The following is a 108,469-nucleotide window of genomic DNA, read 5'->3' as shown; positions in this document are numbered from 1 at the left end:
CTTGATGTCCAAGTGGAGATCAGTTACAAGTGATGTTCATCAGGGGTCAGTATTGGGACCAGCACTGTTTAACATCTTTGTTGGTGACATGGACAGAGGGATCGAGTGCACCCTCAGCAAGCTTGCCAATGACACCAAGATATATGGTGCAATTGACGTGCTGGAGGGAAGGGATGCCATCCAGAGGGACCTTGACAGGCTTGAGACGTGAGCCTGTGTGAACCGCATGAAGTTCAACAAGGCCAAGTGCAAGGTCCTGCACATGGGTTGGCACAATCCCAAGCACAACTACAGGCTGTGTGGAGCATGGATTGGGAGCAGGCCTGAGGAGAAAGACTTGGGGTGTTGGGGGACAAGAAGCTCAATGTGAGCTGGCAATGAGCACTCGCAGCCCAGAAAGCCAACCATATCCTGGGCTGCATCACAAGAAGCATGACCAGCAGGTTGAGGGAGGTGATTCTGCCCCTCTATTCCACTCCTGTGAGACCCCACCTGGAGTACTGCGTCCAGCTCTGGGGTCCTCAATACAAGAAAGACACGGACCTGTTGGACCAAGTCTAGAGGAGGGCCACAAAGATGATCAGAGGGCTGGTGCACCTCTCCTATGAAGACAGGCTGGGACAGTTGGCGTTGTTCAGCCTGGAGAAGAGAAGGCTCTGGGGAGACCTAATTGCAGCCTTCCAGTACCTAAAGGGGCCTAGAGGAAAGCTGGAGAAGGACTATTTACAAAGGCATGTAGTGATAGGACAAGGGATAATGGCCTTAAGCTGAAGGAGAGTAGATTTAGATTAGATGTTAGGAAGGAATACTTCTCTGTGAGGGTGGTGAGGCACTAGAACAGGTTGTCCAGAGAAGCTGTGGATGCTCCCTGGAAGTGTTCAAGGCCAGGCTGGATGGGGCTTTGGGCAACCTGGTCTAGTGGAGGGTGTCCCTGCCCATGGCAGGGGGGTTGGAACTAGATGATCTTTAAGGTTCCTTCCAACCCAAACCATTCTATGATTCTATGATCCTATGCTTTAGAATTTGTGGGACACTTGTCCCTGGTGGCAATCATCTCAAACTTTTGAAGACTGTTTATGTTTGCTCTTTGGGCATGCAAATGCAAGCATCCTTTCATTTTGTCTCGAACTATTTTCTTACACCCCCATATATATCATGTATTTTTGGCATAGTTCGACATATTTAATAGGTTGATGCTCTGGCCCGAATTTGCATTATGTGCAACTGTTTTAATGCACATTTAAACATAGGTGCAGGTAACAGGAAAGCTCTAGAGTATGGCAGGGAAGAACATTTGAATGTGTTACTGCCTCTGCATGCCAGTCTGCAGCCTGGTTGGCCTTTAGATGGAATGTGTTCTATCACATATCCCATAGTGTCTTGCAGCAAGATTCTGTGGGCAAAATAATTAAATCAGGCTCCTTCCTATGGGTGGGGGGAAAGGCAATGCCATATGTGACAAGGCAGTAGAAAATCTGTAGGTTGCTATAGGCCAGGAAGACAGGTATAAAAAAATAGGTGAGAAAGCAATGCTGTCTTTGATGGACAGAGTTTTCACAGAAAACAAAACAACAGATCTAATCTACAACCTGCTATGCTGAATATCTGGTCTACACTGCAAATTGACAGTACCTAATTAATTACATTTCTGGGATAATGCAAATTTCCATAGTGTATTTACAAAGTTCAGAAAGCAATACTTACAGGAAGCTTGTATTCTTGATACCTATTGATCAAGTCTTGAATGAAAGGATGCTTCAAAAGGAGTGTGATTGGAATGGGTGTCAGATCTTCATTGCCTAATTCTTTGTATATTTTGATGAAATGCTTTAAGAAAAAAATAATATGTGATCAATTTATAAAGTGTTTAAAAAAATTTGGGGAAAAGCAAAGATTGCAGCAGGTATTTATTTAACATATAATACAAGGTACAAAACCTTCTTTGAGTCAACCAGCCTACCTTCTCATAGCTGCCTTCCTTCTCCAGATTACTAAATCTATGATTATCTTCATCCTTACTTCCTCCAGTATGAAACACTTTGAATAGAGTTGCCACCGAAATTATTCCTTTACCCGTGTAATTCAAGAATTCTTCTTCATTTTCTGTTAAAGTTTTCTCACTTGGCACTATGTTGGTACAAGGAAAAGCCTAAGAAAATAAAGCATCAGTAAAATACTTGGCGATAAATACTCTGTCAGTAGGTCATTTGTTTCATTTAGACATTCATTAAGGACCAGTGGATTATACTTCCAAACTTCAGTTCTTACAAAACAAAAATCATCTACTCACACAAAATTATCTACTGGTCTATAGGACGAAGGAATAGATCCTGAGAGTCCTGAAAAATCCATAATATTGCCCTTAGTAGAAATTTAATAAACAGGTTTTTCTAGGAACATGGCCAACATTCCACTGAGAAATTAATATTGTTCAGAGCAACAAAACATAAAAATACTTAATAGTTATAAATTACAATACTCTACCAATGACTTTTTGTTTGTATAAGGAGTAAACTTGGTAATTCTGGATGTTCACATGAAAAAAGCACCATGAATTTTCTAGTCCAAATCAAGGACTCAGTGCAAAAAATTCATTTTGGCTAACAATTAACATAGGCTTGCCAGCTATCCACAGAAAAATATGAGAAAAGCTTTATGCAGAAAAATTAGTTTACTATAAACAAGCAATGAGGTATCTTTGTGGTGATATTAGAGATGACCAAAGATAAAAACCAAAAACAAACCACTGTAGAGATTTGTGAACACAAAGATGAGAAAGGACCTCAGCTAGGTGAACAAAGCTTTGAATAGATTAGGTCACTGCGTAGACTAACCACTAAGAACAACAGGAACTTGCATTTAATTGATTAGGCCACTGTGTAGGCTAACCATTAACAACAACAGGAAATTGCATTTCATTGATTAGGCCACTATGTAGACTGACCATTAACAACAACAGGAAATTGCATTTAATTGAATATACCATTTCTCTCCTCATTAGGCGGCACAGACTGCTGAAATTCAGTCATACTTTTGCTACATGTCTTAGACCTTAATACACGTCTTTTTCAACACAGGAGGACCAGAGTCATTGATACAGTCTTTTTAACACTCAACAGTGGAGATTACACAAATATCAGCACTTAGGTTTTCCTATCTCCCACTGTACCATTTACATTTAGCTATAAGATCTACACAACCAAGAGCAAAATTATTGAGACTTAAAAGCCAAGCATTTTAAGTGAAAGGGTCTTTGCTATGAAGTTCTTAAAAGTAATAAAAGTCTCTGGAATATGTCTGATCTTCTGGTATTAATATCATTAAAGTTTCAGATGTATTTCTTTAGGCAGCTACCAATAAGAAGTCATACAATTATCAGCACAGAACAAGAAAAAGAGATGAGACAACTTAAATTAAGTGCTGCTGTGTACATGCCTACTTATAAGCTGGCTATCTAAGGTGTACTACAAAACTCCTTTGAGATGAGATGGATAGCTCTTTATATTCCACTGGTGAATACTGAAATGATAATTACTAGATTTTCAGTACCTGTAGTGAGAACTGGGATATTTAGATCAGATGTAAACAGCCACAGGTAGACACAGGTTTAGGTTCTTAATTTGGTGCAGAAATGTCTTTGAATGCCTTCAGTGATCTATGTCTTTCTGTTTGATGGAGCTTGACTCAAACATGACACGACACTAACTCATAATTTACTTTTTGCCCCCTTGTGGTTGTTGAATATCCTGCATGAAATGCTGGCTCTACTGAAGCCAATGGTGAAAACTCTCATTCACTTCAGCAGAACAGGATTTTACTTGCCCTCTTTTTTCTGTATTCAGCATTATTGTTAAAGTGTACATATATGGACCACAAGGCATAAGAAGAAAGAAAAGATTAAAATCATGTTCTATTGGCCTGCAATTCTGAGCACCAGCCTATAAAATATGACTATAAAGTCAAAGAGAATCCATACACGCAAGATGTTCATTTGGCATCTAACTCTTAAGATATTTCCAGGTTTCTAAGGGACTCCCCAAGATGAATTAGACACACAAACTGTCTATGTAACACATTGTGACACATACATCAGACATAGCACAGATTCACAGAGCCAATGAGTGGGAAAGTAAGCATGAGGAAATTCTTGGGCTGAATGGGGTATAACACTTGCTCCTCAGAAATGTGTTGTTAATTGTAAATTAAAGGGAAATGTTTCCCTTCACCTGTGACTCAGCCTTAAGAAGTCATTGACACAAAGGTGATAATGCCAGTGCAGTTACTTACAATCTTACAAAACTTCCAACCAACCAGATCAAACCAAGCAGAAAACAGTAGGGAGGAGAACAGGTTGTGTTGCTTTATATCCAATGATGTGAGAGAACTTTCCACTGAAATATTGGGAACTAAGTTCAGATCTAATTGGGACTGTTCTGTGCTCTCCTTTCTATGAAGTGTGAAAAAGAAATTGTCTTATTTGGTCTTTCTCCTGGACAAAAAAAAAAAAAAATGTTGTGCCAAATAAAAGCAGACACAGGGGAGTACAATAATATAGTGTCATGTGAAGTGATAAAATGTAATTATGAATATGTATAGGATTACAATGTGTGGTCAAATAATGCTCTTTCTATACTGTTTCTGGACAGCACAACTGTATTCTAAATATTAGGCAAATGTTAGAGTCACTGTGGTTGTGACAGCAAAGTGAAACATTTTATTATCTAGAACAGTGAGCTCTTTCCAAGGTGTGTACAGATACATATTTTATGTCTCAAAAAATGACTTATACTTCAATAATAAGTAACTGATGCATGCAATGCATTAATGGCAGTTTTGAGACTTTAAAAATAACATCATACTCCAGAAATACTAAATGTTCAAAAGCCCAGCTTCATTTGATCTGGCAGTATGTTCACAATAGCTCTAAAAATTATTTGAAAAAATATTTCATATGAAACTAATTACTAGTTATTAATCCTTCTGATTTACAGATAAACCGAAACACTTGAAAATAACAACAAAAGTGTATATACTTCTAAATACTCTGAAGAAACCTGGTGGAAAAGAAAGTAAGATCAGCAATATCAGGTTTTATATCTTTAGATAACAATACCATTAGTCACACCACACTCTAATTCCTGGGGATTGACAGCTGGACTTAATTGTCTAAGATTAGGTCAAAGAATGTCCTCCATTCATGTGTACAAGGAGTAGTTACCCATAAATATCTTAAACTTTCATTATTATTTGGCAAGCAGATTTTCAGATTTTTGGAAGAATACTTCCAAGTATTATTACCAAAGTCAGTGGAACTATTTCCAGAGTTCCCATGAAGTCAGTGGACTACTTGTAAGGACTGGAGCTACCCAGGATAAGAAAATATACAGAAATCTAGCTAATTTATAATTCGCAAGCATCTCTATTATTCTTTAATATTTTACTGTAATATTTTACCACACATGGAAGAGAAGCTTCTTTTTTTCTATGAATATATTTTCCAGTAGCAACGCTAAGTGCTCTGTAAACACCTTCAACTGGATCAGCGTGGGAAGCAAAATAAAGTAGCATCTCAGTATAGTTAAGCAGAGCAGGATCTTTTCTGGTATCAGCAAATAAACTGAAGAAAAACTATAAAAGGACAAAAATATGTACATTAATTTCTACAAGTGGAATTTAATCAAATACAAATCAAAGACTGTAGAGAAAAGGATGAAATAAAGTAATGACTGCTATAAGTGATATTATCTTTAAAAATATGTTAAGGCTGTGTAAATCAAGATAAATCAGAAGTGTGTCTGAGTCATTCAAGGAAACAGAAATTGTAGTATTTTCTTTTCACAGAACAAGGAGAAAATCATAAAATCTTGTATCATGAAAAATAGGTCCAAATCATTTTCTTGTATTCAAATCACAACATTACCTCCCTCTTCCACGGAGAGTTTCATGAGTTTAGATGCAGGGATTATTTGCCTCCCATTCTTTACAAAGCTTGTTACTGTGTAGCAAAATTAATGTGATTCAAAGGAGAACAGCAATAATTAAGTCTTTCTGGGTAGACTATGATTTAGAATACTCTCCTGGTTTCAGCTGAGAGGGTTAAGCTGGGGTAAAACCACGACAAATACTGAAGGACGATTCCTAGATTACTTTCTACAATATTTCTAACATTGAGGGTTTTATACATAGACATCCTATTCTGAAGCACCACCTGATCTCAGAAACCACTGAAACATTGTATTGTTACAGAAATAGAGAGACCCAAGAAACTTTTGAATGAGACCTCTCAGATTAGAATAGTGAGTGGTCTCTTCAAAATACCTGTTTTCAAAGTTACCTTTATGAGATGTCTTAGCCTATCTAAAGGCAAAGGTTCTGTGCAACTTCTTGTTATGCTTAGATCTTCATTGCCATTAAACCATAAGCCAACCTGATTAAAATAAAATAAACAAACAAACCAATGTAATTTCACACATTAAAATAAAGTGGTCTTTATGCTCCATAACTCCTCAACAGACAGACTACTAAGAGCTTAATTTCTGAATTTAATCCAGCTGACTTTGCTATTAATAGAGAATGACCGAATAAATAAGCAGCTATTTGTACTTTGTAACAGATACTTTGGGAATTACTGGAAATGCAGTAGGATAGAAGTGACACTATGCTCTTGAAAAAAGTGAAAATGAACTAGGTATTTGTAAACATTTTGGTGGACAAAAATTTTAGTAGACATCGTGGTGTTGGGTTGATGGTTGGACTTGATGGTCCAGCTTAGAGGTCTTAAAGACTTAGAGGTCTTTTCCAACCTTAAGATTCTATGATTCTATGATTCTAAACCTGCACTGCACAAGAAGCAGAATATGATGCAGAGTTTCTATGTGTGTTCTGGTTTCTTCCTTTTAGGGTATCCTGTTATACTCCATAGCTTTTGCCCTAACTGCACTTTTGGAAGAAACTGTCCACATGCTTCAGTATAATGATTGACAGAGACATGGCTCTTCCTGTGCTTGCCTGTACCCAAGACAAGACTCAGTGTCCTATAACGCCTACAGAGCTATACCTACAACTGTAAATTAAAAGTGCCCAGAACCAATTCTCTGCTACTAGACTCAAAAGACAGAAAATATCAGCTAGATCTTACCTTCTAAAACAGGATGACTGCATACAGAAAAACTCACTCGCTTGGAAGTGGCCCATGTTAAACTATGCCAGGTTGTGCAAATAATGTCACAGTATAGGCAATTGAGTACCATTACCTGGGGATGTTCCCTAGCACAGTGTAGTTTACTAGAACAGCTGCAGATAGAGGGGCCACCTGGGGCACCTCAAATTTCCAGTGGAAGATTCTTCCTGTTATTCTTAATGAATATTGCTTGTCACTGTTTCTTGTTAAGACAGTAAAATAAAATAAAGTTTCATGACATTTTGAATGCATGTAAGTCTCAATATTAAACAGAGAATGAAGTTTGTTTCCATTTTTATTGAAAGATTTTAATATTTGAGAAAATCTCAGCATATACTCTGTTAGATTAATAGACCAATATGGAAGATTTCAAATAGTTGGAAATGTTCATGAATCAGAGATGTTAGTGAGAGATGCAATAGTCTTTAAGTATAGGCCTTAAGTTAAAATATTGTAAAAAAGTTATAAATTTCCTTAGCAACATCCTTTTCCATATTTCAGGTGACCTACTACATTCTTGATTATATAAAGCACTGCATTATTATTATTTGTTTTCTTTACAAAGCAAGACAATGAAATAGGACAAAACAGGAAGCTTCGAGAGATTTTCAGAAAGGAAAATAAATTAGTAATGTTAGTTTTCTGCTTTTTTTTCCCCATGTGAGTTCACTGGGAAAACTGAGCAAATTAATAACAAGAAAATAACAACTTCATGTTGCCTTTGAGAACTTTACCAGAAATATATCAGATGGTTTGCTGTAGATGATACAATTATAATATCAATGATAACAAATGAACAATTCTTTTACTAACTCTCTGCTATTGTTCTTTCCTTAATTTTATGGACTGCACTGACTCATTCATTCTCTAGTGCACCATGTTCCCAGAACACAAATCATTACTTTTTCAAGGAAAAAAAAATGAATAAGAAAGAAATGAAACAAGTATTGACCCCATAAAATTTGCCATAAATTGCTGCAAACTGATACAAGGAACACTGGAATAAAAAAAAAAATCAGATGTTCCTCATCAATCAATTTGAAATTAGAGGACCAAATTTTGCTGAAGTCTGAAAAATTCTGTTCCTATTCTTCTCATAACTGTATATGCAAAAATTCCAAACCACTGTACTGTCAGTAACAGGAACTGTAGGACCTCATATATAGTATATATACAGGGTTTTAATGAGTTTTTTAAGTGAAGAAAGTTTTGCTCATATTTTCCAACATGAAATAGGGATGACAGACATTACAACTTTTATTTCCAACATGAATTGGTTGCAGAGCACAATCTTCAGAGCAATGCAGACTGTTGAACTGAGTTGCTTTGGATAGTCTCTGGAGGTTCCCATAACGTTCTCTGGAGCACCTAAGTTATGTGCCTACCTGTATAGCTCTCTTCTGAAAAAGGAGCTTCAGCTGTGGAGTTACCCATGTGTTTATGAACTTTTTAGTCCTTTTTAGTCTTTAAGCAACTGTATGAGACTGTAGGTTCAGAGTCATCACCCTCATGGAAGTTTGGAAGAACTAACAGGGGGGTTCTATAAACAAATGAGTATACACCATTGCATATTTACTATCATTAACTGAATGTGAACCAATTCCAATCCTGAAGTGGGTAAATGAATTGCACAGTTAATAATATATTTGAACTAGGGTCCTGTTTAAAATGTACATTCACAGTCTGCATGTCTGCAACTGCTAGCTTTTTTACCCCCATATATTCAAGGTCTGAAAGAAAATCTTCATTTGCAAAAATTCCTTATTGGAAAAATTCTAGAAATATTTATTAAAGTAGAGCTGGTGAGCCCAAGCTAAAATACTTATTTCCATTTGGAGCAAAATTTTTTGTCTTATAGTGTCAAACAAACTAATAGCAGTCAAAGTGCTCAGAATCTTCACTTGAAATTAATTTATGGGGAAAGTAGAAAACAGATGTAAAAAGTAAGCTTAATTAGCCTAATTTGTGGAACTATAGATAAAATAGATATTAGGCCTTCAATTTCCTGAAGATAATTTTCCCTAGAAAACACCTTCAAAACCCAAAACATTTAAAATTCAGACTGAATTTCTGAATGTAAAACCCAACAATACATAATTCAATTCTTTGAGTTTAACAAACAAATATTATTCAAAAGATAAAAGACTTATAACCTGCATATAGTATTCCTCTGTAACAAAGCCTGATCCAGCTACATCAACACGCTTGAAGCTATGTAGTGTTTCAAGAAGTTGTGTCACAGACGGCACTGGCCAAGGCTGTGCTGCTGCTAGCAAGAATCTGCGCCAGTCAGTAATTTCCGAGTTCACTGTGAATGCAGATGCCAGATTTTGTAACTATAAAAACAAAATAATAAATATTGTCAAATATGTGTGCATAAACATACACTTTCTATATACTATGTATCCTTAGATCTTTTTCCTGGTTAGGATGGACAAGGTTCTGCAGTGAGGTTTCAAAGATGTATAAAGGACATGTATCACTAAATAAAACAGGCAACGGACCACAGTCTGTCATCAAGGCCAATTGGCATTGCAGTTGATATCTCTCTAAATAAATACTTCGACTCCCTAAACAGGGGTCTGCCTCTAAACTACCTGTGAGGTAATGGCCCTTAGTACATGCTAGCCCCTGAACCATGCTCTATCTGACAGGGCGCTAAGAATTAAACTGACAATTTAGCAGCACGAGTACAAAATCTAACAAATGCTTGGGCCTGTGCCTTGACCCTATTTTGCTTGCTCTTACAGGTGTCCACCACATGGCTTTTCTCTGCTCCAGCATTATTTTCAGTTAGACAAAAGTAGTAGTATAAAAGCTGCTTTGCATCTTGCTGCACATGTCTTTTTACCACTGAAGATGTTGTATGTGGATAGCAGAGCAGGGTAGAGAACACAAATAGGAGAGTACATGTAAAATCTCCTGACACAGCATTGCAAAGGCTGTATCTGATAGAGGGAACAAAATTGGCACAGTTCATTTCTGCACTACTGGTGTGGTGAGACGCTACTCTGTACTTCTACACTATCTTCTGCCCCACACCCAGGTTTTCTTGTCAAGGCAAGTGTGGGTTTGCTCCAGATTGGAGTTTGAGAAGGAAGCAGTGTGTTTACAGGAGTAAAGGCCTGGGGCAACACAGAGTAAGACCATTTGGTAATCTTGTAGATGACATCTGCCCTAACATTGGCAGGTACAGTACCACTTATTACAATTTGAAAACTTATTTGAAATTCTCTTAAGTCACACAATGATGGAATGGTAAATTCAGTTCAGAATAGCTTGTGCAGAATAAAGATATACCTTAGCTTATGCTTCCTGCGTTTTCTTTTGTATGTAAGGTGTTGTTTCCACTATAAATTTAAAAGTCTCATTTTAAAACCATGCTTTTAAGGAAAGGAAATTCTGTTATTAAAATAAAAATAGTACTTATAAGCACTAAAAGTTCTCAAACAATAAAGAACATGGGATACATGCACATGTGGTCTGTTAATAACGTTTGACTCATAGTTTTCCCCATATAATTAATCTCCTGTGCTCAGATTAGATTTTTATAGATGGATGCTGATAGCTGTGCCTAGTTTTCACTAAACTCACTGGAAATCCATCAGTCAGAAACTTTAAAATCATTTACTAATGTATTTACCTGTGTGAAGAATATTTGAATAAAGCTGTTGCCCTCATGTAGAATCCAATTAAAATCTTAATGTGAATCATGGCTTACTGTCAGAAATACTTATAGAAATATACTAAAACAACTAAACCTTTTCATCTCATAGGCTTACCAGCAACATCTGAAAGTAAAATTAATCAGAGAATTCAGTGATGAAGATTTGGAAAGACTAAATTATTATTTTTCATGTTCTTAAATCTGAAAATCTTGGATAAATAAGTTTAAGGTCATACAGCTCCAGATTTTATTCTCCTGTTTTGGAATGAAGAACATAAACAGTCTTATTTTTAACTTCTGGGAAAGAATTTTCAACAGTGTCTAAGGAACTGATATAATTTGAAAATTGTAAATATACTGCTGACAAAAGCATTTTACTCTGGCACAGTGGCTTCCAGAATCTAAAACAGAAGAGTTTGAAGGAAAAACTGATAATGCCTTATAACAGTTATACTCTTGACTTTATCATAGTAAGGACACTGCTACATCTTCTACAGTAACCAATACTTCAGTTGAAATGAAAATAGGGGTTAACTTACATCTGGAAGCGTTAAGTTCATCCAGGCATCAGGAAGGCTATTTGTTCCAAGATTCAAATTAATCAAGTCAATAAAAATGTCAATTAATACTTTCTTATGTATAAAACCTAATAAAAGAAAGTTAATATAAATAAAAAATATATTTACCATTTTAAATAGACTTCTTTTGTTAAAGGAAATCTATCTTTTTATTTTAATGGCCATATGGGAAAATTATTTATTTTGCTATTGTGCAGTATTGATAGTGGTAATATCTTTCAAGCCAAACATAAAATTTTCCCATTTAAAACAAGTCATGTGTGGGCTGCCTAATAGCAAAATGTCAATTATTCCAATAGACTGCAATTTTTTTGGTACTTGTCCTGATCTGCATTGTGTTCACTAACCCATCTTCACACAGTCTACACTGACAGCTAATAAGCAGTCCACAAATACCAATCACACACATATTCTGTGTATTAAACACCTACCAACCTTTTCTTTCACTGTGCTCTATTTTAATCAATCATAAATCCCTACTCTTCAAAGAAAGCATGTGCTAGAGAGTAGGATGGAAAACACAGACCATTGTCTGTTAAACTTTGAAACAAAATTGAATTACTTAAAAAACTTCTGAGAATTAGCTTGTGGGAATTATAAATAGCTCCGTCAATTTTATTTTAAAGAAATCATAAGATAAATAAGTGCAATGAAACCTATTTGAGTTTTGTTTTGTTTTTTAAATAGGCATGGATTTGCTTATAAGCAAATAGAAACTTCAAAGTTCATGCACAGTATTAAAACACAAAATTATGTATACCAAAATTTCACAGACAGATATGAGTCTTTTCTTTCAGAAATGGACTTTGCTGGCTCAGTGAGGATTCACTATGACACCTCTGAAGTAATGACAAAAAACGTAAAATTATGTAAATTTTGAGAGACAAAGCTGATTTGGTCAGGTTATGATCCATTCCATACCATCAAAACAGTAAGTTTTCAGGTTACCTTTAAAAAGCAAACATAATCAATGAAACACTGGAAGGACTTAATTTTTTTCCTGTTTACAGCCAAACTTCTTGTCCCTTTGAAAAAGCACGGCTGATTTTCTTTTTATGAAGAAAGAATTAAGTGGTAGGAATATTAAGAATGCGTTTGAATATTAATTTCATAATGTCAGTATTCAAAACCAAGTTGCCAATTTGAATTAATAGTCTACAATCTCCGTAGACCTGTTTGTCCCCAATCAGAAAAACCAGGAGTGATGTCCTTAACATGTCTTATTACAGCAGAGAAATCCTATACATATGTAAGCTTGGAGAGAAGAGGAAAAAAATAGATTTGGGAAGCTTAAAGTGTATTGGGACAAGAAGAAGGAAGGGAGAAACTCCTGGGCTTTCAGCTCTATGTCCTACCATAAATTTCAGCATGAGAGCAAAAGCTGGGAAAAAAATACTGACAGACTGAAAACAGTGCCCCAATGTCAATCTCTGGAAGGTTTTTGGGTTATCTACTTTGAGAAAGAACATTTTTTAAAACATGTGAGTTAGGCTGTTTACTGAAGCACCTTGATTTGCTGATTTAATAGTTTTAAGGTAACCAGAAACTTGTATTTTGCGGAGGACTTCAAGCCACAAGAATCAGATGATTTCCATACGGCACAATAAAGCCTACATCACAGAAGTATCACGGGAGACTTCACAGAAGATTCAATAAAGCAGGTAACTTTTTAGTGATTCATGGGGAGAATAGGCTATGGTCCACTAAGGAGCCAGTGAAAACTTTGTATTAAAATAACAGGAAAAATGTTTACATCTTATTTGCAATCTCAAATTGTCTAGTGCTTTACCATGAAAAGCCCAGCTCTCATAATTTTTATTTCATATTTTACTAAACATTTCCCTTTCCACATCTGATCCCTAGTACTCTGGCAATCTAACTTCTTTCTCTCCCATTATCTTACGGTTTAAACTCTTCAATTCCTACTATGATTTCCCTATATGACAATAAAAAATGCTGTTGTTTTATTTCCTATGAGTTTCTGGCTTCCTAAAATGAACTTGAATTTTGTTTTTCTGTACAAAATTCTAAAAGGATACTGATATCCTCATGTCACTTTTTGGTGAGACTACAGGACTTCAGAAACATACTTAAAAAGTATTAGAGGGGCAAGGAAATTAAAGAACTTGAATCAAGAGAAAATGTCTGAAATGGGATTAAAGGATAGGAATCTAAAACATTAATCACAATTTATAGGACTTTGTTTGGATTGTAGAATGTGCTAGAATATAGTTTTCAGGTAAATTTTACATTAGGTGATGTAAGTAAACGTGAATTATTGTGAGATATTTAAGCACTGTCAGGTGATCTGCAGAGTCTACCCATTTTTCCTCCTCTGGTAAATGTGAAGAAACAACACATTTGGTCGGGTTATGATCCATTCCTCTTTCATTCAAACCTAAGCTACTTGCTATGTATTAATTATAGAATTGGTGATGTGCTGTAAGGTAATTTATTTTACTTCACTACCTCCTCCTGAAACATGTGATGTGGGACAATTCCAAAGTGTCTTCAAAAAGTTATAAAAGTTCAAAAACTTCAAATAGAGTGTGAGCTAATTCTGCCTCATGACATACCTAGGAGAAATGAGGAAGTCTCAGAGAAAGAGGGGGAATCCCTCAGAAGCGTATAAAAAAATCAAATAATTTTCCTCAATGTAGTTTTAGATATTTTGTCTAGATTTAATATGTTTGGGTTTATATTATAGAGCATGGAAGTGTTTTTGAATATCTGATTATATTACAAGACAAAAGGTGATTCACCAGTTTAATTCAGGGGCTGCTAATGCTTTATAATCATGCCGAGACGCTATGTGTGGGCAGCTCTACAGATGGTGCTGAGAAAAGAATACTGGTGTCTGCAAATGGTAAAAGGAAATAACGTGCTCTGGGAAATAATGGGAAAACAATTCCCAGAATCAACTTTGTCCACCTAACAAGACTGGTTTCAAAACAAGTATGCTCTTTACAAAGTCTTTTTGTTAAGTCCAAAAAAAAAAAAAAATCCCACAAAAACCCAACCCAAGCCCAACAGGTTTTTATTGAATGATGTAGGAGAGTGAATACAAAATGAGCTTATTAAATGTGTAGAAACACTTTTAATTAGAAGGGGTAGCAGCATTTTGGAAAAAGAATCCTACTCTAATCTGATGCGCTATTTAGACCTAGAAGTAGTATGAATATATATGCAAGACACACAAAAAAAGACACTATATATATGTGTGTGTGTGTTTATAATGTATCTTCTGCAATTATTAGAGATGTTTTATATTGAAAGAAGCAATCTTAATTTAGAAAAGGGTTGATGTGAAGGTGAATGACCTCACATTAATTTCTCCCAAATTATTTCTCGTTAATCTTCATCACTGTTGGAAGAACTAAGAAGGGTCATTAATGATTTTACATTAGCTATCTTTTGATATAAATAATTGCTTTTTCCTTGATGGTAGAACTATATTTAGTTGGCATGATTTAAATTGATTGGCAATTATCAAGTAGAATGCTGCACTTAGAACACATAGAGTTATGAAATTACGCAATCAGGTTTCTCATTCTCATTCTCAGCTCCTAGATTAAAAATCAAGATACAGCATTCTTACTGCAACTCTCACAAACTTTTTTACAGGGAAAAAATGTGGTTCAAGCTGTGAAGTATATTAGTCATGTCCTGGCTGTAAGAGCATTTGCTATGGGAAGACCAATTTGTGCAATTAACAATCAGCAATGGAAAATGGATGTGTTCTGCCTCTCTAGGAAAGTCTTCTGAAGGACAAGTCGGACAAAAATCTGTGAAAGGTCATGTTAAACTTTATCCACAAGACAATAAAAAGTAGCAATGCATACAGATATGGAGAGAAGGTATGATCCAAAGTTCATAGGCTACAGAGGTCAAGCAATCATTTGACAGAAATAATGCACAGATTTTCTACACATTTATCAAAGGAAAATCAGGGGGTTTGGAATCACTGAAGCTTCTTGAACCATTAAAGACTGATAGTAAGATGACAGTTAACTCCAGTGGTTATAATTTATTATGACTCAGCTAAATGCAATAAACAATCAGATAGAAGTTATGAGTCATCCCTTTGTCCACATGTCACCAAGGTAACAATGTACTCCATTATTTTTGTTCATTGTCTTCAGATTTATAGAAGTCAGGTATAGAAGGGCAAATGTAAACACCTACTGGAGATTCAGTGGTGAACATAAAGAAAAGATATATTTTAACATTATAATACATTATGAAAAAAAAATGTAATTTTTACACTCATTAACCCAGCAAGGTATTCTGTAGAAGTGTCCTTGTACATTACAAGAAGACTGTGAAATAAAAACTAACAATTTTCATCTAGTCACTTCCAGAGAGACTCTCCAAATCAAACTCAGAGGAGTAATCTGGTCTTTCTTTTGTCATCACATCACCTCCCTGTAGTCTTCTATTTCTCTGCCAAGTAACATTCCACAAATGAATAGCTTTCTGGGGGTCAAATTTCTTGATATCTGGAGAGTTCATCTGAATTATCATAAGATCCGTCACACTTTCAGACCTTAGTTTAGAGTGCAAATGCATCATGGTGAATTTCATTTGACTGAAGCCTCGCTCTGTTTCAGCTGAGCTTGCTGGCAGAGTTAGGATCAAATCTACCAATGTCAGGATGTTGGGATACTTCTTTGAATAATCTGAGTTCACTAAATCCCATGTCAAGGTCTGGATGTTCTGAAATCTAAAAAGCATGGTAAGAAGTATAATTATAACTATCACTAAATGTATTTCCATAATCCTTTGGAGTAAATCAATAAAGAGACAGAAATGCAGTTTTCTTATTACCTGTTGTACAGCTCTAATTTCAGCATGCTCCATTCAGTTTCTACTTCACCTATTTTCACACTAGCAGCTTCTAGTATGACTTCATAATGTCTAGTCAAGACAGACACTTCCTTTTCACCAAATTCTATAACAGAGGCAAAATAAAATTATTATTATGCTTTTAAAGAATTTAGAAGGTGCACTTCAAATAGCCAATATCACAGTTCTATACCTTGTTTCATTTTGTCAGGCCATAGCTTAAAACTTGCTATAGTAGTGGCTCTCAAAACGTCTTGACTTGCATCACAAAAACAATCACGTAGCCTTTTCATCAAATTACTCAGTACTTTGGTTCGTACTGCTGAAATATTTCCATTTCCAACCAGCTGGTAACCATGAAAGTGCTGAATGGACTCCATCAGCCGCTCCTTTGGACCAGCTCTGAAAGATACAGAATACAAAACAATATATAATACTCTTTTATTATATTCTAAGAGATCATGGTTCAGTTGTTAGAAATGCCAGACCTTGTTTGATACATGTGGAGTGTTTCCAGTGTTGACTGCACAGTTGCAAATATGTCTGCAATGGAGGAGGTGTAATCCAGAGTAACACGGGACAGAATGTTGAGGACATTGATGACATCCAACAAGAAGTGAGAAAACTTGACTATCTCCATTCTCAGAAGGAGGTGTAAAAGGGCTTTGACTTTCTGCTGGTTTGAGGCTCTTGAATCTGTTTCAATCTGGAAATCAATATAGGAAAAAAAAAGTGTCAGGTATGTGGACCAAATTAGCCATAGCAATTTTTTCTGAAGTTACATCCAAATTTTAAATCATTTACCTTACTCAGATGTAGAACAATTGCAGGATAACCTTTAAGAAGAATTTGTAGAGCTGTTTGTAGACGAGGAAGCCACTGGGAGCCTCCAATGCGAGAAGGAATAGCTGGGCGTAACTTAATGGCTTCATATGTGGCTTTGAGATTATTCTTATTTAGAGGTGAATTATGATAAAAGTAATACATATTTCTCAAGATATTCCTTAAGATGCTGTATAGCTGAATATTTTTTATCGCTCCTTTGTAAGCCAGCTTTAAGTGGTGAGCAAAACAATGCACAGACTGTACACAAGGCTGAATTTCTCTCAGAAGTTTAGCTACCCCACTGTTTTCTCCTACCATGACATCTGTCCCATCACTTCCAAATCCAACCAATTTTCTTGACCAGTCTTGGCTTGCCAGACTGAGTTGAAGATTTTTTTGTAATGTTTCCTCAATAGCACTTTTTATAGTTGAAGCATCAGTTTTGTGAACAGGTTGAACCCCAACAATCTGGCAATGGACTTTTCCTTTATTTGCAAAACGTACATAGACAACTGCAGCTGCTTTGAGTATACTGTCTGTGACTCTACCACTAATAACAGAAAAGAATTTACTTTTCTCTAGTTTCTCTTTCAAAGATCTTCTTTCTACTTCAGCAATAAAATGTATAAACATTCTTGCTGACTTGTCATTTCTAAATACAGAACCAATATCTACTCCTTTCATATCATCTAGTTTGCACATCCAATCAAGGTCCGTAAAGGGACGACCAGATTTAGCAATAGCATGGCATGTTCTAAAAATATTTTCTACTCTACCTAATGTTATGGAATTCATGCTCTTCAACATCTGCTCAGCAGAAGCTGTATCTGGTGAAGCAGTACTGGCAGCTTCCATGCAGGTAGCCCAGGCATGAGCTTCACTACTCTGGTGTGTATTTATAAACTCAAGTTTGAAGTCATCAGTGCCAGAACAAAAATTATGAATGTTTTCCCCTAAATCCACATTATGCTTACGACATGATGCACAAAACATTATTCCCCTTTCATCATCATATTTTAACCAGGAGTATTTAGTTAGCCATATTTTTGGAAACTGTCGATTCCTCTTTGTTCTCTGATGTTCCAAATCTTTCTTCTCTTTCCCTCTGTCACCAACTTCTCTCTTGCTAGAAGAATTACTCTTGCTTTTAAATTGCTTCAGTGCTCTTATGGCTATAATTTAAAAAGAAAAAACTGAATATAAAATAGTTTTTATTTAATAAATTAGCAAATGTATCCTTTCTTTTTCAGTTCAAGTTTATTTTGTAATTTGGGACTAGACTGTGACTTGAGATAAGCAGCCATAAAAGAGAACAAAGAAAACTGAGATCTACTCTTAAACCACTTGGACGCTACGCAGGACCCTTTTAAAAAATGGTCAGTTTTGACTCCAATTTCCTTTTGACTACCAGAAGTTTGTCAGAATATGCAAGTAGAAAACTTCAGCAGCATCAATTACCTTTTTTGAAACAGAGAAAAACAGAGTTAGGGAGTGGAATTCAGAATGGTCTTTCAGGCAAAATGTTTCCAGAAGATACTATTGAAGCCATAAATCTATTACAATGCCCATTACACCTGACACTAATAGAAAAGTTAACTTGGAGTCCGTAAATTCATAATCAAATGCCTGTCATAGAATGCATAAGATGTTCTACGGTATATGCAGTTGACCTGATCTTCTTAAAATACATTTATCTGAAGAATGATTTTACTACTGATTTGAGAAAGAAGAACTGCATAAGCTTCACATTTTGCTTTCAAAATTGAAGTGTTCTTAAAGCATTGAGATTATTCTCAATATTATTTTCCCGAATTTTTCTCAAGATGGTCATTCTTATACTTTGTAGGAACAAATTCCATAAGCTGACATTTTTAAAAATTCTATCTTTAGAGCTCATAAATCTCCTACTTTTAGCAAGTAATTTAATTAATTCTTTTAGTACACCTTTGCCATAAGGTCATGCCTTGAAAAGAAAGTAGTTAAATAATGAAGACAAATTCCATGCAGAACTGAGACAATAAAGCTAGAAATCTATTCATTGGGAAATAGCAGAAGTAAAGCACTGAGGAAATGGAACAATCTGGGTCCCCACCCTCCTTATTGTGATGTGCGCGTCAACAGGGAAAATTAATAATTGTGTTAAGGTAATCATACAGAAATGCCATTTCTGGTGCTTTAAAAGGTCTTAAGAAAAGGAGTCTTTGTACCCCACACTTTTCTATTTTACAAGAAGGGGCAAATTTTCATATGTGCATTATACAATTTTTGAGAACTGTTTGTTCCCATTGTCATAGAAATGACAGTTTTTCTGCTGTGTTCTATTCTGAGCATCCTGACAGGCCATAATACTAACAAATGTTAGGAACATGCAAATAAAAAACTTTCCCATTATAAGTGATTCTTTAAAAGAACTTTAAATCTGAGGTAGCAGCTGTGATCCACATGGACAGCAAAAACAACTAGACCACAGAAGCTTTTTCTGACATGTGCCCAAGAATAGTTGTAACACCTCTATAGTGCCTACTGCTTCTTGAGGTATATGGGCACCTGTAGAAATTTGCTGTTGATTAGAAAAATGGGGATCAGAGTAGATTCTGTGAGCCACTATCAGGGATAAGATTCCCTTTAAGATGGACCTTCAATGTTACCAACACTTTTCAAGTTTTGAATTTTTTTATTTCAAAACATAAATATTTAAACTCTTAGAAAAATATTTCAGGGACACCATATGTTTATAAGTGATTAGTTGTAGGTGTCTTTAGAAAGACAGAATATCCTACAGACTGTAAGAACAATAAATATGTAGCTAAGAGGCATAAATCATCAGATCAGCTCTATAATCCATTATACTCACTACAGATCCTCCTTCTGGTATATCCTTACCATGCTTACCTATGGAAATGAAGGCAATGCAATTGTGTTGCCTATATATCTCTGCATTAATTTGTTTGTTTGCCAGTTCTCCCTCACTGATAATTTTATAATGGCCAGTTTGAACCAAATTTGTCAGAAGAGTTATGAAGGTCCTATAAATTTCTTTAAGATTGGTTCCGACATACAGGAGGGAGATCCTCATAACATTCCTACTGAGGTAAAAGCAGGGAGATGATCAGCTTTTATCCACTCTGCAGCCAAGAGGTGTAAGTCAACCTAAACTCAGTTCCAGACCACACGCAGCATCCAGTGCATCCTGGCCATAGCTGTGCAAGCAAAACACATAGGTAAAATGGCATGAAAGAAGATAGCAGTTTTTTGTTTGTTTGTTTTTTAAATGAGACTAACAGACATGGAAAGGAACAGGAGCTGGACTAGTTGGAGGAAGCTGGGAACTTGGGAAAAGGTGGGATTTGTTGCAGTGGTACTACAGAAAGAACACAGGATACAAAAGGAAGCCAGCCTGTATTACTCATGAAACAACCTCTTTTTCACATAAAAGTTTGACACCAATGAAATAAAAAGGAAAACTAATATAGAAAAAGCCACACAAGGTAGAATTGGTTTTCACTGACGTCTTTTTAAAAGTGAGTATCTTTCACTGATAGACAAGGTGACACTGACAAACATTTATATATGTTTCAGCAAGCAGTGCAGAAACATAACAAATGCAAAAAAATAGTTAGTGAAGAAATTAAGATTATAACCACATGTAAAACTGAAAAGAGAAAAATAAACATTCAAAAAAGAACATTAAGAATGACAGCAGCATATGTGTACACTAGATATGTACCCTGTGAACCAGGACTGTGACATTTTAAAGGGACAAAAGAAAGAAAGAGCAATCACCATGCCTCAGTTATAAGGCACAGATATGAAAAAGAGACTCTTTTTAATGATCCACCAGTCAGCACTGAGGAACTATAGTAAAGATTCAGATTATAAATGTATACAGGTAACAAGAGATTGTAAAACTGTACTACAGATGAGAATTATGTTAACATTAATTTTTCATCAAATTTTACAAAAAACATTTAAACAAATTCCTATTCCCCTCCATTTTAACTGAGAAAAATATTTCCATAGTGATTTCTGACTACAAGGTTCAACGATGATCAATGCAAGTTACACACCACAGTCTGCAGCAATACCATAAGAGATGAATGAGTGAAATAAACCCTGAGGCTGAATTATATTAATCTAATTTTAGTAGTCTAAAAGCTTCTAAAAGATACTTCTGTCCTTTGATGAAAAAAAGAGGAGTCTCAAAAATATGATTCAGTTCCTCCAAAATATTGAGATACTCACCACCCTCTGTAGGTGATTTTCACTGTAAATATTTACTTAATTTATTCACTAATTATTACTGATTCTGCTATGTTATATGTCCAATCCTCACTAATTAGCAAGAACTGGGATTTTAAATTAGGAATCACAGAGAGTAAGGTACGCGTGTTGAAGCACAGAAGCAACGAGGGGAAAGGAAAGTTCCTCTGTCATGCTGCTTGAAATCTTAATACTTGGAGAGAGATATATATTTTCAAATGCACAGAAACATATACAAACATATTAAATATGTTTCATAAAAGTAATTGGCTACATGGATTTTTAAATACCATAGGCAAACAGTTACAGATTTCTGAAATTAAATAAGATACATGATTTATAAGAGACATAACAGGGCATGTAAGTGAAACTAAGTCAGTAAAATTATCAAATTTTCCATTATCTGTAGGGAGAGATGTTGTATCTATTTTGGATCTCTGATTAAGGGCTTCATATCCCAAAAGCTTAGGCATTTTCTATCTATATCATTTTCTAGTAAAAGATACTTCCTCTGTCTACAAACCTAACCTTTCTTATTTTCAAGTTTTGTAAAAAGCACATTGAAGAGAAATACAGTCTTAGAAAAGATAAGTTACAGATGAGAAACGTATTTCTGTGCTCACATATAGACTTCACTATTCACATCAAAGTCAGATCATGAGGATTACTACTGTAAGCTCTTTAATTGTTTCTACAAAAGTGCTTGGAAAGACAAAGCTTAACCTATAGACATTATTCAGGGTCAAAATGTAATTCTATTACACTCAACAAAATATTCTAATAAAAAGGTAAAATTTCAGCTGAACTAGATGCACACTTTAATATGCCTAGCTGATCCAAATCCCAAGACAGTAAAACTCAATTGACAAGTCTACAATTTGAAAAGAAATAGCAATACTATTTGCTCCTAGGCTGTCCTCTATGTTTTACTGGTTCACCTCTTAGCAGACTATTGTATAGTCTATACATATGCATTTTAAGCATTTTTTGGATACTGGATATAGAAGTTTTTTAAACCTGACAGGTGTTTATTTCTGATAATATTCAGTTCTATAATTCAAACTGGAATGGTTCATGAGCATCATGACTGTGAAAAAATAAATAAAATTTAAAATTCCCTTGTATAATCCAGTCATAAGATGGAGAACAAAAGTCTGGGATATCTATTTTGACCTGTTTGGTAATGCAAAACATCAAAATTGCATTCTCTGAAGCACCTTTAGAAGAAAATTGAGATATTCCAGACATGTGCTAATTGAATTGACAATAGATGTGGTCATAGGAAGAATATAGTGCTAAAGGGAATCAAAGAGGATGAGATCTAATAGATGGTTAGTTTAATTTTGTTGATAAGAACAGAACACATCCAAAGCGACTGTAGAAGAGAAAAGAAGTGTTAGTAGCTCCATTTAAGACCTTGCACAGTTCTTCCTATAAAAAAGCAGCACGTTCGTGAGGCAATATATTAAAGCACTGTTAACAAATTGATCAAAGGAGTTAATGAAATTAACAGATACTGCAGAGCCACCTTGAGTTTGGGCAATGTCACTCGGAATAATAAAAGAATAATAATTTCAGTATTTTGTTATCAAATGAAAGACTGTGTCAGTAGGTAGGAAGGTCCCACATAGGCTGTATTTTTTGTCCAGCGGTGCTTAGAATGGTGAGTAATGTGCTTCCATGGAGAACCAAGCGTGCAGAACAGAACAAAGTTGTCTGTGATGAATCAGCAGTTCTTTAATACTTTAAATTCCTAGGAAACACAAAACTGTTTACAATTTTTATAAGATTTCTTTTGTAAACAGCAAACAATTTTAAAGTACATTGGCACTCCCACTTTTTACTTTCATTTTGGCAATGTATTAAACATCTCTTGAAAAGACATCCTTTTGTCATTTACCAAATATCCTGTGAGAAAACTGTTTACAGGTTTATTTCTTCCAACATAATATTTTCTCCTATGTTACTCTTTGTTTTGCTTGGATTTCTAGGTAAAATTCTTCTTCATGTAATTTCTATAATACTATAGAAAATAAGCCTAATATTTCATTTTCAGAACAACTTTAGAAATTTTGCTATTTAAATAGTACAGAAGATTGGTAGATTTATTCTATTTAGACTTGCTCTATAGTCTATGCCTTGTGTGCTCGTTTGTCTGGATTTCCATTATGAATGCTCAGAGGACTGCTCAGGTGAGTAACAATTAGAAGACTAAGATGTTTGGCAGCAAATCTAGATCTGTTTAGAGGTTCTTCAAGACACAGATTAGTTTTTGTTACTTTTTTTCTCCTTTACAGCTGCTGTCCAAGTTTCACTGCTGGTGTGCTGGGTGCTTTAGTGTTTTTCCATCTTTTGTTCAGTAAGAGACTAACTGCTAAGGAGGCATGTGTTTTCTGTGGAGCATTCTGTTGAACAAGGGGAGACAGAAGGATGTGAAAAATTTTCCTGATGTTTTATGGGAGGAAAGATTTAACTTTTCCTGTGAAGTTTCTATAATGAAGGGGAGTGGTAGCCTTAGGAAATCGGGGATGTGATTTATATGGCCTTAAAGTGTGTAAGAGAATGGGAGGAAGTATTTTAAAGATGACCTGCATAGTTTGTACTTCCCATCCTAATACAGCAATGCAAAAAGGTAAATATCGTGACTTCATAGCCACCAGACAGAAGAATGCTGTTGTATGTTCTCTGGGACAATGGTAAGGAATTACTCTTTAAAATCAGGTCCCCGAGAACACGCAACAGCATTCTTCTACTGTCTCGTGGCTATTAAGTCAAGATATTTACTTTTTGGATCGCTGTGCAAGTCATCTTGTGGACCATTTTAGTGGATATAATATTATCGAAAGGAAAATATTGTAGAAAGATAAAGATTTCATTTGTCTTAATTATTACAAATGTACAAGGAAAATAGTTTTTCTGTCTTATGTCAAAAATATTAGAGTTTGTATTAGACAAAATTTTTGTGTTTCAAATATCTTAATGAATAAATTATTTAAAACCAAAAGAAGGCCTTTTAAATGGAATGACCAGTAAAACTGGTATCTGTGTTTCACCTCTATGGCATTATCAAATGGTTATAAACGTACAGATTTTTAGTTTCACATGGCACTATATATGCAATTCTATCTGCTAAATTAATCTCTATAGAAGAGTTGAGAATGCTTAACATATACACACACACACACAGTCCTACACTATAGATAATATACATCTCTCTAAAGGAAAACTGTAAGTATCTTTCTGCCTAAAATGGGTTCATGCTCAAAAGGTAATTGGAATTTCTCCATAAATATACATGAAAAGCATTTCTGAATAAGGAATTAAATTCAACTTCATTGTGCCTTTGTGGCCTTATAATATTGGAAGAGTTGGATCCAAAATTGTAAGTACATGTTCATGTTTACACATTGTATTTCACGATCTTAGTGGTAATCATACTAAAATTCTAATATGGAACACTGGCAGTAATGAAACCCTCTGCAAATATGTGTTTACTTTCCATCTCAGTTTAAAACTGCCTTACCTAAATTATTTTGTAACATTTATACAGCAATAGAAAGTTTTGCAAGAAAATCTTTTCAAGCATCCTAAGCCTAATGTTCCCATAATTAGAGGGTAGGCACACAACAAATGCAAGTACAAAGGAAAAAAATATGTATCTATGTTAACATTTGCAAATCACCCAAAACATCTGCCACACATTGACTTGAAGAATATAATGGTTAATAGTTATAATAGACCCTAAATAATACTTTCATGAAAATACTGATTTCTTTTGAAATGTTTTTTTAAAAGTAATATATCTTCAGTGTTCATTGAGCTATGAATTCATAAACGACTTGCACCTTTAAGCAAAGTAAGCATGACATATACTACCCTTAAAAACACATTACAGAGACACCTGTTAGAGCAATATTAAGTATGTGGTCTTGAGGAGCCCATAGCAAAGACATTTAAAGCTTTCAAGTGGTCTGGTATTTCACATTTTCAATTTTCTGCACTGTGACTTCACTTTTATATGTAGCAGGATCTTTAATTGTAGTATGATCTTTAACAATATAGGTAACTAATGTTTAGTAGCTCCCAGCAGTTACTTTAATTTTTAAGTAGGTAACTAAAAGTCCTTCAGGAGTGAAAAAGAAAAAAAAATCTTACCTTTAGGTGCCACCTGTAGAAACTGCTTATGAAGCGTAGTAAGTTGTGAAATAGTTAGAGTACCACTTCCAGAGGTCTCTATGGGTGGAACATGTAGTGAAGGAACAGGGTCAGGAATCACTTTTACATCACTGCTGATGAAGAAATCTGTCTCTTCTAAAGTTATTTCATATTGGATTTTGCTAGAACTTTCAATATGATGTCGTGCAACCTCTATCAGCTTTTCAACACTGTGAAAGTATTAATGCAGAAAACAATGAGTATTTTTAATGTAGACAATGTTAATAACTTAGGTTCAAATTCTAATGTGATTACATTTTCAGAACTTTCCTGAAGTAAGAATTACAAATCCTCTGTGTGAATTCTGTACTCAGCAAAATCATCATGAAGTGTACTCCTCTGGCAGCAAGAAATCTTGTGACTGTGGTAAGAAATTTATATAAAGGCAGACCTAAGGCACAGAAGAGACCTGATGGAAAATATAACAGGATGATACTTTATTCCATGAATTTTATAGACATGGAGCATACATGTTCCATCTGTAATTATCTTTTAGCCTATTTCAATGCCGTGTCTTCTGCTCTGCCCTTAAATCCTAGATGTATAAAGCACTTCCTAGAGTAGCATTGTGGAGGGGCATATGAACTCCTGTTTTAAGTGTAATGAGTTCAATTTATACAGGGACAGACATCAGCTGTCTATAATGTTCAGCTAGACATAGGTTTGACCTGGGGTGTCAGGTCAAAGGACATGATGTTCTGTAAATATTGTGTCTTTGGTAGTGCTTATTGTCAGGAGAGCAAATAAAGCTGGCTGGAAGGCAGAGGCTCAGCCTCTTTGAGCTATTGCCTGCTAAAGCCTTCACATCCTACATTCATGTCTCTTGTCCTGGGCGTGCCCTGACAGGGATCAACTAGCACTGTCCCAGCTATGCTTCAAAAGTTAGTGCAGGCCAGAAATATTTTCCAAAGGCAAAGTGACCCCTTTCTTTTGGAGAGCAAAATCCTTCAATTATATGGACATAGGCCACTCTATGTCAGATGGCCTAAATGTCAGAGTGGTCCCAAGTACCTTGTATTTACTAGCTGATTTGGGATGGCTGAGATGGAGTTAATTTTCCCCACAGCAGCCCTCACAGTGCTGTGCTGTGTATTGGTAGCTAGCGAGGTGTTGATAACACACCAGCATTTTGGCTACTGCTAAGCAGTGCTGGCACAGCATCAAGGTTGTCTCTCCAACATCCACGCCTCACCAGCAGGCTGGGGATGGGCAAGATCTTCGGAGGGGACACAGCCAGGAGAGCTGATCCAAACTGACCGAAGGGATATTCCATACCATATGATGTCTGCTCAGCAATAAAAACTAAGAGAAAGGAGGAGGAAGGGGAGGCATTTGTCATTTACAACATTTTTCTTCAGTAGCAACTGCTATGCATACTGAAGCCCCACTTCCTAGAAAGTGGATGGACATCACCTGCTGATGGGAAGTAGAGAATAAATCTTTTGGTTTTCCTTTGCTTCGGCACACAACCTTTGCTTTTGCTTTATTAAACCATTTTTATCGTGACCCACAAGTTTTTTACCACCTTATTTTTCTCACCTCCCTGTTCTGCTGAGGAGGGGAGCGATAGAGTGGCTTGGTGGACACCTAGCACCCAGCCAGGGTCAACTCACTATGCTAGGACAGAAAAACTGCAAAGAAGAACTTTTTCTTAATTTTGAGAAATGTTATACGTAGTGGTAATAACAGTAGGTGGAATTTTCCAGCATGTGTAAAGCATAGGAAAGAAGATAACCCCACAATCCAAAGTGACAGAAGCCACTGAAATGATATAGAGGCTTGTACTAAATGGGATAACTGGTCGTCTGCTGATGCTTGTAAATCTGCTAAATCTGTAGTCTAGAAAAAAAGCAGAACTGATCATTGCCTCTACTGCTGCCACCAGAACCTTCTAATTGTCCAAGAAATGAGATATTACCATTCACGTATTTAAGATAAGATGAAATTCCAGTTCTTGAAATGAAATGATTATTTTCTTAATTTTTTTATTTTCAAATTACTTGCTTCTATATAAAAAACTATCTTTACTGGCATATTGTAGTTTGAAAAAAATAGTTCCTGTTTAAAATTGGATATACATTACCTGGACATTTCTGCCAAGAACCTGGATCCAAGCCACTTTTCCATATCTTTATAAGCCTCCTCTGCTTTCATTGTTAGGTCTTCAACAAATGCTAAAGCTTTTTCTTTTATAAGTTCTAGCCGAGACTTTGTGGCTACCTCTGTTTAAAAAGTAATGTCATAATAATTAACATTTATAAAAATTTGAGGAAAATTCTCAGTCTTAAGCACCTAAAGCTTAATATGTTAACCTGTTTTTAGGGAGTAAATTATTTAATTTCTTATAGTCTTTAACAAATTATTTTTCAGAATCAACCCTATTGCACAATGTATTTTACAAAAGTGTGTCTTCTAGAAGTAAAAAATATCTTAATAAAACTAATATAGAGGTGCAGGGAATGTTTAAGTAGGCAGTGACATTTGTTGTGGTTTAACCCTGCTGGCAGCTAAAAACAACCACACAGCCCTTTGCTCAGTCCCCACCTCCCCCTCAGTGGGAACACAAAAGAGTTCACTTTCAAAATTTTAAACATACAATGGATTTGGGTTTCAGAAAGTGTTATTTTATTTGATGGCAAAGACATAAAAGTAAAGGCTCTAAGCAACTGACAGTATGTTAGAGGATGCTTTATGCCTGTCTGGCCACCTTTCTTCAATACATTGTAAGCCTGACTTATTTGTGACTTCTCTGCATTTTCTTTGAGTAGCTGCTATCAGTATGTTACAAAGATAAGTGTATTACAACTTTTGCCTTCCTGTATTTTCAGAAGTATGTAGTGCACAGTCCACTGATAAAGCTGCTCTCTTAACAGTAGCAGGGTAAAAGGCAAGGCACGTTGATGCAACAGAGAAATGGAATATGAAATCAACATAAAAAAACTTAGCAACTGTTCACAATTAGTGACTTTGCTAGTCTCTATGTATCTCTACAACCAAAAGCAGAAGCATCCAGTTACCATAGGTGCAAGTGAAACTATGATCCTCAAATGTACCAACTATGCACCTGTGCATTTATGAAATGCTTGCCAAGGAGGTAACATACATGACTGTGGGCTTGCCAACTGTTGACAAACAGAACCTCTAACAGCTAGATTCTATCTTCCCTTTAGTGAGAAAGAGGTCTTTTTCTTTTAGTCTAAACCCATCTTAAAAAAAAAATTCAACCCATTTTCACTTTGGGGCTTCTGTTTTCAGACATCTACTTTTGGCTGAAATTGACCACTTGGCTTGGAAGTTATTGGGTAAGACAGACAAAGTGACAGAATGACTGAACAATACATAGTTTTTGTAAGGGTCTGTCTGGAAAGGAGTTTGGAAGAATAAACAAAATCTGTGTCTTGCTGTTTGAATCCCATGTGGCTTGAGGAAGAGGGAATCAAATAGAAAAGCATCAATGAAATATAAAATTTCCAACAATTTTTTTCCCAGATCAAAAAATTTCCAATACTGAATTCAATTCAATTGAATACTGAAGAGTGGCTAACCACCTATGTGAAACTTACTCTCATGAAGAATACTTGCTTAGTAATGGAAAATTAAATTAAATTGCATGAAACAGAAGTGAACAAAAAGAAGGAGGAAAACACATTTCTATTTTAAATATATTTACCACAAAATCACTGATGACTACCACCCTAAAAAAAATCCTGATCTCTCCAGACACCCCTTTCTCTGTCCTTTTTCTTACTTATCCATCCATTTTCCATGGAGTTTCTGGCTAGTGTAGACTATTACACTACCTAAATTAGGAATAACAATCACCCCCCAATATAAGTAACCAAATAGTAACATACCCTCATGTTTCAAGGCACTGAAATATTCTTTCTTTATTTTAAGTGTCAATTCTTGTTTCTTTAATTCTTCTGGGGTTATGGGAACTGGACTGACTTCAACCGCAGATGCAGTAGAAGGTGGTCCTGCAGGAAAATAGACCTCTCAGAGTCTTTGGACTTTGCTGGTAAGTTTGTGTATCCATATATAGGCAGTCACAAGACAGCACATTTTTTTAAAACAAAAAATGGCACTTTCCACCTTACTTGATGTGAACATTTATGAGAATACAAAAGTGGCTACTCAGGTGTCTTATGTCAACGTAAGATATTTATATTTCTTCAAATGTCATTTACATTTGCAAGACATGCTAAGATTAACACTGCATAAAACTACTCCAGCATATACAACTGTTCTAAAATTGCTTAAATAACATCCTAAAATGTATTTCTGAATGGAAAATCATGACTGAGTAGGTGTGCTTCTGCTGTGATCATAGGTGGTCAAAATGTTCTCAAAAATAACCCTAAAATCTACCCTGTTATCACAACCAGCACATAAATAAACCTCTTTTGAATGACAGCTGTTCTCTCTAGAGCAAACTGTGGTAAAAATGCTAGGTTGGTAAATATAATTGCTTACCAACAATAATGCTACTTAAAAAATAGTAACTCAGAAGAAAAAAAAAAGTATGTTGTTTCATGCCTTTCTAAACCATTCTGTTAGCTGCTTTTGCAGCTTGTTTTAACATACATATCTATGAATAGACATTGTAAAGGTATTTTATCGTGTTTTAAAGATTGCATGAACTTCTGCAGTACAACACTTTGACTATTACTCAAAATTATTAAAAGATCTGTAGCTGCTTTGTCCTTGAAGAAGAATACTGAAAAAAAGTGACATTTGCATGATACATAAGGTCAACATAAAGCAAATGGTCAAATCTAGAAGTGACAAAATCACATGTGATAAGTTGTATCACTTAATTACTAGCCTATAACTGTATCCTAGGGAATCACCTGTTACAGGAGCACTACAGTAACATTGTATTTGGCATGAAATCAAAGTTGATACTTCAGTTACAGATACATCAGTTGATACTTTGTCTTCTACATTAGGGATGCACAGCTGTTCTAGTTGCAGTTTTGTCACTTTACAGTTTTGTGATTTCAGCTACGTCATCTAGTACCAGGTCTGAACAAAAATTTTGTTCCAAGAAGCAATCCACAACCCCCGACCTAGCCACTTAGTATACGATAGGCGATAGCTGCTGATTTTTTATCACAAGGCCTTTTGAGAAATCTGAAAATCTGCTACCCTCTTGGCTGGATTGAGACACATCTAAGTCTCCCTGGGGCCCACGAGTTAGGTATCCATGTGGCTAAGTATTTGCAGGCCTATACTTGTTTACTGTACTATGAGCAGAATCAAGCAGAGAGAGCGCACTGAGTACAGTGCAAATGAAATGTCTGCCAAAGAAAAAAAGTCAGATGCTTTATGCATAATAACACTGTAGTTAGCAGCTTTCTCACTTGGAAATGGAGTACCTGAATTTCAGGCTACTGTCATACTTGCAGGGCTTGAGTCCCTCTCTTGCTATGTAGAATACATGAGCCCTGATGGGATGCACCCCCGAGTGCTGAGGGAGCTGTTAGATGCTATTGCATTGCCACTCTCCATCATCTTTGAAAGGTCATGGAGAACAGGAGAGGTGCCTGAGGGCAAGAAGGACGACCCAGGAAACTACAGGCCAGTCAGCCTCAGCTCTGTCCCTGGAAAGGTGATGGAACAGCTCATTCTCTAAGCATGTGGAGGAAAAGGTTATCAGAAATGGTCAACGTGGATTCACCAGCAGGAAATCATGCTTGACCAATGTGATAGCCTTCTATGATGGCATGACCGGCTGGGTGGATGAAGGGAGAGCAGTGGATGTTATCCACCTCAACTTCAACAAGGCTTTTGACACCATGTCTCATAGGCAAGCTTAGGAAGCGTGGGTTAGATGAGTGGACAGTGAGGTGGGTTGAGAACTGGCTGAATGGCAGGGCTCAGAGGGTTGTGATAAGCAGCACAGAGCCTAGTTGGAGGCCTGTAGCAAGCAGTGTGCCCCATGGGTCGGTGCTTGGTCCAGTCTTACTCAACATATTCATCAATGACCTGGACGAGGGGACAGAGTACACCCTCAGCAAATTTGCTGATGATACAAAACTGGGAGGAGTGGCCGACACACCAGAAGGCTGCACTGCCATTCAGCGAGATCTGGACAGACTGGAGAATTGGGCGGAGAGGAACCATATGAAATTCAACACGAGCAAGTGTTGGGTCCTGCACCTAGGGAGGAATAACCCCAAGCACCAGTACAGGTTAGGGGTTGACTTGCTGGGAAGCAGCTCTGCAGAGAAGGACCTGGGAGTCCTGGTGGACAACAAGCTCTCCATGAACCAGCAGTGTGCCCTTGTGGCCAAGAAGGCCAACGGTATCCTGGGGGGCATTAAGAAGAGTGTGGCCAGCAGGTCAAGGGAGGTCCTCCTCTCCCTCTACTCTGCCCTGGTGAGGCCACATCTGGAGTACAGTGTCCAGTTCTGGGCTCCCCAGTTCAAGACAGACAGGGAACTACTGGAGAGAGTCCAGCAGAGGGCTATGAGGATGATGAGGGGACTGGAGCATCTCTCGTATGAGGGAAGGCTGAGAGAGCTGGGGCTGTCTCGTCTGGAGAAGAGAAGACTGAGAAGGGATCTGATCAATACTTATAAATATCTAAAGGGTGGATGTCTTGAGGATGGGGCCAGACTCTTTCCAGTGGTGCCCAGTGACAGGACAAGGGGCAACAGGCACAAACTGGAACACAGGAAGTTCCATCTGAACATGAGAAGAAACTTCTTTACTCTGAGGGTGTCAGAGCACTGGAACAGGCTGCCCAGAGAGGTTGTGGAGTCTCCTCCTCTGGAGATATTCAAAACCCACCTGGACGTGATCCTGTGCAATCTGCTGTAGGTGATCCTGCTTTAGCAGGGGGTGTTGGACTAGCTGATCTCCAGAGGTCCCTTCCAACCCCTACCATTCTGGGATTCTGTGATGTCTTTACAAAAGATACAAGGTTTAGGGTACTAGCCTTGCTTTCTCCTGGAGCTATGACATTTTGCCTAAAGAAGTGGAAGTTACTTAAACCACTACCTGCTCAAGGAAGTATTTATGAAAAAATGTATAAACAGTATTGCATGTCAGGATTTGTTCCAGCAGACTCCCTGAATTGCTAGGCTAAAGAGATAGGATTTTTTAGGCCTGTTTCTCTTTTGCAAATAAATTTTGTATTCTCATCTGGCTGGACAGATTCTTGCCAGGCCTATGAGCAAGATCTACCTCAATGGGAGTCTGCTCTTTTGTACGATTACGTATGCCATTAGATTTTCTGTTCTTTATTTATACCACATTACAGTCATATATAAAAATGATGGACCTTGATAGATCCATGCCACTATGTGGCTGATAAATTAATTCCAAGATATCTTGGGGGATTGGATAATATATCCATTCTATTCCTGTACTTTTATTTTAATATTTGAAATATTTTGACTTATGGCTGGAACATAGGCAGAATTCAATTCCAAAATAACACTTGGAGAAAAAATAACATTTAGTTTCTATGTTCTATTTAGAATATTTATTCCTACATAATGACAACAACACATATGATTAAATAAATGCAATTGCCATTCAAAAGCCTCTGTATTCCTTTATTACTACCAGCTTTTCACATTGATATGTCAAATTTGACATTTCAAAAGAGAAATTAAATCCAAATTAAATGTCTTGATTACTCTTTTCTGTATTACTGACATAGTTACAGCTCAGTAATTTCAAGCACTGCTAAAACAAATTTCAAATACCTTTTTTTTTAGTAGCTGATTTGGGAGAAAGCTTTTTGGCATCTCTGGCATCTTTCCCAGTAGCTTTGCCTGACAATGTCTGTGAAGATATCAGATCTTCCTTCAGTTCCGGCTGCTGCCCTTCTTTTTCTTCCTCCATTTCTTTAGACTCTATTTCAGCTGTTACCTTGACACCATAGTCACACATAGTGAAAGTACATAGTATCAACACTGTGCAACTAATGTTTTAAAAAGCCTATACTTGCTGAAAGTACTTGTGGAGACATACACATATAAATAAAACAAAGGAGATATTTTAACTAACTAAATTGATTACATTTTGGTTATTTATCAAAAATAAAATTCTACAGCAAAAATGCAAGACAGAGAGACAGTGGTTTTAATTCTTGCAACCCATTACCTGTACTGTAGGAAAAAGTGAGAAATGTAAGAATCAACAGTATGCAAAGCAAGACAGCAGTTATACTGTAGGGGTGCAGAAATTAACTTATTTTAAAATGATCAAAGACAAAAGAAAAAAACATACCTAGAAACAAACCATTTGAAAAGCCCACCTAATTTAATTTTAGCTAAATATAAAAAAGAATGTAACCATAGGTTTTGAAGTCGTGAAGGGTTTGAGCAAACTTTGCATCACAGGGTAAAGCTTGTCCCTCTTCTCACACTTCTGTTGAGGGATAAGGGGGGAGTTTATCATAGAAGTAGATATATAGAGTCAACATTCAAAGTATTTCTCAGTAATGGAATGAAAGGGTCAGTTATAAATACTGAGGTGCTGATAACAGAGATTACACCATTTTCCTCATAGAAACACAAACATATTCAATGGAAATATCAGTGGTAGAGCAAGAGGCATGAAATCAAGATACACAGTGCAAAGGCTGTGTGTTTAGGCTGCCTACTGAATGGAAGGCTTTGACTGTCCCATCCAGAAACATTCCTTACCATATTTGATACTGCTGTTACTGCTGTTTGCCATGTCTCAGTAATAAGATTTTCATCTTTCTCAAAAGTGGCTACTCCATTTTCAGAACTCTCATCTTTAGTACTCTTCTGTAGAGTTCCCTTGCTTTTTGACTTGGTAATAATTATTTCTGGTGAAGGCAGATTCCAAGAAACCAGAGGAATCCTTAAAAATAAAATATAAGGCATAATTCACACTCGCCTTTATAAAAGGTATTAATCTGTAACTCCATAGGAGCATATGCTAAAAGAATGAGAATGTTACTTTCAAAATTTACCATAGCAACAGAAAAATTTTCCTTATGACCAAAAGTGGTGAAATTTGTAAATGACACAAAACTGTCTAGTTTAACTACAGAAGCTAAGGAATAACAATAGATGGATAAAACTATGACAAATGACTGCATGATCTACTGATATATTCCACATGGGCTAGAAGCACAGCCTCATTCCTCAGATAGTTTCCAAATGAACTGTAAGTATTTAAAAAAAGCAGGTGTCATTATTGACAGTATTTTTGATAGTGAAATTACTTGATGGTATCCCTTACCTTTTACTGTGGCATTCTGTTCTGTGCATCAAAGGCTGCTTTGATTTATATTTGTCATTACATAATCAATTTAATTATGTTTGTTGGTGCACATTTTAAACCTGTTAATGTTCCATAACAATATTTAACCTAGTTATGTGACGATTGTGCTGGAAATTGTCAGCAACACATAGGGAAGTAGGAAACATTTCTATAGGAGATTTCTTTCTAAGGCAGCTCTTAAAATGTTTTGTAATTCAGAGATGCATGAATGAAAATTATATAGATAAATCAGGAAAAAATCAGAGATAAATTAAACCTATAAGATGATTCAAGTTTCATTATTTGACTATAATCGCTAGTTAAAAATTCTTATTTCCCCATCCTTTGAAATATACACACATATATTTCCACATACACCCACAAAGCTATCAGTGCATTGTATTTTTTTATATTTATATAATTTAATAATGCATTTCTACCTTCTTGATTTGTTTTTATCTTCTTTCTGCTCTACATCAATAATATCTAACAATGGGATTCTAGTAAAATCTTGACCATCATCTGTTGGGATTTTTCCTTCCATTGCCCTATAATAGTCACGAAGAAGTCTTTTTGTATCTTGGAAGCGATCCACTTCAACCTCAAGATAGAAAGGACAGAAATATTGCAATTCAAAACAGAACTAATTTCTGTTACATTTTTAAATACATGATAGGAGAAGCAATTCTAAATCCTAAGAGTTTGAAGGAGAGCAACGAACATCATATTTGTTTGAAAATTTGTAGTATATTCAATGCATACTTTTACTTGCATGTATAATGTCTTCACATTGGCATTTCTAAGGATTAATAAAAATCTTAGCAATAAATAAGGTTTGATGCATTAAATTTAATTATAAAATATTTTGATGTATATATATTTCTATAGTAGCAAGTATACTAGTACCAATGAATTATAGGGATCTTTTTGTTCCAATGAAATAAAATCCTTAACAGCATAAAATTAAAAGAGTTAAGTGATGGAGAAAATTTTAAAAGCCATACAGTTTTTCTGGACCAAAGATATCAACAGACTTTACACACCTTTGAAGACCTTTTTGTGTGAATCATCTTGGAAGACATCAAGTAAGATTCAAAAAACATTTAACACCTGTCATGTTTTGATTTATTGATACAGTATGGTGTTAGTTCCTAACTGACAAAACAGTACTAAATATTCATGGGAAAATGCACAAAACCACATTCACAAAACGAAGGATGAAAATTTTGTGGTGTAAACCAGCACTTATCCATAAGTTAAGGAGAAAGTATCTTCTAGTATAACAATGTGTACACAGAAAGGTGGAAAGAAATCTGATAAACGGCATTTATACAAATCTATGTGTTTATACAGTAGCAGAGCCACCTGGGGAATATATGTAACTTCCCACAGAAAAACCCACAAACAGAGAGCTCAAGACCAAAGAAGCCTATTTTTGGCTGCTTCACAAACAAAGCCATAACATAAAGATATAGTTCCTATATTTTTCGTTCTGTAGTTTTAGCGTTAATAATTCATTTATTCTGGGGAGTATGTACTAAGTAAAGAAAGTAAAAATGGTTTCCTTTGCATTTTTCTTTAGGAAAATAAAAGCTTATATATGGTTAATACATGTATTTGTAATTTTAAATGGCTATTCTGCATATCCACACAAGACAGATCAAATTAGATTTATAATGAATCTTCCCTGGACTGCACCATATATGTCCATGAAATTCTGCTAGAAGAGAATTAGGATTGCTATGTAATACATGAATATAAAAGAAGAAAAATAAAATATTTAAGCTTAGGAATATTACTTTAATTTGGCTCCCTTATGTATGTAATTCAAGATACATTTTTAAAATACTCTGTCCTATAAATATCCTAATTACAGGATGAATATGGTTCAGTTAGTCAGCGACTGTTTGACATTTCAATCTCTCTTTTTAGTCAGTGGTCTTAAGTCTTTATTTAGGGTATTATTTAGACTCTTTGAAAACAGAGTTAATAATCTCCTTGCTATAGCAACTGACTACTTCACAAACTTTACTTAAGTTACCACAACACTCATATGAGATAAGAGAGTAGTTCCCTTGTTTATTACACATACAAAAATAACACAGAGAATTAAAAGGCAGGAAGCCCATCCTAAGATGCTTAAGCCTGATTTTTCAGCCAAATTAGCATCACATGGCATCTGTTTAAAGCATTGTTTTCATTGTCTTCCTTAGAGCTGCCCAAACTATCACAGAATGGTCACTCAGTTTACAGAAAAGCCGGTCTAGTCTAGTCTATTCCAGATCAGCCCTAAACCAAATTTATGCACCTAGAACACCAGTCACAGGGAAATCTTACTTTACTTCAGGAACTGAAGTAATTAATAATCAGGCTGAATGAAAGGAAAGGCTTAACATAGGGGAGAGGAGAACCAACGAATTAAAAATGGTCTCTTGAAAACTTTAAAGTTAAATGTGTGAAAGCTAGGTTGTATTTGAATGGATTTTCTCAAGAGCAACAACTGGCATCACATTCTTAAAAACATTCCTTGCAATTTGTTTTTCAGTCTGTAGGTAAAATTTCAAGCCACATTGGTGAAGTTACAACTGAAATAATTTTGTGATATGGGAAATACAGGACAACCTTAACAACAAGTGGGTCTACAGCAGCAATGAATTATGTTTTTATATATTATATTATATATATGAAAATTAAGAGCAGATGTCAATATGATCACAGAAGGATAAACAGCTTTAACATTTCTGTTACAAAACTCAGATGATTCACTGTACTGATAAAATTGCAAAACGTAGTATGACACACTATGCACATGAAAGTTTAGGGGGTTGGACTATACCAATGGTGTTTTTCATAACATTTTCTGACTGCCAAAAGTGAAATGTATGGAATGTCATCTACTTGTTGTCTCTTAACTTTCTAGATAAATTCAGAAAAGGTATGAACATTTGCTTATTTAATTCTCAATCCCTCACTTATTTGGAGCCAACCATATGAAATTCCTCTGAGGCTTACTGTCCTCTAAATCTAATTCACTGTCCCCTTCCATTGCAGACTCTGTAGTAGATCCATACCTGCATAAGTGAAAAGAAATGGTTCATTGCAATCCCTCTACGATCTGGTAACCAGCCATCATTCATTATATCAGTACGTTCCTGCTCTGCTTCTTCCCTTCTGTTATCACAGATATCCCACAGAAGATCTCTTAGATCCTAAAACACAAAATCAAATATGAGAAATAAACATGAAAGAAAACTTAAATACCTTTTTAATATTTATTATTAAAAATGATATCTTTTTTCCTGTGAGCAGAGCATCTTCCCATTTGGGGCTTTTTCTTTATTGTTATAAATGTCAAACCTTGGTCAACAAGTCATACGCTTACAGAGAACTGTCAGAAAAGAGCTTTACGAATGTGCCAGAGAGAATACAAAGGGGTATGAGATGAATGCGTAGGCTGCCTTGCTTTCCTCAGGCAGAGAAGACCTAAGCTAGACAAAGATATGACAACATGAATAGCTAAGCTCCCAACTTCACCAACAACCTTCCACTTGAATGGTTTCCTAACTAATACACTTAGAAGAAGAATACTCTAAAGGGACATGCAATATGAAAAATTCTGAGAAAATTATGTCAAAGTTCAAGTATTCTTCCAACTTGGATATCTGCATGCCATTTTTCTTTAACGTTCTTTATAACTAAGGGCTCTTCAACTAGACCTACTAAGCATACAACATGCATGCACGCCCTCTGTTACACATTGCTATCTCTGCATGGAAATAATGTGACAGATGTCTGTGTAGTAAGAGGTGATGGGAAGAGAAGAATGCTGTTAAATGCAGTGCTAAGGTAGGCTAAGATGAGCTGTTTCTTGGGCTCCAAGCAGTTCTACCCCACCTGACCTGTTGTGGGATAAAGAGAAAAGGTGTTCCAGACTACTAGCCCTGCAATGAGGAGCTTAGGCTTCAGGTGATAAGTGATCTCATATTCACCAGGTCTTGGTCTCAGCCTAGTATGTTGGATCCTGTTTCTCTCACTCTGTTCAAAGACTTCAGACAAATCCAGTTGGCCTCTGTTGGACAAAAGCCACAAGGAAGCTGACAAATGAGAAAGTCTTTGGGCTATCTAACACATCAGTGATGGCATAGACAGAAGGTAGCCAAGGTGAAGGCTATCAGATATTAATGGTTGTCCACATTGCAGGATTTATATGTAAGGATATGTGCTACTGAATGAAAAAGATATAAGCATACAACTTACCTGTTTTGCAGTGGTAGGTTGACCTTGGCTGGCTGCCAGGCACCCACCAAGCTGCTCTATCACTCCCCTCCTCACAGGACAGTGGGAGAAAATATGATGGAAAAGCTTGTGGGTCAAGATAATGATGAGGAGATCACTTCTTACCATCACGTGTAAAACAGACTCGACTTGGGGAAATTAATTTATTGTAAATTAATAACAGAGCAGAACAGTGAGAAATAGAACAAAATTAAAAACACCTTTCCCCAACCCCTTCTTCTTCCCAGGCTCAACTTCACTCCTGACTCTTCTACCTCTGGCCCCTAGGTGGCACAGAGGATGGAGAATAGGGTGTTGCGGTGAGCTCATTATGTGTTGTCTCTGCCGTTTCTTCCTCTCACGCTCTTCCCCTGGTCCAGAGAGGAGTCCCTCTCATGGGACACAGTCCTTCATGAACTTCTCCAGCGTGGGTCCTTCCCATGGGCTGCAGTTCTTCAAGAACTGTGCCAGCATGGGTCCTTTCTAAGTGTGTAGTCGTTCATGATTTTACTGCTCCAGCATGGATCCCCCATAGGCTACAGGTCCTGTCAGAACACCTGTTCCTGTGTGGGCTCATCTCTACAGACCACAGGTCCTGCCAGGAGCCTGCTCTGGTGTGGACTCTCCATAAGCTGCCATTTCCTTCAGGGCACATCCAGCTACTCCAGTGTTGGGGCTTCCACAGGTTGGAGGGTGGACATCTGCTACCCTCTGCTCCATGGGCTGCAGTAGAACCACAGACTTCTCCACAGGCTGCAGGGGAACCTCTGCTCTGGTGTCTGGAACACTTCCTCCTCTTCTCCTTCTTCACTGACCTTGGTGACTGCAAAGTTGTTTCTCTCACATTTTCTCACTCCTCTCTCACAGCTGCCAGGAAGCATTTTTTTACCCTTTCTTAAATATGCTGTCACAGAAGCACCACCACCATTGCTGATTGGCTCAGTTTTGGCCAGCAGCAGGTCTGTCTTGGGGCCAGTTGACAGTGGCTCTGTTCGACGTGGGGACAGCCCCTAATGTCTTCTCACAGAGGCCACCTCTGCAGACCCTCTGCTACCAAAACCTTGCCACATAAACCCAATACTATAGAAACAAAACTAACATGTTTTGTACTAACTGATGCACAGGTCTTTCCAGTACCTTCCTGAGACATGTAAGAGGAGCATTTTCTTCTTTGTCCTCATGTTATTCAAGTCAGTTTTGATTTACTGTAAGTAGTGGAGATAACTGGAGAGGTGAGATACCTTCCTCTGGGAGATGCTAAAAGCATGTTTTATGTGTCTCTTCTTCTTCTCTCCCACCACTCTTCCTCTCTTCAAAGTGAAGAAGCTTTTCTTTCCTTGTACTCAGGTGGTTAAAAAAAATAAAAATGGATGCATGTGCCAAGTCCTCCCATCTGGAACAAGAGAAGTAGTGGGACCAAGTGACTGACCATGTTCGATGATAGCAATGGAGTGAGAGGGAAGTTGGGGAAATTGCTGCAAGAGTGTAACAGAGATGGGCTGCTGAAGTGTATTTTATCCACAGTGATTCTGAGTTTGGATCTTTAGGATGCTGAAGCCTTGGCAGCCCTTTGGGCTTTAGACCTTTGAGAAATTCTTCACATATCACAAAATGGGGTGGATTTTTATGTTTTCCAGGTGATACCAGAGAAATTTGGTTTTCAGATTTCACAGCTGGCAGCTGTGGACAGTGTTTCAGAAAGGGTCCAGATGAGATGACAAAGTTGAGCAGTCTGGGAAAACTGAAAATGTTTGAGGAAAAACATTCCACAAATTATCACTCAATTTCCTCACTCTTCCTTTCTGGCATCAAGGAAGGACAGATGACAGAATTCTCATGTTCAGGGAGGTACAATGGGCAAAGCTTAAAAGTGTACAGGAAGTGTCATCTCCACATTCACCCACAAGTTTGGGATCCATGAAGACTAGAATGAGTCATTCAGAAACAGAAATTCTGGAAATCATATATTTACTTCAAACTGCCTTACTCACTGTGCTTAGTCTTATCACAGTATCTGAGTCTCACTGCATCATATGGGACTATCAACTCCTCTTACCCTAATTTGAAATGGACAATGTCAAACCTGGATTTCTGTTACGAGTGAAAGGCCAAATATTTTAAATTTTAGCTTTCTAAAATATAGAACAGAGGGATTCCATTTTTTTTTTAATTCTATTTAGTAGAAATTAGGACTATGGATGACGATTTTTAAGTGCTCTACTTCATTCTATTGAAATAATGCTATAAAAAAGGAGGTCCAATGCTTCCTCCATCTCAGTGAATTCATTCATGATTTCACCAATGTTCCCTTCAACTAACAATGTTGCCAACACTTTTTTTTCCCTTTTCTGGGAGCATTTCATGATATGATTTCAACTAAAAATCATGCCTGTTCTGAAACAGAAATCTGATAAATTCAAATATAGCTCTGCTTCCTGCCTATGTTAAATCTGGCTCTGAACATGTTAGGACCTTTACTCTTTATGGATTGTTGTGAAGAACAGCTCTTAGGACATGTATGACCTAGCAAAGATCTACCAGAGTCAAAACATTTCAAAGAAATTCTGTGTTCTTTGTATGAATCAGTTTTAGAAAATATATATTACCATATATCATTTATGGGAAACCTAAATGACTGCCAAGATTTGTTAGAATGTGATGGAAATGTCCAAACATGTGAGTAATATCTCTGAAAACCTTAAAATGTAAAGAAAGAGAAAGCAGAGAAATATTTATTTCACAACATGCCAGAATACCACACTATAACCTAAAAAAAGAAGCAAAACATAAGAAAGATTTGGCCAAAATCCAAAGAAATAATTGTGAAGAATACTTGATGTACAAGAGGAAGTGAAATAGTTTAAGAGGAATGGTAAAAAGGAAAAAAAAAATGCAAATAGCAATATCATTCATGTTAGATTGAGCTTGTATATAATGAAATAACACTTTAGGATGTATTATAACTTTTGCCATTTACTTACAGTAACTCTTTGGTGTAGTTCTGCTTTTGTTTCCTCATCTTCTCGCAGGTCATCAGCAATTGAATTAAAATCTGATTGCCACTGAGATACAAACTCCTGCTTAAGATCTGGATGCTTCAAATAATCTTGGAATTTTTTTCTGCAAATTACGGTAAAAATAATTTTGTTGTTAAAACACATATAGAACTCCACAGGGAAAAATACAAAATACTAATATTAATGTAATAAGCTACTATTTCTACTCACCTAACATCTGCTAAGTAATAAATCACAGAGTGCTGTTCATTCCTTAGACATCTAAGTATTGCTTTGATGGTATTCATATATGCATTTTCTACCATTTCCCAGTAAGGTACTAAAAAATCAGGTATCTCCTGTGAATTTTTTAAAAACATAAAAATTAATTGCTGTGTTTCTTGGTAACCCATTTAGCTGTAGCATTAGCAAATTTAAGAAAGACTATTTCATGAAATCGCATTATTAATTTTTTTCACTATGTATTTCCTTTTATTTACAACTATTTACAACTGATTATAGACACTGTATCACATATAGTTTATCCTGTGCATTTCTTTGGAAAAAAGTGGCAGTACTCAAAATGAATGGGAAATTCCAGCAGAATACTCCAATATCTGTCATTTTGGAAATACTCATAAACTAAGTGAAGATACTGAGTACTTAAGTATCAAAATTTGGTGGTACACAGCTGTTCAAGCTGGTAAAAATCTAGGCTGACTCTTTAGTGTTGCAAAAGTGACATTTGACTGACTGACTGTCATGAAATGCAAAATAAAGCCCATGGCCAGAGAAAAAAACATATGCAAGTTAATTGCAGTCATGAAGGCAAAACCGGTAAATATTAGGAATGGAATTACAGAACAAAATGCAAAGCATCATTATGCATCCTTCAAATCTACATCTCAAATACTGCACGCAGTCCCAGTTCTCCATCTCAAAAAATTTACAGTAGAACTAGAACAGACAGACAGAAAAGCAAGAATCATGATTGAGCATATGAACTGTTCCACCTGAGGAGAGTTAAACAGATTATGACTGGATTGGAAAAGCAAAGTAACATTGAGCAAAATGAAGATGTAATAGATGCCAGTTATGTCTGAAACAGAATCATGTCTGATTATAGAATTATTAGTCAGAAGAGACAGAAATATTTGTCAGAATGAGCATAATTATACAGGCTATATCATGGAGACCAAAACGTAAATTGCTTCAAAAAAGCAAGTAGACATAATCATGGAAGAAAAGTCTGTTGAGACCTACTAAAGACAAAGATGCACATATAAAGTTATCTCAGGAAACCTCTGAATTTCAGATCACTAGAAACTAGGAAGATGTCCATGGGGAAAACATGTTAGAAAAAAGTATCCTAAGAGAAAGATCAGTGCACACTCTCCCCATTGACAGTCGGACTTGATGATCTTAGAGGTCTTTTCCAACCTTAATGATTCTATGATTCTTACATTCTTTGCATGAGATCCACAATTGGCCCTTGTCAGAGACAGGAAACTGACCTAGTAAGTCTATGCTAGTATTTCATAATATTAAAAAGTATTATTTTGGCATCCATGTGCTATTCTTCATCATTATTATGAAGAATTTAGAAAAAAAAATTATCAAAATTTTAAAGCGTGTTTCCTTATTTTATATCTGGTAGTGGCAACCGTTATTTGTATTTTTAGATATTTATAATACAGTACTAGTGTAACTTTCATTGAAAAATACTGAAGAAAACAACATGTAATGAGACAAAAGGTTTAGGTAGAAAATCCACAAAATACCGAGAAAAAAAAATACTTCGATATCTAAGACTTTTAATCATGAATGAGTGTACCTTGGGAAGCGGTTCATTTACGTAAATCCATTCATCTGATCCGGGTTCAATTGGTGGTGGTGCCACAGGAATGGGAGGAATCAGATCTTGATGTGTAACTGTTAAAAGCGTTTTTCCTGTCGATTTTTCTTGAGTAAACTCTTGTATATGAACATACAATTAATACCTTCAAATGTATTTTAAGTATCAATAAAGAAAACTAGACATCTACGCTACTGACAGGTTCAAAATAACAGAACAGACTCAATATTTCATTACTTAGATGTTGTTCATTAAAAAATATGCTAATCAAATCAGTCATGCTGTAGATATAAAACCAATTCGCAGTTAAGCTTATATTTTGCAGGACTGATACTTTTTTAAAATCATCACTGTGAGACAAACAGGAAGATAATGAATTAGTATCTATGCATATGAAACAGATTCTTTACCAGGTAAACCAAAGCCAGTGCTGTTAACACAATTCTGAGATTCATTACAACTACCATGATTTCAAAAACTCACTGCTTAACTAAAGAACAGTTGCAAACACCTACAGCTTCCATGCTAGACTTGGGTAAGAGTGAATCAAGAAAAACAAACATTGAAGAAGAAACAAACAGAGAAATTGAGCTAAATCTGGCCTAATATGGAAAAGACACCTTATCCTGAGAAACTCAGAAGTATGAAAGATGATCAGGGGGCTGGAGCACCCTGGAGACAGGCTGAGAGACTTGGGGTTGTTCAGCCTGGAGAAGAGAAGACTCTGGGGTGACCTTATTGCGGCCTTCCAGTACCTGAAAGGGCCTGCAAGAAAGCTGGAGAGGGACTGTTTACAAGGGTATGGGGTGATAGGACAAGGGGTAATGGCCTTAAGCTGAAGGAGGGTAGGTTTAGATTAGATAGTAGGAAGAAATTCTTCACTGTGAGGGTGGTGAGACACTGGCACAGGTTGCCCAGAGAAGCTGTGAATGCCTCCTCCCTGGAAGTGTTCAAGGCCAGGCTGGATGGGGCTCTGGGCAACGTGGTCTAGTGGAGGGTGTCCCTGCCCATGGCAGGGGGGTTGGAACTAGATGATCTTTACAGTCCCTTTCAACCCAAACCATTCTACGATTCTATGATGGATGGGGCAAAAGGAAGAGACAGAAAAGATGATGTGGGAAAGAAAGAAAGAAAGGAAAGAAAGGAAAGAAAGGAAAGAAAGGAAAGAAAGGAAAGAAAGGAAAGAAAGGAAAGAAAGGAAAGAAAGGAAAGAAAGGAAAGAAAGGAAAGAAAGGAAGAAAGGAAGAAAGGAAGAAAGGAAGAAAGGAAGAAAGGAAGAAAGGAAGAAAGGAAGAAAGGAAGAAAGAAAGAAAGAAAGAAAGAAAGAAAGAAAGAAAGAAAGAAAAGAAGAAAGAAAGAAAAGAAGAAAGAAAGAAAGAAAGAAAGAAAAGAAGAAAGAAAGAAAGAAAGAAAGAAAAGAAGAAAGAAAGAAAGAAAGAAAGAAAGAAAGAAAGAAAGAAAGAAAGAAAGAAAGAAAGAAAGAAAGAAAGAAAGAAAGAAAGAAAGAAAGAAAGAAAGAAAGGAAAGGAAAGGAAAGGAAAGGAAAGGAAAGGAAAGGAAAGGAAAGGAAAGGAAAGGAAAGGAAAGGAAAGGAAAGGAAAGGAAAGGAAAGGAAAGGAAAGGAAAGGAAAGGAAAGGAAAGGAAAGGAAAGGAAAGGAAAGGAAGGAAAGGAAGGGAAGGGGAAGGGGAAGGGGAAGGGGAAGGGGAAGGGGAAGGGGAAGGGGAAGGGGAAGGGGAAGGGGAAGGGGAAGGGGAAGGGGAAGGGGAAGGGGAAGGGGAAGGGGAAGGGGAAGGGGAAGGGGAAGGGGAAGGGGAAGGGGAAGGGGAAAGGGAAGGGGAAGGGGAGGGGAAGGGGAAGGGGAAGGGAAAGGGAAGGGAAAGGGAAGGGAAAGGGAAGGGAAAGGGAAGGGAAAGGGAAGGGAAAGGGAAGGGAAAGGGAAGGGAAAGGGAAGGGAAAGGGAAGGGAAAGGGAAGGGAAAGGGAAGGGAAAGGGAAGGGAAAGGGAAGGGAAAGGGAAGGGAAAGGGAAGGGAAAGGGAAGGGAAGGGAAGGGAAGGAAAAGGAAAGGAAAAGGAAAAGGAAAAGGAAAAGGAAAAGGAAAAGGAAAAGGAAAAGGAAAAGGAAAAGGAAAAGGAAAAGGAAAAGGAAAAGGAAAAGGAAAAGGAAAAGGAAAAGGAAAAGGAAAAGGAAAAGGAAAAGGAAAGGAAAAGGAAAAGGAAAAGGAAAAGGAAAAGGAAAAGGAAAGGAAAGGAAAGGAAAGGAAAGGAAAAGTAAATGAAATGAAAAGGATAGGAAAAATAAAAGAAAAGTAAAGGAAAGGAAAGGAAAGGAAAAGGAAAGGAAAGGAAAGGAAAGGAAAAGGAAAGGAAAAGGAAAGGAAAAAGAAAAGAAAAGGAAAGGAAAGAAAGAAGTGAAAAACTAACCCTGCTAACCTATATTATCGCAAAATAATACTGAATGTCATTAGCAGCTTCAGAGCATGATTCAACCTTAGGATTTGACAAATCTGCCCCTGAAAAACACAGTCTTGCTGGGTGCTTCAATGAAAAACTGCTATCGTTTCCTTATTTAAGTTTATAAGAAGAACAAAACTGTTGGCCACACAAGATATTCCAACTACTTCAGCTTCTGCTAAATATTTTGAGAACCAATCTCTGGATTTTGTGTTACCGTGTCACTCCGAGAATGCTACTGATGTCTGACTAATAAACATTCTCATACATCTGTTCTATTAACTTGATGGTAAATGACAGCTTGGAATCTATCAACATAAATATGAAATTGAACATTCTTAACTGACCATAGGGATTATTTCTCCAGAGGGAGTAAATAGTGCTTACAGTACTTCTGCAAGATAGCTAGAGTCTAACCAGAAAATCCAAACTCCATTTGCATCAATAGGAATTTTGCCATTGACTCCAGCAGGGCTATAATTATACCGAGTACATTAAAAAAACCATTGCAACCAGGCAGTTCTTTGAAAACACTCCACCTAGTTTTCTGTCAGGTGTGATATTTCCAAGAATTTTTCACGAACTGGAAACCCTGTGCAGGAGTAATGGACTAAACTTTTACTGTTAAGAGTGCTTTTCAAGCTAATACTATTTTTTTCTATTATTATTTTGGGGATTTTTTTGGTGGTGGAAGACACATCAAGACTTTCTTGTAAAAATTGTGAAGAAAAAACCCTGGTTATTCAGAAGTCTACTAATCCTGGTTTACGTGATGCATCTGGATACTTCATCTTTTTCCTCTTTTATTTTTAAATGGTTCTTTCCTTTTGGGTGATTAAGAGGAAAAATGGAATAAAGATGCACCTAAACACATGTCAAAACCACTCCAAGTTATCCATGTTTTTAAGCTGCTGATGATAAATGAATATGTCTTGCTAATGGCACGTTGGTCTTTCTTATACCATTATAGTATCCCATATAGTGAAGATGCTAGATGTAATATTTAAATCAGGAAGAAAGGACTCAAATTTAGTAATCCTTTACTTCACAGAATTTAAATAAATCCAACTGACACTTTCTTTTCAATATTTTAAATGTTTTTCCTCAAATGATTTTACAACTATGTGAAATTAGTCCATATCCTCTGAAAATGTAAAAACGTAACTGAAAAGTTCACAGTTCTGGTGGTTATGACTAACTTGCACATGCCCAAAGTCTTGCAAGGCCAGTGAAAGTGCATGTTTCCATATAGTTTTATATATTATTCATTAGTGTTAATGATAAAGAACAAGTCTTTTCTCACTGATTGTAAAAAGTAAGAACAGGAAAACTCACTTCTATTCTGGTTTTTGGCAACTTCTTCCATTATAATTCCCTTCACTGTTTCGCACAACAGACTTTTTTCTGTCTCTGCATTGACTTTCACTAGAATACTTTGACGGATTGAAAACCATTTCTCCAATTTTGGCCATGTGTCTAGAAAGCCTGAAATTCTACAAAAATCATATTAATGTATAAAAGTAGTATCTAATGAAAATTAAAACATTTTCCCAAATTAATAAACAGAAGAAAAAGCAGACCATCTAATTTAATACTAAAACAAATCCAGCCGATATTTTTTGCAAAATAACGCTACATCGACATCACCCACATCAACCTCTTCATTTTCAACACAGGAAAATTTTCAAAATCCTACTGTTAATTAGTCTTATTTATTTCTTACTCTTTCTTTTCACAAGCTAAACCTACTTTCTTATATCACAACTAAAACAATAATAATCAATACTATAATAGTCTAAATTAGTTAATAGTATCAAATATTTAGAAATAAAAATTGTTCTTGATCTTGCTCTTTACATAAAGTTAAACTTCTAATGATTCAATAAAAAATACAAAACTAATTGTGTTTTATAAATGTAAAAGTGGAAGATACAATTTTAGAAAATCCACAACGCAATTCAACTGCATTTCACTCAAGGACAGTCACATGATATATGACATACCTAAGATATATGTATGTATAGATACACATATATACTTATATATATACATGTGGTTCGTTAAAAAAAAAAAATCTTGGAAGGAAACCTTGGAAAAGCAAAACACATGAACTCTTATCTTCTAGGATAATTTATACGGTGCCAAAAATGAAAGTAGTCTTTAGGCTCCAGGTTAAGGAAACTCCTACATAAAATATTAACATTAAGCATGTCAGTACTATCATGGATCACATATAAGATTCAGATTAATTAATGCCTAAACATCAGGCTGAAGCAACTGTTTTGTACTTCATGTAACATACCTATGTAGCACCTGGTCCCTGTCTAGGTCAATCTTCTCTTCTAAGCTTTCAGCATCTGAATTTTGATTGTTCTCCTGTTCAGTTTGAGATAACTTTGATTTATCTGCTGTGTGGAAAACAGCATATATGAGCATGTAGTGAAAAAGACAATTATGCAGGTAATTATTTGCCCTAAATGAGATAATTATTAAAAGAAAAAGTTCAGTGTTCCTTGATCTTACATTTCTTCATTTAAAAATTGGGTGCCAAACTTTCTAAAAGAAAGGAAAAGTCAAAAGAAAACCATAGAAATATAAAATTAAGCTTGAAAGGACCTGAAGACAATGTCTTGCCTCTTCCTCTGTTTAAATGCAGAGCCAATTATAGCACTAACATTTCCTGATGGATGCTTTGCAGTCATCAAAATCTCCAGTTCTAGAGAGGGAACATTCCTGTGGACAGACTATTTCAGTCTTATCTATTCTAACAGTTAGAAGGTATTTTCCCACTCTAATCTGCATCATCTTTGAAGTAACTATTCCTTTTCACAACAATAGACAGATATTCCACTGCATGGGAAGACAAGGTAATCTCTCTCTGAGCCTTCTCTAGATTTAAAAAACCCTTTAATTGATTAGAAGTAAACTATTTTTTATAGATTTCTGATTTTTAAATTGTTCTTTTAACTCTTAGTATCACCACATCTTATTAAATAAATTCATCTTACGAAATAAATTCTGTTTTGATTTCTGAGATTATATAATATATTATCACATTTTCTCAGTGTTTTTGCAACACAAGGTCTTTAAATTAAGAATTGCAACTGTCTATACATTTATCTTCATTGCATTGTTAGCAAAAACTCTAATGATTTTGCCTTATTCTCACTCCTACCAATACATAATGCTAAAGGTAAACGGTGCTTTAATTCAAACCACATGCCATGTAAGTGCTATGCAGTGAAAGCAATGAAGAGGAATCTCCTTATAATTTGGACAATATGAGACATATTCATGATAAGAACTTATATTTCACCAAGGTGAGTGAGTAAGGACAATTAAAAATGTGTGGTCTGGAAGTGAAACAGCCCTCAAAAAGCCTTTGATGCCTTTGCCATTTTTGGCCAAAATTTACTATTTCTGATTGTTCACTGACTAACAAAAGACAAGACAAAGGTAGTAATTGACAGGGAATGAATATTGGCAATCTCAGGGAATGAATATTCGCACATTCCTTTGTTTATCCCTTCCTTCATCCTTTTCCAAATGTGTCTCGTGGAGAAAAATACTATTTACGCATACTCATTTGTAATGAGGCATACTTCTGCATCTGCTGTAACTCGTATTTTTTTCCAACTGTTGTTTTATGTGATATCTAACACCAGCCACTGCGCTAACTCAGCTCCAGTGATACAAACAAGCATATACACATGCACTTGCACACTTCTGATCTGCCTTTGACTGAAAGAAATAGAAGTACTTATAACAATCTGGGAGGATTCAAGATGATTGATACACAATTAATGCAACTGACACCGTGAGATGTAGAGAAATTGTGCAGTAATGCTATCTTGCTCCAATAAGTACAACTTGCAGATATATCTGATAAATAATGTTTGAGATTAATGTGTTACTCGTACCCAGTCATGTACTTTTAGACAGCTAAAGTTAAAAGGGGCCTTACAAATGGAGAAGGCAGCTATCAAGAAATCTAAACAATTTCTAATTTCATAATTGTCAGAGGAAAATACAGACATTATATAATTTTATATTTTTAATTAAAATATGTGACTTGCTATTATGTTGCAAAATACTCAAAATTTAGTTATTTCAGTATTATAACAATCTTTACATTCCCCATACATCAGAATCTGTTTGTCATTTAACTTTGTTAAAAGTAGTTAGAAACTTACACTTCAAGTTAGCCACACGTTTCAGTACCATGGTGTCTGAAATATCCAATAATATAGAAACATCAAATGCAGGTGAGGTAACAGGAGGCTTATTTGGGACTCTGGCATCTGTAACAAGTGACAGCTTTCCAGGATTTGTATCTTTTGCTTCTGTATCAATCCCCGTGTAAACTTTTTCAAATAGCTTTGCCTGATTAATTGTCATTGGAAACCCATCCACAATCCACCCCTTCTCTGGTGGTGTTTGGCTAAAAGTAAATGAAGAACCAGAATTATACAGTGAATTGATAGCATAATAATAACACCTAAGGAAGAGCTTGCCCTAGCAGTCTTCCACTCTGAATTCAGTATATTAAACATCCCAATGAATACAGAATATGACAGACATCATTAAAACTTAAACTGTAAGCAATGGATTTTAAACCAGAAAAATAACATCAAGCCTAACTAAAACTGAAAAAAAGCAAAACCAAAACAATTTTTGTTGTCTTGTAAAATAAAGTTTTCAAAAACCAGTCTCTATAAAGACTGTAAGCAGAGATGTAATTTCACTATTTTCTCTACTAACTTTTGCACAGAAGTAACAAATAGCAAAATCTGTTTCATAATTTTTAAATATACTAATGGGAGTAATAGAACTTAAATAATATTAATGTGGGAACTTAAGTGTTAATTGCACATCAGGGTAGTTGAGACAATTTTCTGTCAAATAGAAGTAGACAAAAATAAATAACCTAACTGCTAAAGTATGAAAGCTTGGATTATGCATCTCACAAAATCTAAAAGAAAAAATACTAGCATGTGCTGAATAGGTTCCAACTAACAGAAAAAATAGAGACATTAATTATATTTAATAACTATGTGATAGTCATGTATATTTTTACTTACCTTCAGTAGTGTACAATAATGTCTGTATAACTTAGGGCTAGATTCTACTGCTAGCATTCTACTGCTAGCATAAAATGAGCATTAACTAACTTCACTAATTAGCTCCACTTTCCAAGTAGAAGCTTCCAGTATTCAAAAATACCTTAATAAAGAGAAATGGCTGAATCTGGACTACAACCTGGATAATTATGTTCTAAATAACTAAGGAAAAAAAGCTACTCAATTTCATACTTAATGGCTTCCAACAGGACGTCTATTAGTAATTCATCAGGAATGCTTTTTCCTTTCTTCAACAATTTCTGTGATGCGGCGCCAAGCTGGGCACGTACAGATAGCTGTGGAAGAGTGCAGTGTAAGACTAATATGCTAAGAATGTTCACAACACTCACTGTTAAAAACAGTATGATTCTACTTTATATATTATACATTACCTATTTATTTAAATGTAATGTATACTGTGCTATTTATTTATATTTAAAACCTATTGTTATCTATTAAGGAGAAATAGTTTCAACTATTGTAAAAAAGGCATAATTTAATTGAAATTCCAACTGATTTCCTTCATTACACCCATGAAAATGCCATACAGAAATAAGGTTGAGAAACAAAGGATAAGAAATAAAAAATTAAGTGTCCTGGTCCTAAGCTTATTCTGGTTTTCACTACCATAAATCCTCTGATGGTTTTCTACAGCAGCATTTAACTTCATTAGTTCTACAAGGATTCTTTTATATCTTAGCTTTTGAAGTATTTTCCAGTGAGCAATAAAGTCAAAGAGATAACTGTAGAATTAGGTATTTTTGAACATAAAGAAAAACTTTGTCATGGGATGAATGATCTGCTTGGCAGCAGCACGATCAGGAGTACATTTTTGCTAACTAAAAAATGACATATAAAGTACCATATCTTACATAAATGTGAGTTTTAACAAGAAGGTATAGAACTTTAACAACATGTACAACTAACCAATATACATAGGAACAGATTTTCATAATAAACTCTTTTCATATTTCACACAGAAAATGCTTGCAGTGAGGTCAATAAATTAATTTGGAATGATGAAAAGGTGTAATGATTTAAGTAATTTCAACATTATAACTAATGCATCGTTACAAAGTAGAAGCTAAAATTGGATTACAAACCTTGGATAGGCCATCCTGACTGTTATCTGATTTAAATTCTTGCCCAGATGGATCCTTTTTGACAGGAAAATTGCCTAAAATAGGTACATTATAAAATTTGACCATACTATTACCATAATGTTTATTAGTATAGATAAATAATAAAAGCATATGCCTCATTATTGTTCTCTGAATAAATCAATATAAAAGGTATATACAATTGTTAGAATCATAGGATCATCAATTAATTCAGGTTGGATGTCACCTAGGTTGAGTTCAACCTTCTGCTCAAAGTGGCACCAGTTGAAAGGTCAGACCAGGTTGCTCAGTTTTTCACCCAGAATGATCTTGAAAACCTCCAAGGATGGAGACTATACGACCTCTCCAGGCAATCTGTTTCAATGTTTGATGGTTCTGACAGGTAAAAGGCCTTGTCTTACGTCTAGTCAGAAGGTCAACAAGAGGGCTTTTACAGGTATCTCCATAGCAAAAAGAAAGCTGGAGAAAATGTGGGCCTACTGAAAGACATATGCAAAAGACTGAGGTATCCCAAGCCCCTGAGACCAGCAGAAAAGTCTGCAAGAAGAAGGACTTACCCTTGGTGGAGCAGAATCACCTTAAGGAACATTTAAAGAAACTGGAAGTACACAAGTCCGTGGGACCTGATGGCATATGCCCACCCGTGCTGAGGGAGCTGGCTGATGTCACTGCTAGGCCACCCTCCATAATCTTTGAAAGGCCTGGTCACTGGGGGAGATTCCCAGGTCTGGAAGAATGCAACTGCCACTGCTCTCTTCAAGAAAAGAAAGGAGGAGGAATTGGGTATCTACAAGCCAGCCAGCCTCATCTCAGCTCCTGGAGCAAAGCGGCATGGAAATCATCCCCAGGTATATTAACAAGAAGACGACGATTGAGAGTTGTCAGCGTGGATTTACGAAGGGGAAATCGTGCCTGACTGACCTGACAACCTTCTGCAATGGGGTGGCAGGCTCAGTGGTCGAGAGAAGATCAGCGTATGCCGTTTACATTGGCTTTTGACACTGTCTTCCTTAACATCCTGACAGACAAACCAATGAAGTACGCCCTACCTAAGTGGACACTGAGGTGGACTGAAACCAGGCTGAACTGCCAGGCTCAAGGGGTTGTGATCAGCAGCGTGAGGTGCAGCTGAGGGCCAGTGATGAGCAGTGTAGCCTGAGGGCTAATTCTGAGACCAATGCTGTTTACATCTTCATTAATGACCTGCATGATGAGACAGAGTGCACCCCTCAGCAAGTTTGCAGACAATACAAAACTAGAAGGAGCGGGATACACAGATGCTTGTGCTGCCGTTCAGAGGGACCTTGATGGGCTAGAGAAAAGGGCTGACAGGAATCTCATGAAGTTCAGCAAAGGGAAATGCATCTGGTGAGGGAAACCCATGCCTCAGTACCAGCTGGGGGCCAACTGTCTTGAAAGCAGCTTTGCAGAGAAGGGCCTGGAGGTCCTGGGGGAGGACAAGTTGACCATGAGCCAACAATGTGCCCTTGCAGCAAAGGCGGCCATCAGCATCCTGGACCACACAAAGAAGATATGGCTCTGGTGAGACCATAGTTGGAGTGCTGTGTCCAGTTCAGGACTTCCCAGTGCAAGAAAGACAGGGATGTATTGGAGCATGTCCAGAGAAAGGCCCTTATGATTTGTAAGGTCTCAAGTATGCAACACATGAGGAAAGGCTGAGAGCTGGTATTTTTCAGCCTGATGAAGAGAAGGCCTGAGGGGAATCTTATCAATAGACGTTGAAGGAATAGGAATATCTGTGGTGGAGAGAGGAATAAAGAAAACAAAGACAGACTTCTTCATGGTGCCAGGTAAAATGACAAAAGGAAACAGACAGAAACTGAAACACAGGAAATTCCATTTAAACCCATAAACTTTTTAGTAATAAAAATATTAACTGAAAGGATTACAGAATATTGGAAGACGTTGCTCAGTGAGGTTATGGAGTCTCCATCCTTGGAGATGTTCAGCATCCAACTGAACATAGTCCTGAAAAACCTGCAGCAGTGACCGTGCTTTGAGGAGCAGGATTGGACTAGATGATCTCCAGAGATCCCTTCCACCTTCAAACATTGTGTGATTCTGAGTTTAGGTGGCTGAGCCCAGTGTCAGTTCCTTTGTTGATAAGATCTGTTGTAAAGAAAGGTAAAGTGAGGGGAGGTGAGGGCTTACCCTTCATTTCTTTGGAATCTGCTTTTACGTTGAAGCTCTGATCCTGCACCTGGCCTGTGGTACATTTCATCTCTATAGCAGCCATGTTTGCAGTCCATGCCCTGTCTTCTTGGTTCTGACCCTGATCCACACCTCCTGATTGGAGTTCCCGGTGCGACCTCAGACTTGCTTCATCAGCAGAATTGCTGAGTTATCACCAAACTGAGACTCACGGTGATCAATATCTCTGGACCTTACAGGGACCCTGACTTCAGTCAATATCCTCAATCTTTGTTGGTGAATGTTGGCGCTTCCTGCTTTACTATTGCCCTCATCACCTAGCTCACCTTCCTTCGTGGAGAAGCCTACACTTGCTGCTCCCAGACACTAGGAATGTGTGGAAACAGGAAATTCATAATGGATACTACCTTGAAAACTTAGATTGCATGGATACTGCCTCAAATGTATGAAAGAAAAGGGAATTGCCATTTAAATAATAGGATAAGAATTGAAATTAAATTTTATAAATATATATGCATTTATAAATAAAATATATACACACCTTTGGTTCCATTGATAGGTGTTTCTGTTTGGAGTTTCTTTAGAACTTTCAGTGGTGATTTTGAAAAGTTCTTCTGGACCTTGTATCAATTATGAAAGGAAACTACATATCAGAAAGGAAACTACATATTACAGGAAAAGCAAGCGTGTCAGTTCGAGCTGACTGGTGAAGTCTTGTAAGTCAAAACTTAGAATTAAGCTTGAAATTGAGTAAAAAATTGGAACAATATGCTTTCTTCTTTATAGATTTCATTCTCATCTCCCTGTGGGAGTCAAAACCAAAATTAACAAAAATGCTTACCTCATTTTGTTCCCCAGAACTCTTTGCTTCCTGTGGAATCACATTGTGTTCACTTTTCATTTCATTTTTAAGAAAAGCCTGGATGGCCTCCTGAACCAGAGTATCAACAGACAGTACCTGAATATTGCAAACTAATACACAAAAAAATTAGCGAACTTTGCAGTTTGAGTTGAGTATACATAAGAGACACTGTTACTGGCAATTAAATTAATGACAAGAAGACAGCATTTTACATGCAAAACAAAGCACCATTCCTTTTGTTTGGGCTTTTGATGTAAGTTGTTTCCATTGTCTCTTCTCTGTAACCACTGCACAGTGTGTATCCACAATCACATAGCTATCTTGCTAGTCTCTTCTATAACAAAAATCCTCAGAGAAGTTTGTCAAAAACATTTTTAAATTCTCAATGCAGAAGTAATACTAGATTTAAACAATATTCAAGTTTAGGTGTTTTACAGTCTTTTTTGGAAGATAATGAATGAATGACTTGCAACAAATGAATGAATGACTTGCAACTTAGATGCATACAGATGCATCTAAGGTTCAAGGATCAGTAATGCAAGGATTTGCTCAAATGATTTTTATTGAAAGAGTGGAATTTTAATGCAAATAAACACTTTTAAAGAATTTCAGGGGGGGGAAAAAGGAAAATAAAATCTCTACCTTTTTCAATAAACTTTACGCAGGTAGTTTTTCCACTAAAAAGTTTTCCCAAGATACATCCCTTGATAGGAAATGAAGGAAATACAGGTGGTGAAGATTTGGGTTTTGGAGGATAGAAAATCTCCATCAGTCTATGAAGCACATGACCCAATATGTTATTATTAGGAGGAGGTTTGTTTTCACTGTTTTCTTCAGTTGGGCACCATTCCCCTGTCATACTCTGTATAAATGATAAATTACCAAATAATTTTTCAATATGTCTTGTCTTTCATCTTTCTAGATATATGTATTTATACATAAACACAACATATATAATAATCAAATCTGAAGAGTACTAAATAAAAATATGTATTTTAGAACAGAATAGTTAAAAGATATAATTATGTCATAATCATTAAGTATTTATTGATATTCACTAATACATAGTTGAGAGAGGCAAGTACTCCTACAATCTTTTTCATAGATTCCTAGAATAATTTTTTTAAATTCCATAAACATGAAAAATCATTTCACCAATACCACAGAATAAATCAGTAGCAGGTTTTTGGAATAGAAGCCCAATATCCTAATATTCAGCATTCTAAAAACTGGGCAACATTATTGTCCAGTATCACACATAATCTTTACAAAGATTTCAAATAAATATATACACGTAACACACATTCGATAGAGAGACAAAAAACCCCAAAACCTAAGAACCCAAACCAAACAAACTACCATATAATTCAAACAATTTTATGGAAGGAAAACCTTCCAGTAGAAATAGAAACTTCCAGTTCATCTACTCTGAGACCAATATAAGTTTATCAGTGGTCTGAGTTACTAGCATACAGCTTAATGAGGTTTTGCTAGTAAAAATACTCTTACTGACAATCACATTGGGAGAAAGATGAGAATAGGAGGACGTAGCCAAAAGAACCAAACACAAAATGTGCTTTTGACACTCCAATATATACTCTCTTAGTGTTATAAGATCCAATACTGGTAAAGTTCTGATGTGCAGTTCATGCTACGAGAAGTTAAAAGAGAACATTTTAGTATCCAGGATAATACTAGTCCTGTATTAAATATTATTTGGTTGCAGGCTACTAAACAGCTGTTTGGAAGATATGTGGTCTAATAATATTCCGAACTAGATTCTAGCTTATCACCTCATTTGGGGTGCACAACAGAGGGTTGAGAGGCAAAGTCAAATGTTTCAGCAAGAGAAATTCCAACCAGGGAAAAAAAATGAAGAAAATAAAAAAACGTTCACAATGAGAGTGGTTAAGCACAGGAACAGGTTGCACAGAGTCTGTGGAATCTCTGTCCTTGGAAATACTTGAAAGCTGACCAGAGAAGCTGCTGAGGAACCTTATCTGACTCAGAAGTTGGCCCTGCTTTGAGTAAAGAGGTTGAACTAAATAACCTCCACATCGCTTTCAACCTAAACAACTGCATCATTCTATAAAATAAATATTTAATCACCATCAACAGAAGTAACCAGTTTCATTCTAAGTTCTACTGAAAGATAATGTTTTGAGTTCATGTTCCAGGTAGAATATGCAATCTTTTTCCAAACTTACTATCATGAATGATATATTGCCACAGCATACATTCTACTAACAGAACATGATCAATGTTGACTTTGAAAATATGTGCATTAGACAGAATAACACAATGTAACTTATCACTCTAAATGAAAATATCACCTATTTGTAATCAGTAAAAACAAACAAAAAAAATCTTTTTGAGTTGCACAATATACCCTCCCTAATATAACTCAAAAAACATACTTAGTTGAAAAGACATGCTTAAAAAAACCAAATCCTTGTCCTATCTGAACCATCCTTCCTTAAACATAGAAGTAGAGATGGATCGGTTGCTTTAAATTCTATCAGACCTATAGGAAAAATTAATTCCACATGGAACGGGCTCCCCATTCGAAGTACTCATGTTTCAGATTTCTTGCCCTTTTGACCAGAAGATTGCTGGACTGCACCTGTCTTGAGCTAAAGTGGCTTACCTGTCAGAAACAAGTTTTCAAGTTTCCAGGTGAGAGATATAGATAGAACTCCTGGTCAACACTCTTGATGAACACTGGAAATTATTTCTTATTTTGAGCAGTGTCTACTATTATGCTTGTTTTGAGTGATTCAATTATTTTATTAAGTGATTAGCCTACCACTGATGATGCAGTAGTTTCCAAATATTTTCAAGCTCATTCTGATGGGGAATGTGCAACAGACTGATAGCACTGTATTTTGTTCTTGTATTTTATCAAATGTATTTGACACTTTTAGTTAGTATTCCTAAGGTAAACTTATTATTCTTGAGAGATGCCAAATTGTCTGTGCTGAGCTTTTTTTCTCCACGGTTGGGAATATTAGCATTTGCCAGAATGCCCTGCCAAAACACTTTTATCTAGAAGCAATACTTTGAAGGTATTAGCTTTTCAGTTTGGTTTTCAAAAGACACAAGTATGAATTGGTGCCTAAAATTTTACACATCATTTGATACAAGCTTTTTGATAAATATTGATGCAGAAAAGCATGACTAACAACATCTGGAAAAAAAATGAATTATGTGAATGTGCATTTGAAAAAAATGGTAGCAAAACAGAGGCTTTAAATGTGTCATTAAATGTTTTTGACCTTCAGTGCCCTTACATCTAGAGAAGACTACTGTGACTTTGTAATATAAACAACAATATGACTGAAAAACTTCATTTTTCATTAGTGCTCCCCAGTAACTGTTTCCTGTCTGTTTGTCCTGCATGTCCTCTCTATTGGTTTTATATATGTGCCTTTTTTCACCTAAAGAAAGTAATGAAATTCATTACATGAGTTGATATGGTCTGAATAAGGACCTTATAAATAGATAAATCAGAAAAAATTAAGTTAAGATTGAAACTAAAGTAAATTGAGCCGTCAGGCATTCATCACAGAAACTCATAACAAATGTTAATATTCATTGCAAAAGAAAATGTAAAAATTGGTTCAGAATGTGGGTAAAACCATGTATATATATACACACACATAAATATAAATTGTAGTTATAATTTTCCAACAAGTCAAAGACATGTTATTTGCAATGATTTTACCATATTCTAGTTAATCAGATTATTTTAAAAGACTACATAGCAGGATTTCTTTTTTTTTTCAAAGAAAAGCATCATTAGTGTAATTTGGAAAAAAATTGTACAATACACGTCAACAGGGAAACATTCATTCTTCATCTTTCACTTGTGAAATTACATAATGTATTGTAAAGTCAAAAACTTTTATGGCACCCTGAAAACTCGTTACTTGTATTCTAACATGAGGTTAACAAAAATGTCAGCCATTTTTAATAATTTTCATAAATGTTACCATCTTAAAATAAGTCGATTACCCAAACTGATAAATCTTACTAGAAAGCTTTCACTCAAAATTGCTGAAATTAAGACTATCATGCTTTGTAATAGATACATTATTTAATTTTACTTGCTTTTGCTGGTTACTTTCTGTTGCATTTTCAAACATGATAGCATTAACTGCACTTTCAAATTCCAATTAGCTAAAAATTAATTGCATTGCAATTTACATGTTGATCCTATGAACTCAAGAGAGAAATATAATCACTGTTATATACAAGAATGAAATTGTGTTTTAAAATTGCAGCCGCTCTTCAGTGCTACTAACATAAAATACACCCATATATTTCATATAGAACTTCATGCAATGAAAACAAAATGCATGTCAAATTCTGATATCAGAAACTAGTAAAACAAAAAAAAAAAGAAACATCACAACAAAATGTTTATGATTATGAAAAATCAAGGTGTATTATCTTCCATTATGTCTTATCAGTTTGATGTACCTTGTATTCACCATAATCTTTTTCATCTAACAGATTCATTTTGTTCAGCTCTACAAATTGTTCTGGCCTTGGTTCATTTGGCAAAGGTTGAATTGAAGCTTGCTCATATATTGGTTTTCCATTAAAAAAAAATTCCTTCCAATCACACATCAGTTTTAATGGAATTTTGCTGCAGAAGAAAAAGAAAAAGAGTGAGTTCCAAGACAAAAATTAAGGGAGTTAGGTATTTGAAAATAGTGGACCCAAATTTACAAGAATCACCATCATTAAACAAGCATATGCTAAACTAGATATAGTTTAGAATGCTGTAATTATTTCTGTAATTATTACAGCTTTTTGTAAGTGCTTGGTTACTTTTATGACAGCACTAGGCACTTTCTATAATTATTACAGCTTTTTATAAGTGCTTGGTTACTTTTATCACAGCAGTAGGCACTTTTCACAAATGTGCCATCACACAGTATTTGGCTGGCAGAGCTGTGTAGTAACAGTTTTGCTGTAGCTATGCTTCCCTGCTCCAAAATATTCTCCCCTTTTTTGGGCTAAGGCCTCCTCTCACCAAAAATCTATACAATTTTTTTCTGGAAGCCAAAATTAATTCAGGATGAGTAATTAAGCTTTTTCCTTTTATTTTTTTTTTTTAAGAAAGGAAAAATATTCATATGAAACAAGACAAACTGCCTATAGCAGCAAGCTAAATGCGAACAGGGTGCTGACATATGTCACATTAGAATTCTATGGCTGCTAAATATGCTGAAAATGAAGGTTTCTATTATTTCTTAAGATTACATAAATTTGGACTTTCTTTTTTTTACTAATGATTGTAGATAGTTGAGTGTTACACTTTTAAATAAACTCTGTATGTGCTGTTAAAAAATAATTGAATACACATTGTATGCATCCTGCACATGAAATGCAATGCATTCAATGAATTGAATTGCAATTCAGTTTTCATTCAATGCAATGAAATGTACGGAAACACAGACCAAACATACCTGTGGTGGCGGTCAATGCAGAAGCAACCTTGATATGTATATTTGGGAAAGATTTCAGATATCTGTACATATTATTGTGCATCATTCAGTAAAAGCAAATGTGACACTAGCTTACACTGGAACCATGACTGTGTCAGACAAGGAAATCATCAAATCATCACTAAACTATGTCTAGGCTGATTGTTTTACCAAGTACCTGCTGGGCCTAAATTTATATAATTTCCATAAAATATGTATTTAATATAGTTGCAGCTTTATTATTTTAACACACAATCACAGTAGATGGCAATGAAGATTTTGGTGTACTTTCTAATGCTGTAAGCCTTACCCTATAGTCTAATCACTGAATACTAATGAAAGAACAAGAGCAACACCCCACTCTGTGTTTTGGAAACACTCCTACAGCACAGGCGCTTGGAGGTTGCTGCCTTTTTAGGACCTTCTTAGAAATCCTGTGCAGTTACGGTACGTCAGAATAGGGAATCATAGTATGTAAGGCTCAGAAGATTTTGGACTGAGTTGCTGCTTTTAGGATAGTCCAGGAGCGTTGATATATCTTAGGAAATTAATTCTGTTTATATTACACCGCAGAAGCGTTCAGCTAGTGGAGCAATCTAGAATGAGATGCGCACCACTCAGTTTTTAACTTTTAAACTAAGGAATTTGTTCATAAAAAAGAAGTCGGTAGTTCCGCAAGTGGTAGGACTAGTGAATTTTGGTCTCCTAAGGATTCAAGTTAGTTGAGTTTTCAAGAAATTCTGCTAAGGTTTTAGTGTTAGTTCATCCTGTATTACACATCAGTGAATCCTCACACTAAAGTAATATCATTTTCGCATGCAAAACAAATTGGACCTGTCCTGTAAGGTATCTGAGAATCCACATAAGATGTTTCTGGTGCTTAAACCAGTCTGAATAATGAAGCCTAATAGCTACATAACAGGTATTAGTTTTGCCTACCAATTGTCATACTCACTTGTTTGTCAGTATATGATATTCTCCTACTTTTGTTGACAAATCAATGATTTGGTCGATCACTTCCCAACATATAGAATAATGCTTTTTATAACGAGCCTGAGCTCTTTCAACAGCTATTTTCTCATGATGTTCTCTTTCTTTGATAATTTGTTCTTCATAATCAATTTTTTCTTGTTTTGCCAGAGCCTAGAATTTTTTTTTAGAGACAAAATTTGAGATTGCAAAGAAAATGAAAGTGCAGAAGTGCACAGTCCTGGAAACAAAATTAACTTGCTCATTTAACTCAAGAAATGAAAACAACTAGATTCTCACCAGAGTTAGATAGCCAGCAAGCAGATCATTACATACAGAAATCTAAAAATTTCTATTAATTCTATAAGTTCCAGGTTTTTTGTTTTCCAGCTCTTAAAACATAATGAAATAAAGGAGAAATATATTACTTCTTTCAGGAAAAACAGATTAAGAACATATTCAGTGCTTAGCAGGCAGGAAAATGTGAAATGATACTGTCTACTCTCCCTGAGGAACAACTATGCAGATGCATTGGAAAAGGCTTAGTTCCACTGAAACCTACAATGGAATGTTCATGTAGATTATGTGACAAGTAATTTAATGTACAAGATTCTGATCTGCAAATAATTTTATATTATTGATGCTGTTCAATCTTTGAGAAAGACGTCTGGTCATGGCAGAAAATTATCAGTAGTTTCTGTGATGGTATGTTCCTTTTGGAGAAAAGCGTACTGAAAGAGAAGTTGTAATCAACAGCTATAGCTGCTGATGACACAGGACTCCAGCCACGTTGGAAGATTTGGAGCTGCTAATTGTTTTTGGCAGGAGCAAAGTAAAATTGCTCCTATCACATTATGGCCTACTATGGGCATAGCACTTGGCAGTTTGCCACAGGATTATGAATTCTTTTAATTTATTAACCAGCTCCAAGCTCCCAGGTAGAAATTAGCACTCATGAGTGAAACTCCTCCAGCAGTTGTGAAAAATGGATGTTAACAGATTACATCTAAAGGAAGTGCAAAACATTGTTCATGAAACAAGATTTTATGTCATTGTCTTTTGTCATTTTGCCTCTGCAAGACTGTGCCTTTTAACCTCAGCATACAGAGATGTTTCCCTACAAAGTTAAAATTAGTTTGGAAGAAAAGATCAAAATTAGACTTTCAGCTGTAACTTTGAACCTAAATAAAAGCAATATTCATCATTAAAGTCCCTAGAAAAGTCCTAAATTCTAACAGTTGACAATACAAATTCCATTTCATAACAGGAAGGTACTGTAACAGTCCTACAGCAATTCAGGGAGCAAATAATCTTTACCGCTTCTCTATCAAGAGCTTCCTGGAACTCTTTCAGTCGCCTTTCTTCATATTGTTTTTCCCTGAAAATTCTATTTTGCCTTAACACCTCTTTTTCATGTCGAACATGCATGAGTTGAACAGCAACCCTCCGCTCCTGCTGAGATTGTCTCATTAGTCTGTAAATAAGTTGCTCCTCCCGGTAAGCCTCCTAAAAGATTAAAAATAATAGTACTAAGCACAGCTTATAAAGTATTTCATAGACAACTCATCAGTGTCTCATATCAGAAATATGAAGGGAGCCATATAACAGCATTGACCTGCTTATTTGACACATAAATCCAGAACAACATACACATCTATTTATAAGTACTATTTTTGCAAACTATACAAGAATTGTAGAACTATGGAAGTGAATTCTGAATATGTCTTAAATGAGATACTCACTAAAAATACATTTATTCAGATTAACTCAATTTTAACTTGCATATTTCCTGTGTGCAAAGAAACTGCAGCATCTTTCAAATAATCACTTCTGAATGTAAAGATACACTCTTTCCTCAAATCATTAATTGGTCATAATTTCCCTTACTTATCCCTGCTCTCCATCAGTCCCCATTCTCAGCCATACTCTGCTGGATCCTTGATCAGTCTATACTTCTACAGGTTTGAACTTTTTGCTTCTTTCTTGAGACTCGGGTAATTGTCTCCTCCATTCAGGAGACTGGGAATATGGGGAAGCATTCAGAACACGGGAAAATACAAGACTTCTAGGTAACAGTTTTAGTACTGTCACTAGGACATGAATAGAATCCCCTATTCGGTACTATAAGAGAATCATTCTGAACCATTACTTGAAGCATCGTCAGTGTGCACAGACAGTTTGAAGGCTGTGGACTGTTACTTTTCAAAGTACTTGACAAAACATAATAGTATCTTCTCACAAGTAAACTTCTCTATACTGTTCTTGGTATCTAAACTAATCCTTAATGCAACTGAAAGTTTTGCCTCACTACTTTTACAGTCCAGAACCACTTCTGAGTTCTAAGCAAAAGCATCAGCTTGCTTTTCAAGTCCCATTACCAAATACCACTCCCACAGAAGAATTTTAGAGGAAAATTCTGATACCCTGGACATTTGTTTCAGATGCAGCAAAACTGCTATGAAATGTAAATTCAAATTTAAGGACCTAAACTGGGAACTGATCTGAAGAGTTCAAATTAATTTTCCTAAGAACAGAGTAATAGTTAAAGCCGATTAGTAGTAGCATGAAAAACAAACCAAAATAAAGTATTACTTCTATTTTCTTTTAGTCTGGTTTGTTTTCTATCAGCTATCTGTGATAGGGCAGAACATACTAAATAAATTCAACTATAAATGAAAATCAAACTTTATTGCATATTATCATACTATTATGAAAGAAAGAACTCTACAAATACCTGTGCTACGCAACACAACCAGGACATCTGTAATAGACTTCTAACACAAAGCTGCAAAACATGGCTATTTTAATTGCAATAATAAGAACAACACCTTTCTAATAAGTTTAGATATTTAATGTTGATGGAGATCTTTAATGTTTAGGGAGAAGTCAACATTTTCCAAATAAAACTCCATATTTTAAGTTCCTTTTCCTTTAAAACTGCTAAGAATAAAATACATTCCTATTAAATACTGATGACTTGAAAAGACTAAGCTGATATAAAAATCTCTCAACATCTTGCTTATTTTAGCCAAAATATGAGCTTTGCAGTCGCCTTTGCTAGCACTGAATCTCATGACACTGCATGATAGTTTGAACGGTAAAGATGCGATCATCTCGGGCTTTAATCCCAGAGTGCTTCACCTGGATGCAATATTGTCTCCCTACAAAGCTTATCACAAAACGAACGTGTTTTTTGTACTCTATTTGTAGTGTACTGCTTGCACATTGTTTTTTTATGCACATAATTATCATCATGCATGCAATTGAAATGGAAACCATTGCAACAGTAACAATTTGATATGCATATTTTCATACTAATTCTATGTGTAATTTCCGTGTATTGTGACAAAATCTTCCAATAGCACTGCCTACTGAAGAGTTAATCTGTCCATTTGTCTCTTACATTCATGAAATCAAGGCAATAAAAGGAGACATGATACCCTTTGCTGCTTCAGTTCTATCCACTGCTTCTTTGAACACAGTATTTCATTAAGATTTCAAAGAATAGCAGAGGATGCACAGACTTTGCTTTCTATTACAAGTAAATATCCATTGTTTTCTTTAGTTGCAACTACTTATCCCCGACCATGGATTAGTACTCCACTGGAGGAAAATTGATCTTTAAATCCTTTCACAGAAGACTGAAGGAGCCACCCTAACAGAATGGTCATTTGTCATACTCAAACGATAAACTGTATGGTTCAAATAGTTGGCCCAGTGAGAAATCAAAGCACCTCAACGAGGTGAATGATGTCTTTTTAAAGGAAATGGGAAGATGCTTCTTTAGAACACTGCAGTGCATCTAAGACCTTTTCTTTGTTAACTGAAGCATAGTGAACTTCGATTCTCTAGGTAATCAAATATTTGGACATGCTGAGTAGGCCTGTGAAGAACCAGCAGGAAAATTCTGAGCAACAAGAATATCTGAAAAGGCAATTAACTCAGAGCTACACAAATGGATAAATTAGGCTTCAGAACACCAAACATAATTTCAGAACAGGTGCTTATTGGATAGAGGAGTGAAGTATTGGTAACTATCTTTCACACAAACAGGAATGGACAAAGTACTAAACCTAACATTAAAAAGTTTTGAAACTTCTGGGCATGCTAGGAAACAAAATAAAAATTGTAGTTTAATTTTTTGATCTAACATTTTACATTAACTTCTTCAGAGGACTGCGAAGTATCTGAAGAAATCACACAAATAACATAAATGGGACATCTTAGTAATAATTTGAAAAATTACTAGTGAGAAAGCATAATACACACTTTTTTCAGTTTACCTACTTGAGACAACAGTGGCATCTAGTGGCCAAGCATTAATGTATTTACGTTTCATGTTGTTCATACATAATTACTATATCACATTTTTCTATTTTTCTATGTCCTTGTTTGATTTAAATACAAATGAAAATTCTGTCCTGTGGTGTAGTTACAGGTTTCATGACCAAAACTTATACCTTAGCATACATAAATCTATTCAGCTGACAAACAATAATCTAGCAACAATTCATTTCCCCTCCCATTTTCATCTTCTCAATTTATTGCTGACAGTAAGTTCTCCTTGATAGCTTTTTAAATTCAAAGAGATAAAATCTGAACAGAGCATTGAAAAATAACAAGTACTTAGAAAAAATACTTTGTTGAAATGGTGGAGATCAAAGATTCAGTTGGGATGAAGCCATGTTATTCTCAAATACCTTCAACCCCTGTCTATGAAAATCTGACTGGCATCACTCTGTGCTCCACATAGAGGAGTGTCATGTAATTTTAAAGTATTTTTTCTCTCAGGCTCCAACTTTTACTACAGCTTGTGGTGTGTCAAAATTAAAAAATCGGAAAAGATTCTTTTAGTAGAGGTTTATACATATTGACATGAAACACATTAAAGCACTCCAAAGGGATGAAATTCATTTGACTCTAAATGATCCCATGACCTGTGTTCAAGTTTTATGCAGTGTAGGTAAAAATCTGAAACTAATGTCCACAAGAAAGCTACAATTTCAGTCCAAAAATCCTTTTCGGTTCAATTTCTAATGGAATTTTTAATTTCTTTTTTCAAAAGAAAATATCTCAATTTGCTTCACACTTCTCTAAGTCAAGGAACATCTAATTTCTGAAATCTCATCGAGTTCCAACCAGTCACCTCTCCCCCGCTAATTTAGAACCAAATTAGCACTAAATATATTCTCTGATCTGGTGACACTACTGTTCCAGTCAACTGCTAACTTGTCTTTCCTTCTAATTCCTGCAGCCTGTGAATTCTGTTGTTCCTGTATCAATGCTGATTTTTCTTCCTGGGAAGTTAGGAACAGTGTTGTTACTTTTGCCTTGCTTTGGAGCCTCACTGGAGCCAGTGTGATTGGCAGTACATTGCAATAATTCCTCCATCTTCAAACTGGCAAGTCTCTTACTACAACTGCAGGTGGACTGGCTGCCTGATCTCCTCAACAGCACTGGCTGGCTTACAGCTGCTGTATCCACCCCATGCCCCAGTGATTGCTGCTGGCCACATGGCCATTAGCTGATAGCCATGGGTACTGGAACCACTAGTCCAGGTTGCTGGGGTTATGCTGGGGCTGCAACAGCTGATAGCAAGGTAAGAGCAAGTTTTGGTACTACAGTGATATCAGACAACTGGTTTGCAAAACTTCTTCATGGTCTATGCATATCAACAGGAATATTACACAGAATCTCCTTGAGTGAGAGCTCAGAGACGGGTTACATGGATAGATGTAACTCTTGGTCTAAGAAGCTACAGGTGTTCTTAGTTTTTCATAGAATATAGGTCTGGGATAGATATTGAGAAGTCATCTAATTTCTAGATGTCTTCACCAACAAATTTATTTTTTTCTTAGTAACACCAAAAACATCTCCAGACATTACATGCCAATGCTTAAAAGTATATATGTATGTGTATATGTGCATATATATACACACACACACATATTATATATATATAATTTCATACGTTTCCTTTTCAGACATCCCACACATCTTAAGTGCTATTATTATGCAACAGCAGTGGAGACAAGCTCAGCTATACTAGGCTCAGCACATATGATCTAAGTTAAGGACTCACAGTGCAATACTAAGATAAAAGATAACTATAAATCACCGAAACCCAGTATGTTAAAAGGTTCTGTTTGATGCAACCATTACTAAAGAGAAGATCCGTGCAGTCAGTAATCTAAGAGCTGCTTTTTGAATGAGGAGTGTCTGATGAGGAATCTGAAAAGCTTTGTGCTTTACAGGACAGGATTCAAATGGAATAACTGGAAACATCCATTTTTGGACACAATGCCGACATTCTCCTGAGATACATCTTCTATTCCATACACATCGAAAAAATCAAAGCTCTGATCTGCAAAATAAGTGTTTTGCTTCTTCATATCACGCAGCACAACCACTTCAGAATTCAGCCAGTCTAGAGCTAAAACTTCTACATAACACAACTGTAACTACAGGTTTTCAATGGAGGAATGCTGGTTTTGTGGGTTTTTTTAATTAGTACCTGCTTCAGAACCAGTATACACTTTGATAGTTTAAAGTTCAACTTGGGCAGGGCAGGGGGAAGGTGGGGAGTGGAATAGAAGGCAAGTCTTCCACTGATTTTTAATAATCTTATCTCTGCTTCCTTCATTTGATCTTCAATTATTTTTAAGGATGAAGTCTAACATAAAGGTGGAGAAAAAGAATGGACAACCTTCTGTCATGGTTTAACCTGACTGAATTTTCCTTTTAAATGAAAACTATCACCCAGCTCCCAGAGGTGATAAACAGCACTGTAGGGAATACATAATGCAAGTAAGGACTTACATGACACAATCATGCAAACAATTAATACAACATTGTGGCTGGTGACTATTAAACTAATACAATGAATGCTTAAAACATACTTGTTTTAACATGCTCTGGTCAGATCTGTCATTATATCAACCCTTCATGCTCCACATTGGGCGCCAAAAGGATTGTTGTGGTTTAGTCCCAGCTGGCAGTTAAAGCAACCACACAGCCCTTCACTCACTCCCCCAAACCCCAGTGGGATGGGTGAGAGAATCAAAAAGAAAAAGGTAAAACTCGTGGGTTGAGATATAGTTTAACAGGGCAGAAAAGGAAGGTAATAATAATAACAGAATTAACAAAACAAGTGATGCACAGCAAAATTGCTCACCGTTTGCTGACTGATGCCCTGCTAGTTCCTGAGCCACACTGCCTCCCAGCCCACCCCCCAGATATATAGAGAACATGATGTTGTATAGTAGGGAATATGCTTTTGGTCAGTTTGGGTCAGCTGTCCTGGCTGCGTCCCCTCCCAGCTTCTTGGGCACCCCTCGCCTTCTCTTTGGCAGGCCAGTATGAGAAGCTAAAAGGTCCTTGACTGCTTGACAACTAAAACATCAGTGTGTTATCAACATTATTCTCATCCTAAATCCAAAACACAGCACTAACCAGCTGCTAGGAAGAAAATTAACTCTATCCCAGCCAAACCAGGACACCTTCCATATTTTTCTAGGACAGACAATGGTTAGCATAAAAGTTATTTCCAAAGATAAGTGTATATACTTCCCTTTTTCCCCTCCAAATTTTATTGAACCCTCCAAAAATACTGTTTTTTATATTTATAAGCAAATTATTAGATAACTAATTGTTTATGGGTTATGTACTTCAGCATACATTTTCTCACCTCTTGTTTTTCATGTGCTATTAACTGGTCCATTAGCACTTTTCGTCGTCTCTTTTCTTGTTGTTCTCTAGCAAACGTATCTTCCTCCAAACGTTTTTGAATTTTTCTTATATATTCATCATCTGAATAAATACTCAAAGGCTCAGTTGCTGTCTGTGGTGTAGTTTCTAGAGTTGTTGCTTGCAACTTCTGTGTTTGCAATGATTCTTGTATATCACTGATTGAAAAGATTAAACAGAAGATCACTGACTTTGTAGGAGTTATAGTTCTTAGAGGTGTTTTCATACAGATCTCTGTGTAGTTATGTGCAAGTCTGACCAATGCACAACAGATTTATTTTGGCCAGCATTCTTTGTAGGCACTGTGGCTGCTTCTTGATGCCCTCATGCCCTACAACCATCAGTCCAGAGGAGGCCTCCAGCACTGACTTGAGACAACTGCCAATTACTTCATTTGCTAATATGAAGCCAAATTCTGCAGAAACAGGAAATTAGGATGGCTCACAGAATATCAAAGAAAAACGGGTTACTCTTCAATATATTCATACATTCTGAGTGCAGTTTTGCAGAATTATTAATCACAGGCTGTGTACACACAGAAGTATCCACAGCAGTATGCATGAGTGCCACCTCTTCTGAGTATGGTATACATACACTAAAGGGGACAGAACAGCTGTTACTTAAAATTATTCACAAATAAATCAACATACAGATAACATAACTCTAAGGAGAAGGTTACTTCTCTATAATTTCTTTGAAATGTGTTATTGTGTATGTACATCCACAACCATTCTCTTCTCTCTGCAAGTCTAACTGACCTTACAGACTCAGTGACTGAAAGGAACAGAGAAGAGATGCACTTTGTGCCCTTTGTTTTTGCACATACGGCAAAAAGGAGAGAAGGAAGCTTGAGCCATCCCTACTACCACTATAGGTAAGGTAAAAACACTGTAACAATGCTGGAGCTGGAATATTTTCAGTGCTAGTGGGACGGTCACTCAAAGGAAAATCACATTTTAAGATAAACAAGCCATTACATTTTCTTCAAGTAGCTGTCTACATAGATGGTAGGCACCTGAGGTAGGATCCTGTCTAAGCTTAACAATCTAATATCCAAATATTACCTGTCAGTGACTTGCTGGTGTACTGCAGAGGCATTTTCTGTCAAAGACTGCTCAAATTTTTTAATCTCCTTGTATGTCTCCTGAAGGAATAACACAAAATTTAATGTTTCTTCTCTTTTCACAAAGCATCATGAGTATTAGGGAATTATTTTTATGTTATGTTAGTGTAACAGGAATGTTTATACTGAAAATATATTAAGCATCAGCTAGATTAAGAAAAATGGCAACACTATTTCCTTCTACCTTTCATTTCCTTCCATCCCTCTTTTTCTTAGCTGTACCTATGTCTACCAGACAGAAAATCCTAAGTTTCTGCAACTGTTCATTCTGCAGGATAATTCTGATATTACATAGCATCCCACCATTCAGGGATTTGAAACAAGATATTCTGGGCTATGATCTGCTTTAGATTTAGTAGCTTGAATTAATTCCTGATAGTTACTCAAGCAACTATGTCCCTACACTCTACATGTAAATGCATCCATCTTGGTTGCACAGCTGAAAAAAATGGTAATATTTGGAGTCCTGATGACAATACGATCCATGAACTATAAGATTACAATCCAAGTACTCTTCAGCACTAGATAATACAGAAATTTTTTTTGATTGCTACATTGCCATCATCTCTTGATTTGATCTGAGACTATTGTCAATTTCAACTGTAACTAACATTTTTGATAGAGCAGGCAGTTTTATAGTGTGTTACAGAAGAGTTCATACATTATGGTACAAAACTTCATCATGCAAAAATGAGAAGGAAACACTAATGCTTTTATTTCACATCTGCTACTCGATAGAGTAGAAGCTAAAATACTGTCAGCAATTAAATTAGTACCTACCTACAGTATTTATTCAGTAAGAACTTCCCCTTACATCAAAACAACTTTTTCCTAACAAATGCAGAATCATAATCATGATGGTTTCACTGGTTGAGTCTACCATATCATTTTAATGGTTATATCAGCAAAATTTGCATGGTACAAGTACAGTATTTGTAAGTTTAATTGCTCCCAGAACATCATACATTTTGCAAGTTCATAGAATGAAGATTAAAAGAATATACATGATAGTTACCTCTGCTTCTCTTTTCTTCTTTAACAATGTTTTGGCTTCAATAGCTTTTAGGGTGTGGTTTGGTGGTGGCTTTGGAACCTGTATAATGGCTGCTTGAATCCTGGCCATTATTTCATTTTGTCTCCTTCTTCCTATGCAATGCTGAATATTCAACATTATGTGTTCAGATACTTGAGTTGAAACAAAATACACCATATGGCTCTGATATACTACCTATATATCTATGAAGTAAATGTAATTAAGCCATAAGGAAAAAAAAAATCTTCTAGGAAGAAAGCAGAAGAGGCTATCAGGCTCCAGGCTTGACCAAATTACTTTTTTTTTTTAAAGTGGATCACTAAAATACCATGAAAGCAAAAATTTTTATCTTTGGTCCACAGTTAAAGCTTGTCTTAAGAATATTCTCAGCCACTGTACCCATAATTTACCATTTTTATATCAAGAAATAGATGTTGTAAAATGCTTGAAATTAAAGTATCACTCTGCATCCTGAATAATTTGACAGCTTAGCAATATGCTAGTATATGTTCTCAATATTTGAGGATGAAGATACATTTTTAAAGTACCGTTATCAGAAAACGGTACATCTATATATGCTATGTCCGCATTAACAAATAGTGTGGTGCAATAGAAGCATATCTGCAAGGAAAAACAGTTTGTGTTCAGTGCCAATCAGGCATTTAAGGGTTTGTATTATATTCTAGCTCTAGTATGGTCAAATTTCAGCACGGAAATTGAGAATAACAGTTTCCTGGTACCGAAACTGAGGATACCATTAGGTAATATTACCACTGACCAGTGAGTCTCAGACAATCAAGTAACGAAGATTTAAATTACACTAGTTAGAGCACACTACAGATAGTTAACAGCAGATAAAGGTGGAATTGAGTGATAAAACAGTTTTTTTACAAAGAGTCAAAGAAAGTTAAAAAATAAATATGTAATGTAATATAGCAAATAAGATTAAAAAATTTATTTTAAAATTTTATTTTGAAAATATTTTGGATATTGCTTGTATTTTCTAGATACAAGAAGGGTCATTTTTTAAATTCTTGTTCATGCAGTGGCAATAGCACAGCTAAATAACCACAGAAGACTCTCTCCCCTTAACTAGTCATGCAAAATGCATCTCAAACTAGTCAACTTCATTTTCATCGTGGTTCAACACCCCTTGGACAGATGGCCAGTTCCTCCATATATAAACTAGGAGCTGTATTTTGGATGAGTGTCCCCATATCTTAAGAAATTAGTTCCTCTTTTTTACTTTATCAGAACAGCCACACAGATGTACAAGATGTTTTGAAGCCATACCCACTATAAGTCCCCTTCCCTGTGTCTTTTTCCTGCTTTTAAACAATGCTTCATCTTTTCTTCACAAATGAAGAATGTCACAAACCTCTTTACAAGGGCACCTTAAGCACGTACAGTTGAGAAATTTACACTTTGTCTTCAAATCTATCAATATCTTCCATGAATAAAAATATGCAAATACTCTTTATTTAACATTAAGTGATTTTTAAATATTAGTGTTTTTAAGGGTCTTATAACAGTATACTGGCTTTATATCTACATATTAATGATTGTCATGTGTAGTCCTTTTCTTTGTTTTTGTATAAACATGACCACACAGCACAGAATTAAAAAGCATTCACTGGCTTTAACCAAGTCATTATGTACATGACCTTAAGAAAATACTTCTTCAAAAGTCTATAAAAAGTAAGTAGTCACCTTTTCAATGTCTTGGGCTCTTTGTTCCTCTTGGAGCTTCTGAACTTTCTGTTGTTCTGCAATATGTATACGAGCTATTTTATCTTCTATTGCCTTAGATTTTATTTCAAAATGCTCTGAAATCTGCTGTAGTTGCAAATCAGCCTGACGTGGCATTAAAGTTTTCAAACGCTAAATTTAAACAACAAGCAATAAAGAGTCAGAAACAGTAAGAAACATATTTAAATATGATAATTTTGCAATATTCATCTCAAACTCCGTTTTCCTGTATGAATGTACACAGAACAACATCTAAACATGGTGGAATATTTTTCAGAAAACCAGGACTAGCTCCATTGAAAAGAACATGCAGATTTGAACTTGAACACCACCAAACTTTGTCTAGTATGGAGAAAAGGAGGCTGAAGGGTGACCTCATGGCTCTCTGCAGCTTCCTGAGCAGAGGAAGTGGAGAGGGAGGTGCTGAGCTCTTCTCCCTGGGATCCAGTGATAAGACATGTGGGAATGGCTCAAAGTTGTGTCAGGGGAGGTTCAAACTTAATACTAGGAAAGATCTCTCTACTGAGAGGGTGGTCAAACACTGGAACAGGCTTCTTAGAGAGGTGGTCGATGCCCCAAGCCTGTCAGTGTTTCAGAGACATTTGGGCAATGCCCTTAATAACATGCTTTAACTTTTGGTCAGCCCTGAAGTGGTCAGGCAGTTGGACTAAATGATCATTGAAGGTCCCTTCTAACTGAAATAGTCTATTCTATTCAAACTGAAATACAGGAAATTCAACTTAAACATAAGAAAAAAAAAAAAAAAAGAATTACTGAAAGGGTGATGATGAATTTGCCCAGACAGGTTGTGAAGTCTCCATTTTTGGAGATATCCAAAACCCAAGCTCCTGAGCAACCAAACATAGTTGACTTTGCTTAGAGCAGGGGCATGGATTAAGTGACCTTCAGAGGTCCCTTCCAACTTCAACTACTCTATGATTCAAATGTCATTCTGACCCTACCTATTGACAGGAGCTACTCTCAGTTGCTCTATCTTTAAGCTATCCAGATATAAGTGAAGGGATTTTTCAATTGTTTGGTACTATCCTTGCACTTGTTGGTGAACTTTCTGCTTGTAGACCATTTTTCAGGAAGTATGCCAGAAAAAATGTGAAATTTCACCCAGCTGAATTCAATTCACAATATATAGCTTCTTAAAGATTGTTCATCCTGATAACAAATTATGGTCTGCACATGCTGAACATTACTGTTGAAGATAAGAAGACATCCTTAACAGAATTTACTACATTGATACTGACTTCCTCTTAGATACTCTCTTTCCCCTTTGTTTTTACCTCTTCACATTATTCAGCATATGGTTATCGCAGGCTGGAGTGTAGTACAAATATATGGAGAGACATGCAACAGAAGGAATCAAACCATTGTGGCACGAAGCTCAACACAGTTATAAATATGTTTCCTGGAGGGGAAATTACTCTAAAAGTTGATACCTAGACTGCAATGCAGTCTGCAATCTGTACTGATCAAATGAGTAAAAAGGCAGCTGCTGAAAAACTACAAGCCTTTGCTTCTACACATATTTTAAGTCTGGAGAAAAAGAGAAGAGGTACCACAGAATGAGCCAAGACAAAAGAACACTAAACACAGATGATCATTATCCTCATGAATCATGGATAAACAATGTAATCCCATTGTCTATTTATAAAACATAGTACAGGACTGCTTCTTTTCCATAGAAGTACTGGATTTTAAATAAGAGATTTAAAAAGTGGGGAGGGGAAGCATACAACTTGCTCAAGATGCACATGTAAGTATGCTACCTTTTTTCTTTTATATATGTATACAAAATATGGATAGTTATTTACCTCTCTATACAAAGCACTTTCAATAGACTTAAGCTTTGTAGTTGCTGCAGGTCTCATTGCTTCCATGGCTACTCCAGTGAGCTTTGCCTTTCTCTTTTTTCCTAAAGCAATATACAATTCATATAAAAGCTTCGTTGCAGCCCCATGCTGTCCTGTCATTATGTCTTGGGCCACATTCTCATTAAACTGTACACCAAGGAGGTGAAGCGTAGGCTCCAGACGAGAAAAATTGTTAAGTTTTGCATTTGCAACCCTATATGATTAAAAACAACAAGAAGAAAAAATCAGAACATGAACTTATTTTCAATTCCAACCTGCTGCAATAAGCATGGTCATGAAATTTATCTCATACTAAGATAGGAGGGGGAAAAAAACACAGAGGACTTCCTTAAAGTAATGTGATACACACTTTGGCTTAGGTTTTATACTGCAGTACATGTAACTGGATTGGTCTATTAGCATAACTTTTGGAGAAAACAGAGACTACACTGGGTTATATAAATCTTGATACATGCACACACAAAGTGTATCTGACAGCAAAAGCTTACCCCCAATTACAGCTAACTGTATAAAATCCACAAAAAGTACAAAGAATTAGAATGAAGTTTCTGTATGAACTGTATCAATCCACTTGAGCTCTAACCAGCCATAGTATAGGAAATTATAAAAAGAGTATCTATATAATCTGTTAACCCTCACAACATCTTGTCATATTTCTTCCCCAATAAAAAGAAACAGACACATGGGTTGGAGTAGTGTTGAAAACAAAGACTATGGTCTCAATGAGAAAAATTTACATTCAAAACTGAAATAGTGGATTGCAGATTAATATTTCTCTTGATATGTAGATTCTCCTGTGGAAACACCCAAAATCAGTAGATATACAGGCCAAAACTCAATAACAATAAATTATCAATGTATCATAATCAACACATCAAATTTCGTCCAACAAATCCATAACTTCAAGCTGAGTCAGAACATCATGCTTTCTATACTGCTCTGTCACTTGAGTTCACAACAGTTCCTTCACATGAACCAGCTTTTGAGGTCGGCCAAGCTACAGCATAATTCTACAAAAATGTCCAATTTCAATTTAAGACCTTCTGGTGACACAGTATTCACCTGATTCCTCGATGAAATTGTCCTTCTGGTGACACAGTATTCATCTTATTCCTAGATGCACAGTCCAGGAGCTTGTTATTCCCACTATAATAGCCCATGCCTTATTTCTTACACAATTATATGTAACCGCAGCTTACAACTATTGAACATTTTTCTGCCGTTGATTCAAGATGAAGGTGAGCCCTACTGTCAGATATCATCTCATATGCATCGAGAAACTGTGGTGATATCACCTCTTAACTTTTCATTCTGTATCAACATCAGATGGAATTTGTTAAACCTGCCTCATAATCCAAAAATGTTATAAATTTTATTTCAAGATTATTGTAAGAGTTCAGGGAAATGACCATATTTAATTTTTCAAATATGGACAGTCAAACTGGAAAAAGTTTTCCAGTAGTATTCCTTTTAAAATATTACCACTTTATCAATTATTCCTTTGCTTATGTGTTCAAGAACTGTGCAACATAAGCAGCTAATATAGTTAAGTAGACTAGTTAGTTGCAATGAACTCACATTGTTTTCTATTAGTGCCTTCCAGAATACAGCTACCCATCCCAAAAAAGGAACCTACACTTCTCCCACTATCACCCCAACAGGTATGATCTTGCTTTGGGTCGTGCTAAAACACATTAAAGTGACACCAGCTTACCAAATGATCCATAAATAATAGGCTTTTCCTTAATAGCATACTCAAAATTTTAAAAGTATTACAAGTATTAAATAGGATTAGGCAGGCACAGGTTCTTGCAGGATTCCAGAAGCATACAATGACTGTTACACAGTAATAATTGCTTCTAATGTACAGGAGAAATACCTTGGAATTGAGAAAACATTGCCTCAATTCTTGATAGTTGTCAATGTCAGTAATTTTTGGAAGAGGAAAAAAATTAAGAAAGCTGAAAACATGAAAGTATCTTTACAAAGTCATGGAGTAAAAAACATCACGTACAGTCCTCCTCCCTCTCATATGCTAGATACTCAAACACTTTAGTATTCATCACGGCCTTTCTCTGGACATGCTCCAATACATCCATGTCTTTCTTGCACTGGGAAGTCCTGAACTGGACACACCAGAGCCATATCTTCTTTGTGTGGTCCAGGATGCTGATGGCTGCCTTTGCTGCAAGGGCACATTGTTGGCTCATGGTCAACTTGTCCTCCCCCAGGACCTCCAGGCCCTTCTCTGCAAAGCTGCTTTCAAGACAGTTGGCCCCCAGCTGGTACTGAGGCATGGGTTTCCCTCACCAGATGCATTTCCCTTTGCTGAACTTCATGAGATTCCTGTCAGCCCTTTTCTCTAGCCCATCAAGGTCCCTCTGAACGGCAGCACAAGCATCTGTGTATCCCGCTCCTTCTAGTTTTGTATTGTCTGCAAACTTGCTGAGGGGTGCACTCTGTCTCATCATGCAGGTCATTAATGAAGATGTAAACAGCATTGGTCTCAGAATTAGCCCTCAGGCTACACTGCTCATCACTGGCCCTCAGCTGCACCTCACGCTGCTGATCACAACCCCTTGAGCCTGGCAGTTCAGCCTGGTTTCAGTCCACCTCAGTGTCCACTTAGGTAGGGCGTACTTCATTGGTTTGTCTGTCAGGATGTTAAGGAAGACAGTGTCAAAAGCCAATGTAAACGGCATACGCTGATCTTCTCTTGACCACTGAGCCTGCCACCCCATTGCAGAAGGTTGTCAGGTCAGTCAGGCACGATTTCCCCTTCGTAAATCCACGCTGACAACTCTCAATCGTCGTCTTCTTGTTAATATACCTGGGGATGATTTCCATGCCGCTTTGCTCCAGGAGCTGAGATGAGGCTGGCTGGCTTGTAGATACCCAATTCCTCCTCCTTTCTTTTCTTGAAGAGAGCAGTGGCAGTTGCATTCTTCCAGACCTGGGAATCTCCCCCAGTGACCAGGCCTTTCAAAGATTATGGAGGGTGGCCTAGCAGTGACATCAGCCAGCTCCCTCAGCACGGGTGGGCATATGCCATCAGGTCCCACGGACTTGTGTACTTCCAGTTTCTTTAAATGTTCCTTAAGGTGATTCTGCTCCACCAAGGGTAAGTCCTTCTTCTTGCAGACTTTTCTGCTGGTCTCAGGGCTTGGGATTTCCGAGTGTGCATTTTACCAGTAGAGACCAAGACAGAGAAGGCATTAAGTATCTCATCTTTTTTCATGGTGGTTTTTTTTTTTTTTTTGGTCTGCATCCTGTGCTCCAGTCAGCAGTAGGCTCATATTTTCTATAGCCTTCCCTCTGCTGTGGAGATACCTGTAAAAGCCCTTCTGGTGGCCCTCCATGTCCCTCACCAGTTTTGACTCCTGTTAGGTGTTGGCTTTTCTAAAGCTGTCCCCTGCACACTCAGCGTCTGTTTTCCTCCTGGGTCACTTGACCTTGCTTCCACATCTTGTATGCTTTCGTTTTATGTTCAAGTTTTGTCAGTAGCACCTTATTCATCCATTCATTTCTCCTGCTACCTTTGCTCAGTTTTCTTCACATCGAGATGGACTGTTCTTAAGCTTGGAGGCGGTGATCCTTGGGAAAAAAAAAAATTATAAAACCCCCCAAAACCAAAAAAACCAGACCTGTCTTCTCTCCAGGACCATTTTATATAGGATTCTTCCAAGCCAACCCCTGAACAAGCCAAATTCTGCTCTCCTGAAGTCTAGGGTTTTGATGCTGCTATTTAGTTCACTCCTCACAAGCTTATGAAATTAACCATCTCATCGTCACTGCAGTCAGTGCTGCCCCCGACCAACCTTGTTTGTAGATACTAGATTTAGTAGAACATCTCCCCTCTTCAGCTCCTCAGTCACATGTTTCAGGAAGTTATCATTAATGCACTCCAGTAACCTCCTGGATTGCTTGTACTTGGCGGTGTTGCTGTTCTGCAGATACTGAATTGGTTAACGTTTCCCATTTAACCAAGGTTTGTGAAAATGAGAATTCTTCCAGTTGTCTCAAGAAAATCTTATATACTTCTTCCTGGTCACGTGGTCTGTGGCAAACAGTCACCACAGCATCACCCAATTTGGTCTTTCCTCTAATTCTAACCCATACGATCTTAACTGGTTCATCATCCATCCCAAGGACGCTCTCTGCTCTCTCACATAAAGGGCAACTCCTTCTCCTCACCTTCCAAGTTTGCCAGCCTGTTGGCAAAGGTGCTTTTGCCCAATGTAGTCAGGTGAATCCCATCTCTTCCTAACAGTCCTCCATCTTCAAAGAGGATGCCATGATTGCAAAAAACAAATCCCTTATGTGGACGGCAGCTGCACAAACACTTGTTGACTTGTAGAATCTACCTACTCCTCATCGAGCCCGTCCATGTCAACAGCAGAATTGAAGGAAAAAAATCCCAAACCTGGGCATCCATGCCCTTGATATTTGCCTACAGAGCCACATATGCTCCAGGTCTCTTGGGCAGTATCCATGGTGCCCACACAGAAGAGCAGCAAGGCTAACGCTGCAAGGGCTGGACGAGCTTCCGCAGTCCTGGACCTGAGTCCCCAGGAAGCAGCAAACCTCCCCAGCTTGCATGTGAGGTCAGCAGATAGGGGCCTCCATCTCCTGCAGGAGAAAGTCTCCCACTACTATCACACATTTTTTCTTCCCGGTCCCCCTGTGTGGTTCAGACTTAGCCAGCCCAGATGCTTTGTTGCACAGAGGCACCAGCCTCTCATCTGCTACCAAGGCAAAGAACCTCTTCTGGAGCTGCAGATCAGCAGGTGGAGCAGGAACCTTGCTTCTCTTCTCAGAATTCATAAGTAGCCAGTCCTTTCCTTTTCCCAACCCAACAAGCACAGATTCTGTATGCCTGTCCTTAGTACAGCTGTGGGTTTAGGTTCCTGTACCGGCAGCATCTCAGAGACGATCCAGTCAATCTCCTTTTCATCATTTGTGATGCTGAACAGCCTACTGAGCTCCTTCTGCAACAGCTTTACATGGTGACACAGATCCTACACAAACACACCTGTGCAAGCAAAGCCACCACCTCCCCCTGCCCAAGACTCAGTAAAGACTTGGCATTCCCTACAGCCTGAGACATGGAGAATTGCCTCCTTTCTCTGGAGAGCAATCTGAGTTGTGGCCTCTGACATCCTGAGTAGTTGCTCCAGTGAGTATTGGGGATCATGCCCAGTCATGCATCACCACCTTTGCCGAGCACACATACACCACTGTCTCAACAGAGTTTCTAACCTCTCCTCACATCTGTTGAAGTGCATGTTCACTAATTGCACCTCCCTAATCAGAAGTCAGCTGGAGACAAGAGCTCAAAGCACCCTTTTATCAGGAAGAATCAACAGAACTTGTTAGAAGCTGCTAGAGCTTGCTAGAAGTCTCCTGAAGCTATCCTTTCCCAGCAGCAGCACGCACACTAAAGTTCCTTGAAGAGTTCTGCAATGATTCCAGAAATTCCTGAGAGATCTAGAAGTCCTAGAAGCAGAGCCCAAAAACTGCTGTGCAGAAGTGCTGTGTTTGGTGGCTGCCTCTGTTAGCTGTGCTCAAGCTGCTCTCCTAAAAGTTGGTGGGACTTGGACAGGAAAGAGTATAAAAAAATGAGAAGTGCAAATATCATAAAAAAGAGGTTCAGAAGAAACAGGAAGAGGATGCACAGCCTGGCACACTTGATATACATGTGCACCAAGGTCTACCTTTTGAGAAAATGGAGCATAAGCCAAGGAAAACCATGAACTGCATCATGAATATACCAAAAGTCATAGATTTGCAGAATATTTTTCAACTTCCTGTTTGATTTTTTTTTTCTTCTTCATTGCGGATATTACGCCTGTTTACCTGTAAACTTAAAAATTATTATATAATCTTCTGCCAGGGCTTCACTCAAAGCCTCACACAGCATCTCCACCATTTTCATTTTAGTGAAGATATGATGGTCACCACCACACCAGACCTCTGGATTCCTGGCTCTACACAACTCATGGGGACAGTGTCAGTATCTCCAGTCTTAGAGACATCCTTGAAGGGCTGGTTGAACTTTTGGTCTAGCCTGCTACTGTAACTATCCTAGTTACAATCAAAATGCATAATTTTCATGAAGTGGTATGATCCATCTCTCTGGAAATACCAAGCTAATCCATACGTCAAATACAAGTAGCTTTTGACTTACTGATAAATGTATCAAATCTTGGTAAGTTCTATATGTCTTTCCCACTCTTCATTAGCAAGTGCTAACTGAAGTATAAATATTTTGACTAATTTCTGTAAGAGACATGTTATCCATATGTACTAACCTGCTCTGTGAAAATTGATTAAAGTCATCCTGAAGACCGTATTTGTGTAGAAGTTCTCCTAGGAGGTAGCCAGTAGAAAATTCTTCCGAAAATGATCCTGGAACTAAGTTGGGGTTTTTGTTGTTTTAAAAAACAATTAAGATAATGAAAATAATTCATACATTAATCTTAATACAACTCATTATTATTTTATAACAAAATTAAGTCTGAACTTTATTAAATAATTCAGAGGAATTTCAGGAGATTAGTCTAGCAGTAAATAGTTTTCAAGTCACAAATGAATCTTGTGTATCCATGTACTTATTTTGCAACATATGCTTTAGGTAGTCATTTAATTCTTGTTTTCAGTGTTAAAATGTAAACATTGTCATAATTGTCATTAAGATCATAGCAATATGTATAAATGATAGTTACTAAATTTTCTGTAAAAAAATGCAAATGAAAACAAAGCTAGATCTAATGTGCTTCTCTTCCATGGAAAGTTGCTCCCTCCTTGAGGAACAAAGGCTTCTCCAAAGCCAGCGCACCACCTGCCATTCAAAGGAAAGCACTGCTTTGCAAACATATTAAAATATTTTAATCCTCTGGAGTCCTTATTAGCAGATGAAGCTTGAGCTCCTCATACCTCCTAAGAGCACTTGCACCTTGAGGAAAATTAACTTCACCTCGAAAATCACTGTCTTGCACATGAAGACTACAAACGTACCTGAGGAGGTACCTGGACTCGAGGAAGCGGGAGGGTTCATCGGTAGGTCAGCAGGAGTCGGCTCCAGGGAATCCCTTAAATCCCTCAGCGGGACGAAGGCCTGACTCTGCGGCAGGCCCCTGCACTGACAAGCAAGCCTTCTGCCCCCCGAGCCCCTACTCCCTCCCAACGCAGTGGAGTCCCCACTCACCCACGCTCCGGGAGAGCTTCACCTCCTCGTTCAGCCACTCGCACAAAATCTCCGACATGACAAGCGGCTGAGGCAGCGGCGGCGGCCCTCACAACCGCGTACCACCGCGTCCCGTTGCCACGACGACCAGATCTGGCGCATGCGCAGTGGAGTAAGAGACGGTGTCCCCGCCCACCGCAGCGGCTAACCCCCAGGAGACCGCGCAGCTTCCAGGAGGCTGCGCGTGCGCTGCATGTGGGGCGGGGTCGTGGGTGTGGCCGGGGCGGGGAGACGAGGAGGAAGGTGAGCGCGCCGCGAGGAGAAGCGCGTGCTTGCCTCCTCGGCCGCTGTCGCGGGGGGCGCGCGCTGGGCCGTTGTCCGGCCTAACCGCCCTTCCGGCGTGGCCGTTAGGCGTTGAGCGCGCGGGGCCGGCGTCCCTCGCCGAGCGCGGGGCTGCCCGCGGGCTGAGGAGGAAGAGGAGGGGGCGGCTGAGCACGAGGAAGCTCATGGCTGGGGGGAGCAGGATCCTTCTCGTCACAGGTGGTCGGTAGCCCCTGTCGTTCAGAGCCCTGTTCGATGATTTTGTGGCATTTTCTGTGAGATCTGTCAGAGCCGGCTCAGCCGTGTTCCCTGCCTGCCCCAGCCGCCGCCTCCTGCCTGCGTGGCCGCGTGTCTAGCTGCTCGTTTAATACGTGTTTCAGTCACTACTTCCCCATTCCACCCCATCCTTAGGCTGCTCGTTGCTGAATTTGCTTTTGTCCTAGCGCAGATGGTGTAGAGCAGGGGACTCTGGCTGAAAAAAAATTTGGCAGAAAAAAGAAAAATGTAATCTGGGTAATTTTTCCAAATCAGCTTACATAACGGCACAAGTTATTATGTTGGCACCGTATGAAAGGGAGAGCAAAAAATGCTGAAAAAAGCTTTGCCAGTGTAAGTGTATGCTACACATTTACAGGGATGTTTTTCAACAGTAGCATTTGTGTAAGAAATCTCGGAGGCGTTTGTGTGCCAATGCAGCTGCCCGCGTGGCTCTGGTAAGCCAGTTTGGGGATATGAGCTTGATTTGACATAAGCCTCACTGATACTGGGTTTTGCTCTGCTTTTGTTTGTATTAGGTGATCTTTGTTTTAGAATCACACTGAAATAATCATGCATAATTTTGGTGCCTCCCATTTTGAAGAGTGTGTCACAAAAAGTATACCTTAGAGAATACAAGTGGAGAACACAGTGCGCACCATGGGAATTTAAATCTGCCAATTTCTTTTTCAGGAAAACATCTATAGTTGATTTAACTGAGTTTTCAAGTACCTCTCAGCACAACAGAGAATCCTAAAGGGTTTTTTAATCTAGAAAAGACAGGAACAAGAGGATCTACTGGTTAATGAGAGGCAGACAACAAACTAACCATTATTTTCAAAAGCAACAATGATTAACAGGTGACATAAGCAACTAGGAATATTATGGATTCTGTTCCTCTAGAAGTCTTCAGATGAAATCTCTGCTTTTACAGAGGGTGTGCTTTAAATCAAAATAAATTACCGAGTTTTTTGTAAATGTATAACAGGCCAGTCATGTCTTGAGAAGGTCATTGTAGAATTAAGGGCATGTGAATGAATCAAGTAACAGGAAACTTCAAGAGAGAGGAAGTACTTTCAAGGCAGATGCTTAAATTAATATTTATATTTCTTTTGAAGATTTAAAATTTTGTGTATATGTTAAATTATAAAAATACCCACACCTTAGGGGAAGAAAAAAACCCTTGCATCTTTTTTTTTTTTTAAATTATAATGTTTGCAGTGGGAGTATCTGCCATCCGAGTGTGTTTCTGGTGTTTCAGAGTGCAAAGAACAAATCTATTTTAGCTTCATCATGGAATTTTTTCCTTAGCTCCAGGAATCAATCTATATGTATTTATATATAATTAAATGTTGCTGTAAGTAGTCATTAACAGAAGTTTATGTTGATTGAAAAAATGCAAACCAGAACTGATTTATAGTAACTTTAGAACTTTCCTTATCACCTCTGACTTTGAAAAGCTGGTACTTCCTGTATCTTTAGAATCTTTTATAGAGTGTATTCCTTCAAGTTCAGTGTCTATTCAATGGATTTCTAAACAGCTGATTTTGTTTAAAAAAAAAAATTGGTTGTTCTGTCTGCTGAGATGGACATAAAATCTTACTCAGATACATTAGAATTGTGAGAAAGATGTGGAATTTCTTTTAAATTCACTAGTGGTTTGCTCTTTCATCTAAGTCTGTCTTAGATTGTAACAAATGAATGTAGCTTTCTTTCAGAATTTTGACTAGTGGTGGAATAATGTAGTAATCAATTTTTACTTCATTCTTTCCCTGAATTTAAGAACTTGGAAAAATGCCTGTGTTCTGCACTGTGAAAGCTCTGTCCAGAGAGTGTTTAAAGGAAAATACTTGCAGACAAGAAGCAAGGTAACCGTTTCCCTAATTCTACCCTTGCTGAAAACACCGATATTTTTAAATAATAAGGTTATTTATTCTGGATTCTGTTAATTTCTTACTTCTTTGCTAGGAATGCCAGTGGGAATGTCCTGGAAATTCCAAACTGATTTTCTACAGGACACTGTATTTTGGATAATGTAGCTTTTAGACAGTAATACTGGGCTGTGGAGTGCATCTGAATTTTTCACCTAAAACTCTGTGTTTATTTTAAACTTCATGCATCTTCCTGTGGACTTGCTTTGAAAGAGACAATTGTCTATAGGTTGTATTTATAATGGTCAAAGGAATAGAAGACATCAAACAGCAGTATGTTGAGCACAGAAATTGAAATGCCAGAGATTATCTGTTCATTCCTTTTGCCCTCCTGAAAGAAACTGCATGTATGAAGAACAAAAAAAGAGATTATGACCCACAGCTTTTGTGGGTATTAGTTTTGAATAACATGGACATAATAGTGGTATGCATAAAGAATAAAAGGGCAGTTTTTAAAGTTATTAGCAATAAATGTAAGCTTTTATCGCAAAAGGACAATCAAAATACTTTTAAATGTTCAAGATACTAAACTGAAGGGGGAGTTAATTAGGAGGAATGATTTCACCTTAATACAACCAAGATTAAGAAAAATCAAATGGAGAAGTATTCTTAATTCTGAATTCTTAAATTGTTTTTAGATTGAAGCTGTGCAGACAGTAGTAGCACTAAACTGATACAGAGTAATTGAAGAATATGTGGGTTCAGGAATTTCCTCTTTTTGCACCAGAATTTGTTGCTGCATCACCAAGATTGTTTGTAAACATACTGAAGTATGATTTTTTGTAATTTTGTGTTCTTTGTTGTTTGTTTGCCTTGTCTCTTTCCTTGGAAGTTACAAAAAGGCTAAAAAGTCTCCGCTTCTCATAGGACTTCTTTTCCCCTTTTCCCTCTCTGGATTGATTATTCATTTTAATTAAGGTTATTTATTCCCTCTGTCATGACCAAATGATCATGTCCACTTTGAAAATTAGTTTCAACTATATTCATCCTGCACAGGTAGTCTCCTCCTGTCACCTCTGGATCCTCATGTCTGTATTGAGAACAGAAGAGGATCAAGCCCTAAACAAAAAAAACATTATTTTGAGGTTTGTGCTCACCGCACGTTTCCATAGCTGTTTGCTAGCTACATCTCTCAGTTACAATGCCTGTACTGACATCTAGAACACTATGACTCTGGAACCCTGTCCTGACTCCTGCCTTGGTTTTCTCTGTTCCTGCAAGCAACAGCTGTATTGATTCACACCATGTGTTTGTCCAGTCCAGTCTCATGATTTTGACAATAATCATTATCAAATTCTGGGGAAGAAATTAGGGGAAAGCATATACTAAGACCTGTTAGCATATACTAAGATGCCCTGCAGAACTTTCTCCCAGCCGCCATTGATTATGGTGAAGGACTTTCTGCATCCACATAAGCTACTACAATTAACTTTTCCTTCCATGAACACATGCAGACAGTTTTGAGTCTGTGTAAATGTTTAACACGTCTGTGGTAAGGGGTTCCATAGCTTAACCTGGCTTTATATGAACAGATTATATCACCCTTCATTATGTGAAGTACATGGTTTTGTGTATTTTGCAGCTTCATTCTCTGCTCATTGCTTTCAGCACTCTGGTAGTTCTGTTATTTTTAAACAAGAACATTAGGCATCTGACTTGCAGATTGAACTGATGTTTTGAGTGCTATCTTGCTTCCAATAACTGTGTAATAGATGTATTTTATGTGTACATTTACTGTCCATCTTTATTCTCTCTCCTTCCCTGTTTTGGGCTTGAGGGGTTGTGTCTCCGGAGAGGAACTGTGATTCCTGTGGCATATTCTGCTCTTTTTATTATCTGCATGAAGAGTACTAAGGTGTGAGTGTGCTGTACAAATACTGTAAAAAATGTCCCCTACTTTAAGTAGTTGTAGAACAAACACTTAGCAGTGCCAACGTGGCTACATAAAATATCACAGAATGGTTTGGGTTGGAAGGGACCTCAAAGATCATCTAGTTCCAACTCCCCTGCCAGGGCCAGGGACACCCTCCACTAGACCACATTGCCCGAAGCCTCATCCAGCCTGGTCTTAAACACTTCCAGGGAGGGGGCTGCCACAACCTCCCTGGGCAACCTGTGCCAGTGGCTCACCACCCTCACAGTAAAGAATTTCTTCCTAACATTTAACCTAAATCTACCCTCTTTTAGTTTGAACCTATTACCTCTTGTCCTATCACTACACACCCTGATAAACAGTCCCTCACCATCTTTCCTGTAGGCCCCTTCAGGTACTGGAAGGCTGCAATTAGGTCTCCCAGGACCCTTTTCTTCTCCAGGCTGAACGACCCCAACTCTCTCAGCCTGTGCTCATAGGAGAGGTGCTCCAGCCCCCTGATCATTTTTGTGGTTGTCCTCTGGACTTGCTCCAGCAGCTCAATGTCTTTCTTGCACAGGGGACCCCAGAGCTGGACACAGTACTCCAGGTGGGATGTCACAAGAATGGAGTAGAGGTGGAGAATTGCCTCCCTTGACCTGCTGGTCATGCTGCTTTTGATGCAGCCCAGGATACAATTGGCTTTCTGGGCTGCAGCCACACATTGCTGGGTCATGTTGAGCTTCTCATCAATCAATACCCCTAAGTCCTTCTCCTCAGGGCTACTCTCAATCCATTCTCCACCCAGTCTGTAGCTGTGCTTGGGATTGCACTGAGCCACATGCAAGACCTTGCACTTGGCCTTGTTGAACTTCATGTAGTTTGCACTGGACCCACCTTTCCAGCCTGTCAGGGTCCCTCTGAATGGTATCCCTTCCCTCCAGCCTGTCAACTGCACCACACAGCTTGGTGTCGTCAGCAAACTTGCTGAGGGTGCACTTGATCCCACTGTCTATGTCGCCGACAAAGATGTTGAACAGTGCCGGTCCCAGTACTGACCCCTGAGGAATGCCACTCGTCACTGGTCTGCACTTGGACATTGAACCACTGATCGCAACTCTTTGAGTGTGACCATCCAGGCAATTCCTTATCCACTGAGTGGTCCATCCTTAGAATCCATGTCTCTCCAATTTAGAGACAAGGATGTCATGCGGGACAGTGTCAGATGCTTTGCACAAGTCCAGGTAGATGATGTCTGTCGGTCTTCCCTTGTCCATCAAAGCTGTAACCCCATCATAGAAGGCCATCAAATTTGTTAGGCATGATTTGCCCTTAGTGAAGCCGTGTTGGCTGTCACCAATCACCTCCTTATTTTCCATGTGCCTGGGCATAGTCTCCAGGAGGATCTGCTCCTTAATCTTGCCAGGCACAGAGGTGAGACTGACCGGCCTGTAGCTCCCCAGGTCTTCCTTTTCTCCCTTTTTAAAAATGGAGGCTATGTTTCCCCTTTTCCTGTCAGTGGGAACTTCACCGGACTGCCAGGACTTCTCAACTATGATGCAGAGCGGCCTGGCCACTTCATCCGCCAGTTCCTTCAAGACCCTCGGATGCATCTCATCAGGTCCCATGGACTTGTGCACCTTCAGGTTCCTTAGATATTCTTCAACCTGATCCTCTCCTACAGTGGGCAGTTCTGCATTCTCCCAATCCCTGCCTTTGCCTTCTGTGACCTAGGCAGTGTGGCTCGAGAAACAGGGTGAAATGCTTCCAGTATGAGGAACAAGTGTAGTGTTATGGCTGACTGATGTTTTGTTTATATTCCATACTGGTAACAACGTAAAGAAGAAGATAATTAACCTGTTGCACAGAACTATAATTTGCTGCTTGTACTACGACAATATGGTTCCACTTAGTTCAGTTATAGCACTTCCACATTTAAGCCAAGGTCTGAAGAATTTTTCAGCTTCAAATGAGAATTCAGTGTCTCCAGTGTGATGTCTTTGTCAGATATCACTATGTACTACAGTGGACAGTGGCATATAATATTGAATAAGATTTGAAATATTGATGCTGTTTGTTTCTAGATTCTAGAATACTTAAGAATACTTAGAGACTTACTAAAGCAACTTTTTAAAATTATTCTTTTAAAGTGTATAGAATTACTGCCTTTTGTTGAAAGTTCTTGGAAGAGATTCTGTGGCTTTAAGGTAGACAGTGTTTCTCAAGCATTTCAAGAGCAAAGAAACATTTTATACAGAAAGCATCAAAACAGTGAAAGCTGAGCATAAGTGACAGAAATAAAGAGCCAGACTGACTGACAGAATGAAAATTCACATAAGCAAAAGAAAAGGAAGGAGAAAGCTGATGAGAACATGTCTGAATAATGAGTACATATATGTCGTAAGGACACAGTAAATTACAGGGAAATTAGAGACTCACATATAGATACAGCTTTAAGCAACTGTGTGAAACAAAAGAATGGGAAATTAAGGACATTTTTATTTTCAAGAGGTGACTGTGATGCCACTGAATTGATTACCCATTTTTGAGTATCTCATTCCTCTTAATAGTTTATTTTCCTTCTCATTACCCATGTCTTTCCTTTAATACCTGTATGGTAAATTGTCCTGGTTTCAGCTGAGATAAGAGTTAATTTTCTTTCTAGTAGTGGGTATAGCACTGTATTTTGGATTTAGCATGAGCATACTGTTGATAACACACTGATGTTTTAGTTGTTGCTGGGTAGTTGCAGTGTCTACACTAAGTCAAGGACTTTTCAGCTTCCCACACCCTGCCAGGTGCACAAGAAGCTGGGACAGCCAGGACAACTGACCCAGGCTGGCCAGAGGGATATTCCCTACCATATAACATCGTGCTCCCTATATATGTAACGGGAGGCTAGCCAGGAAGCAGTTTTGCTGCTTGGAAACAGACTGGGCATCGGATTGGTTTTTTCACCTTTTATGTGTGGTGAGCAATTGCATTTGTGTATCACTTCTGTTGTTATTGTTGTTGTTGTTATTATTATTACTCTTTTCCTTTGTTATCCTGTTAAACTGTCTTTATCTCAACCCACAAGTTGGTTTGTTTTCCATTCTCCTCCTCATCCCCCTGTGGGAGGAGCGGTGAGCAAGCAGCTGCGTGGTGCTTAGTTACTGGCTGGTGTTAAACCATGATAGGAATTTTTTCCATCAGAAAGGTGGAGATTCTGGGATGCAGAATGTGATCCCTTAGCAGGATGCTAGGAGTAATTGGGAAAAGCACTAGGCAAGGGGTAAAAAAACCTGAAGATTAGAGACTGGAAGTGGATAAAGATTCATAAAGAATGCAACTGGTACAGATAGCTAGCCAAGAACAGGGTTCCACTAGGGATGGAACAAAGGGGATAAAGGCAACACAAATTGCCTTAGTTCTATGGCTTGAGCAGAGCCTTGAAATTCTGACTCACTATTTCTCTACCGGAAGAAATCGTATATAAAACATACTGGCAAAGGATGTTTTCAGTCAATCCCAACAATTACCCACATACACACACACATCTGTGTCATAATATAGTTAGAACTTAAATTATGTGAACATTTCTCTGGTGGTCATTCTTTCATGCACAGAATGGTTATGCGCTTGGTATGGATGTAGGAAAGTTGTCTGCAGTTGGTTGAATTTTTGCTGTGCACAGTTGATTTCCATCTCTGGCATAGTGTTTCTGGAAGATACAAATCAAGTTCAGGAAAACAGACTTTTCCAGACAGGTACAAAATGTGATTTTATCATTTTATGGATCCATTACTTTACATACAACAGCCTGATATATTTTTGAATGGTATTTGGAATGCTCACAAGGCCACATCAGTTAGTATTTTATCTTTATCGTTCAATAAATGCTCAGTAACTGTGCTCCATGTTATGTTCTTTCACTGTAGCTTTTGTCTAGTGTTATTAAAGCATGTATGCAATGTCACTAGAATCCTTCTAGCTATTATTGAAATGCAAGTGCTTTTTCTTTTAGTAAAAGGTCAGCTATTGTGCACTAACAATTCCGTTCAATTATATTTTTAAGGTATAAAATGAAGTATAGTGTCTCTGTTCTGGAGTGGAGAGGGAATGCAAGTAAGCACAATGTAACTAAGTGATCTGGAATTTGGCTAGCATCCTTGCAACTAATGCCAGCACTTAAAAGCCTCGGATACCTGTTCTTTCTCATTATGTTGAATGAGAGGCAAGCATACCATACATTGCAAATGCTCTTGGTAAAACATGAGGCTTTCACAATTGTTCTTTAATCCACAGCAGTTGTTAGCTAATTAGGGTAAAACTGACAATGTAGATATTTTTTTGTAAAAATGAAGTGATGTTGATGTAGCTAGACAAAGGAGAGACCATGGACTAACATGCCCAGTTGCTCCTTTTAACAGTAAACTAATGATAAATCATGGCATGATAATGCTAATACACAGAATTGAATTTTATAAGGAGAAGATATGTGTAGACTTTCTTCTTTACAGTAATGGTTTATCTTTCAAGTTGCACATTTCTCTCATTTTATGCCCAAATAAATTTGTTCTTGGGCTGATTCCAGTAGAGGTTTTTTTGTCGTCTTGGACATCAGAGCTGCTGATAATGATAGGGATAATGTTGTGCTTGTGCTTAATGGCCACTGAAATACAATTTTGTTTATCAGTATCTTTGTCTTATTCATAAACAGTGTTTTTTTGACTATATGCAATCCTAATAGAAGATTTCAATGGGAATAAACAGCTTGCCTTAAAATAACTGAAATTCTGTAAAAAAAGTTTAATATAGAATGACTGAACACAGGCACTAGTGAAAGATGCAAAAAGCCATTCAAGTGTTCGTGCTTTAAGTTGTGGCACAAATAAGCATTTTAAAGAAATTACAGAAATTATAACTTTTAGGGACTTGTGTGGTGGACCAATGACTGCATTACTATTACTGATGGATCACTTCAAATCATGTAACAACGTAGAATGCTTTATGTTCAAACCAGTAGTAAGAATCTGAAATAGTGTGCTACTCTGCCTCTGATTTCCTCCACCTGTCTCACCATTTATTCGCATTTCCAACTCTTTATGCTCCATTGATTCTTATTCTCTCCTGCAATGAGAATTATTCTTACCCATATGTTTCCATTTATTTCCTTCTTCACATTCCTCAGGTCTTCACATTTGATGATGTATCTTCACATTTTCATCTACTGCCCTAATCCTTCTTTCCTACTAAGGGTCATATGTGCATTTTGTTTTGGAAGTAGTTTATACACATTCTGAATTATTATATGTGTTTTGTCAGATTTTTACTGTAAGAACTCTGATCATCATCTTTTCTCATTCTCCAGAGCGATGGCAGAAACTGTTGGAATTGCTCTTTAGGTTCAATGGCAAGAGTTTGTCCCTTTTTGGCCATTTGAGTCATGTGTAGAGTGGTAGGCCAAAAAACCCTTTAACTGTTCCTTTTGTCCAAGTACTTTGTAAGCTATTTGGCTTATGGATACGCACATGCCTATCTAGACAGCTTAGCGTTTTTGCAAATAACAGTTTTGAAATTCCTTCCCCAGAGGGATGGTAGATGTCCTGCTCCGTCCCAGAGAAATGTTCTATGAATGAGATTTAAAATTAAAACCAAGCAGAGTCATGGCTGGACTGTCAGGTATGCAAAAAAACCAGCTGGTGAATATGCCAGCTTTGAAAAAATACCTAAGACTAGACAGAGTATCTTTTTGCCAAATATCTTGGGAAACCATTGATCATGTATCCTCAAATTTGCATAATTATGCCTGTGTTAATGTGTATATTGTGTCTTACTCTGAACCTATGATACAAGTTCTAATTTATCTTACACAATTTATGGTCCAAGTCTGGCACATCTTTTTCTGCCCTTGGGTTTCAAAATCTGCTTCCTTCCGCTAGGATGAGCTAGTTGTCAGTGTGTTTAGCTTTTTATGCAGAATGAATGCTCCCAAAGAAATGATTATCAATTACAAGTTCCTTTTTAGCAGCACAGTAGCAGCATTTGTTAGACTGAATCATTAACAATATCCAGAATGTACCGGTTTTTTCCTGCCTCTTCTGAAAACTTCACAGAGTTTGAAGTAGCATTAGTCTAGGTGCATACTCAGGTAGACCTGTCTTCAGTGTCAGTAAAGAGGTGATATGCCACATCATTGTTTCTCTTTCTTCTTCTCACTGATGACTTCTGACAGTAAAGGTCATTCTGCCCTTACTCTTGTTTTACCTTTCACCATATTGTTACTTCTCTTTTACAATACCAAATACAGATGCTCAGACTTTAGCATTCAAAACAGCTATTTCAACTGCAGTTATAAGAGTGGATACTTACTGATTTTAAATGTTTTCTTATACAAGTACTAGTAAGTCGCTGGTAGAATTTTTTCTTTTTTGAAGCTATATTCAGTAGAGGATTTGAAGGTTTAGCGTAAGCTTGAGTAGAATTCTTGCTTCATTTCGGGAAGCCAAAATCTATCCCATCTGTCTCATGACACCCAGCTTTACAGAAACCTGTAAGATTCATAAGAAAAATTATTTATAGATTATGTGTGGGTGTGCAAGCGTGTATATGCTTTTAAATATTTTTTCAAACATCCAATGATTTTGAAAGCTCTTTTGTAAACACAAAGTTCAGTGTTTCAAATCACTAATAAACAAAAAATAGCTATTGCTTTCTTACTGCTGCAATGTAGTTTCTTTCCCATAGTTACTTATTTGAATGAAAATAAAATAATTACATATTTTTTCTGAATTCTAAATATAATTAATGAAATTAATAATATTTTCTTCCTTCATGACATGTTTTCAAAATATGAATAATTATATAAATACAACTTCGTCAAACCTGTGTCTTTGGAATTTATCATCCATCAGCTGGTTTGTGCAAAGAGAAGAAAACAAGTATAACATTTTTTTATAGGTATCTCTGGCTCACTTTTTGTGAAATAGAGTAAGTAACATTGATTTACTTACTGTAGTTTTTGATATTTAGATAATTTGCTTCTATTGTCCCTGTCATTTCCGTATTTGTGAGATACTGTTTACAACCTTTTTGTAAGATTAAAAGTACATCCTGTGTATAGCACGTCAGCATATAGAACAGCAGCTGCTACAGAGGTGTAGTTTTTCAATAATTGTAACATTTTGGTTTTTTCAGCTTTGTGATTTATTATACTCTCTGTCTGTATTATACAACAGAGACTTTTAGATATGGTTAGTCTTTTCCCTTCATCTTTGAGCTGAATATGATGATCCATATTTATTTTACAGCTTGTGTTTTGTTTATAATGAAGACATCCTCAATGGTGAAGAGGAATTAATTGTTCATCATTCATTTTCAGGGAGGATGCTTTACAATGTTCAGAGTATGCAGGTGTGGTTCAGCAATGGTTTATGAGACAAATCTGTAATGTGGAAATTTAACAAACAGGAAAAAACAGCATGTTTTTCAAGGTGATAGACTACCAGAAATTCAGGACAAATAATGGAGGCATAAATGATGTAATTAGTAAATTATGGAGATGTAAAAACTGTATAAAGAGTTTGTAATTACAGTTTGCCTTAGCTAGAGCTATTTGGTAGTATGAATGTTACTTAAAGGAAAAAATACTTTGGAGATGAAGAGCGTTTTGTTTTTGATCCAAATGTGTCTTCAGTCATAATCAGTAAACTACATGTGGTAGAAAAGGAAGAGGCAATGATAATACTTAGCAGAAATTCTCACAGAATTCTGTAAATCTGTTGAGAATTCACCTACCCGCTCACTCCATAGTGGCCTGGGTTAACTGGGAAGGCAGTTTAGGTGTACTAGCCATAACGTTAAAGCGTATCATTTAGAAATTTATGCTGACTTCTAACAGTGATATGTTTTTGACTTTTTCAGAAATTAATCCTATCACAAAGCATTGCTCTTTACTAGTTACCCTGATGAGAAAGTTACAGTTACCCTCTATCACAATGTTATGCTGTACTGGTCTTACTGGTGTCACGTCACAGAATTGTTTCTCTGCTAGTTTCATGTGGTTGAAAGACCTGTCTCTGTTTCTAGGGTTGTACTCAGAGTTAAGGCATAAAAAGGGAAAATCGGGATAGGGTAAAATTCTAAATTATTTAATTTCATTTTTTGCATGCATTTTCTTTTTACGTATCAAGAACTTCTTATGAGAACTGTAGATACTATGCCATAATATTCCTATTGTGAACCTTATTTGTCTTAATATTCTAGAAATTTGTGTATAGTATGTATTCCATATATAAATATATATATTTTGTTTGCATTCTTAATGCTGTAATTACAATTCTCTGAAACAGTGTTTGGGGAAAAAAATGTAGTAACAGTTCAAACCCTGTCGTGTGAAATGGCAAAATTCCTAAAAATGAAAATAATAAAAACCCTCACTTCTCAGTTTATGAGATGTTCTATTTCAGATCCTAGCTGAAACTTATTACTCCAACCTCTGCTTTCTTGCGTGTTCCTTACTTCCTCCTCCTTATTCAACTAATATTACTCTAATTTTTATTGACATCTGTTGGTGAGAGTTTGTGAGTACTCAGGAAGCAAATATTATGCAGGACCTGCTCATTGTCCTTCACATTTCTTTCTGCCACCCCTCTTTCTATGTTGTCAAATTTCTTCATTGAAGAGTGGATTTTTTTCTGCTTTGTTCAGTTCATATTCCATTTCATTTCATATTTATTTCATATTTCAGCAACACTAGAAGGCCTAAAATTCTTCTACATTTTAAGCAGTCTGTAAATCTCATTGTTTTTCCACAAAGTTTTCATGTTTTAATGAGTTTTACATCAGGTCTTGGCAATGTAAGTAAAACTCCTAATCTAAATATAACAGGATACTTCCACAAAAGAAAGAAGAGAATGTGTGAGCTTAAGGGAAATAATTTTGCCCTAGCATTGTGAAGTTTAGCAAGTTCTGTCAGCAGCTCTCCAACAATCTCCTCATTTACAGCAGCCAAAAGAAAGTAACATATTTATGTAGAAAAAATATCTGTAAGATTCAACTTTGTGATAAAAGAAGTTAAGCTTAAGGCCCTAATATATCATCCTTATCATAGGTGATTTTGTGAAGTATTGTCATTACTGAGCAAGATATAATTTATACTTTAAAAAGCATGTATATCACAGTAAATAACAGTTGACCACATTATTTGCTAACATACAATTTTAACATCAACAGAAATTTGCTAACAAATGCTTACTGAACCTGGATTTGTCACAGTGTTCTCAAAAATTACTGATATATGATAAACACTTTCTTTTTCATTATGTAGTATGAAACATGTGCAAGCTGCATTGCTAGCACAGTGAAAGCCTGGAAATATTTCAACACCTTCAAGCTAGCAAGTATGTAAAGCAGAAAGATAAAATCATTAATAATCAGCTTCTGAATAGAGATCACACAACCATTATTGAAGCAATTCTCATTAAAGCACTTATTCTGGATAGGACATGCTGTATAGAATAAGAATGCCACTTTCCCAAAGACAGCAAGCAATGACTAGGAAATTTGTGCAAAAAAATTAGAGGAAGAGGTTCTGGTAATTTTTTTAAATTTTTTTTTAAAGAAAATCACCATTTTGATTAGAATTTTAAATGTGAAGCTGTAGAGCAAACAAATCAGTAGAATAATAAAATAGATGGAGCAAAGGCTCATAGTTCAGAGTCCATTCATAAGTAAATAAGGTGTTTTGAGAGAGAAAAGAGAAGCAAAGAAAGTGGGGGCTATTTGCTTAGCTGGCAAATATTGGTATGTTTCCTTGCTCAATCCTTAAAATTGTGGTAATCTAAAAATCTAAGAAAGGATTTGGTGGTAAGTAATTTTTGATTAAAAGATTACTAAGTTTACCTTTTATATATCCAAGTCACATATGTTTAGAGGGTTAACTTGGCTCTGTTTTTCATGCCCCAGTAAGACATCTGTACATACTGCTCTAGCTCCTGGCCAGAATAGGTATACAGTAATTTCATAAAATCATAGAATCATTTAGGTAAGAAAAGTTCCTTAAGATCATCAAGTCTAACCATTAACCTTAGCACTGCCAAGTCCACCACTAAACCATGTCCCGAAGCACCACACCTACACGTCTTTTAAATACCTCCAGGGATGGTGACTCCACTGCCTGTTCCAGAGCTTGACAACCCTTTTGGTGAAGAAATTTTTCCTGGTACATTTCCTCTTGTCCTATTGCTTGTTACTTGGGAGAAGAGACCAACACCCACCTGGCTACAGCCTCCTTTCAGGCAGTTACAGAGAGCGATAAGGTTTCCCTTCAGCCTCCTTTTCTCCAGACCAAAAAACCCCAGTTCCCTCAGCCGCTCCTCATAAGACTTGTGCTCTAGACCCTTCACCAGCTTCGTTGCCCTTCTTTGGACATGTTCCAGCACCTCAATGTCTTTCTTGTAGTGAGGGGCCCAAAACTGAACACAATACTCAAGGTGTGGCCTCACCCGTGCTGAGTACAGGGGGACGATCACTTCCCCAGTCCTGCTGGCCACGCTATTCCTCATACAAGCCAGGATGCTGTTGGCCTTCTTGGCCACCTGGGCACACTGCTGGCTTATCTTCAGCCGGCTGTCAGCCAACACCCCCAGGTCCTTTTCTGCTGGGCAGCTTTCCAGCCACTCTTCCCCAAGTCTGTAGTGTTCCCTGGGGTGGTTGTGACCAAAGTGCAGGACCCAGCACTGAGCCTTGTTGAACCTCACACAGTTGGCCTTGGCCCATGGATCTGGCCTGTCCACATCCTTCTGTAGAGCCTTCCTACCCTCAGGCAGATCAACGCTCCCGCCCAACTTGGTGTCACCTGCAAATTTACTGAGGGTGCCCTCCCTCCTCTCGTCCAGATCGTTCGTAAAGATATTAAAGACAAATGGCCCCAGTACTGAGCCCTGAGGAACACCACTTGTGACCAGCCACCAACTGGATGTAACTCCATTCACCACAACACTTTGGGCCCAGCCATCCAGACATTTTTTATCCCAGCAAAGCCATGAGCAGCCAATTTCTCCAGGAGAATACTGCGGGAAACAGTGTGAAAGGCTTTACTAAAGTCCAGGTAGACAACATCCAAAGTCTTTCCCTCATCCACCAACTGGGTCACCTTGTCATAGAAGGAGATCAGTTTAGTCAAGCAGCACCTGCCCTTCATGAACCCATGGTGATTGGGCTTGATCACCTGGTTGTCCTGTATGATTTGCATGATGGCACTCAGGATGATCTGCTCCATAATGTTCCCTGGCACCGAGGTCAGGCTGACAGACCTGCTCCTGGTCCCCGTCTTCCAGCTCAGGCGGCTGGGTACCTGGAGCACAGCTGGTCTTACTGCTAAAGACTGAGGCAAAGAAGGCATGAAGTACCTCAGTCTGTTCCTCATCCTTTGTCACTATGTTTCCCCCTGCAGCAAATAAAAGCCTGAGATTCTCCTTAGCCCTCCTTTTGTTGCTTAATGCACTCATAGAAACATTTTTATTGTCTTTTACAGCAGTAGCCAGTTTAAGTTCTAGTTGGGCTTTGGCCCTTCTGATTTTCTCCCTGCATAACCTCACAACATCGTTGTAGTCCTCCAGAGTTGCCTGCCCCTTCTTCCAAAGGTCATAAACTCTATTTTTTCTTCCTGAGTTCCAGCCAAATCTCTGTATTCAGCCAGACTGGTTTTCTCCACTGGCTCGTCTTTCAGCACATGGGGATGGCCTGCTCCTGAGCTTTTAAGATTTCCTTCCTGAAGAATGACCAGGCTTCCTGGACTCCTTTGTCCCTCAGGACTGCTTCCCAAGGGACTCTGTCAACCAAGCTCCTAAACAGCCCAAAGTCTGCCCTCTGGAAGTCCAAGGTAGCAGTTCTGCTGATCCTCCTCTTTATTTCTCTCAGAATCGAAAACTCTGTCATTTCGTGGTCACTATGCCCAGGATGGCCTCCAGCCATCACATCACCCACAAGTCCTTCTGTTCATGAACAATAGGTCCAGCAGGATGCCTTTCCCTAGTTGGCTCCCTCACCAACTGTGTCAGGAAGCTATCTTCCACACACTCCAGGAACCTCCTGAATTGTTTCCTCTCTGCTGTATTGTATTTCCAGCAGATGTCTGGGAAGTTGAAGTCCCCCTGAGAACAAGGGCTAGCTATCATGAGACTTCTCCCAGCTGCTTATAGAATATTTTGTCTGCCTCTTCATCCTGTTTGGGTGGTCTATAACAGAGTCCCACCATGATATCTGCCTTGTTGGCCTTCCCCCTGATTCTTACCCATAAACACTCAACCCTGTTGTCACCATCATGGAGCTCTAGACAGTCAAAACACTCCCTAACATACAAGGGTCTCCCACTGCCTCTCCTTCCTTGCCTGTCCCCTCTGAAGAGTTTATAGCCATCCATTGCAGCACTCCAGTTGTGTGAGTCATCCCACCAGGTTTCTGTGATGGCAACTGTATCATAGTTTTCCCGCTGCACAACGGCTTCCAGCTCCATTGTTGAGATGCAATGCAATCTACCGAAGTGATTTAGGGTTACGTTTTCCTTTAATATTTTGGCTAGAGTACCGTACCACTGATTTTTTGATTTGAAAATTTACTTTCAATCAAGTTGTAAACTTGGAAATTTGTTTTTTCATATATGTGAACAGTTTTATTTCTGTTCTTACCCTATTTTTCATGTTTTAGTTACAATTTCAAGTTAGGTATAGTATGAAATTCTTATTTTTTTCTAATTTGGGGACTTGTTTGTTACTAATCCACTTTATGGTTGATCCATTTAATGCTTATTTTTTGAAGAAAATAACATCAAATTCTGGGACATAAAACAATAGTCCTCACAACAAAATGCCAGCCTGCTAAATCATTAGGAACCAGTCTGACTTGACATTATGATTAATATACTGGATCTCATTTGTGACAGGTGTGATCCTTTGATGGCTTGTATAGGCAGACTATGTGTTTAAATGGAGTAGAAAATTATGTTGTAATTTATAGTTATTGCCAGTAATTACAATTTATTGCCTCACCATGACTCAGAAATTCATTTATGATAGGATTTAAACACAAGAGATGATGATGCCTGAGAAAATGTGTGAGGTGAAGATTAAAAACGTACTTTCTAGTTTGGGATTTTTTTCTTCATTTCTTAGTTTAGCATTTGACTTTAAACATGTTTTATTTGTGGCAGCTCATCAGTTAATATAACTTGGGACTAATTCTCAGTGTGCTATCCACAGCTGGATACTGAGCTATCTATCCACTTACTTATTGTCCCTACAAAAATATGATGTAGTTGATCATTTAATTGAGGGACAATCTCTGGAAATCATCTCAGTTTAAATTAGCAGATGTAGACCATATTGTTGCTACCTAAACTGTGCTGCTTTGCTGGGTCTTAATGTTGCCCAACAACCTTTTTAGTCTTAACTTTAATATGTTTTTCATGGTTTAATCAAAAGTCTTTGTCCTTTCTGCTAGATACAGTGAATGCCAAGTTTTTCTTAATTCTGACAGGTCTTCTGAATATTCGGTATTAAATTATCCTACAGCATTGAAAGTGTATCTGCTGTTACAGTGTTTTAAAGCAATATTCTATAATTCTACATTAGTCTGGAAGATGTTTTCTTATAAGAAATTAAACTATAAAATAAATTATCAGTCTAGTGCTCTCCTATCACTTCTTGTGTATTATCTATTTCTTACTTTGATCCCAGAGTCATTAGTCTGAAAGAGAATTTTTCATTTTTTAACATATTGCCTGTACTTTTGGCATTAAATTAGTTATTGTATATACCTTAAGTTTCCTTTGAAAAAAAAAAAAGCATCTCCTTTGAATGTTTTTAGATGAAGTGCTAAATTAAATGTTGTTATGAATGGATGTGTTTTTAGATATTTGTTGTATGGTTTTGCTGTTGGTTTGTTGGGTTTTTTTTTACTTTTATATCATGAAAAGTACATGAACTGTCTGGTTTCTTCAAGAGTATGGGCTTTGTTGCACACATAACTTTAAATTTTGGAAACAGGTGATATGTTTGTAAAGGCAAATGTGTATTTGCATTATGGTGAGGCTTTTAAAACATTGATAGAACACGTATATAATTTTTTCTTATATTCCAGAATAAATTTTAGTGAATATATCTATTTTTGTGTGTGTCTATATATATGTATGTAAACATACATAACTCATGTATATATGTTAAAGTTGAATTGAGACAAATAGAGTCCAAAGTAAATTCAATCTGTATTTACTAAGGTAGGAAAGCAAAAGCAGCGCTGGGCGGCCGGGGAGCCGCGGCTCCGCCAAGGGCTCGCAAATTCAAACAAGCTAAGCAGCCCCCTTTGTAGGTTGATTTTCGCGCCTTTCTGCTTCTTCGGTTATGGTGGCTCCTCCAAGTCTGGGTAGTTTGTTACAGAGATAGAAGTTGTCATAGTAACATAGCACTGCAATTTGCAACATTTTGGTTAAGCCTCGCCAAACAGGATGTTCTCTGGTGCAGCATGGTGCAGAAAGATTGCTTTTTCTCATCTAACCCATTTTGATCACCAAATTACCTCCAATTACTTATTACATATACATATGTAATATTACCCCTTCTATATGAAGCGCTCTCTTTATAAATCCGTACCCAAGAGTTATTAGAAAATATTCATCATTACTAGCTTACTTAATGGCTTTTGCTTAGCGTATAAGAAAGATACACTTCAAAAAACACATTTAAAAAAATGAAAATGGGATTGACATGATGCAACTTGCAATTACTTTTCTTGGCCCTGGGAGAAAATCTTTACTTTATCTTCACTTTAACAGTAGTCATTGTCAAGAGAGGAAAGAGCAATAATATTGGAGAAAGCTAATTTTGAACTGGCATAAAAGTCTTTATTTTCCAACTTCTTTTTTTTAATAATATTGTATTGATAGTAGGAAAGAAATAATGTCCTCTACTGTCTTTTTAATATTTTAACTTAAGTTAGTAAGCTGGTATGATAAATTACTTGGTACCGTGTAATTTAACTGTGTATGAGGAGCAGTTGCTTAAAGACATGATGTGAACTTTGTAATAATTGATACTGTTTGTTGATTTTATTTTTTTTCCTGAAGACAGGTACATGATTTTTAAATCAAGGGAAACCTTGCTGCGATAAAATACAGTGATAAAAAATCAGCCTTTTCTAAATTCACAAAGAATAATACACCTGTAAGACTATTGGGTTATCCTCTTAGGAGCCTGAAAGTCAGAATTAGTACTTCTTACACACTAAGCAAAGCGTGTGTTTTTTTCTCTCCACGCCCACACTCCCCCAATCATTGCAAGTAATATTCCTGTTATACATACAAAGCCATGCAGTCCCAGAAAGTAAAGATAAATAATTGTATACAGACATATAAGTCAATACAAGGAATTTATATTGGCTCCCATCACTCTTTTTCAATATGAACAAAGTAGATGGTGATGTTCTATGTGAGATCTGAATGGGTTTGAGTGCTTTTTTGTTTATAGAGCATTTGGTGGCCTGTGATGTGAGTAAAGTGCAAATTCTGGTCAGGATTAAAACTGGCTCTTTTATGACTGATACTGAGAGAGCATCAATAACCAGGTCTGAGTGTGTGAATAAAGTATAGACCGTTAAGAGGAGTTTTGCTGCTGCACTTCAAACTCTTCACCATATACGATGAGTCAGAATTTGTTCTTGGAATCAGCTGAGGTTCAGTGAGCTGAAGTTATCTTTGTAATTGTGGCGTCAAAAACAAGCTTGAAAATAGGAAAGCATCATGATGATGATCTCAATCCCTGAAGTATTTGATCTGGATTTTAAAGAGACATAGCAAAATATGGGTACACTATGTCTTGAACAGCTGCCTCTGGAGACTTACAAAGCATTATGGAGTATCATCTAGATGATGAACTGAATGTACCAAGAAAGAGTTATTTTAAAAACAATGAAAGCCTGAATAGGTGTGTGTAAAACCAACAATGATTTTGGTATATATGATGTATATTCTGTGTAACACATAGTTTACTTTGTGTAACCATAGCTTTTTTTCCTAAATTCAATTCCTTCCTTTTGCCTTCTGTAAGCCACTTCTTTTTTCTCTTTTTAAGTCTACTTGGAGTAACAATTGAACCAAAAAGGGAACATGTATTATTTAACTAATCCTCTCCAGCAATTTTAGTACGAATTATTGATATGCTAATCATATCAGTAGTGATCTGTAAATAATGCCAGTTGCTTTTCAGATATTAATTGAGCTAAAGCTTTGTGGCAGTTAGTATTAGAATTGATTCGTATTAGTTCAAATTGCATTTCATTGTAGATTTGCTTATGAAACAGCTGCAACTTTTCCATCAGCTCTGTTGGTTGGCCATTTGAAAGGATTAAGCTTCTCTGCATGTCTACAAAGTATTTTTCAACTTAGCTTGTCATGGCTGTATTTTAGATTTTACCTTGCAGCTGGCCTTAATTTTCCAGAGCCTTTTGTTGATCTAGTGCAGCTTTTCATCTAACCACATTAATGATGTTACTCTTTTCATTACTTTTTGCAGTAACCCATTTAGCCTGCCTATCTTGGCTCAAGATGGTGGAAATTAATTGTAACATCTCAAACAAAACAACACATATAACTTGCAAGCAGCATTTTTAAAAATATTGCAACAAATTAGTTAAATGAAGTTGAGTACAATTGAAACTTCTCTAATCGGTTGCTGATAGATTAAATCTGGACAATATTTTGCAAGAATATTTATTGAGACTATTTGACATCACCTTTTTAGACTTTATGATATTGACTATAAATATGGGCCCAAGCATAGAGAGCTAAAAAAGAACCTTAAGTGAGAAAACACGATTTTCATGTAAATTTACATTTACATCCTCTTTTTTTTGTGGAGAAGTTGCTGAGGTCCGAACTGCAAGGCAGCAGAATTGCATAAACTTCTATTGTTTGGCCACAAACACAGATAAGTTGTTCACCTACCAAATTAGTGAATGGGGTTATTTGGAAGCTGATATCACAAATATGAAAAGCACAATTACTATGAAGTATGGTTGGGTGGATGTGCTTCAGATCTCTGTATCATTTTCCCAGAGGACTGATGATACTGTTGTATGGTTCAAAGAAGGGAAGCTACTTTAGCTACGCCAGCAACTGAATATTGAGATGCAGCAAAGGTTTTCTGCACCAGCCAAAGTAACCAAAAGTTTTGCACATGTAATCATAAAATCTTTGATTATTTGTTGTCCATAGAATTCTGGGTTGCAGTCTGTTGTACTGCTTTGAGACAGGAATGAGAAAAGCTGTGCATCTTTGTCTCTGCCCATAGTATAATTTGCATTCATAATTATGTCAAAATAGATAAACCAAATAGTGCCAGTTTGTGGGTGAATTACATAGGTCATCATTACACTTCCAAGTGTATGATAAGGATAGAAATTTGACTGATAGCTGTCAGAATGACGTGGCTTAACTAACATGATCAATCCTGAAGCAGATTGAGCCTGAATTTTCTTTCCCAGGGGAACAGAAGCCCCAAGATATGTTCTAGCCAGTTGATTTGACAAATTATTAAATACTTTTTGCAGCAACCAGGAATGGCAAATATGCTGTTTTGTACCCTTCACAAAGAAGGGATCTGGGGAGCAGGTTGTTCCTTTCTGCCTTCTTCTTTGTTTTTTTCCATTAATGTATCTTTTTTCTGGTAATGTTTTCTATCGCTCCTCCAAGACAGTCAGCACTATTTCAAGTAAAATGATTCCCGTGACTTCTTTGCGTACTGCATACTGCAAAGAAATGCAGCTTGGTTGACTTGGACATTGCTGCAAAATTTTGCAGTGCTGCAAAATTCAGGCGTGCTAAAAACTTAACTTCTTCATTTCTTACTATTAATTGAAGAAGAAAAAATATGAAAAGGACCTGTACTGACACAGTACAATATATGTATTGCACATACTAAAGTGAATGTATAAGGCAGGAGGTTTTTCATACTAAAAAAGTGAAAGTTAAGCCACTTTCCATTAAAAGCTTAGCATTTCTGTCTACAAAAAACCTTCCATGCAACTGGGAAAATGATTTTATAATCAAGAACAGAGTGAATGTGGAGGGTAGGATTGGGAGCCATGCAGAGGATAGGAAACAATGAGGAAACTGGAGAATGCCAGAGAGTCACTTGGTTTGAGAGAGTTGCAGCACTGATAGAACTTGGAAGAATGAGGAAGCTAGGGTTTGCTAGACAGAGTGAAAGGATGTAGACAACAATAACTGAGGTGGAAGTACACAGGAAAGGGGCTAAAAGACAGATTTGTGTTGGCTGTGGAGGTTGAAATGGAACGGACTAGCCAAAGTGACCCTGAAAATAATGTATTTCCTTAGGATGCCTATTGTGATTAACTTATGGGAGTAATAAGATTTTCTTTTTCCTAAATATCCTTAAATTTAATTTTTTCATCATGTTTTTTCACCAGGTTTTTATATAGAGAGGGGTGATCTGCTCTATCTAATAACATACAGGACTAGGAAACAAATGCACTCCTGTAAGATACATTAACTCCAGTCTTTCTGATTTTATAGACAGTAAGAACAGCAAGATTCAACAAATCCAGTTGCTACACACTTAGCAAAATAGAAAAAAAAAAAAAAGGTTTGTTTTGTTTAAAAAAAAACCCCAAACACATTCATCTGGGCTTATATTTTTCAGTAGGAGGTCTTTTATATCATTTAAGATCATTGAACTACAACTGTAATCTGTTAATGAAAACTTTGACATTTCTGAAAAACTGAAAGGGAAATAACAGAAATTATGAACCTAGAAGGCAATAATAATCAGGAAAATAGAAATATACAAATAAATAGAAAAAAAGTTGTTGGTTATTGGTTTGTAGATGGAAGTGAATGACCACTGAGTTGTGTCAGCTGTCACTGCATGTTGAAAGCTGGACTCTATAAAGTGGTGTGCAGTTAATATGTTGATTCACCAGAGTCTAAGAATTCTGAAAAATCTATAATCTAAAATAGTTATTTTAAAATTTTTCATTCTTGGTGATATATCTTATTTCTCATTGCAATTAATGTGAAAGCTTCTCATCAGCAAACTCATATTCAATGATTATCAAATAACTATCAAGCTACTAGCTATTTCTGCTTAACATTTCTAGAATAAAAAAAAAACCTGAATAATGAAGCATATTCTTTTCTTTCTTTCTCTCAGTATTGATCATTTTGACAGACTTTGTTGTCAAGTTTGTTATGACTAACGATTCTTTGAGTGTGTTCCTGTAATTATAAACTGTCTGGTAAAGAGAGTTGATTGATGCATACGACTACATTCCTGGGCTTTCCAAACATTGGATACCACTTAACAAGTAATCTCAAGGTTGCCTATTTGTATTTTAAGTTAACAGCACTGAAATTGGTTTAAATCAGTTGAATTATTCTAAGTTAGTAATGTTTTCTAAAATGATGAAATCCATCAAAACCAGAGACAATTACTTGATCTGTCACACTTTACACACTATGTAAGACTTCGTGTTATTTCTACATTTGCATCAAGAAGGCTACTGAAATTTTACAAACTTTACATGGCATATCCCATCACTGAAGAGTTTGAGACTCTGCTAGCACTGTTTTTAGAAGACTTACTTTACTGGGAGAAAGATGAGGTCAAAAGACATCACTAGATGTCTGTGTTTCCTTCTATGATGTGCTGGCCACATCTTAAAACTTCATTCTTTTAATGAAGAAGAGCAAATTATGCAATGTGTTTAGAACTATGCAATCCAAAAAATGTTGCCATGTAGGAAAAGTATAAACAAGTAATATAGAAACAGGCAGATAGTTAAACATGAATTGCTACTGTAAGACAATTAAGATTAGAGGAAATTAGTTTCATGCCTTAATTTTGTTGCTGTAATGAAGGATAATTATGATACAGAAAATTAAATTGGAGCTCCTGCAATTGAAAACTTATATGACAGATACATGTAGATGCTGTTAATTTAGGTTGTTTCATTTTGCTATTAGACTTCTGGTAATTACCTGAACACATTTGACAAAGCATCATTAAGTATGACAAAAAGAAAAATCTATCCACATCACATTAAAAAATACATTATGTAATGCTGAAAGCTACACTGGTTTTTAGGAAATGGAAAATTTTCTCTTTCATTTTAGTGCCTGTATTACTGCTCCCTTTTTAACCTCTGCTTAACTCTCCTTTCAGATACTGGAGGCTGAAAGAATCCATAGAGTTTTTGAAACAAGAAGCTTGAAGTCTTTCTCCTGCCCAAGCTGCTGACGGTATGACATAATGTAAATAAGTCATCTAACCATTTTATCTCTATTTTTTCCTTTGTAGATGATGACAATTTACTGTTTTCTATATTTTTAGGAATGCTTTGTTTTGACTAAATTTGCTACCAATCATGATGAAAATTTTAATTTTATTTTAAAATTGAAGTTAATGTCATATAGAAAATTTGTTTTGAAAAAAATTATAAAATGAAACCTTACTTCATTGCTTTTCCAGCTAAAACAATTAGATTTTAATTCTTTCACAAGAAATGTCAGCTGACCTAAGCCTGAAGTATGTGAGACTGCTTATTGTTACCTGTTCTTTTTATGCTATTATGTAAGAGGTTTACAATGTTTTGAGCATTTAATATATATACCTGTTTAACAAGTATATGTTGTTATCAGCTGCAGTTTTATAATCTTGTTATGTGCTTGATTGTGTTTTAATAATTAAATTCTTTTGGAGCTGTTGAATTATGATTACAGTGTTTAAGTCGCAATTACCTGGAGGGTGTTCTATTTGCTAGTGGATCCAGCAAAAGAAGTGGTCTCACAGAAGAGAAATCAACAAGTTGTGAGATATAAGATATGGGTAATATAAAGAAATATCAAATAGAGCATTCTTAAGAGAAAAGAAATATTTAATTCTCTATGTGAATCAGAAAAGACCATCAAGTTTCATTTCATTGTCCATGTTAACACAGTATTAGCAGAGAATCTGCCTTGCAAGTAGCATATCTGCATCTTTCAACTGATCTGTGTTAGAATCTGAGGAACATACATTCATAACAACGTAAGGAAATAGGTAATAGAATTTTCAGAGGAATTTCTTGGCGAGCTAGGATGGTAGAGCTCACTCTGCAGTGACAAAATTGTTTAAAGACAAGATGAGGGGAATGGATTGGAATCCTGAGTAGCTCATATTTAAAAGGGGTGTTCCTAGCTCTAATGACACCTCCA

General features: G+C 36.9%; 1 protein-coding gene across 4 annotated transcripts; it reads right to left on the bottom strand.

Moving 5' to 3' along the window:
• Positions 1-15,313: 15,313 nt before the first annotated feature.
• On the bottom strand, positions 15,314-82,995 carry SPEF2 (sperm flagellar 2). Of its 4 annotated transcripts, XM_054809432.1 has the most exons (33): positions 82,885-82,995; positions 81,989-82,091; positions 75,618-75,870; positions 73,753-73,923; positions 72,025-72,165; positions 70,951-71,030; positions 69,828-70,044; positions 63,458-63,646; positions 62,127-62,314; positions 60,159-60,327; positions 56,319-56,538; positions 55,656-55,786; positions 55,356-55,434; positions 52,625-52,698; positions 51,714-51,817; positions 50,595-50,842; positions 48,704-48,809; positions 47,737-47,894; positions 43,928-44,067; positions 42,325-42,452; positions 42,079-42,217; positions 37,894-38,031; positions 35,263-35,423; positions 34,234-34,417; positions 33,289-33,454; positions 29,425-29,547; positions 27,654-27,792; positions 25,511-25,740; positions 17,075-18,267; positions 16,759-16,976; positions 16,464-16,672; positions 16,253-16,376; positions 15,314-16,148 (listed from the first exon to the last, which is right to left on the bottom strand). In XM_054809432.1, exons 1-33 carry the CDS (start codon positions 82,940-82,942, stop codon positions 15,773-15,775), a joined length of 6,357 nt encoding a protein of 2,118 aa, XP_054665407.1. In that variant the 5' UTR covers positions 82,943-82,995; the 3' UTR covers positions 15,314-15,772. The 4 variants fall into 4 exon arrangements, 3 of the variants coding, with proteins under 3 accessions (XP_054665407.1, XP_054665405.1, XP_054665406.1); XM_054809430.1 differs by lacking the exons at positions 15,314-16,148; positions 16,253-16,376; positions 16,464-16,672; positions 16,759-16,976; positions 17,075-18,267 and adding an exon at positions 18,928-23,123; XM_054809431.1 differs by lacking the exons at positions 15,314-16,148; positions 16,253-16,376; positions 16,464-16,672; positions 16,759-16,976; positions 17,075-18,267 and adding an exon at positions 18,928-23,108.
• Positions 82,996-108,469: the final 25,474 nt, after the last annotated feature.

This window comes from Grus americana, chromosome Z, assembly GCF_028858705.1.
Source record: "Grus americana isolate bGruAme1 chromosome Z, bGruAme1.mat, whole genome shotgun sequence".
In the NCBI taxonomy this organism is placed as follows: Eukaryota; Metazoa; Chordata; class Aves; order Gruiformes; family Gruidae; genus Grus; species Grus americana.
The sequence above is the reverse complement of the archived record's forward strand: the minus strand, read 5'-3'. Positions and strand labels throughout refer to the sequence as shown.

Coding starts and splice junctions, on each gene's coding strand:
- SPEF2 (XM_054809432.1), bottom strand. CDS start 82,942: ATGTCGGAGATTTTGTGCGAGTGGCTGAACGAGGAGGTGAAGCTCTCC. Junction 60,328..62,126: donor TATCATATACTGACAAACAA/GTGAGTATGACA, acceptor TTTCTTCTGCAG/CAAAATTCCATTAAAACTGA. Junction 55,435..55,655: donor GTTCTGGGGAACAAAATGAG/GTAAGCATTTTT, acceptor AATTGATACAAG/GTCCAGAAGAACTTTTCAAA.